The 137035-nt window shown below is 32.1% G+C and overlaps 10 protein-coding genes across 14 annotated transcripts; 4 read left to right on the top strand and 6 right to left on the bottom strand.

Annotated features, from left to right (window-relative positions):
- The first annotated feature begins 4364 nt into the window (after nt 1-4364).
- On the top strand, nt 4365-5666 carry LOC108456170 (uncharacterized). Its single transcript, XM_017754770.2, has one exon. It carries the CDS (start codon nt 4584-4586, stop codon nt 5454-5456), a length of 873 nt encoding a protein of 290 aa, XP_017610259.1. The 5' UTR covers nt 4365-4583; the 3' UTR covers nt 5457-5666.
- A 7479-nt stretch (nt 5667-13145) lies between these two features.
- On the bottom strand, nt 13146-15807 carry LOC108456243 (probable jasmonic acid carboxyl methyltransferase 2). Its single transcript, XM_017754841.2, has 4 exons — nt 15654-15807; nt 15150-15551; nt 13790-14062; nt 13146-13703 (listed from the first exon to the last, which is right to left on the bottom strand). The coding sequence occupies exons 1-4, from the start codon at nt 15726-15728 to the stop codon at nt 13335-13337; spliced, it is 1119 nt and encodes a 372-aa protein (XP_017610330.1). The 5' UTR covers nt 15729-15807; the 3' UTR covers nt 13146-13334.
- A 55313-nt stretch (nt 15808-71120) lies between these two features.
- LOC108457227 (inositol-pentakisphosphate 2-kinase-like) lies at nt 71121-77030 on the top strand. 2 transcript variants are annotated; one of them, XM_017756175.2, is made up of 9 exons: nt 71121-71404; nt 71488-71605; nt 71783-71986; nt 72086-72233; nt 72785-72825; nt 72946-73056; nt 73223-73819; nt 74160-75751; nt 76612-77030. In XM_017756175.2, exons 2-8 carry the CDS (start codon nt 71501-71503, stop codon nt 74373-74375), a joined length of 1422 nt encoding a protein of 473 aa, XP_017611664.1. In that variant the 5' UTR covers nt 71121-71404; nt 71488-71500; the 3' UTR covers nt 74376-75751; nt 76612-77030. The 2 variants fall into 2 exon arrangements, with proteins under 2 accessions (XP_017611664.1, XP_017611663.1); XM_017756174.2 differs by having other exon boundaries at nt 71485-71605.
- Nucleotides 77031-78777: 1747 nt separating this feature from the next.
- Nucleotides 78778-80369, bottom strand: LOC108453978 (bifunctional dihydrofolate reductase-thymidylate synthase-like). Its single transcript, XM_017752250.2, has 3 exons — nt 80125-80369; nt 79523-80031; nt 78778-79442 (listed from the first exon to the last, which is right to left on the bottom strand). Exons 1-3 carry the CDS (start codon nt 80161-80163, stop codon nt 79187-79189), a joined length of 804 nt encoding a protein of 267 aa, XP_017607739.1. The 5' UTR covers nt 80164-80369; the 3' UTR covers nt 78778-79186.
- A 178-nt stretch (nt 80370-80547) lies between these two features.
- On the bottom strand, nt 80548-84978 carry LOC108453977 (phosphatidylinositol/phosphatidylcholine transfer protein SFH8). Its single transcript, XM_017752249.2, has 14 exons — nt 84482-84978; nt 84063-84357; nt 83861-83960; nt 83409-83675; nt 83210-83287; nt 82996-83097; nt 82849-82898; nt 82657-82756; nt 82452-82550; nt 82212-82325; nt 81820-81952; nt 81334-81725; nt 80998-81072; nt 80548-80907 (listed from the first exon to the last, which is right to left on the bottom strand). The coding sequence occupies exons 1-14, from the start codon at nt 84513-84515 to the stop codon at nt 80878-80880; spliced, it is 1869 nt and encodes a 622-aa protein (XP_017607738.1). The 5' UTR covers nt 84516-84978; the 3' UTR covers nt 80548-80877.
- A 1223-nt stretch (nt 84979-86201) lies between these two features.
- Nucleotides 86202-89542, bottom strand: LOC108454700 (bifunctional nuclease 2). Its single transcript, XM_017753241.2, has 11 exons — nt 89164-89542; nt 88601-88906; nt 88281-88451; nt 88142-88191; nt 87983-88039; nt 87836-87901; nt 87659-87733; nt 87116-87234; nt 86905-86996; nt 86588-86652; nt 86202-86463 (listed from the first exon to the last, which is right to left on the bottom strand). Exons 2-10 carry the CDS (start codon nt 88887-88889, stop codon nt 86591-86593), a joined length of 981 nt encoding a protein of 326 aa, XP_017608730.1. The 5' UTR covers nt 88890-88906; nt 89164-89542; the 3' UTR covers nt 86202-86463; nt 86588-86590.
- Nucleotides 89543-92168: 2626 nt separating this feature from the next.
- Nucleotides 92169-96543, bottom strand: LOC108454844 (transcription factor bHLH110-like). 3 transcript variants are annotated; one of them, XM_053028934.1, is made up of 7 exons: nt 96030-96543; nt 94452-95145; nt 93760-93894; nt 93609-93674; nt 93324-93389; nt 92749-92808; nt 92169-92623 (listed from the first exon to the last, which is right to left on the bottom strand). In XM_053028934.1, exons 2-7 carry the CDS (start codon nt 95079-95081, stop codon nt 92468-92470), a joined length of 1113 nt encoding a protein of 370 aa, XP_052884894.1. In that variant the 5' UTR covers nt 95082-95145; nt 96030-96543; the 3' UTR covers nt 92169-92467. The 3 variants fall into 3 exon arrangements, with proteins under 3 accessions (XP_052884894.1, XP_017608933.1, XP_052884893.1); XM_017753444.2 differs by having other exon boundaries at nt 95466-96542; XM_053028933.1 differs by lacking the exon at nt 96030-96543 and having other exon boundaries at nt 94452-95396.
- Nucleotides 96544-103868: 7325 nt separating this feature from the next.
- Nucleotides 103869-107553, bottom strand: LOC108454493 (cyclin-T1-3-like). The gene is made up of 7 exons (XM_017752970.2): nt 107249-107553; nt 106482-106695; nt 106213-106294; nt 105746-105880; nt 105487-105659; nt 105215-105366; nt 103869-104813 (listed from the first exon to the last, which is right to left on the bottom strand). Exons 2-7 carry the CDS (start codon nt 106673-106675, stop codon nt 104113-104115), a joined length of 1437 nt encoding a protein of 478 aa, XP_017608459.1. The 5' UTR covers nt 106676-106695; nt 107249-107553; the 3' UTR covers nt 103869-104112.
- A 5543-nt stretch (nt 107554-113096) lies between these two features.
- LOC108457318 (mitogen-activated protein kinase homolog NTF3) lies at nt 113097-116254 on the top strand. 2 transcript variants are annotated; one of them, XM_017756311.2, is made up of 3 exons: nt 113097-113658; nt 113902-114332; nt 115195-116254. In XM_017756311.2, the coding sequence occupies exons 2-3, from the start codon at nt 113910-113912 to the stop codon at nt 115888-115890; spliced, it is 1119 nt and encodes a 372-aa protein (XP_017611800.1). In that variant the 5' UTR covers nt 113097-113658; nt 113902-113909; the 3' UTR covers nt 115891-116254. The 2 variants fall into 2 exon arrangements, with proteins under 2 accessions (XP_017611800.1, XP_017611799.1); XM_017756310.2 differs by having other exon boundaries at nt 113099-113658; nt 113906-114332.
- Nucleotides 116255-124028: 7774 nt separating this feature from the next.
- LOC108454555 (bZIP transcription factor 44) lies at nt 124029-125727 on the top strand. The gene has a single exon (XM_017753054.2). It carries the CDS (start codon nt 124870-124872, stop codon nt 125362-125364), a length of 495 nt encoding a protein of 164 aa, XP_017608543.1. The 5' UTR covers nt 124029-124869; the 3' UTR covers nt 125365-125727.
- Nucleotides 125728-137035: the final 11308 nt, after the last annotated feature.

Here is a 137035-nt window from a genome sequence, read left to right as displayed (position 1 = left end):
GCTTGATCAACCGAATTTGTATATGTAAACAATCCATTGCTATAGTGACATGGCATGACATTGCCATTTAATGCAGATTTGAGTATCATTTATAGTTTACTAAATGGAGTAGTCTTGTTTGATGTTAAGCATAAATAGAATGACATGTGATGATACATGTATATATACATTTATTAATTAACATCAAAACTGCCTAATTTCTAGCCGGTGTGGGAGGTAAGAAGGGGGCCCCTGGTAAATAGGGATAGCCATGGGATGGGATTTTTCTTTTTGTCTCAATTTTTCTTATTAGAATCAAAAAAAAAAATAAAAAAGATGAAAAGTTAAAAGGGGATATATACCTCTCTTCCTTTCTCTCTTCTAATCATTTCAACTTAAAATGATTGATTTTTATGTATTAGAATAGAAAATGATCATATCTCTTATTTGCTCTTCTCTCGTTTTTCTTTCATAACAAACACACTAATTTTTTTCCATTTTTCAATAGAAAATGTTCATCTCTACACTTTTCCATCAAATTAAACACATTAAATCCTTTTTATTTGTACTGAAGTATTAAATAATTTTTATATTATATTAATTTATATAATATTAAATAAAATATGTACTAAGAACATCATTAAAAAAATATCTAGCGAAAATATATGAAAAATATAGTAAAAATCTTATAAAATTTGAAAAAAATTCAAATATATGCAATTAATAAAAAATTAAAAGAATGAAATTTCGGTAAGTTTTTGAGGCATGGATAAAATTTAATCTCAACTCGAATTTAAAAGATTTAATAAAATTTTGCCTCACCTTAGAATTAAAAAAAAAAAAAGAATTTCAATTTAATTGAAATCAGTCGAGTTTGGCCTAAATTTACTTGAAAACATCGTAATCTCTAAACAAGGCTAAATATAGAGGTTGGTAGGTAGACAATAAAATTGTTTGTATAAATTTACATTTTATCATTAAATTTTAAAAAGCTATGATTTAATCATTAAAAATCAATAGTTGACTGTTGAAAATTATAAATAATAAATTGATAATATTATTAATTATATTTTAAAATTTTAAAGTTGGATGATTGATTTACTAATTTCCTGGGGTGAGAGTGGAGGCATCATGATTTGGGAAAACAAATTGTAAGCGTCTAGAAATGTTGGATGAAAAGGTATGGTAAGAGGTGATAGGTTTGGGTCGGCAATCCAAAGCCAGGGAGGTATTATTATCTATTGATTTCCGGGTCCCATTTTGGAGGTAACCTTTTCTAACAAAGGCAGCTATATGTTAATATTATTTATGAAAATTTTTAACAATCAAACATCACCTTTACCTAATCTTAATCGCTCATTAATCATGGAACCCCCAAAAGTAAAAGGTGCTTCTCCTGAATTAATGAGCCTTTTTGGCTTCTCAACTTTCCATTCCCTACGCTCTATTTTCAAAGCTCCTACACTGATTAGCATCATTCACATTCGTATATAAATATAATGGCATGAAATTCTTTTATCTGTTTCGGCTTTCAACACACTTTCTTTTTACTAACATAATACAGTTGTTGCCCCTTGATGCCTCTTCACCCATTTGGATTTTGAGTTTAGGCATAGACAAAGGAAGGAGCCTTTTGCTCTTGACTTGACATCTTACTTCTATTTTGAATTTACATTAGAATTATTCCGAGTTAAGTGGAAAAACATTATTGCTTTTGTTTTCAGTCAACTAAGATAGTAGTAATCAAATATAAAGTAGGCTTGAGTACCATAGTCATCAAATTCCTATCTTTAATCAACACTGTCTCTTCAATGACAGAATTAAACAAGTTTAACTTGACTAAGGGGACAAAAAAAAAAAAAAAGAGGTTATCCTCAATCAATTATTGACCTCTTTGGCTTTTTCAGTTTACTGTCCTTTGCTTGGCTACTCAGAGTTAAATAGTTGAATTGAAACAAGAAATGGAAAATCACCCTGAATTCTTCTGGAAATATTAGGTTGAATTGAAGTGAACAAAAAAAAAATTAAAAAAATTTTCAATTGCAATATGAACACCTTCCTTGTTCAACAACTACAGTAGACAAAACAAATTAAGAAATGGAATGTGGGAGTGGGAGAGGTTGAAACACTGGCGTGTCTGACGGGATTGCCTGCTCCATATCTCACGGTTGGTATCGTCTGCAACCAACATAAGCTGAGCCTCAAATGGCCTTCCTTTCTTACAAAGCCAAAATCCAACTGTTTTCTTTCTTTCTTTTTTTTTTTTTTTGAATAGTCTTAGCCTTTGTCAGGTGGCTTTCGTACACTGTTAGTTCAGGCCTCACGTGATTTTCATATACCTTTTGCTTTTCTATTTTTTTCTCCTCTCTGGTTTTCTACTTTGGACGATTCAACTCTCTACTTGGGTCACGAATGCTTTCTTTCTTTCTTTTCTTTTGTAGTTGGAGAAAACCGCGCGTGATTTTCAAACCCGAGCCCCCCTTTTTTTAGTTTTTAATGGGAGAGTGACAGATTGAACCAATCAATATTTCATGGATTTCATCACCTTCCCACGGACAAAACCTCGAGTTCCCATTGTCCTGTTTCACAACTCATGAATTTCCCATGCTTTTAAATAGAAAATTTCACGCTTACTTGGAGCTTTTCTTTTTGTCTACTTTCCATTTTCCTTTAAAACATTGCTTTCATTTAATTTGATTGTGTTATAACAGCTAGAGGTCACGGTACTTACATTCAATTCGATTAACTTTGAACATTATATTATAGGTTAACAACCTCTTGTTTGGTGATAAAAACATTACGATGTAAAAATGAAAGTTGGGGTTTAATCTCATTCCCCTTTTCCAATTATCAAAAAAAAAAAACTTATAAATTATGATGATTAAATTAACCCATCAATGCATAGACAAAAAAAAAAAAAAAAAGATTTTGGGCAAAAATAATATTGGTTAATTAATTGTGAAGGGGTGTGACCAATACAATGCCAAAGGATGCTACTTCTTCAGCTTTTTAAATGTACTAAAGAGAATTAAATGAGTCACAGGGTTCCAACTCGAAGAAAAAAAAGGTAAGAATAGCCCATGTGATGACTTAACCTTTGCTTTTACCAAAACAAAAAGGTCACTTCCTCTATGGTCCATTAGTTCATGCGTGATTATATTAATTAATGAACCTAACTCAAATGTTTTTTTTTTAAAGAACCTCTCAATTGTATGATAATTAACCACAGGGATATTTACAAAAAAGAAGGTAATCAAACCCACCACAAATTCAGCATCTGGTCATTGTCAATCAATTTTAAAATGTTCATATTCACTTAAACATGCATCACATCCCCCCAATCTTTTTAATCTTTTCTCATATAGATAACAGCAAAAAGTTTCCCCAATATTATTTGTCTTGTTGGAATGACATGCAGGAAATTTGGACTTTTTCTGGGTTCCTCATGACTTAATTGTTTTTCTGAAGTTGAGATATAAGATAGGCTTCATCTTCTACTTAATCCTATATTTGGCTACATAATTACATCAACTCCTAAGCAACTAATTTGTTAATTGTTGCTTTTGCTATGTTTGGAAATTATTTTGAAATTGGAACTATAATTAAATGCAAATTATTAGGATTATCTATCATCTTTATCAAACAATTTCAGACACTAGAAGCATTCTAAGACTTTTTTTTTCTTGAGCATATAAATCCCTCCAATTCAATGCAAAGGCATATGACTTTCAAACAATTAAAGCTGCATATAAATCCCCTTATTTCCCATCTCTAAGGTACTAGTGAGTCTATTCTTAAAAAAAAAAACAATGCCTTCAAAAGTAAAATGCATGCATTATTTCAACCTTCCTAAACAAAACATCACACATCATTAATAATCAAATATTAGAATATAATAACCTAAAATATAATAAGATGAATGTTCACTTCATCTCTTAATTACGTGATTAAAATTTAATCATCGTACTATAATAATGAAACACATATTATCACTAACCATCTATTTTTCCACAAACACTCGTAATTATATATCTTACCATAACACAGAATCATATAAAAGTAGTAGACTACTTACATTAATGTTTCTTAATTAATTTCAGAAAATTATACAAAGAAATGAAGAGGCGAGGACCCACTTTTACTTTAAATAATGGGAAGAAAGACATGCGACACAGCAATAAACAATAAATTAAAAATAGGTTAATTGGTGCAACACTGGGACCCTTCCAAACCCGTCCGTTTCCCTCTGGGGTACTGCAGACTGCGCACCACCTAACCTAATTCAAGCTTCCTCCCCCCACGCGTGGGTCTGCCATGGTTCGGTCCCGGTTCTATTTTTCAGTCTCTCTGGTTCACTACCTCTTCTATGCTCCTATATTATTATTCAATAATCATTATATTTCCCATCTGTTTTTTTAAATACAAAAGCGGACAATTCTCTTATATATAATGGCCTTGGAATCTATTCAAATCATTCAGTTTCCAAGTACCTCAAAAAACAAAAAACACTACCAGCTTCGAACTTTTTTTCTCTTTTAATAAACTCTGAAAGCAACCTTAAACCTTCTCTTCCCTCAATTCCTTCTTTCTCTTATTAATCAATTATGCCTTCCTTTGAATTTGATAATGTTAAGGCAGAGAAGCAAGATGCTTTGTGGAGATACAAGATGGAGAGGAAGTTGAGGATGGGGCTTAGCTTCATCGGGTTTCTCTTGGTTTTGTTTTTGCTGTCGTGGCCCTTGTACCCAACTTTGATTCCTGACACCGTCGAGGTTGCCGGAGATTTTCTCCGATATTTGGTTTCCACTTTTAATAAGCCACTCTTCACTTTTGTCCTCCTAAACTTCATCATCCTCGCTGTTTTTGTTTTGTCTACCCAAAACCAGACCCAGAAACTAACCACCACTCCCGATATCTACGACGAGTACGTTAGCTCTCGCCGGTGTATGCAAACATCGGCAGTCTCCACCTCAGCTCCCGTCACGGAAGAGACCACGGTCGACAAGCAAATCATTCTGGTGGAAAATGCGGCTGCTCTAAATTCTCGAGCCAAGCCGCAACGTACGACTACTGGCACTGGCCGTGATACTGTTACAGAGACGAAACGTTCCCTCTCACCAGTTAAAGAACAACATCAACCTACTGAGAACCGGACAGTGACACGTACAAAGCCTCTCTGTTCTACAACCGAAATGATGAATCAAAAGGAGTACCGAAGAACTCGATCAATGGTTTCAGAATCCCGAAACCAACGACCCCGGGAGTTTCGGAGGTCGGAGACGGCTATGTTCAGCCGAGAACTGGTGGTTACAGATGCTGAGCCGCCGAGGAAATCAATGGACGAGATGAGCAGCGAAGAGTTTCGGTCGATAGTAGACAGTTTCATCGCTGAGAAAAAGAAAACTCTGATGCAAGAAAACACCGCCCATTACACTAGGAGAAAAGAGAAGTGCATGTCAATTGTGGTTAAGAATTAAAAGATTAGACAGAAATGAGTGAGTTAAAACATAATCTATCTCGATCTTCGTATTAGTAGGCTAATCAGGTCCTATGTTATTAATTAGTATGGGATAGATGTACAGCGATAAAATTTCCCGGGTTTTGTGGGAGTAAATTTTAAGATGATCAAATTTTATGGGTTATTATGCTTCTTCCTTTCTCATCTATGAAATGGATATTCGTTTAAAGCTCTCTGGATCTATGTGTTTCAGATTTACTGATTTCCGTTTGACCCAGAATCATGTGTGCAATTATGGGTATATTCATTTCTGGGTAAAAGGAAAAAAGGGGGAAGTGCATGAAGTTGTAATGAAAGGGTATATAATTTTACGAGGGCCTAAAACAAGAACTAGCAGCCACGGAATTCAGATTTTTTTGGAATATTTGGGTTTTCCTTTTAAGAAGCAAAAGGAACTTTGTTTCTATTCCGTTTTCTCAGTTTTTTGTTTTCCCCACTGACATGAGAATTCATTTCAACTCTTTTTACATTCAGATCCTTTGCTTCTTTCTGAGAGAAACCCTTGTCATCTATGCCAACTTCAGATATGCTTCATGCAAACTTTGGTTATAGCTTGGAATCATTATTCTACATGATCATAGCATAGTTTCTATCTCGGCTTCATGCAAACTTTGGTTATAGCTTGAAATCATTATTCTACATGATCATAGCATAGTTTTAGCATCCCATTTTGAGTCAAATTTATCTGTGTTTTTTTTTTTTTTTTTTGAGTACTCCATTCACCAACTCTTGTCTGACTGTTTCTTTTTTCTCTGTGCTAATCAATACCCAAAAATCCAAAGGGTCCAATGATAAAGGCAAACAGTGTAAAAAGGCTATGAAATACAGTAAAAGCGCACGCACACACACACACACATAAAAGGTGAGCCGGTGGATGTTTTGCTTAATGAATACCCAATCATGAAAATTACACTGTTATTCTGATTATTATAACATTTTTGTTAACAGTGGTGTCTATAAAAAGTACTTTTTATACCTACATAATGGAGCAATTAAATTTATAGAGTGTTGGATGAATTTACTATCAAAAGCTTGAAAATCTTCCACGGGAAAGTCAATAACTTTTACTCTACTTTAGCCACGCCCACTACCATTAAACTAAACAGGCTTTGTCTTAATTTTCATTTTTAACTTTGCTTATCATCATCATTACCTACACTAACTAGTGGGGGCTTTGAGGAACTTTAGACATGTATCATCTTAACAGCGTTGTCTTTAATTTCAGTTTTTCTGCGATTCCAGACAAAGTTCCCACCACCACCTTTTTTCTTCCTTAATTCTCTGTATTGTCCCTTGAAAGTGACATCCCAATTCTTCTTCTAGTAATTCCTTTTTCTTTTAAATGATTACAAAAATCAGTCAAGTACAATAACCGCAAGAAGAATTTTAAGTTAACCTTTCAAAAAAATAAAAAATACAACTTGGTTTTTTATTGCTTGACAAAGGGACCATTTGGGATTAATCCATCAACAAATTCATTTTAATTACAAGGCTGAACATCGGCATCATTGTGTTATCTTAGAACCATTCCATCCATATGCTTCACCGCATTGTTTAAGAGCAAATTCACTATGTTTTATACAAATATGTATTCCCCTTATTTGACTTTCCTATCAAATTTACTGATTTTGACCTTAGCTGACAACTTACATTGTTTGTGATCTTTGCAACTCTATAAGTAACCTCAGAAACAGGAAAACTAACCATGGGTTTTCGTTTGACTGACAACTTTAAACTAACTATGGGTTTTCATTACTTAATAGAGAGAACCAAACATCAGTTCCCATTGAAATGAAAGATCCCAATTTCTTGAAAGAAGGCTGGTTGCTTGTTACACTTAGATTCATGTTTTGATAGCAGTAATATATATATATATATATATTTGTCTTCGTGGATAAATATATTGAAGCAATAGGAGGGATTCTTTTGTATGTAATTAAAGATTTTCATTTCATTTCTATTATAGGGTTGACAGGTGTCGCACGATGAGAAGTCCAATCGTTAATGGATGATCAGGATTGAGGCAGCTGCCACAAAACTCTCCTCGGCTTTTTTGAGTTTGAGTTTTTATCTTTGGATTTTTGTAAAAGCATAAGCAATCTGTGAGAGGGATGGTAAGCCTGGAACCTGCTATTTCAATAATAACATCTTTTTACATATAAATGTTGAGAACAACAATGGTCAAGTAAAGGAATAAAATGATATATTATATTTTGCAAAAAGTAGAAAAACAAATTGTTTCACCCTTCATTGCTTCATTGATTAAATTATAGGTTTAAAAGGGAGTCATGGCTTGCTTAGTAGCTAATATAATTGTGAGGCTATGGTCGGATTATAAGGGCATGCAGAGCAGTGGAGTGAGTCGATAATCATCTAACTTTTAAAAAAAAAAAAAAAAAAGAGAGAGGATTTTATGCATTATTGGGTTGATGAATTAGTCAACATCAACATCGCTATAAAATAATTAATCAGTGTTCTCTTCTAGATATCGGTCTTTGCCAAGTCTTTTATTTGGTTAAAATTTAAAACATAATTGCCTTCATTCCAAACCCTTTTATCATCACCCTGGTGGGGGATATATTTGCTCTCATTTATATTAATTCGGTAACTAAATTTGAAAGTGGGTTGGAATGAAAAAGGCAGGCAGGCAGGGGGTGTGCAAAATGGGGAAAACCAAATAAGTAATTATAATGGTACAAAAATAGCAAAGCCAAAGCCGAACTGGCAGGCAATAGGGAATCGGCATGCAGAAAGTGCAAGTAAAGACCCAATCAGATGTCAACACCCAAATCTGCTTAGATTGGAAAGAAACAACACAAGTGAAAATTGATGGAGGTGTCTAAATTGGGAACCCTGTCGTTTGCCCATGTTTCAAGCCTCGGCCTCTCCAATTTGGGTAATAAGGTCGTAGGACAAGTTGTTGCCTTCATTCTGCCTGGCAGCTTTACCCTCTCTACAATTATTTTTGTTCACTTTTTCAGTCTTTGGAGACTTAGTAAATTCAAAATCGAAAATTTTAACTTAATAACAACATGGCATTCAGTGTGTTTTTTTATTCACAAAATTTAAATCTAAAATTTATGGAAACAACTTTAAACTGTTGAAGACTGGATAATTCCCTATTCTTTTCAATCCTTATGGGTTATGGCTAATATAGATAATATATTCATTGAAATGGTATATTATGATTTTTATTGAGACCAACTGCTGTACGCCTCATACCTCATGATTGAGCCACGCTTTTTTTTTTTTTTTTTTTTAAATGGGATAAGTGTCACAACAGCACCCACATCACATGTGTCTCTAATCTTAAGGTTATTTCACCCCTACTCCCATATTAAGTTTCATCTATCAAGATGAGGGTCATTTAGATGTTAATTTTAGTTTTTATGAGACAGAAATTGGATCGTCTCACATTGGAAAGGCCCTTAAGCATTTAGCATTGGGCCAAATGTAAATGTATCCATCTCATTAGCCTATCAAATAATTAGGTAAAATTAATATCAAAGTATAATAAATGCATTTCTTTTTCGTGCTTTCCCGGTTCCAACTTTCATAACAAATGATAAATGCAAAATTTTCATTTTCATTTTATTTCAAATTAACAATAAAAATACAAATATTTAAAATGTTTTGTAATTTCAACGAATTAATTGATTTAATGCTGATTTTGAACAACATTGTTTTGTCCTTAATTTTGCTCAAATAAAATTTAATTCATTTACTATTTAAACCTAATTATTAAAAGTATTAGTAATTTATATATGGGAATAGTGAAAATGATTCCTCATTTGACAACAAATTAAAGGATAATGTAACATTTAATCTCTAAATTTAACATTTCTTTTTCAATTTGGTCCCTAAACTTTTTTTAGTCCACACTAGTCATTCAATTTGACAAATTTTTTTAATTTGCTCCCTGTGATGACATTGCACTTTGAGTTTATGTGATCTACCGTAATTTGATACGTCAAATTAGGCTCTCCAAAACACTTAATGAGTTTGTTCACAAGCAATTTATGAGTCTTTTCTATATTTTTCGTAGTTTTTTTTTTCTTATTATTAATGATCGTTTTTATACGATTGTACCTATTTTGAAACCTAAATTGACAAAATTATGTCCTTGGGAGACTATTGATTGATTTGAACTTGTATAGGAAGACAACAACGGTCAAACCTTGAAGAAAGTTGCATCTAATGCAGGTGTCGTGACACTAATGTCAAAATGTCACGACACTAAATCCTTTCTCCTTGATCTTGTAAAACTTCAACGAAAAATCAACATGGAAACTTACTATCGTGGGAGTCGTGACACCAAGGGATGGATGTCGCGACACTGAGCCTACGAAGCCATCATACCCTTGAAGTTGTTGAAGTGAAGAAATTGAGGCCAAATTCAGTGGGTGTCATGACATCGAAGTCTGGGTGTCACGATACCGTTGCCTAACGGCTTAAAAGTTGTGGGGGCAATTTCTTGTCCAAATAAGCTTATGTCACTTTTCATTTAAGGGCATAATTGTCAATTTTAGATTAAATGTAAGTGGACTATAAATACCACTTTATAAGCTTTCGAGTGTAGATTTTGGTTGGCTGAACATCTTTCGTTAATTTCATAGTTTTAGGTTAAGTTTCTTTTCTTTTTTGTTTATATTCTTTTTATTTTTAGATTAGATTTTTCTTTTTCTTTTTAGAATAGATTTTATTTTTGTTGTTTCATTTCTTCTTTCTTGTTGAAGGCTATGTAAAAGAGAGATGATCAAACTCTTGGGCTTCATTTGATTTCCCTCAATGAAATGAGCATTTTCTTAAACTCTTCACTTTTATTTTATGCCTACCATATGTTTAATAAAATGCTTATTTGAAATTTAAATTTGATTATGTGCTAAATGGGTTGATGGTTGGTTGATTGTTTATTTGTTAATTTAAGTTAATGTTTATTCTTGAATAATTGATTGTTTGATTATATTGAAATGCTTAATTTGTTAGAATTGACGCCTCTACTGAAAAATCTAGATAAATGAGATCGAGATGAAAGTCTATCATTAGATAGTTCGATATAATTGTGTTGAATAGTGAGACTGAGAGGAGAACCTAATTGATATCTTTTAGTCTAGAATGAGACTTTGGAGGAGATTCTTAGCTAAGAGTAACAAATAATCTAATTGATATAGGTTTATTAGCTTAGTTAGCGATTAACGAATCAATTGAGCATCATTTTATCATTTTCATTGTCCAAAGTAATAGAGAAGAAAATTAGATTAATTTGTTTAATTGATAATTTAAATTTAGTTTATAAACAATTTATTTTGGAATTTGCACTAATAATTTCCAACTCGATTAGATTAATAATTTTTAACTTGTAATTAACTTGATAAATATATTTACCAATTTGGCAACCCTTTGAGTTCGATCATTGAAATACTTTATGTGTTTCATTGTAACACATAAAATTACAACTTAATCTATCACACTTACAAAATATGACTATATTATAAGTGATTTTGTAATGATTAATAGCCTTGGATGCACACGCACACGCACACGCACACGCACGCGGAAGCGTGATCATGATGCAACATCATCAAGGAAATTAACACTCCCAACATTAAGTAAAAGAAATTAAATTTAAATATTTGCTTCTTTTTAGGTCAAAACTTGGCCAAAAAATAAATAGCTCTTACGCAGTAAGAAGGAAAACCTAAAGAAGGTGTCATCTTTTTATTTATTTAATCTCAATTGTTTTGTCATATAAAATTTATAAACAAAGTTCATGAGTTGCATGATTTTATTTTAATCCTACATGAGTTCAAAAGTATTATTGTTTCATCTTTTGTTTATTCAGCTGAAAACCAAACACATAAGAAGTGCTCCAATCTAATTTTAATCTAGATATGATTTTCTTAGTTTTTAATTTAAAATCTCTTTTATTTTAATTTGTATTCTATTGTTGATTCCAATACATTCATTAAACTCTCACAATGTAAAATACATTTCAAAGTATTAAATATACCTACATTTCTTTATACAATTTGCATGCTTTAATAGTGCACATATTTATAAATATAACTATCCTAAACGCTACAATTTCTACGAAAATTTATTTTAATCTTCATAATTAAAGCTAAATTCGTTTGTCAACTCTTGCGAGTTTTATCTTTCAGTCACTTTTAACATTAAAGAAACAGAGAAAATTATTTCTGGAAAAAAAAAAAAACGTATTCTATATTCGATTTAATAAATTTCAAGTCACAAACGTAATTTTTAAAGTTATAAGGTGACTTGATTAAAGGATTACAATTTTTTCATTCCTATCTTTTTAACTATAGTATCGTATAAATTTCCATAATAATAAGATGGAATTTAAAACTTGTTAAATGATGCATAATTGTAAAATTGAAGTGAAGAGGAAATTCAAACTTGGATATGTTATTGATTGAATGTTTGAACTCAAATGAGTTGGAGAGAGGGCCTTGGGTTGGTCAGCTTCCCATCACATTAATTGATTCGGCCTACCCATCACAATAATGCATGACTTATATAGATTTGGCAACCTAGCTAAGTAGCTAGCCACGTTTTAAATGTTGTATTAAAATAAAAATTTGTCCACGGACAAGACCTTGTAATGTACACATTGCAAATGAATGGATCCAACAGGTGAAATGTGCACGAAATAAACACTTTCTAGGAGCTGTAGTTCTGAAAAGCATGTTTAATTATGAACTTATTGCTCTAAACACGCCTATTGAGTTTGAAAGGTGAACTTCATGTCATAAAAAACGAAGGTTACCGAATTAATCGCTCTACACTCCCCCGACATCTTACTTCACGATTGATGTTCAATCTAAATGATTTATGCAAATTTTTTTTATTACTAATCATTTAATTATTAATAAATTTCTATTTTTTTGTTTAATTATAAAAAAATACAATTTAATCGTTGAATTAATCGAAATTGATCATTTAAGTTATTCTTTTATTAACATGACAGCAGGTATCAATGTGTGGATTGTTAAGTCATCATACATCAAATAACTAAAGTATTTATTTATTTATTGGTCAAAAATCACTCAATAATTAGTAGGTTTTTATCATCACCCAACTATCGAAAAGTTATAAGATAATCATTATCATATTGATGACATCGTACATTTTCTCATAGGCTTAATAGTTAATTTGGTGTCTCGAATTATAATTAAAATAACAGTTTGGTACTTTTAGATATTTTTATGGTAAAATAATAAAAATATGAAAATTCAAACTTTATAATTTTGATATTATGAAAAACTTGTTAAAATTACAATTATACAGTAGTTAATAGAAAAAAATTATTTTTTAGTTTTTTTTAAATTTTAGGCAATTTTTAAACCATTTAAATTGTTTTAGATTTTATGTATATTTTAAAATTTAAAGAAATTTCTTACAATTGTAATTTTAAAATGTTTTTACAATTTCATAAAATAAATTATGAAATTTAAGATTTTTATTGATGTTTTAGATTTTCTTGAATTTGTTTTGGATTTACTGTTAAAAAAAGTCTAAAAGTGTCAATTAAATTTTTTGTTATAGTTCAAGGAAGAAATTAATTATTAATTAATTCAATGTATCGATATGCTACGTCATTAATCTATTAGTAAAAGCTTGTAACACATTAGAAAAATTAAATAAACTTAAAATTAATATCACTCAATTTTTTTATAATAAAAATAATGTAGACGTAACTGGCAAAGATTTCGCCCAATGGGAAGCCAGGTTTTGAGAAGGTTTGGACCAATCATATCCAATGATTTTACTTCAAAAAAGAAAAACATCCATAGGCTGAGCTTCCAAGTTGATATGACTAGCACTTTCTAACCAGTGAAATCACGAAATTTATATACTTGGTTCTAGTCTTTGACAAGTGATTCCCAACAATCTCCGCGAACTTGATGAATAAAACATCCATCGTATCTTGTCCCATTCGGAAGTGGGATTCCAACATCGATTCCACCACCGCTCTGATGGTTTTAGCCACTCGCTCTCCCACCATCATTTTCCCTTGTTCAGTATGGGTGTCAGCAACCGCGCCTCCATCCCAGTCCACTTCAAATGCTTCCAACCGATTAATTATGAATGACCCTTCCTTTAGTATCTCCACCTTTAGTTCCTCCGCACACGGAGCATAGTACGGTGCATTGAATGACGCTACTTTTTCCTCTTCAATTAAACCCTGCAACAATATGTGTTAAAAAAAAGTTGAAACCTCAATTCCCACTTTCGCCAATCACTTAATCAATGCTTGAAGTAATGTTGTACCTCTTTGACCAGGCTCATCAATGCTTCGGCTAACAATTCCCACTGATAGCACCCATCTTCGGTTGTGGGATCAATGGATTTCCTGCCCAGGAAAGAAAGGACCATGCGGCCACCTGGGACCAACTCCTGGGAACGTGACTTTATGAACTGTGAAAAATCAGCCTGGAACTGCGATGAATAAGCATTCACCACGCTTTGCGGGCTGCTCTTTGAGATATACACTTTTCCTTTATTTAAATGCTTCACGGCATAGCTCTCCAGCCCCACCGGAACCTGAAGATATTAAATTCAGCATTTATTATTTCTTTAGCCACATCCAAGCACCCCCACCAAACTTTTATATATTCACTAGAGCTATGTTTAATTAACCCTTACATCAAAATATAAAACCTATAAGTACTCACTTAATCAACAATAATACTAAGATTTTCTTCAATGTTGCCAGAAGCTTTTGGTGCAACTCCATCTGATGTAAATCCATGATTTCATTGCTTTGCTATATTACATATTTTGGGTGTTACTAACTAGATTGCAAACAGGGGTGAAGCCCAAATTTCTTTTTTAAAGGGGTTGAATTTGAATTATAAAATTTTGAAAGAGCTAAAGATATAATTTCATTATTGTATTAATGTAAAATTTTACAGTTTTAAGGGATTAAACTATAACTTTTTATTTTTGGAGAATGTATAATATAATTTTAAATCTTAGGAAAGGTCAAAATATAATTTTATCATTAAATTAACTAAAAACTTATAAATATTCAAGGGATTAAAAAGAAATTTTGCATTTTGAGCCTGCTTACGACAGATCCTTTTACCAGTGAAAAAAGTTAAAAAAGAAAGAAGAATCAGTGATATTTCGGGGATATTCATCTCTAGGGGTCATATTGAAAATTGTGGTCACTAGGAAAAGTTGTCCCACAAACTGTACGATGAGGAGCGAAACCCTGCGGATCCCCAAAGTACTTTAAAATTTTAAAAAGTAAAATATACTTTTAACCCTTTTTAAAATATAAAATTTAATTTAATAATTATAAAAATATAAGTTATTAAAATAATAAAATTATATTTTATTATTATAAAAATCATAATTTAATTTCAGTCTTCTAAAATTTTTTTCTAATTTCATCTTGTGTAAAATGATACAAACAATGATCGAATTTGCACGTAGATGTGGATGATAAATCTTATTGCTTATCCAGTAATCTAATTTCTTCATTTTCGGTATAATGTGATAAATCACTCAACAGTGTTAATCTATCCAACATTGAGTTTGATGAGAACAATGCATTGTTGTACAACGTGCATGAGAGTTTTAAATGAAAATTTTACCATCATTTTAGGATTATCATGGCACTAACCTGGGAGAGCCAATGGAGACTGGAAAAAGAGTAGACGAAGTGGAGGCTGTTGCTAGGGAGCAATCTGCCATAGAAAGAACCTGGGACACCCGATATGAAGCACTGGGATCCAATACCCTTCTCTTCTTTCAGCATCTTGTAGAATGCCGGTAACAACATGAATAAGTAATTGAAATCGTTGCTATAAAGGTCGTTAAAGAAAAGCCTAAACTCCGGCACCGGGCGCCTGAGGTGACCGCTCGTCGCTCGTACTATGTCCATTATCTCCGAGATAACCGACAAGGTGTTGGGTCCCATGGAGCAACCCAAGTCTGAGATTCCCATGCTATCTATATCATAGTTGCTTGAGAGTTCTAGTAATGCTTCTTCAATGATGGTTTTCCCGAAAGATATGATTTTCCTCTAACAAAACAAAAGAAGCAAGCACATATATAGAGTTAAGGGAAAAAAGGAATTAATGGGGAAAGCATGTAAATCATGGTGTTTTAATGGCGAAAAAAAAACCTGAACAGTGGAGTTCTTTGCATAACTAGTATCGCCATTCCCTTTGTTCATGTGAAGCACTTGCACTACTTCCATGATCTAATTTCTGTGTCTTAATTTTATTGTATACTGTATATAACATGCAGAAGGAGAAGGCAGAATGAATAGAGCGGAGCACAAAGGGATGCCCTATATATAGACTTACTGAGTAATTAGTGAGGACGAGGAAACTTTAATTTGATTTGTTTCCAAACTTGTGGGTGTAATAAGGTAATTAGTGAGGACGAGGAAACCTTTGATTTGTCTCCAAAGTTATGGTTGTAATTATAAGGTAATTTATTTATATTTTAAATAAAACCAATTGCAATATATTTATATATATAATTTTAATACTGTTAATAACACAAATTCTATTATTAATGTATTACATTTCCACATTTTATTAATATAACATGTTATAAAAATTGATAATATGAGTTGGAAAGCAATTTGAACTAAATGTGTTTGGAAATAACTTACATAAGGATGAATTTAAAACTAATATTTTTAGGCATCAATAAAATTTGATGATATATCATCAAATTTTAAAGATATGAAATTATTATTATACACACATCATGACACATCCATAAAGAAATTATTTTATGAACCCTTCTTACCACATTATTTATGGTCCCTTTTCAATTATTTAATTACATTTAGACAATTTTTTTATGTCATTGACACATGATTTTGATAATCCCGAACCCTGACCCAAAATATAGAACCATAAACCCGAAAAAAATGGGGCTTCAGTTAGTGCAGTGTTTTAGTACAAGTATAAATTCGTTGGCATATTTTAGATTAACACAAAATAAAAAAGTCAAATATAAAAAACGAGGCGAGACGAATTTAAACCGGTCATGCTAGGGACCCCAGGAGATGGAGAGGGTGTAGGGGTGAGGACCACATAAATTTAAACCACTCGTGCTAATAAGGTTAAGAATATGAATTGATTTCGTGTTTTAGTTTTTGAGTAACCCTACGTTTAAATGCGATTGATATTGTGGTCTTGGATCATTTATCTTTGATTTTAATTTTAAGACTTAAAAAAAAAATACATCAAATATATTTTTATTCGATAAATTTCATACCATTAGTGACGATGTTGAGAGCTACAAATAATGACAATTTTATTGTAAAAAGATGTATGAAATGATATTTGCGCTTAAAATAAGTCATGAAATGAAAATGCCTCAGCCATCATGAATTTGTGCATGCTGAGGTTTGAATCATTGACATGGAACATATATTCCATTTACGAGTAAGTATGTGCATGTTGAGGTACTTTTACTTTATAAACCTGAGTCTTGTAAATTTAAAAGTTTCCTATTCTAACTATCTTACTTAATACATTAAAACTTTTTTCAATATGGTTGAGAATCCTCAATACAAAGTTCCCTATACTAACTATCTACCTAATTCATAAAAAAGAAATTTGGTAAGCTCTTCCTACCACATTCATAGGATATGGTCTCTCTCAATAAATTTTTGCCACGTTGACCCTCACCTCTTGTTGTTTCCATCCTCACCAGTTTTTAACTCGTCTCCTTCCTCCACTATCATCAATATGGGTCCAAGGTCAGTATGGATCCAAACTCTTCCCAATTTCTTGATATAAAAATTTTCTTATTTTTCTTCTTGGCTCTAAAAACTAAAGATTCTAATCCACTATTTTTAAAAAAAAAAATTTTATTAAAGGATTTTCAATTCTGGAATTCTTTTACTTTTTTAACGTCTTCAATTTTTACATTAAATTCAATTGTAGATGTGAAATTCAACTATTTAATCTATGGGTCTAAAGTTAAAGACTTTTGAGTGTTGGGATTTCGAACAAAATGACGTATGAAAAAGAGAGAGGAGGATGAATTTCTTCATTTTCAAGGAGGCGAATTCAAGCCACCCCCCTACCCTAACTTTTCTAAAATTTCTTTTAAACCCCTTTAAATTTTGAAAATTTTATTTACTTGGCCTCCAAAGTTTTTCAAAGATTCTTTAATTTGATTTCTTTCATAGAATTTATAAATTTAGTAGCATTTTTAGTTTAATTTAGTCAAATAATATAAAATAGTATATAAATATTATTTGGTAAAAATAAAATTTAATAATTACAATATCTAAATATAAATAGTATCTAAATATTAATTAGATAAAAATAAATTTAAATAATTATAATATCTAATACAAATTGAGCATTTAATTTATTTTATTTTTTCTTAAATTTTGTAATTAATATAATTCCAAATTTAAAAATAACTTGTTGAAAATAAGAACATAGGCCCCCTTTAATCAACAATTTTAACTTCGCCCCATCTCAAATACTTTGCTGGGCTGATCTTAGTTATTACTTTTTGTAAGAGAATTATTTAGATGAGCAAAGAGGAGGGATTTGGTTATTTGGTAAGAAGAGTTTCTCCTATTATTTGTATTAAGTATTTAATTGAGTTAATCTCACGAATTAGCTAAATATCAATTAATTATTTATTATTTAAGTTTTGAAGGTAGTGTCCATGTTAACTCATCTAATTTTTATTTTTTATTTTACTTAAATCACGCTATGAATAAATTCAGTTTACTCAGAAACCACTGTTTTTATCTTCCTTTTGTAAAGAGATTTAAACTTGGATGGGTTGGTGGTTGAGTTCCGTGTGTTAGGTGGTAAGACTTTGAGTGAAGGGGGAATTTAAGTTGTGCCACTGCCGCAAGTTTGAACTTTTTTTTTTGGACGAAAAGAGCACAATTCATTAATCAACTTTGCCACATTCTACAAGTTTGACTAAAGATTAACACCCAATCAGCGGTAGCAGATCCAACACGAGAAATCTTTGGCACCAATATTAGGAGTACGAGGAGTAAGAGATGGGTGAAGTGATGATAAAAGCAAAGCCTGCGTTTAATTATGATTGTGAATAGAAATGGCTTCTATCAAGCACCCATTACTTTCTTTAAAACATATTTATTGAATTAGCAGTTGTTTAACTATTTTGAAAACGCGTATCACCTTGTTATTTCTCCACATTATAAATGCACTGAAATTGATTTTTCCCCACAAGGTTGAAATACAAGTGTGTTTGTCGTGCATGCCACTATTTCCATTATTTGGCCACATTTTTCTTCTCCTTTCTTTTTTCCCCCAATCAAAACGTGGATTTCTTGCCTGGTCGGTTTACATGCCATCCATGCCGGCCCCTACCAACCTATTCCCTACTCCAATCCCAAAATTTGATTTCTCCCCCTTTACAACATGTAAGTTATTTGGATAAGGTAGCCCTAGTTGTTTCATTTCCGAAATAGCCACTAAATGATCCCCACGTCAGCATGTTCCTTGCTCTACACTCAATTAAATATCAAAAATTCCAAACCTGTACGCCAAAATTTCAACTACATCTAAATCCAACCATTTAATTTTATCAAATATCTCCAATTTGAGCTACAAAATTATTTAAATTCAAAATAACTCAAGTTCTAGTGTTTAACTACTTGGCGGATATTCAAAATATAATTTAAAAATATTTTAAACATCAAGTTTAATGCATTTTCAGCTATGGATATCTAAAAAGTAGAGTTAATAATATAAATTGAAGCATCGTTGTTGTTGAAAATTGAAAATTATTGTAAAAAAAATTACTTTAAAGTGTAATTTGTGATTTTAAATGTTTAGTAATGTTGTTAAAATTACAATGAAAAATTAAAATACTTATTTTATATATGATGCTGAAAATTAAAATAATTAAAATTTAAATGATACATAAAATATACATTTTAAATATAAATAATTAATATAAACTATTTTTACAATTAATTATACACCAATTATTTCAAAATTGTAAATAAATAATAAATTATATTTAAATAATTTAATATAATGATATATGAAATACAAATTAATTTAATTTTAAATAAATTTCAAATAATAACATTTTGATAATTTCACTTTAACATTTAGATTTGGGGCGTAAAAACACTGAATAAAGTACTTTTGGTTCCTAAAGTCAAGTATGTGGCATTAGTTTTCAAGTTGAAAATTGCTTTGGATATCATAAAAGCAAGACCATTCAATACTTTTCTTTTTCAAACAATACAAGGTTAGTTTTCATCTCAAGCACCTAGGGATCCCTATATGTCATAAAGAGAGTATGACTTTAGCTTCTTTATGGTATTAAAATAATCAAATAAGTTTAAATTATAATAAATTTAACAATTTTATATAAATTATTTTTTAAAATTGATTTGTTATTTATATTTTTTAATGATAAATTTAATAATATTTTAAATTTAATTTAATAAACTAATACAAAATAATATCTAAATATTAGATGTTTGTCTATTGTTTTTGTTGCGAAAGAAAAAGCACTTTTAAAACCTTAAACACAATAAAGAAGGGGCCTAACTAATGTGAGATGACTTGTGTTCATGCATTTGTATAAAATAAATTTTATATAAAATTTTATTGAAACGTCAAAAATAGTTTATATTGTCAGGAAAATAATAAGCATACTTAATAAGTTTGGATGAGTGAAAACTTTAGCAGCTTAAAGGATTGATTAAGATTTAAGATTGTGATGATTTGATAGTTAAAATATATTTTAATAATTTGTAATATTTAAATTAAATAACTAAAATAATTTATATTAGGAAGATTTTAAAATTAAAGTTTTAGGCACTAATAAAATTTAATCACATTAATTTTTTTAAAAGTATCATCAATTTTTAAAGATAAAAAATATTATTATACACTCATCCGTATTCAACCTATTTTTTACTCTAATTAATTTATTTTAAATATAATTAATCAAAATAAAAATATCAATAAACTATTTGCGACATTTTACTTGAAATATCAATAAGTATTGTAAAGGTTTAATTAGATCAACCAACAATTCTTTCATCTGCTAGTGGAGCACATTTCTTATTGTTTTGGTTTAGAGTTTTTTGAGTTTTAGTTTGGCCTGGGGACACTACACCAAAACAAACTTTTCGCGGCGTTTTTAGCGGCGTTTTAAAAGAAAATGCCGGAAAAATCGAATAGATGGAGTTTTAGCGGCGTTTTTCAAAAAACGCCGCTAAAAGGTTAATCAAAACGACGTCGTTTTACATGAGCTTAACATTTTAGTGGCGTTTTTTAGAAAAACGCCACTAAAATGTTAAGAAAAACGGCGTCATTTTCTATGAGCTTCATTGGCAATAGCGGCGTTTTCATGTTAAGAAAAACGACGTCATTTTCTATGAGCTTCATTGGCAGTAGCGGCGTTTTCAAGAAAACGCCGCTAAAGGAAACCTATAGCGCCGTTTTTGAAAAAACGCCACTAAAATGTTAAGGAAAACGACGTCGTTTTATATGTGCTCCTTTGGCAGTAGCGGCGCTTTATAAAAACGCCGCAATTGCTAAATATAATATCATACATTTTATATTTGTTTGAATTTATTTTTAGTAGGGCTTAAATTATAGGTTTAACATTTTGTTAAAGCCCACTAATACTTGCAAATGATTAACCTAAGTCTATTTTAAGTCCAATCATATTATATTTTTAATTTTTGTAATAATTATGTCATTTTAATTTAATATTTTTATTTATTTAAATTTTTATATAGTTATCTTAATATTATTTTAATGTTTATATTAGACTACTATTATACATTTAGTATAAATTTATTTTTTATAAATTATAAAATTACATAGTATATATATAAAATATTATGAAGTTGAAAACGGATTAGACCAAACTCGGTATTAAATGTTTCATCTAACTTATTTTTAAATGAATTTAAAATTTTCTATTTAAACTGATTTTTACACTTAATATTTTTATAGGTTTAGGGGTTATGGGTTAAGGGTTATGATTTAGGGTTGATGATTTATGTTTTATGATTTAGAGTTTGAGGTTTATAATTTAGAAGGTTAGGGGTTTAGGGTTTAAGGGTTAGTGGTTATTGGTTAGTGGTTAGGATTAAGGGATATATATGCATGGGTTTAAGCTGGTTTATGGGTTAGGTGTTAGGGGTTTATATGGGTTAAGAGGATAGAGGATAGGGGTTTAGTGTTTTAAAGTTTATTATTTGGGGTTTAATGTTTAAGGTCTAAGATCTTAGTATTTAGAGTTTTAGAGTTTAAGGGTTATGTGGATATGGGTTAAAAGTTTAGGGTTTAAGGGTTAATGGTTTATGAATTATGTTTTGTGGTTTAGGGTTAAGGGATATAGGTTGGGGTTAGGGGTTATGGTTTATGATTTATACTTTACGGGTTAATTAGGGTTTAGGGTCTAATATTTAGGGTTTAGGGTTTGTGTTTTATTGTTTAGGGTTTATGGTATATGGTCAGAGTCTTAGCACTGTTCAAGGATTTAGGGGTTATGCTATCAGGGTTTAAGGTTAGGGTTTTAGCTGGTAAGCAATAAGATTTTATTTTTAGTGGTTTAGGGTTCAGGGTTTAGGGTTCAGGGTTTAAGGCTTAGGGTTTAGGGTTTAAGATTTAGGGGTTTAGGGTTTAATTTTGGAATTAAAAATTTAATATTTTAGTTACAAAGGTAAATAAAAAATTTAAAAAAAATGATAATCTCAGCAGGAAAATTTGAAATAAAAAAGCGTAGAAAAATATTTGTTAAAAATGAAAAAAATATTAAAAATGACCTATAGTGGCGTTTGTAATAAAAAACGCCACTAAAAGTTACCTATACCGGCGTTTTAAATAAAAACGCCGCAAATATTTGAGTTTTAATAGGTTAAACGGCGTCGTTTTTATTTTCATACTCTTTATCCCCAAGTAAGCCCCGATACTTAGTATTTTTCCCCAAAACAAAGTTTCCCCTATACCCTCAGTTTCCCCAAATCAAACCCTAAGTTGCTTTCCTCCATATTTCACCGATTCAAGGCCTGAGCTTGGTGTTTCTTCTCAATCAATCTTTTTTTTTTTTTAACTCTCTTTCTCTCTCAAATCCTCGATTCCACTTCAGTCTCCAGATCTCCCCAGGTAATATTCAAACCTTTCTTACGTTTTTTTTTTAATCCTGTTACTTTCATGTCATCACGAAAGATCCCAATCATGATATTGTTGTTCTCCAGTGAACCACAAGATAAGTTCATCCTTATTTGCCAAGCTCGACATATTTTTCAGATGGTTCCTTGCGAGTTCTGATTCACTTACCGAATCGAAAATGTTAACTGGAAGGTTATTGCCGCCAGAGATTTCGCTCATTGAACTTGTTAGTTGTCTAGTACTTGACATATAGGTGAATCAAGCACCATGTAGGATGCAATTTATGATATTTATTGCCGGAATTTGTAGAAATGATGTTAGGGAATTCTAAAGTAGATAATATACCCTGTCCGGAGGTTTAGAATTGGGGATTGTCATTTGTCTGTGGTTCACCTTCGGTCATGTTACCGGATGTTAGTATCTAATGCAAGGATCCCAGCCGATTTCAATGTGTAGTAAAGTAGTAAATTAAAGGAAATTCTATCGTCTTGATTATAATATGAGCATATAGAGCTTTTATAAGTATACAAGTTCATTATTAATTCATTTTCCACCTTTCATTATTATCTTAGTAATGCCTGGTTGTGCCAAACTTCACAAAGAAATGAAAATCAAATGGAGATATATACACACACACATGAAACTAAGTTTATTGCTTGGCTGCTAATTTACTTCAAATTTGGTGTCTTTCTTCCTCTGTAGCTTATGGCTACTGCAAATATTTAGATACGGCTTTCCAAGCAATACATGTTAGAAATATAAGCATAATCCTGTTACTTTCATTTATTTCCAAATACAAATACATAAGTTTATGTTCATTGTTGAACGTATGGCGTTCCATAAAGGTTAGGCTGATTGGATGGTGCTCTCGGTTTCCTTGGTTAAATATTTTGTTTCTTTTAATGGTATTGAGCTTGGTCCTATTTCTCCTCACAATGGTCTTTATTAGGGTGACTTGATTTCATTGTATTTGTTTATTTTGTGCACAAAGGGCTTCTATTTTTTTTTATCATTTTATTTGTTAATTCCCACCTGTTATTAGCAAATATAATTAATATTATACCAATCATTAAATGTTGTTTATTTTTAGAACTCATTTGATTGTTTTGTTGACCAAAAACAGACTTCTGTTCTTCAAATGCAATGAGTAGGGAAGTCTCTCGACATTATTAGAGATCAATCCCAAGCATCTCCAAATAAACCCTCAAGAAAACATTTCCAATTCAATCAAGGTAAACATTGTCTTCCCTTATGTTTTATGTTTCTTTCAACATGTTTTTCCTTTTATGTTTTTAATATTTACAGATGGGATTTACAGGATAAAGCATGTAAATGGATAACAACTAAAGCGAGTGTGACCACATCTCTGTATTTTGTGGAACACTGTCATGCATGTGTTTAATATCTACCATGTTTTATAGTTTTAAAAAGCTCTTCCTTGAATTGCAATTTTTTTTTTACTTAATTCATTTTTAAAATTATTTTTTGAATACAACTATGAGGTTATTATAATATGTATAATTTCAAAACTGACTTACTCCATTGGATCGTAAAAATGTGGAGTAAAAATATGTTTGATAATATGGATCGTAATAATAAGGCAGAAACCCAAATCCGGTTGGCACCATCTCTTTCCTAGGAGTAACCTTCTTCACTTCAACTCTCTTGTTGTATAATAGATGGAAATTAGTTCGCAAAACAAGGTTGGCTGACTCCTCTGCTTCATATGTCACAAACCCAAACCCTCTGCTTCTCTTAGTTTCTTTGTCATGTATTACCACTGCATCAACTATGCTTGAGAAAAAATAAATTATTTATTAATTTAGACATAGTCTGCTCATTGATAAAATTAGCGAAAAATGCCGCTTAGTTAGACCCTCTTTTTCTTTTGTATAAATGCCCCTTAAAGTCCCTATACTTTTTGCAACTGAACAAATTAGTCCCTCTCTGAAGAAAACAGATTAATGGGGACCATGTACTCCATGTTAACAATTTCTACTCATACATATATGACACGCGTCTAACTATGATTAGTTAAACTTGAAAACATTTTAAATAAATTAATATATATAATATGAAAAATCTATAAAAATTTCTAAAATTTAATTATGGTAATACAAAACTTTCATATCTAAAAACCCTAAATTAGCCCAAATTATTTCAATTGAATAAGTATGAATAAGTGGTTGTAATATAATTATAGGTATAATCATAAGTAATGCATTACTTAATGTCTATAAACTATAAACTATACAACAGACATAAACTTTATGAAAGAATTAAAGCTTTTATCCCTATCCCTATTGTTAAGAGAAATTAAATGCATCGATTAAAAAAATTAATCTCTATAAACTATACAACAGATATAAACTTAATGTTAAAATTATAACTAACTCGATAATCCTACCTTAATGTTTATAATTTGCTATTATTAATGTGAGCAAAAATTCAATTGAAATCTATTAAGTTTTGTTGATGTTGAGTTTAAAGCTCAATCGAAATGAGTAAGTTGGTTACTTATTATTTATTAAAATTTATAATCAAAGCGGGAATTCGCTTATTATATATTATTTTCAATTTGTTTTAAATATTTATAATATAAAATGAACATATGACTTATCAATTTTAATTTATTTTAAACAAGAAAATTATTAATTTAACCAAAATCAAGTGGATTTGATTAAATAGGTAAATGTGAACAAATATTGTAGTGTAAAAGCCGGTACATGAGTTTGTAATGGTCTTAATCTTTTAGGTCTTAAAGTTCACCTTATATTAATTTTTAATATAACTAAGTTTGCATCTTTGTAATTTTGATTTTGTTATTAATAAATTTAGTGATAACCAATAAGTGGTTGAGTGTGGACTTAGACATTGGACCAGACCTGATTCTTGTAGCTTTCCCAAGGTCCGAATCGAGTAGTAAAAAGATATAGTGGCTTCATCATGAATGGATTTAGATTTCATACCAAATATCGCGAGAGATTGAGGAGAACTCAAAATTGTGGAGTAGTTGTTAATTCTTTAATTACAAGTTACGCTAGTGCTAGGGACAGTAATCCTGTCGAGGGAAATGTGGAGTATTACGGACTTCTAACCGACATTATTGAGTTGGATTACTATGGAAAATGGAAAGTTGTCTTATTTCGATGTGATTGGGCTGATGCTAATATCGCTTTCATGAATTAAAATGATCAGTTTGGTTTTACAATGGTGAATTTCTCTCGATTAATTCACACTGAAGAACATTTGATAGACGAGCCGTATGTATTTTCTTCTCAAGTTAAACAAGTTTTTTACTCGAAAGATCCAATTGATGAGGGTTGGTACGTTGTACTCCGAAACACCCCTAGAGACTTATTTGACATGGGGAATGGAAGTAGAGATGACATCGTTGAAAGATCAGAAACTTTGCCTTTTCCAGACCAAAACTTAAATGAAAATATCCCTAGTACTAGCACACAATTTCAATGGGTTCGTCAAGATGTGGACGAAGATATTTACGATTTATGATGTAGTAAGATTTTATGATTTTTTATTTATATGTAATGTTATAATTTTAACATTGGTCATGTTGTATAATTTAACTATTTTATATTTACTATTGTTGTTATTTCTTACTAAAATTTTAACTATTTTATGTGTTGTAGGAAAAATGCCTAGAAGAAGATTAAGAGATCTTAGTATTGTACAAAATACTACAAATTCGAAAGAAGTAAGTACTGAACAGCAAACAGTTGTTGGATCTTCGAGCGTGCCGGAGACACTTGACGAGTCTGTGGAATTTCAAAGTAATGTTAAGTTTATTTTACAAATTGTATTAAATTTTATTACTGATTTATTTTAAATTTCAATATAGTAATAATATATTATTTTTCAGCTGAAAATGGTCGACGCTGCAGAGAAGTCGAGGACGACGCTCCTAACAGATTTATATAACTTAAATTCGTCGAGCGTGTCAAAGTAACTAAAAATGACCATGGTCACTGTTGGACAAGAAGCTCGACTTTTAGCGGGCTATTTGGGCATTATAGCACGAAATGCCAATATGTTGCCCACCAACTACGAATCATGGCATAACATGCCCGATAGCAATAAAATCAAGCTCTCTAATATTAAGGTAACAAAACGTTAATGTAATTTATAATACTTTGGTTTAAGTTTCATTTATATTTACTTCCTAAACTTGTGTTTTTAGGAGAGGTTTGCTTTAAAGGTCTCGATGACTATATCAAGAAGGCATTGGGTAAAAATGGAGAGACCATAAAAGCATTTTGAAAAAGAATATTTTAAAAACCCATAAGCCTCGAACAAAATTGCAAAATGTCCCACCGGAATGCCGAGGTACCAATGGGAAGATGCGGTTCGATTTTGGAATTCAAGAAAGGAGAGGTATTATGTACTTGCAAACTCTTATAAATTTTTGGTTTATAGTATTTACTATATACGTAATAATAATTTTATTATGTAGGACCGTGAGCGAGTTGGAACAAGCAAGAGCAAAACAAAAATTTACGCTACCGGCAGGTCGAGAAGTTTTGCTTGTGTAGCTCAAGCCGCGGTACTATGGATTTATTAATTCTATCAAGTATTAATGACTTTTTACAATTATCAGAAAACCATTTTTCGGTGTGAAAAAATATATTTTTTTTTGTATCATTTCCCCAAAAGTTGCTAAACTGGGTGGATACGTAAAAGATATTTTTTCTTTTCCATCACTTTGACATGTATAAAAAAAATATTGTGACATTTCATTTTTTATAGCATTTTCAACCCGGTCATTTTTTATATATCGCAAAGGTCGATTCCATCGTTTAGAATCAAAAAGAAGTGTCACAAGAGGTTTTTCAATCCATAATAAATATTTATCTTCTTTTTTTTTTAATATTTCTAACTTCGAACTTTCAATAATATCAACCACTTGATGTCCATCCAAGGCATCCGTTATGGTTATTTCGTACCCCCTTTTTCTTTTCGTATGATTTTGCTTACTATACCTGTTGTAGTAGCATTATAAACATATTGTTACTTTTGTTCCGTCGGGATAAATCGCCCCTTCCCTGTTTCCGCCTCACGTATATGGGATATTTTAAGAAATGAGCATCGGCCGAACCTAAACCTGTGCTCGAGAGATAGTGTCCATACACCGATAAGGGATATATGGATTATCGAGAAGAGAGGAGCCGTGGTGGTCCCCGGACCGCCGGATCCCACGAGTGAATAGAAAGTTGGATCTACATTGGATCTCACTGAATCGCCCCATCTATCCTCCCGAGGAGAAGTTTGGTTTCAAACCCGGTTCGAACAGAGAAATACGCCATGCTAATGTGCCTTGGATGATCCACATCTCGTGGTCGGCGATGAGCACATTGAACTATCCATGTGGTGAGAGCCCTCACACCCTGAACAACGACGCAATTATCGGGGCGCTCTACCATCGAGCTAATAGCTTGTCGTGCGGGCCTCCATTGGGGCCCGCTATGCCAAAAGCGAGAGAAACCCCATCCTCTCTTTCCTTTTACGCCCCATGTCGCCACATGGGAGGGACCCGAGGCGTAAAGGGATCCTATCAACTTGTTCCGACCTAGGATAATAAGCTCATGGGCTTGGTCTTACTTCACCGTCGAGAAAGCCTTAAATTTAAAATTAAAGTAAAGTAAAGTTAAGGCGAGGTTCAAACGAGGAAAGGCTTACGGTGGATACCTAGGCACCCAGAGACGAGGAAGGGCGTAAGTGTTGACGAAATGCTTGAGGATTTGAAAATAAGCGAGATCCGGAGATTCCCGAATAGGTCAACCTTCGAACTCTGCTGAATCCATGGGCGGACAAGAGACAACTGGCGAATGAAACATCTTAGTAGCGGGAGGAAAAGAAAGCAAAAGCGATTCCGTAGTAGCGGCGGCGAAATGGGAGCGACGATATGAATATACCACACCAATTCGTTATGTATAGATGATGAGATTCCATTGATACAGAGCCAATTCCAATAGACTTATTGGAGGGTCCCATTGGCGTGCATCCATGAGGAATTGAACCTACTGAATTCGCCAATTATGAGTTAGGCGCTTTAACCATTCACCATGGATGCTTAGCGGGGATCCTCGTACATGGTGAATAACCAAATTCCAATTGAAATGAAATCTTTAGGATAAATCAATGCAATTTAGGAGGAATCAATGAAAGGACATCAATTCAAATCCTGGATTTTTGAATTGAGAGAGATATTGAGAGAGATCAAGAATTCTCACTATTTCTTAAATTCATAGACCCAATTCAATTCAGTGGGATCTTTCATTCACATTTTTTTCCACCATATAATACCTTGTTTTGACTGTATCGCACTATGTATCATTTAATAACCGAATAGATCCCCTATCTTTGGTTCAAATCGAACTTGAAATGGAGGAATTTCAAGTATATTTAGAACTAAATAGATCCCGCCGACACGATTTCCTATACCCACTTATTTTTCGGGAGTATATTTATGCACTTGCTCATGAGCATGGTTTAAATAAATTAATGATTTTTTTTGGAGATAAACCAGCTTCATAAATCAAATTTGAATTCGAAGCAATGGATACTTTGTAATCCAGTAATTACTGTCGGTTTGTTGAATTGCAATTAAACTCGGCCCAATCTTTTACTAAAAGGATTGAGCCGATTCTATTGTCTATATTTTTGATAGATATATTTTTATCTAGATATACAAGATCTTAAATACAAAAATAAAAGACTAAACACAACTCAAATTTTCTCCTGGGTCCATAATTAATCCTATGTATGGATCCTTAGGATTGGTGTATTCTTTTCTATCATAAAGATTCCTTATGATAATAAATGACCTACTTAACTCAGTGGTTAGAGTATTGCTTTCATACGGCGGGAGTCATTGGTTCAAATCCAATAGTAGGTAGAACTTATTAGATACCATCGATCCCGGTGTCTAATAAGTTTTTCTAAACACCTTCTTTTATTGATTTTCTATCTTTTTCATCCTATTCTATTTCCGTTTTCAATTTTCAAATTTTTCGTTAGATCAAAATCTGATTTCACTTTTGATTGTATTTGATTCTATTTAATCGGCGAGAATCAAAATGGGATGTATAAACGAAAGTTCATTTCTACGGAAATTCTTTCGATTAACCAACTCGTTCTGAAATCGCGTTGATAGCCTCGACTCGTGTCCTAGCCCGTCGAGAGCTAGATTTGCCTCAATTGTTTGCCTCTTGCCTTGACTTTCCTCAAGTTAGCTTCCGCTATTTCAAGAGCTTCTTGAGTTTCTTGTGGATCAATGTCACTACCCTTCTCCGCATCATTTACTAAAATAGTGATTTCATTGTTGCTAGAACTCCAGGGATGAATCGAAAAGAAATCTTTATCGGCTCTACCTCCTATTTTTATGAAGAAAATGAATCTTTTATCGAAGGATCGAGAAAAAATGGGTCCGGATCTCCTGCGGGAATGATTTGGAAGATCCAAAACCAAAAATAGTGGTATTTGCTAGCGAATCCATTTTTTTGTTCTTTTATTCCAGGTAAAACTTCCTTGACGTATCAACTACCGTAGGGCAGGAGGAGTTCTATTAGACAACCCGTGCTTTTTTTTTTTTTTTTGCACAAATGGAGAGTTTGGATACAATTCGTATCTGGACGATTACTATATTGTAGGAAGCCTCGTCGGTCAAAAGTTGGACGCCTTGACTTTTTGACATTACGCCTGAGAAAAAGATGGAACTCGATGACATCGAAATTGCAGAAATTATGGTATATTTACTTAATAAAATTTGATTCATTATAAATATTTATAATATTTAATTATAATGTTTTAATTAAATCGTTTTATTAGTTTAATTTAAATAATGTTATGTTGTATTCCTTTTTATTGTATATTTCGTTTCTAACTCTTTAACTGATTTATTAGGAGAAACTAAAAGATAAGAAGGCAGAGTATGAAGCGATCGCTTGATGATAGTTCTGTTAATTTTGAGGATATAGATAATGAATTATTAATAAAGTTTTGGGTCGAGAAAGGTATGGTCGGGTTAGATTTCAAGGATCCGTGTTAACTTGACCCAATATTTTGGATCCACCTCGCACCAATACATGCCTTCCGGGAGTCAAAGTCAAGCTGAAGTTCAGAGGCTAAAAGATCAGATAGTTCAGATACAAGCTAGCACAGATGAGCAAATTTCTCAACTTAGAGCGGAGGCAGCAGCGAGGGAGGCAGAGCAGAACAGAAAATACAATGAACTCCAGTTACAGCTTCAGTCTATGATGACTATGTTCCAGCAATTTCAAAATCCGCCATCTTAGACATTTGTTTTCTTGTAACTTTTAACATTATTGTAAGAATATTTTGAATATTCATTTACAATTTATATAATATATTTTTCGTATAATTTTGTATTATTTAAATTTACGGGTTTTGGTTGGATTTAATGGTATATTTGCTGTTTTTGGTTGAATTTCTTGCAGGAGGGTTGGATATAGGTGCAAAAATACATATTGCAAAACTGGGCAAATTAGTGACGTTTTTTTTAAAAGCGCCGCTAAAAGTCCCGTTCTTTAGCGGCGTTTTTTTAAAAGCGCCGCTAAAAGTCTTGGTCTTTAGTGGCGTTTCTTTTAAAAGCGCTGCTAAAAGTCCTGGTCTTTAGTGGCGTTTCTTTTAAAAGCGCTGCTAAAAGTCCTGGTCTTTAGTGGCGTTTTTTTTAGAAGCGCCGCTAAAAGTCCTGGTCTTTAGCGGCGCTTTTTTCAGAAAAACGCCGCTAATTTTACCGGCGTTACGTATAGCGACGTTTTTTGCGGCGCTTAGGAAAGCACCGTTAAAGTTTTTAGCGGCGCTTAAAAACACCGCTAAAGGCAAAAAAATGCCGCTAAAAGTCTGTTTTCCTGTAGTGGGAGATCGGTGGTGATGGAGACAGAATTAGCAAATCCAAGCCTTGAGGATGAGGAGAAGGTGTTGATTCAGTTCCATGGGGATTCAGAAGTATTGGAGGAAGATTATTGATTCTGTTTGGTGGGAAAAACCTTGACGGATAGTGTGGTTCATTTCCCTTCTTTGAGGAGGACTTCGTCTGATCTATAGCACCCGTTGGGAGGAGTTTCAATCACAAACATTAGGGAGAAAAGGTTTTTGTTCTGGTTTTACTATGCAATTGTTATAAAAGGGTAATTGATAGTATGCCTTGGTCATTTAAGAGACATCTTGTAATGCCCTAAACCCGTATCCATCGCCGGAACAAGGTTACGGAGCATTACCGGGCTTATAACCCAATCAATCAAACATCTCATGCACATATTTCATTCAATCTCAAACCATTCACAAACATTCATATGGTCTCTAATATAAGCCTTTGAGGTCCAAAATAATTGTTAAAAATAGTTTAGGGCTAAATCGGTTACACGTGAAATTTTTCAAAAAACAATGAAAATTTTCAAGGATACAGGGGACACATAGCCATGTGGCCAGGACGTATGGCTTACACGGCCAAAAGACACGCCCGTGTCTCAGGCCGTGTGGACATTTAATATGGGGGCACATGGCCGTGTCCCAGACCGTGTCCACACCCGTGTAACTCTCTGACTTGAGACACACGGCCAACGACACTCCCGTACGTATGGCCGTGTGTCACACACGGCTAAGACACACGCCCGTGTCTCTGCCCGTGTGGACAAAAATAGGCTATTTTCCAAGCCTTATTTCCCACCCAAATTAATACCAACCTAAATCTAACCATATGAATATTACCATAATATAGTAGGTATTCAATTTAACCCAGAATTGGACTTAAAATGTGTATCATTATCACATACAACATTGAATTTGTTCAATGCACATTCTTCATCTATCATTCATATTCAACTCATTTAAGCAAACATCATTTTTAACATAGTATAAAATGTCAACAAATATTTACCATTATATACACTTACAAAAACTAGTACTCTAGTGTTCATTAAACAAAAAGGACACTATCATTAAATTTGCATCCTAGGTACATGCCAAAACACGAAAAGAAGAAACGTCACCAACTTTGAGGATGGGATTCTCACTGGATGTCGAGTCCAATTCTACTATATATATCTAACCTGTAACATGTAAAACCATTTAATAAGTTTCATTTATTAGCTAAACACAATCCCAATCTCCATTTATATAAATTTCTAACTTAGTTAAATAAGAATTCTAATCTCTCGATAATTTATTTAACTTTATCGTAATATCAGTTAACAATGTGGCACCCGGTGCCTAGCGGTAATCTGCAAAAGAGGTTGCGCCCAGCACTAGTCGGATTAACCGACGGTAATGAATGTGAGCCCAGCTCTAGTTGGATAAACCAACAATATTTGTACCCAGTGCTAGCCGGGTTAACCTACGATAAGAATTGTGAGCCCAGCTCTAGTTGGATAAACCAACGGTGAATTGCGCCCAGCGCTAGTCGGATTAACCGACGATTGTGTGCCCAGCACTAGTCAAACAAGTTGACAAAGATTGCGCCCAACAATAGTCGATTATATTGACAATTGTACGATTATTTACTTCCATAACTTCCTTATTTATTTTCTTATCATTAATTCCATAATGTGCATACATTTTATATCAAGAATTAATTTAGCAATAATCAATTTAAATAATAATTGGAAGTAAAATTAAGTTCGAGTCCATGAACTTATCTTAACAAAATAGTCGTATTAGTGAGGCCGATAGCTACTTTGTTACCTTCGTTTTTCCTCAGTTCACGTCTAATTGATTCGTTCCTTAACAAAAGTTCATAATTTCATTCAATCAATGTTGTCCATCAATTTAATAATTACTTTTATACTATCACATTATTCTACTGTTATTATAAAAATTGTCCCAACATTTAATCACTTGTTTAATTTGATCCCTAATACCGAACATAGGATTTAGCTACATTCGATCATCTACATTTACTTTTAACTCAAAAGCATTCCAACTAAGTGTAATCCATCCAAATAAATCCATTATTTTTACCAAAAATTTAACTATGTCTATTTGAGTTTACTATATTCAAATCTCTAGAATTTATTACCAATAAAATCATTCACAACATGACCAACTTAGTCTCCAAAATTTACACTCAAATCTTCATATCAAAAACATTTCGTATTCAACAAAACAACCTCAAACCTTCACATTTCTCATCCATGGCAACTCTCAAAATTTCAACATGGTTAAACTAACTCATAACATCATACTTTCAAAAACATAACTTCATGCAAAAATAACCAAAACTTACTTACAATTTTATATAAATATCAAACCCCCATGGCTGAACATATTTCTTGCTTTTCTTATTCAAATTTTCGAAAGCAAGAGGGAATGAAAACTTTTACTCCACTTTTCTACCTTCTTCTTCACCTACTCTGTAACACCCCCTACTCGTATTCATTTTCGGAATAGGGTACGAGGCATTACCGAAGTTTACAAATTAATTTTTTTAACTCAATATAACCCCTTTATAGATATCTAACCTTCCCTGTAATTTTAAACCGAGACCAAACCACATCAACCAATCCAATTCAACATACTTTCAAGATAGATTCATGCATATTTATAAGATAACCTCATCACATACCAAAACCAAGATTTGTTAGCCATACCAGTGGCTAACCTTACATTCATTTCACATTAACATTTACTTTATTAGCCTATACGTGCCATTGATTTCCAAAATAAAGTTTCTTTATATACCGAAATCTTGAGGTTGATAGTGTGATGTGTCTCGGACCGAATCCGACCTCCGAGCTCTTAGCACTACAAAACAGGAGAAAAGGAAACAGGGTAAGCACTTTGTGCTTAGTAAGCTTATGTAACAAGAATTATACTTACCTAATATTTTCAATACAATGCAATAAACATTCATATATCTATTCAATGCATTATTACCCTAACATGCACAAACTCAACATTCAAGTTAGTCTAATAATTTTCATATATCAATAATATATACCATGATTGATGAGCTCATCAATACCATGATCTCCATTCCCTTGTTATTTTTTCATATTTATCCCGTTGAATTTCTCGGAATTTCGATGGATTTTTAGAGGTACACTTTTAGTGTACAATTTCGGGTCCGTCAATTCATATTCATATGCACACATTTCCATTTCAGAGAGCACACTCCCGTGAACCTTATTCTTACAACGGGATTACCAGTATAGGCTAAATCCCCTGCAATGACAATTATTTTAATGAGCTTGGATCTGAATTACCCGTCCAGGCTAAATTCAGACCCTAATTCGGATTACCTATCCGGGCTAAATCCATTTTACACATATTTTTCGGGAGGGTTATCTCAGGATAGGATCACCCGTCCGGGCTAGATCTTTTTTACCGTCAATTTCTTTTTAAAGATCCATCAAATTTTCCTTCCATTCAATCAGAATTTCTTCCCATTTTTATCAAATATATCAATGTTTCATCAATTTTCATACAATGAACATTCAAATCATATTCACATCAATAACATACATTTCAAGTATTTAAGAATATAATTCAAGTTACACGAACTTACCTCGATACTTGTTCGTATACAACAATCTACTAATCCTGAACTTTTTCTTTTCCTTGATCTAGCTTCGTATTTGAATTTTCAGGTTCTAAATAAATAAATTTAATCATCAATTTAATACATTTCATGTTCATATGTAACAATCTCTATAATTCCACTATTATTTATAGTTCATTCAAAGCTGTCTACTTAAGTTGTAGTCACTAAATTATTTATATCTTAAGCTACAGAATTTCAAATTTAAATCCGCTTGATGTTTCTGAAACTAGACTCCAATATCTTTCTACCATAAAATTTTAAGAATTTTTGGTTCAACCGATAAATACAATAAAATCTTCAAACTTACCCCTGTTCTGCTGTCTGACAACTTCGACCTTTCTTTGCTAAAATTTAATTGTCTCTTAGTAAAAAATTTGGATGATGTTTTCGTTTGTTTATATTGAAAACAGACTCATTAATAATTTAAATATGTAAATTTTAACCCCTAATTATTTTTCTCCAATTTTTGATGATTTTCCAAAGTCAAAACAGGAGAACCCGAATTCATTCTGACCTTGTATCACTAAATTTATTATATCTCATGATTTATAATTCCATTGCTTACATTATTTCTTCTATTAAAAAACTAGACTCAATAAGATTTAATTCCATATTTTTTTCATCTTCTAATTCGATTTCCACAATTTATGGTGATTTTTCAAAGTTAGTCTACTGCTGCTGTCTAAAACTGTTTTAGTGCAAGATATTCATTACTATTTTCGCCCTAAGCTTTTAATAAATAATAATTTCGTCCCTACTTAATTAGCCTCTCAATTGAGCTGATTTTTCTCAATTAACACTTAATTCTATCACTTTAAACTACTTTATAACCTTTGGAAATCAGAGTTTTGGCACTAGACTTTAATTTCAAACATTTTCACAATTAGGTCCTAAAAATCAATTTCTATTGAAATTTCCTAATAAAATCATCTTATAAGCAAATTAAAGCTTCAATTTCATGCTATTTCATCATAAAATTACAGCACTCAATCATGGTGACTTTAAATTTCATCCATGAAATAAAAAACTAATGAATTTAATAGTAGGACCTAGTTGTAAAAGTCTTAAAAACACAAAAATTATAAGAAAAAGGCAAGGATTAACTCAATTGGTGCAAAATTTATGAAATACCAGCTTAAATAGACCATTAGGACATTTTTGGCTGATGATAATGAAGAAATATGAAGAGAATTCTAGATATTCCAATTTGGTCCCATTTTATTTTAGTAAATTTTGTTATTTCCCATTTTGCCCTTATTTCACCAATTCTCCTGATTTTTCTCAGCTTATGCCGCCCAAAATATCTCCTTTTGGGCTTATTTGCAATTTGCAAAATATCTCCTCATTTAACAATTGAGCTATTTAATCATTTTAGTAACTTTTACACTCATTTCAATTTAGTCCTTTTTACTTAATTAACTACCCATATGTAAAAATTTTCTAACGAAATTTTAATACCGCATTACTAATATTTCATAAATATTTATAAAAGTATTTTTCACTTAGTTTTACGAGATCGAGGTCTCGATACTTTGTTTTTACCAAATTTCTTTAATAATTTCTTTTCTAACTAACCACTAAATAGGTAAAATTTTTCTATTGATATTTTCATACGACTTTCCTATCATATCAATATTCATGCAAAAATATTAAAATAAATTTCTCTTTATATCGGATTTGTGGTTACGAAACCATTGTTCTAATAACCTTAAATTTAGGCCATTACATGCTCTCTCTTTTATCTTCTATTATTATTATTTATTCATCACTTTATTTCCTTTTCTTTTATTTTTCACTTCTCTTTTATATATGATAGTTATCCTATTATAATTATTAATGATATCACCTATATGTCTATATATATTAGTCCCATACTCATCCACTAACTCTATTTGACTAACATAAGAAATTGACTATTTGTTCAAATAGTCCTAGCAACTATTTCTCTTTTCATATATAATATAGTCCTTAAAAATTAAGATTTATCAAATTAACATTCAATTTACTTTTAAAGGAGTTTCCAAAAATATAATATCAATATATTTAAACTTGACACACAAAGGCGGGGTCTCGGGAGTATGTTTTCCAACGACCCCAACCTTCAGGTCGTTACACATCTTATTATTTTTCATCGGTTAGGGCAAGGTGAAAACTCGTTACAAGTCCCTTTAGTTTATACAGATTTCTGGTTTCAAGTTTACAATCTTTCAATTGGGGTAGTTTTAAAGGGATTGGCACGTTAGTTCAGAAACTTCATTGGACAGTTTGATTAATATAACGCAAATTTGGTAATAAGGGAAATAAAGAGGTATATGCATATCAATGTTCAAATTTATATGTGAATGCCTTTGAAGCAGAAGAAGCAACTGACATTGGATCAGAATTGGGAGGGGTATGCCTACTTCCAGTATGAAAGGTTAACATTATTATTATTATTATTATTATTATTATTATTATTATTATTATTGTGTAGGAAGTTAGGCCATGGAGAGGGTTTCTGTCCTTTGAGGGCACCATGAAGAAGGGAGGCGAGGATGAGTAGAAAGTGGCTTCAGGAGAATTGTTTAGGCATTAACCAAGCAGGTGGGAACTCGTTTGACATTGATGTAGATGAGCGTGGTGAAGGAAAAAGTTTTAGTGATATCCAAATTATTAATCCTTATCTAAATAGTTGGAGTAGGGATTGAGTCATGACTATGTAGGGAAATAATGGATAGATGGAAATGGACTCTAATTCTGTAACACCCCTATCCCGTAACCGTCGCCGGAATAGGACGAGACATTACCAGAAATTAGGAATCGGATCAGAACAGTAAAACTTTGAACCTTTTTTAAATAAAAGATCATTTATTTATATAACTAATAGACACAAACAAAGATCGAATTTAAAACTTATAAAAGTAAACTTCCATAAGATGCCATATTCGCATGGCTTATATACAATAGTCAAAATATCATTCTATTTATAGTCTATCCTATACATGCCATAAGCTAAGTCCAAATCACATGATTACTACAATAGTAGATAGTGTGACGAAGTGCTGATGATCCCCGAGCTAATAGTAAGAGTCAACGATCTACAAAAATAAATAGAGAAACATAACATTCAAAGTAAGCTTTCATAAGCTTAGTAAGTCTTAAGCAATTTAAACAGTTGAACTTAAAAACAAACCAAATGTTCGAAATCACATAACACTTTCTGAGTACAATACTATTTGGCTGATTATGCACAAACACATATCATTTTACTCCGTTTATACTCAAACTTATATAAACATAGTATTTACAAGCATCCGGATTAACTTTAATTCTTTCAAATTTCACTAGTGTATCATTTCTTACCCACACTTACTTTCAACATTCATAGTTAAATAGCATATCAAAAACTATCTTGTAACTTTGCATAATAACTGAATGCACACATATACAATTATACATATGAATTTACAACATCTTTTCATATGCTTCTCATTACACATTCTTAATTCCCGTCAGATCAATCTCACATATAATATATATATATCACATGCCTGAATCACTTAATGTGTAATATGAGTTTAATTTATCATCTTAGCATAGGATCTCGTAGTCATATACTTTATCAAATTCACTAACACTTGGCCTGCGAGGTATAAAACCCAAACATAACACCAGCACGAAGCCTACGGGACTTTAAACTCAGATATAATACCAGCACTAGGCCTGCGGGATTTAGCTCGGATATAATACTAGCATGAAGCCTGTGGGATTTAACCCGGATATATTACCAGCACGAAGCCTGCGGGATTTAACCCGGATATAATTCCAGCATATAGCCTGCGGGTCTTTAAGCCTGGATACACATCAAATATCATGCATCTTTAATCATATATTAACACATCTCATTCAACATATCATATTAGTAGTCATTTGCTACATTCGAATATAAGCTCCATATGAACACCATCATTTACATTTCGGTTCAAAAGTCATACATAAATATCACATATCCATTTCACCATTCAAGCTTAACCCATAGTGACCATTCGACTATAAGTCATATACATAAATTATTTATCGCACAACTTAATTCAAGTAGAACCAAAAGGTCACAATTTACCTAATATATACATATTGCTCACCGATTCGCACACAACTTTTCAAATTAGCAATTATAAGTTGGTTCCGCACATAGCCCATCCTTATTGATAATTTACGATGGTTTTACCCTTACTCACATATATGACATAGGCATTTTTACCTATGCTTCGGAATTCACATTCATGATTCAATTCCAATCGATTTAACATGCATAAGTACATATCGCATACCTGACCAACTTAATGTATTGAACGAAATCGATTGTCGATTTAACACAAGGTCTCATAGTTGAACATAAACATGAAACCATTTCTTATATGTTCGATTCACATCAATCATCAAATTCATTTAATTCATATATACTTAATTAGGTTATTCATACCTGAATAATTTACTTTACGGAACGAATCCACATATCGTATTAGCCCATAGTCTTAAAGCACCACACTTTTAATAGTTTACCTCATCGAAGTTCACATTTAATCACTTTAGTGCCAAGCCATATTTGGCTACCACAAAGGACTAATAATAATAATTTTATACACATCATGGTTTCCTTTAGATATTTAATAATCACAAATCGTGATATCTCTACCAACACATATACGACATAGTTTACTCATTGTAACACTCATTTAGTGCATCAAATTTCCAAATCCAATTCAACTTGAGCATAATAGCCATAATTGGGTTATAGCCTTAAATCATTACATATTCGGCACATTAACTAAATAAAATTTACATTCTCTTTGCCATATTAATTTAACTCTTAGGCATATAAAAAAGAATCAAGCTTAAACACTTAAGAACTTACCTCGAATGTTACAGAATGATTACAACAGCTATTCGATTACTTTCTCTTTTCCCTTATCCGAATTTGTCCCTCTATGCTCTTGAGCTTAAATTCAAAGATTTTAAACTAGTCATTATTTGACTATTCAAGCACCACTTTATAAATATAATATATATATATATATATATATATTCAAATTTCACACTTACTGATCATAGTAAGCTTATAAGAAATCAATAAGCAACTCATTAACGAATTTTTTTGTCAATGTTTACCACATAATCATAATTTCACTGCAAGCTGTCTTCTTGAGCAACAGTCGCTAAATCATTTATAACTGGAGCTAAGAAACTCCAAATCAAGTGCTATTAATTTTCCTTGAAAATAGACTCATATATATTTTATCCATAAAATTTTCAGAATTTTTGGTTTGGCAAATCAATACCAGATTTTTCTTAAAGTTTCCATTGTTTCACTGTTTGACTAATCTGACCACTCTTCACTACGAATCAAAATTCTCATTGTACAGAATTAAAAATATGTTATCGTTTATTTCATTTGTAATTAAACTCATTAAGGAGTCTAAGCATATAAACTTCATCTTATAACCATTTTTTTACAATTTATAATGATTTTATAAATACAGAACAGGGGACCTAGAAGTCATTTTGACCCTGTCCCACATCACTTCAAATATCTTATTATTGGAAATTCTTTTGCTTACATGGTTTCTTTTATAAGAAACTAGACTCATTAAGATTTAATTACATAATTTATTTAGCTTCTATCTCAACTCGCACAATTTATGGTGATTTTCCAAAATCACTTTACTGCTTCTGTCCCAAACAGATTATTACCAATTCACTCTTTCACACATTCTTTGCATACATATTATTCAAACATGTATATCACCAATCAATTTCATCATATATATATCTATAATTTCACTTAAGCATAATATCAATACAACACATTGTGCTCAAATCATCATTCAAGTTCAAATCCGGCTAGCACACATATAAACACTAGTAACTAAATATTAACATTTGCATTTCACCATAATAGCCAATTGCCATTAAGAAATTAAACCACAATTATTCAATTCTACCAAGCTTCAACTTAATTTAACTTATAATAGTTGATAACACATTTAAAGCACATACATTACTAAATTTTATCCAAGTCACAATCGGCCATAGTACACCCAACACATTAGCCGATTTCCTACTTAGCATCTAATGCACATATATGCTTAATTCACCACCTAAGCAACATGAAACTCCATTACAATCACAATTATTCATTCTTTAAAACTAACATTCAACTATTCATTCTTTAAAACTAACATTCAACTATCAATAATTTAGCAAAAACTTAGGTAAAAGGCCGAATGCTATATCCTCAACCAAAACTAGAGTTTTTAACATGGGCTATGTAGGAAACTATGTGATTAACTAGATTTTCGCAAGACTTTGAAGATAGCACATGAAACATACCTTAATTTTGATGCTAACATAGCCGAAAGTTTGGTCTCTCCTATCCCCCCCTTTCGGCAATGAAGAACAAAAGTTATCAACCTTGTTCTTTTCACCCACTTACTTATTTCATTATAATATAAAAATTGTTATTACATATTATAATACATTTATATATATAAATACATATAAAATTTATACTTTTTCAATTACTCAACCACATGGCCGGCCACTATAAAAAAAATGACAATTTGACATGCACATCCTTATGCTTTTAAAACCATAGTAATAAGCCATCACATAAATACCTAGCACATTTCTTAAAATTTTCACACAAGTCCCTTTCAATAAAATTCACCTTAATTGGCAAAAATCAAAGCACCACAAATTCACATATGCATTTTCACACAAATTAAGCACAAAATTTATCATTCAATTATTTTCACGACTCGGTTTAGTGGTCCCGAAACCACTTCCTGACTGGGGTCAAATTAGGGCTGTCACAAATTCAGAGGATAGACCAATTGAACAGATTGATGAGAAAAAGAGAGAACGAATACAGGGTATTCGGGATTATTGGTATCCATATATTAAAATAGAATCATCCTATAGAGAACAGTTGGAAAACATTAAAAACATTATATTTTTTCTAAAAAGAATTATAACTACCATGTTTCAATGTTTGACCAAAATCATAATTATAATAATTAATTATAATAATTCCGATAAACTATATCCTGTTGAAATTTTATATGAATCAAATTCATATATTAATTTTAACTATGTTCTCTATTTGTATGCAACAAACTTGTACGTTTAATTAGTTTAATATTTAACTGTCAAATTAATTTAATTCATGTGACAGCTAATGTAACACCCGTAACACATATCCGTCGTCGGGCTAAAGTTAAGAGGCATAACCGGATATTTCAGAACATTTTACGATCAATTCACAGACATCAAACATATATCATAATTTCATAGCAATTCATACACAAAGAACCTTTCTTAGGTCAATGAGACCTTAAACATGCTTTACAAAGGAATCGAAACTAATTCAAGCACATACAAAATCTCTTAAAACTATACAATTTTTTCCAAGTTACAAAGGTCACACACCCATGTGAACATGCTGTGCACCTCACATGGTATTAGACACGTTCGTGTGTCTAGGCCGTTACAAAACTGGGCATACATACTGACTTGAATCACAAGGCCGGAGACATGCCGTGTGCCTTGACCATGGTCGAAACTGACTTGGGTCACAGGCTAACTGTAATACCCCTACCCGTATTCATTGTCGGAATAGGGTACGAGGCATTACCGGAGTTTACGAATTAAAATTTTTTTTTTTATATTCAATATAGCCCTTTTATAAATATCTAACCTTCCCTGTAATATTAAATCGAGACCAATCCACATCAACCAAATCAATTCAACATATTTTCATGATAGATTCATGCATTTATATAAGATAACGTCATCACATATCTATAACCAGGTTTGTTAACCATACTAATGGCTAACTTTACATTCATTTCACGTTAACATTTACTTTGTTAGCTTATACATGCCATTGATTTCCAAAATAAAGTTTCTTTATATACCGAAATCACGAGGTTGACGATGTGATGTGTCTCCGACCAAATCCGACCTCCGAGCTCTTAACACTACAAAACAGGAAAAAGGAAGCGGGTAAGCACTTTGTGCTTAGTAAGCTCATGTAACAAGAATTATACTTACCTAATATTTTCAATACAATATAATAAACATTCATATATCCATTCAATGCATTATTACCTAACATGCACAAACTCAACATTCAAGTTAGTACAATAATTTCCATGTATCAATAATATATATACCATGATTGATGAGCTCGTTAATACCATGATTTCCATTTCCTTGTTATTTTTCCATATTTATCCCGTTGAATTTATCGGAATTTCGATGGATTTTCAGAGGTATACTTTTAGTGTACAATTCCGGGTCCGTCAATTCATATTCATGTGCGCACATTTCCATTTCAGAGAGCACACTCCCGCGAACCTCAACCTTGCAGCGGGATTACCAGTCCAGGCTAAATCCCCTACAATATAAACTCATAGAGTATTGTCGGGATTATCGTCTAGGCTAAATCCTCGCAACGACAATTACTCTAATGAGCTTGGATCTGAATTACCGGTCGAGCTAAATTCAGACCCTAATTCGGATTACCCGTCCGGCTAAATCCATTTTACACATATTCTTCTGGAGGGCTATATCAGATAGGATCACCCGTCCAAGGCTAGATCCTTTTACAGTCAATTCCTTTTCGAGATCCATCGAATTTTCCTTTCATTCAACCGGATTTCTTCCTATTTTATCAAATATATCAATGTTTCATAAATTTCCATATAATGAACATTCAAATCATATTCATATCAAAACATGCATTTCAAGCATTTAAGAATATAATTCAAGTTACACGAACTTACCTTGATACTGTTTGTAAACAAGAAAATCTACTAATCCTGAACTTTTTCCTTTCCTCGATCTAGCTTCGTATTTGAATCTTCTGGATCTAAATAAATAAATTTAATTATCAATTTAATACATTTCATGTTCATATGCAACATTCTCTATAATTCAACTATTATTTATAGTTCATTCAAAGCTGTCTACTTGAGTCATAGTCACTAAATTATTTATAACTTGATCTACGGAACTCCAAATTAAGATCCGTTAATTTTCCCTGAAACTAGACTCATATATATTTTTACCATAAAATTTTCAGAATTTTTGGTTTATCCAATCAGTACAGTTTATTCTTCAAAGTCACCCCTGTTCTGTTGTCTAACAGTTCTGACCCTTCTTCACTAAAAATAAATTATCTCTTTATACAGAATTAAAATGATATTCTTGTTTGTTTATATTAAAAATAGACTCATTCAGAATTCTATACATATAAATTTAAGTCCCTAATTATTTTTATTTAATTTTTTATAATTTTTCAAAGTCAGAACAGGGGAACCCGAATTCATTCTGACCTTGTCTCACAAAATTCATTATATCTCAAAATTTACAAATCCATTGCTTACAATATTGCTTACAATATTGCTTACAAATCCATATTTTTTTCATATTCTAATTCGATTCCTACAAATTTTGGTGATTTTTCAAAGTTAGTCTACTGCTGCTATCCAAACTATTTTAGTGCAAGCTGTTTATTACCATTTTTCCCCTAAGCTTTTAATAAATGATAATTTCGTCCCTACTCAATTAGCCTCTCAATTGAGCTGATTTTTCTCAATTAACATTTTATTCTCTCACCTTAAACTAGTTTACAACCTTTAGGAATCATAATTTGAGCAATAGACTTTAATTCCAAACATTTTCACAATTAGGTCCTAAAAATCAATTTCCATTGAAATTGCCTAATAAAATCATCTCATAAACAAATTAAAGATTTAATGTCATTCTATTTCATCATAAACTTACAGCACTAAACCATGGTGACTTTCAATTTCATCCATGAAATCAAAAACTAATGAATTTAAAAGTAGGACCTAGTTGTAAAAGTCTTAGAAACACAAAAATTACAAGAAAAAGGCAAGGATTAACTCACTTGGTGTAAAAATTATGAAATACAAGCTTATAGAACCCTCCTAGGGCGTTTTTAGCTGCTGGAATTGAAGAGAAATGAAGAGAAATCTAGATATTTCCTATTTAGTCCTAGTTTTATTTAGTTAATTTTGCAATATTCCAATTTCACCCTTAATTTATCAATTTTTCTGCTGATTTCATAGCCTTGCCGTCCAGCCCAAATAAATTTTAGGTCTAATTGCCTTTTAAATCCTTTCTCATTAGACTCTTAAGCTTTTTAATCACTCTAGCAACTTTTACACCTATTACAATTTAGTCCTTTTCATTTAATTGACTACCCAAACATTAAAATTTCCTAACGAAATTTTAATACCACATTAATAACATTTTATAAATATTTATAAAATTATTTTCGACTCGGTTTTACGAGATAAAGGTCCCGATACCTTATTTTACCCAATTTCTTCAATAATTTCTTTTTCTAACTAATCACTAAATCGATAAAATTTTCCTATCAAAATTTTCATACGATTTTCCTATCATATCAATTTTCGAGCAAAAATATTGAAATAAATTTCTCTTTAAATCGGATCTATGATTACGAAACCATTGTTCCGATAACCTTGAATTTAGGCCATTACACTAACCACACGCCCATGTGTATAGCCCGTGTACCCTTCGAAATGGCTACACACGCATACGTGCCAAGCCTGTGTGCCTCACACGGCCACCAGACATGCCCGTGTGTCCAGACCGTGCTCGAGACTGACTTTAAATTGTAGGACTACTCTAGGGGATACACGGTCGTGTTTCATGACCCAGTGTCACACACGGTTGAGACACACACCCGTGTCACAACCCGTGTGGACAAAATATGCTACTTAAAAAGGCATTTTTCCACCCTATAAACATAAGCTTTTAAGACCACATTTCATAACCCAATATGCAACCAAAACATTTCCAATACAAGCATCACTCATACTTCAATATCATTAATCATTTCCATACATAATTCCAACTCAATCATGCTAATTCCATGTAAGTAATTCATACCATAAACACGTGATTCATATCACATTTATAACCATTTCAACCACAAAACTAACTTACCAAAAAGACCATTTCACTAGGCCATATATATATACCAAATTTACCATTTTTGCATCACACATCATATACCAAAATCAAACCATAAGTTCAACAATAATCAAGCCATATCTCATGGCATGATATACCCATCTGAAAATGTACCATATTAATCCTAGCCTATACATGCCATACTTTGATATATATACATTTTTAAAAGGTACCAAAATTATATTTGATAGTGTGGTGATGATCATCTGTAACACCCCTAACCCGTATCCGTTGCTGGACTAGGGTTAAAGGCATTACCAGACAAATCGAAACATTTTATGAACAATTCATATACATCATCCACAATCATAGTCAAACATTACCATAGAGTCCCTTATATAGGTCATCGAGACCTTAAGCATGCATTAGAAAAGGGTCGAGACTAAACCGAGCTCATATAAAATTTTCAAAACTTAATTTTTTTTCAAAGTTATACAGGTCACACGCCTGTGTGAACAGGCCATGTGTCTCACACGGCTTTAGACACGCCCATGTGTTTAAGCCATGTCAAAACATGACATATATACTGACTTGTCCACACGGCCACAAAACACGCCCGTGTACCAGGCCGTGTGAAAATTAAAGAGGCTACTGACTTGGCCACACGGTTGACCACACGCCTGTGTGTCTAGCTCGTGGTCGAAACTGACTTGGCCACACGGCCTAGCACACGTCTGTGTGTGCAACCGTGTGGTCTGCCCAAGCTTATTTCGAAATGGCCATTGAGCGACACGGCTGAGTAACACGCCCGTGTGGGCAAAAATAGGCCATTTACAAGGCCAATTTGCCACCCATTAAGGGTCCTCCCTACAAACATCAAATAGGCATCTAAAGCATCATATTTTCAACCAATTCCAAACCCAAATCATACATCATTAATACCATATATTCATCAACCTATTTCATTCATAATTCACAAATCAAAACATAACATGCATAAGCCAAAGACATACTAAAACATATGATTTTACCTGATTCATTCTCATACCAAATTCTTACCAAATCCTACAATAAAACATATACCAAACACTTACCAAATTGACCGTTTCTTTTGGCCAACCAAAAACACCTCATAATAGCAGCATTGCATCACATATCATCTACCAAATTCAAACCATAAATTTAACCATAATCTAGCCATATCACATGGCATGATATACACATTACAAAACACATTCACATACTTCTAGCCTATACATGTCATACTTCAATAATTACACTTTCAAAAGCTACCAATGTGATATCCCGAATTACGGCCTAATAGGAATAGTGGTTTCGAGACCACAAATCCAAGATAAAAATAATTATTTTATAATTATTTTTAGGTCTATGATATGATTTCATGATTGTGTGAAACTTTCGTGAAGAAATTCTATGCATAAAATGCTTAATTTGAAATTTGGGACTAAATTGAATAAGTTTCAAAACTTGCATCTAGAAGTTTCTAGTATGAAATTACTTTGAAATATTAATTAGGAGGTCTTAAATATAAATTTGACCAATTTCTAAGTTTATGGACAAAAATTGGACATGGATGGAATTTTTGAAAGTTTAATAAGGAAGGGCATTTTGGTCATTTTGATATTAAATGAAATAAAATGGGAAAATAACACAAAAATGATCATTTTCTCCATAAGTTACTGCCAAATTTTTCTCTCCACCATAGCTAGAGTTTCAACACTTTTAAGCCTTGATTGTAAGTGATTTCTATGCCCGTTTTTAATGTTCTTTACATTTTTGAAATCCTCGTAGCTCGGTTTACCTGTTTCTACCAATATTTTAAGCTAGGGTTTATATTTAAAAATTTACCCATGAATGATATGCATTAATTTTGATGTTTTATGGTAGAATATGAAGCTTGAGATTGTGTTAAACAACTTTTGCTAAGTGATTTTACGTAAAAACGACTAAAATGACATAATCGGTAAAAATACCTAATGTTCATAAGTACATGTTAGAGTGAGAATTGAATGTTGCTGTAGAAGGGAAAAATGATCAGCATATCATAAAACATAATAAAATAGGATGAAGTTTGATTTACGAGATTTGGGGCAAAAGTGTAAATATGTGAAAGCTTAGGGGCAAAATTGTAATTTTACCAAAATATGATTTTGGGTTGATTTGAATAATATGAGTCCTAATTAGGCTATATTTGAAATGATAGAGCAAGGAAAATCTAAATTCGGGCTAAAATCGGCAAAATACCAAATTGTGGACAAAATGGTAAAAATGACCATTTTCGCATACGAGGTATGTTCAAATGTAAATATTGTAATATAACTGTTATTTTAAATCATTTAATGCTATTTATACGATATTATGATTGTTATCATGCAATTCTATGCTTTGTGGTCATTGTTGGACAACATGCAAAAATTTTATGAATTATGTGAAAAATGTGAAAGACTACCGAAGTATCGTCATGGGTATTCCAAGGAGAATGGTAAAGGAGTACGAACGAGAAAAGTCCCGTTGAACCTTAGGAATAGATTCGGATATTTGGGCATCCGAACTCGTTGAGTTGAGTCCGAGTTCACTTATGGATGCTAACGTTTGAACTCGTTGAGTTGAGTCCGAGTTCGTGAGATGTAACTAGGCATCCGAGCTCGTTGAGTTGAGTCCGAGTTCACTTATGGATGCGAACGTCTAAACTCGTTGAGTTGAGTCTGAGTTCGTGAGATGTAACTGGGCATCCGAGCTCGTTGAGTTGAGTCCGAGTTCGCTTATAGGTGCGTTACATGGTAGCTTGGCTACATATGCGGCACTTATGTGCAAACTTTCCATGTATCCGAGTTATATTCCGATGTGTTCAACGGGTAAAATTCTAGTGAAATGAAAGAATACTCAAGATGCAAGTGACATATTAGTAAGTGTTGTGGAATGGGCACTTTGGACAGGTATGTACTTAACCCTCGGGTTGAGACTTGATACGACAACAATAATGTAGTAAGAAGATGAATGATGAATAGAAATGTGATTAATGTTTTGGTGATATTATGCTAATGTTGGTTGGTATAATTGCTTTGTTAAGTTATTTGTTATTTGCATGTGAACTTACTAAGCATTTATGCTTACTCCTTCCCTTCCATTCCTTGTAGTTTTGACAAGCCGGTTTGGAGATCAGGACGGTAGGAGGTACGCTCACACTATCAACAGACCATCTCGGTATGGTGGCTTGCATATTTTGGGAATATGGCATTTATAGCATTATAATCCTTTTGTGTATATAATCTTATGATATAGCTCATGGATGGCATGGAAATGTTTGAGAATGATTAGCTATTGGAGTGGCTACTCGAGATTATATTTGATAACACGTATGCTTTATGTGCTAACTAATCTATGGAAATCCATAAAATGGTGAAATTGGCTATAAAACAGAATCACATAGCATCAGTGATGTGAGTTTAGAAAATCACTAAAAATAGTAGAGATAGAATTAGATGATGAATAAAATATGGAATTGAATCTTAATGAATATATTTTCATTTGGAAGAAACAAAATAGGTAAAAGAGTTGTATTTTATGAGATATTTACGTTTTGGTGAAACAGGGTTAGAGAAATTTCTGGATTCCCTATTCTGACTTTAGAAATTCACCATAATTTGTGTAAAAATAATTAGGACTCAAAATTTATATGTATGGATTCATTATTGATTCTATTTTTATGTGAAATAAACAAAATAGTCATTGGATTTCTGTACAGAAATAAATTTGATTCGTAGTGCACAGGGGTCAGAGTAGCCGAACCCTAAAACAGGGGAGACTTTAACTAATAAATTATTGATTCTATTTTTATGTGAAATAAACAAAATAGTCATTGGATTTCTGTACATAAATAAATTTGATTCGTAGTGCACAGGGGTCAGAGTAGCCGAACCCTAAAATAGGGGAGACTTTAACTAATAAACTGTACTAATTGGCCCAACCAAAAATTCTAGAAAAAAAATTAGTAGATAGATATATGAGTCTAGTTTCAGGAAAATTTTACAGATCTTAATTTCAAGTTTTGGAACTTGAGATATGAATTTTTAAGCGACTGTGATGCAGTTAGCCAACTTGTCTGGAAATTTTAAAAATAAATTGTTTGAGCTGTTTAATTAATGAATTAAGTTCGTTAACACCTCGTGCTCGACTCCGACGATGGTCTCGGGTACGGGGGCGTTACAACCCAAATATAGTTCGATAGTGTGGTGATTATCCTCAATGATTTCCAAGCATCCGGTAGCTTCGATATCTATGAAACAATTGAAGGACACACAAAGTAAGCTTTCAAAAGCTTAGTAAACCATATACAAATAAACTTGACAATATAATCATATAAGCATCATAATATACATATACTCCTTAGCCAAATGCTATAACAAACCGCATAGCTCAAATATCTTTCACATATTCCCCATTCATTTGCACATAATGCATATTTTCTCATACTTTTGTCACATATAATCACTTGATTACAAAGATACATATACTTACCTTTTAACATCAAATATGATATACAATTTCAAACGTACCTAAATTAGATACAAATTTCATATAATCATTTGTTTCTCGGAATGCCCGTTGAACCGTTCAGAATCATAAGAATACGCGGATAGCTCGAAAAGCTCGTACAATGCCAACGTCCCAGACGTGGTATTACATGTAATCAAATATCGATGCCACTGTCCCAGACAGGGTTTTAAACGAAATCAAATACGATGCCAATGTCTCAAACATGGTCTTACACGTAAATCATAAGTCAATGCCAATGTCCCAGACGTGGTCTTACACAAAAACACATCGAATCCTATGTCATACATATGTATCCTAACTATTCCTAAGGTTCGTACGGGACTTTTCAGACGTTGTCACATTATCGAAACTTTCTCGGATATCAAGTATTGAGCTCTCATATAGCCATTCAACACAATACAATGTCATACAAACATAAATAAAAATACAATGTCATATAAACATAAATAAATCAACTCAAACACGTTTATTTGAATATTGACTTACCTCGTACATAATTGAACGAAAACGAGCAACTATTCAACGACTTTCATTTTCCCCCGATCTAATTCCGTTTTCTTTGGTTCTTGATCTAAACACATTCAAATTTAACCCTTTTATTCATCAAGTCATTCAATTTAATCCAAAAACACATATTTAGGTCATTTTACAAATTAGCCCTCACATTTTCACATTTTAACACTTTAATCCGTATTTCAAAAAATCACAAAATATACATAATTTCTTTGCACACATGCTTAGCCGAATATACATAGTGTTCATATAAGCCCCCAAATTTTATTTATTTCACATTTTAGTCCCTCAATTTATAAATTTCATAATTTAGCCTTAACTACTCAAATTCATAAAAAATTCAAAGACAAAAATACTAACCCAACACATACCTTTAATTTTCTATCAACTAACTTCACAAAACTCATAATTTCATCAATGGCTCAACTCAAAATCATCAACAAAACCAGAAATTAAAACATGGACTTGATAGTATACAGACCAACGATAACAAAAACGTAGAAATTATCAAAAACCGATCAAAGAACATACCTTAATCAAAATTAAAAGGAGCCGAACCCTAGCTTAGACTTTTCTTTCTTTTTTATTGATGAATTTGGCTAGGCTAAGCATAAATGGCCTTATTTTCACACCTTTATTTCATTTAATTAACCTTAATAATTATTTTACCATTATACCCTTACATAAAAACATTAATAAACCATTATATTAAGGCCATTAATGTCCACTCATATGTTCAATGGTCAAATAACAATATAAGGACCTCTCAATTATAAAGACATAGAAAATATGCACTTTAACAAATAGAATACAAATTTTGCATTTTACGCGATTAGGTCCTTTTATCAAATTAAGCACACAAGCGATTAAATTTTGATACGAAACTTTTACACATGTCAATTCACATATTATAAGCACGAAAAATAATATTAAAATATTTTTTGACTCAGATTTGTGGTCCCAAAACCACTATTCCGACTAGGGTCTAAACCTGGTTCTTGCATCCTCGACGATCCCCGAGCTTTCAGTAGCTTCGATATCTATAACATAATGCAAACACACACAAAATAAGCTTTCAAAAGCATAGTAAGCCATATACAAATAAACTATTCATTTTAAGCGTATAAGCATCATAAAATACATATACTCCATAGCCAAATACTATCACAAACCACATAGTTCAGAAACATTTCACATATTCCCAATTCCTTTGCACATATAGCATATTTTTCTCATACTTATATCACATATCATCACTTGCACATATACTTACTTCTCATTAACAATTATTGAACACGTCTCCACGTATCTGAATTAGTTATTCATTCATTCAATCATGTATTTCTTAGAATGCCAGTTGAACCATACGAAATTAAATAGGATACGCGGATAGCTCGAAAAGCTCGTACAATGCCAATGTCCTAGACAGTCTTACATGTAATCAAATATCGATGCCACTATCCCAGACATGATCCTACTTGGAATCAAATAAGATGCTAATGTCCTAGACATGGTCTTACACTTAAATCTCAAATCGATGCTAATGTCCCAGACGTGATCTTACATGAAATCACATATCAGAATTCTATGTCATGACATATGTATCCTAACTATTCCTATGGTTCGTACGGGACTTTTCGGACGTCGTCACATTATCAGAACTTTCTCGGATTTTTCATATTCAACTCAAATAGCCATTCATCACTAATCATTAACATATAAGCAATAATAATTCAATTCAAACACATTTATTTGTATATCGACTTACCTCGTACTAGAATGAACGGAAACTAACAGCTATTCAACTACTTTCGTTTTCCCTCGATCTAATTCTGTTTTCTTTGGTTCTTGATCTTAATCAAGTAAAATGAGTGCCGAACCCTAAGCTTAAAGATGCCTCCTTTTTCTTTTCTTATTTTCGGCAAAAACAAGTGAAAATAAAGCTTGAATTTGATTATGTTTTATTATAAACATTATAATAGTCATTTTACCAATTTAGCCTTAAGATAATAAACATTTAAACTTATAATGGATGTCTAACAATGTCCATTTAATATATCAATGGTCTAATAACATAATAAGGACCTCACATTTAATAAGCCAAAGTAATTCGGCATTTTAGCAAATAGAACATATCTTTTGCATTTTCTGCGATTAGGTCCTTTTATCAAATTAAACACACAATCGATAAAATTTTCATACAAAACTTTCACACATATCAAATATCATACTGTAAACACGAAAAATAATATTAAAAATATTTTTCTGACTCGAATTTGTGGTCCTGAAACCACTATTCCTACTAGCGTCTAAACCGGGCTATTACAGCTAAACACAGTACCAATTGTGTTTGAATTTTGTTCGTTTTTAACCATAGGGTGTGACCTTGTAGGTTCTTGTAACATGAAAAGTAATACTAGAACATTTCTAATAATACAAGCAATGAGTGACATCTAGCAATGCATCATTACTACCTAAGTTATAAGAAGTCGTAATTCGACATAACCTTTCTATGATAAACCTTTCATGTATTACATCCTTTTGTCCTTTACATCTAGATTGGACACAAGTAATGGAATAGTCAAACTTGCATAATCCAATATCATGTTTCTTAATATCTCAAGTAGACTGCAATAAACAAATAAGTATGATATCTCATATCAACTTGTTCGAGCATGGTTATGCATTTCTAGTCTCACTCAATTAAGTGGCCTATATTGATCAATCAAATATTTCTCCCATTATGTAGGAGAGACAAATCCTATATTGATCAATCATATCCCACTACATAGATTGTGACATATCTAACATCAAACTTTTCAGTACAACCTATTACGAAGACGTTTGACTATATCAAAATATACGACTCATGATGTTGGGATAATGATGATCTCAAGTTTGAGAATCGCAAACATAGTTATCAGTATGAGTAATGTTGTGACTATTACATAATTGTAACACCCCTAACCCGTATTCGATGCCGGAATAGGGTTACGAGGCATTATCAGATAATACATCTCATTCATATACATTTATACATTCATACTCAAAATCCATTCAAAACATTCATAATGTCCCTTATAAGGCTCCACGAGACCTTAAAACATGCTTAAAAGAGGTTCGGGACTAAACCAATAACATTTGTAAGCTTTGGGAAACATAGAAATTTTCAACTTTTAAAGGGTCACAAGTCGGTATGAACAGGCCGTGTGTCTCACACTTTCGCCAGAGACGCCCATGTCACAGGTCGTGTGAAAACAGGGCATACATACTGACTTGTACCACATGGCTGAGGACATGCTCGTGTGCCACGACCGTGGGAAAATTATGCAGGTTACTAACTTGGGTCACACGGCCTACCACACGCCCATGTGCTAGCCCGTGTGCCTCACACGGCCATTAGACACGCTCGTGTGTCAATACCGTGTCAAAACTGTAGGGTATACTGCCTTAATTCGAAAGGGTACCACAGGGGACAAACGGCCGTGTAACATGACCGTGTGTCGCACACGGCTGAGACACACGCCCGTGTCTCTACTCGTGTGGACAAAAATAAGCCATTTGTGACACCAATTTGCCACCTATTTCTCAAGCACACATAAACCACAACAACTTGCATCGTTTATATACATTCAAAGGCAACCAATACATGCCATTTAGTACACAAAACATGTTATCTTATTCACAATCATTTCAATACTCAGAACCATAACCAAAATCATATTGAAACATTATATCAAAACCAACTATTGCATTTATCTCCACTTTTTTTTCATCTATTTTAATATCACAAAACATTCCATCACAACAACTTATAATCAAGCCACAACATTTCATCTGTAATATCCCGATTTTGGGCCTAGTCAGAACAGTGGTTTCGGGGCCACAAATATGATGAAGAAAATTTTATTTTTATTATATTTTTATAGTCTACGATTTTACGAAATAATTTTGCAAAAACCTCGTTCGAAAATTTTGACGTTCGGGCACTCAATTTTGTTAAAATGACTAAATTGTGAAAGTTGAAAAATGTGTATTCTAGTTTACAAAGGTATTAAGTACTTGTGAGTAATGGGTTTTTAAATTGGGGGTCCTTAAATGGTAAATAACCCATTTTGTAATTAGTAGACAAAGATGGACATGGCATGGTATGTTTTTATTTATTTTTCATTAAGGGTATTTTAGTAAATTGGTAAATAAAACTAAAATAATTAAGAAAAAGATGTCATCTTCTTCATTTTTCTCATGCCATAACCGTATATGGAGATGGAAGACATGGCCAGGGTTTTTAAAACTTCCAATCTTAATTGTAAGTCCATCTTGTCCCCGTTTTTAAAGTTCTTTACATTTTTAAAATCCCGATAACTTGTTCTACTTATTTCTACTTATTTATACTCTAAGAAAATAAAGGTTGGGTGTTATATAAACGACTTTTGCTAAGCGATTTTACGTGAAAACGAGTAAAATGACATAATCGGTAAAAATACCTAATGTTCATAAATACATGTTAGAGTGAGAATTGGATGTTGCTATAGAAGGGAAAAATGATCAGCATGTCATAAAATATAAGAAAATAGGGTGAAGTTTAATTTACGAGATTTGGGGCAAAAGTGTAAATATGTGAAAGTTTAGGGGCAAAATTGTAATTTTTTCAAAATATGATTTTGGGTTGATTTGAATAATATGAGTCCTAATTAGGCTATATTTGAAATGATAGAGTAAGAAAAATCAAAATTCGGGCTAAAATCGGTAAAATACCAAGTTGTGGACAAAATGATAAAAATGACCATTTTCGCATACGAGGTAAGTTCATATGATTTTAATAATGCAATGTGTATTTTAATGTTAATGTTATAATATTATATGAATTGTAAGTATACATATATGTGAATAATTTGATATTATGTAAATGATGTAACATTACTATATGTTGTTGATGTCTTTATAATGGTATGATGATTATTATTTACGAATTGTTGCATGCTATGATTATTGTTGAATTATTATAAAAATCATGTGAAATACTTGAAATGTAACACCCCTAACCCGTATCCGCTGCTAGAACAGGGTTTCAGAGCATTACTACCATATGCAAATCACTTAAAAAAATTTAAATACTTACCGATTCAATGCATCATATAAATAAATATATTACCATTCAATCAACAGTTTGGCACTTGTATAAGCATCAAACAGCAACATTGTTAGTATACTTGCTCATATCTCATATAAATTCAACATTGATATATCTATTTTCTCGACATATCGCACTTGAGTTTAATAATAGTCTCATTTTACATAATTTCCTTGTATCAGCATATCAAAGATAATCATATATGTATATGTCATGAAACATATCATGCTCTTACCGTTTCTTCATAAGCATATATCATTCATTTCATTATATCAATATTTCATGCTCCATCATTTCCATATATTTTATGTATATTTATTCCGGTAATAGCTTATATCTTAACATAAATTATATTCCATGTACTTATACTTATTTCGTTTATCTATCTTCATAATTATTTCATACAACTATTTTGTACATATATTTCCATATGACCAGTTCTTGTAAACATTTCACACAATCATTTCATATAATCATTCGTCATCTGATACATATTACCTGAATATCAATTGTTCAACAGATGTCATAGCGTCTCCCATCCACGGTCTTATTTATCTTTGACATGATGCCATAGTGTCTTTCAACTATGGTCTTACTCATTTTCTGTCATGTTGCCATAGTATCTTTCAACTATGGTCTTTTTCATTTCATATCACGTTGCCATGGTATCTTTCAACCATGGTCTTACACATTTCATATCAGGTTGCCATGGTATCTTTCAACCATGGTCTTACACATTTCATATCAGGTTGCCATGGTATCTTTCAACCATGGTCTTGCACATTTCATATCAGGTTGCCATGGTATCTTTCAACCATGGTCTTATTCTTTCATGTCACGTTGCCATGGTATCTTTCAACCATGGTCTTACACATTTCATATCATGTTGCCATGGTATCTTTCAACCATGGTCTTACACATTTCATATCACGTTGCCATGGTATCTTTCAACCATGGTCTTATTCTTTCATGTCACGTTGTCATGGTATCTTTCAACCATGGTCTTACACATTTCATTTCAAAGAGCACACTCCCGCGAACCTCATCCTTATAGCGGGATTACCAGTCCAGGCTAAATCCCCTGCAATGACAATTACTCTAATGAGCTTGGATCTGAATTACCAGTCCAGGCTAAATTCAGACCCTAATTTGGATTACCCGTCCAGGCTAAATCTATTTTACGCGTATTCTTCGGGAGGGCTATATCAGAATAGGATCACCCGTCTGGGCTAGATCCTTTTTACCGTCAATTCCTTTTCAGAGATCCATCGAAATTTCCTTTCATTCAACAGGGATTTCTTCCCCTTTTTATCAAATATATCAATGTTTCATTAATTTTCATACAATGAACATTCAAATCATATTCACATCAATAACATACAATCTCAAGCATTTAAGAAAATAATTCAAGTTACACGAACTTACCTCATTGCTTGTTTGTGTTTATAATTTCATTAATTCGATATCTTTTCTTTTCCATGATCAAGTCTCATATTTGAGTCGTCTGGATCTTTATAAATAAATTTGATCATCATTTTCATTCATTTCATATTCTAAAACATTTAATTAATGCTCTAGGCAAAATTACCATTTTGCCCCTAAACTTTTAATTAATGACGATTTCATTCTTAGGATCAGGAAAATAAAATTCTTGCAATTTAATTCTTATTTCCAGCTATTATTCTCATATGTATTGATAACAATCCATGAATTCTATAAAATATCAGAATTTTCCACAATTTTAACACTTTTCAATTTAATCCCTAAAACATGTTTTCCCCCGATCTTGAACTAAATTAATAATTTCATTCAATTTTGTAATTTAAATAATAAAATAATCCATTTCATGCGATTTGGTCATTTCTAACATTTTTACAAAATTACCCATAAAGTTTTACTATTATTCAATTTAGTCCCTGAGCCTAAAATATACAAATTAGCCATGCTAGATGAATATTCATACTTATTTTTCCTCCTCCTCTCCATTCCACATCCTTAATGTAGATAACACACTTGTAAATAACATTATCCATAATTTTTATTATTTAATTTTATGAATATTCAAGTTGCCTCTGGAGCTATAGAACTCCAAATTAAGATCCGATAATTTTTCCTGAAACTAGACTCGTATATCTTCTTACCATAAAATTTTTAGAATTTTTGGTTTAGTCAATTAGTACAGTTTATTCTTTAAATTTACCCCTGTTCTGCTGTCTGACAGTTCTGGCCCTTCTTCACTAAAAATTAATTATCTCCTCGTACAGAATTTGAATGATGTTATCATTTGTTTCTATTGAAAATAGACTCATTCAGGATTCTAAACATATAAATGTAAGCCCATAATTATTTTTATCCAATTTTTTATGATTTTACAAAGTCAAAATAGGGGAACCTGAAATCATTTTGATCCTATCTCACAAAATTCATCATATCTCATGATTTACAATTCCATTGCTTACATAATTTCTTCTATAAGAAACTAGACTTAATAAAATTTAATTTCATGTTTTATTCATCCTATAATTAGTTTTTTAAAATTTTTCATGATTTTTCAAAGTTAGACTCTGTCATTGTCTAAAACTATTTTAGTACAAGATATTAATTACCATGTTATAACACCCTTATTTTCTTTTTCTACACCATTTCTCATCACTTTCTCTTATTTTCTCTTCACTAACATATCAAGAACATAGGACCTTATGTAAGAAAACTCTACTATAACATTATTTCCATGCTTTGTCAATAATAACAAACTTAAAAACATATTGAAATCTTGATATACTTACCTTATTCTATTGATACTAATCTTTAACTTGATTTTCTCTCTCCTCCAGCTCCTATTTCTTGAATCCAACTTGATATTCTAACTCCCCATGGTCTCCTTAACATTTTTCTCTCTTAGTAGCTATGGAAATTCTTTTGATTTCTAGGTGAAAATGGTGAATTTTTGGTGGAAGGACCAAATTGTAAAGAAAATAAAATTTCTTTCTTTTCCTTCTCTTCTAATGTTGGTTGCATGCATGGAAAGATGATGAAAATTTTTCATCTTTCCTTCCTTTTATACTAAATAATTAATAATAAAATAATAATAAAATAATAATAAAATAATAAAATATCTCATTAAAATAATATATATCTAATTAAATAATCATAAGATATCATCAACATCATCATTACTTTCTAGATTTCTCTCTCTTCCAATTGACTATTTTGCCCTTTATTATCTTTTAAAATTTCATCATTGAGTCATCATTTAATTTGGTAAAATTGTAATTTAGTCCCTCATAGTTCTTCACCTATTCAATTTGGTCCTAATTCATCCATTTTCCTTAGTTTCTAGATCATTCCACTCTTAAAATATTTACACTATTGGTCCTTCAAATTTTTCATATTTACACTTTAACCCCTCAAATTTTAAGTATTTACTCTTGTGCAACAAAACTTTTCTCACTTTTACAATTTAGTCCTTTCTTGAATTAATATATCATAATATACTTCTCAATATTGACATAACTTAAAATTTCCCTTTTTGTCACTTTATTTCCTTATTTTACTATATCAAGGATAATATCTTACTGTAAAAATTTTCAGGGTATTACATGAAAAATATGAGTTGCCACCGGAGTATCGATATTGACATCATGAGAAAGATGGCAAAGGCGTATGATCGAGGAAAAAGCCCGTTTGAAACTTAGGAATAGGTTAGGATACAAGTGACATGTCACTAGGAAATTGAGATCCGAACTCGTTGAGTTGTGGTCCGAGTTCGTGAGAATTATGAGGCATCCGAACTCGTTGAGTTGCGTTTCGAGTTCACCTATGGATGCAAGCATCTGAACTCGTTGAGTTGTGTTCCAAGTTCATTATGGATGCGAACACTCGAGCTCGTTGAGTTGCGTTCCGAGTTCATTATGGGTGAGATTATGGTAGCTTTGCTACATAAACCGCAGGCTATTGAGTTTGTCTAGTTGCGGGCTTCTGTGTATAAGATTATATTCTGAGTGTTCAACGGGTAATTTGACGGAGTATTCGATAATGGTTCCAATGAGACAAGCCATTGGTGAGCATGTTCTTAAGTTAAATTACAAGTTGTACAGGTATGTACACTAAACTTATGTGTGATTCCTTGATATATGATGTATATAATATTGGTGAATACTATGAAAATGACGTGATGATGAATAAGTCTTGATAATTGATGACATTGAGATTATGGATCTATGCCTATGAAGCATAATTATGTGTTCTTTCCATGATGGATGAAATGATATTGTATGGATTTAGTGAATAATAGTTGTGATTGAGTAAATTTAGCCTTGGCAGTTTTGGGTTACTGCAGTGATGCAAATATGGAAATTCACCATAAATTGTGGAAATTGAGTTAGGGGCTTAATAAAATATGAGATTAAAGCCCAATGAGTCTAGTTTCACATAGAGGAAACAGTACATGCAATTAAATTTTATGTTATGAGATATTTAAATTGTTGTAGGACAGAGTCTGAATGACTTTGAGATCCCCTGTTCCTATTTGAGAAATTCACTAAAAATTGTGAAAAAATAATTAGAAGTTATAATTTACATGTATAGATTCATTATTGAGCCTATTTTTAAGATAAATAAACGTCATAGACCTTTTAATTCTGTACAGAGATAAAATTGATTCGTAGTGAACAGAGGTCAGAATAGCCGAACACTGAAACAGGGGAAACTTTAATGAATAAACTATACTAATTGGCTAAGTAAAAAATTCTGAAAATTTTATGGAAGAAAGGTATATGAGTATAGTTTCAAGGAAAATTAACATAACTTAATTTGGAGTTTCGTAGATCCAGATATAAATGATTTAGTAACTATAACTCGATAAAACAACTTAACCTGAACATGTGTAATTATACAATTATAGTGTTTTATCTTGAAAAGCATGTTTGTAATTGCTTATTAATTTTATATGGACTTACTAAGCGTAAAGCTTATCCCTTCTCTCCATTTCTTTAGTATTGGTAGGTCGGCTCGGGGTTGGAGATCGTCAGAGGCAGAATCACACTATCAAGCTATCACTTTTGGAAAATTAATTCAAATATTAGAAATATCAAGTGAGTGGCATGTATAGGAAGCTAGTTTTATGACATGTATTATTATTATGATTTGGCCTAACCTATTGATCTACATTGAGTTATCGTATATGGCCATGGGATGTGGCCCATATTCACTATGGTTTGTAAGCTTAATTAATCATGTCATGTTCTATGTTTCTGGTGTGATGAGGTAGTTAGCTTTGTTTGTTGTGCATGATTGGTGATACATTAGGTAAGTTGAATGGATACCTATAGATCATGAATTAAATGTAAATAAGTAATAATGCATTGAACATGAATGTTTAATAAACAAATTGGTAACCACAGTAAGATGGTATTAAACGAGAATAAGATTTGGCATATCTAGTTCTAGTTAATGTAAGAATGTACATTACATACATGATGGTAGGCAAGTGATACGTTGGTATTAAAATAGATGATATTGAATGTTATTGAACTCATGTATGTGCTAATATCTTGTGTTGATGTTGATAGTCATAGATATTGGTTAAAGTGAAATATGTTTAAAATGAAATATGTTTAAAATGAAAGACTTGTTGTTGCGTGAAATTTTCCAGGTTTTCGTAAGTTCTCGATTTAGTCCCGAAACCGTTCCAAAGTATGTTTTGGGCTTAGTAAACCCAAATAAGGAATGTTATGCATGTGTCTGAATAGTTTTGAATTAAATGAAATTTTAGGGCCGGTTTTCGTTTGTGTGCATATTTAAGTCTGGTAATGCCTCGTATCCGGTCCCAGCGTCAGACACGGGTAGGGGTGTTACATCATCTTTCAAGCATTAACAACTAACCAAATGGACAATCATTTAGCTATGTCACAACTATGGAAAACATACTAAAATAAGCCAACATATAAGGCATTATATACATCATATATATCATTTATCAAACATCTAATTCAAGCCAATTTAAATGGCCATATTCCAATATTTACAAGCCAAATCTCATGTCTATAATCACAACTCAAAACATACCAAAATGACACTAGCCTATACATGCCATATACCATATATACAAAGCTTCAAAAGTACCAACAAGTAGTCGATAGTCTGATGATAATTCCCGATGATCCCCGAGTCCGAGCTAGCTTTGATGATCTATAAAACATGGAAAGAACACACAAAGTAAGCTTTAAAAGCTTAGTAAGCCGTGTACAAATAAATCTATTACATGAATCACAACATTTCCATAAATAGGCCAAATACAAATAACACATATAGATACACAAACCTTTCTCAATGAATACATATTCAAATTCACCTGTAATTTCATTAACCATTTCTCTTTCCAATTCTCATATGAATCTAGTACATACCTGAGTTGTTTAACTCATTAACACATTCTTTCTCAAATTGTATTTGCCTGTTGAACCATTCGGAATCGTTAAGGATACTCGGAATCACATAAGCTCATACAATGCCATATCCCAGATATGGTCTTACATGTTATCATACATCGATGCCACTGTCCCAGACAGGGTCTTACATGAAATCGATTAACAATGCCAATGTCCCAGACATGGTCTTACATGTAATATCAATACAATGCCAATGTCCAGACATGGTCTTACATGTAATCATATCTCAATAACCCAATGTCATGACATTCATATCCTATTCTATTCCTAAAGTTCGTACGGGACTTTCGGATGTCGTAACTCTGTCGATTCTTGCTTGTAATTTTTCATTCAACATTTATAACCTTTAAATGATAAAAATACACATATAACTCAATTTAAAGGCATTCATTTGTATATGAATTTACCTCGTAGTCGGAATAGAGGGACTAGATAAACTATTCATCAACTTTCGATTTTCCCCAATATAAATCTGATTTCTTTCATTCTTGATCTATGTGTATTAAAAATTAATCCATTTAATCACCAATTCATTCAATTTCATCCAAAAATACCTATTTGAGCATTTTTACACTTTATCCTCTAAAGTTTCAAATTTTCTCAATTTAGTTCTTATTTCATAAAAACACAAAATTCATGAAATTCAATTTAACCCATGCTTGACCGAATTTCATAGGGACCACCAGCAGCCCAAAAATTTCATTTATTTCACAATTTAACCCCTCAATTTACACTTTTCTCAATTTAATCCCTAATATGCATTTTTACTCAAAATAACTTTACAAAACATGTATATCAAGCATCAAGGTTTTATAATTCATCATTAAACATAATAAAACATATGAATTCATCAATATAAACTTATAAAAGTCATCAACCAATTCAAAAATTAGGGCATGGGCTATCTAGTACTCAAAGCAACGATCACAAAAACATAGAAATTATCAAAAACCGAGCAAAGAACATACCTTAATCAAGCTACCAAGTTGTCGAACCCTAAAATGCTTCCAAACTCTCTTTTATTTCTTTCTATTCGGTTAAGGAAGACAAAGATGGGCAAAATTTGGCTTTAGTTTTATTTAATTAACCTTTATTTACATAATTACTATAATACCCTTAACTAAAACATTAATCAAACTTATAATGGATGACCATTTATGTCAATATCCACTATCAATGGTCTAATTACAACATAAGCACCTTCCATTTAATAAGCCATAGCAAATAGACACTTTTATCATATAGAATGCAACTTTTGCAGTTTACGTGATTTAGTCCTTTTTCTCAAATTGAGCTATTAAACTATAAAATTAGCTCATGAAATTTTCACAGATATATATATTCACATGCTATAAACAGCAAAAATAATATTAAAATAATTTTTACAACCTCAGATTTGTGGTCCTGAAACCACTGTTCTGATTTAGCTAAAATTGGGTCATATAATAATAATCCAATAAACATACTCATAGCAGGTCAGTCCAATATGTTGTTCTCTAGCACATACCCATGTATTAATTTTGACACCCCTATGTCAATGACAACACTTTTTCATCAAATCAACGACACGTTAATCTCAATGTATTATTGTTGTCCAAGCCCACAATAATACTTGACTAAGGACCTTTTAAAAATAATAATATTTTTTATTGGGACTTTATTACAATTCAATTTATTTATATACACCGAAAAAGAAACTAAAATAATAATGACAATGCCTTATATTAATAAATAATGTAAAACAAGTATGTTATTACAATTATTTTATGATTGGTATTGAAAGGGATAAAAGAAACATGATGTGAAGAAGATGAATGAGTCAGAGGAAAAGGCTATTGAGGACTCTGACGGTTTAGATCTACAATTGATTGCGTGATTTCGTGATATGTTTTAAAAATTTATAATTAATCGTTCTTGGAACTAACTATTATCGCGATGTAGGCAAGTGTACCTATCGAACAGTAGTATAATTTTAGCAAGACTGGATTGTCGAACCCAAAGGAACTAAAAGTACTAGTAATGACTGTCTTTTTATTATCTAGCCTAAGAATAAAGAGGTTTTTATTTTAACTAACTAATTATCTAAACTAAGAACTCACAAAGAAAAAAATTTGGGAATTGCTTTTGGGGAAAATTGATTGACTTAAGATAATACCTAAGGAAAAATCCACCTAGACTTTACTTATTATTTTGGCTCCGAATCGGATGATTTATTCATTCAACTTGTTCCGTAGAGATCCCTAAGTTATGTTATTATCCCTATTCAAGACTAATAACGTCTAATCCCTAGATTGAATAACCGAGACCTTTCTCTAATTAACACTCTAAGGTTGTATTAACTCGATCTATGGATCCCCTTATTAGGTTTCACCCTAATCCAGCAAAATCTTGTTACCCTATGTCTAGGCGCGCAATCAACTCCGCTTAATTATGACAAATGTACTCTTAGACAGGGTCTATTCCTCCTCTGAATAAGAGCTTGTCTTGAATCAGTATCCTGGGATATCAAAACAAGAATTAAGAACACATAATTAAGAATAAGTCAAATATTTATCATACGATTCAGAAAATAATAACAAGATTCGTTTTAGGTTTCATTCCCCTTAGGTATTTAGGGGTTTTAGTTCATAACTAAATAAGAAAACATCTCAGAATAATAAAGAATACAAAACATAAAGAAAACCCAAAAAATCCTGAAGGGGAATTGAGGAAAGATCTTCAGTCTTGATGATGAATCCGGCTTCTGAGATGAATCAATCGGCTTCCTTGGACTAATTCTTTACTCCCTATTCTGTGTGTCCCTTTTTCTCCTCTTCTAGGGTGTATTTATAGGCTTTGGAATGCCTTCGAGCCCTCAAAATTAGCCTTTTCCGAATTGGACTCAACTGGGGCTCGGCAGGGACACACCCGTGTGCGATTACTTCAGGCCGTGCTCGAGCCTGTTAGAATGGCACGGGCGTGTGGGATGCCCATGTGAGGAAGTCTAGGCCGTGTTGAGTTCGTACTTTGGCCCATTTTCTCCGTTTTTGGCCCGTTTCTCGTTCCTTTCGCTCTCCTATGCCCTCCTAAGTATAAAACATGAAATTAAAGCATTAGGAGCATCAAATTCATCAATTCTCATGGAAAATCATCCATAAAATACTTGAAACATGGGGTAAAAATATGTATAAATTACGATTTATCAACAATATTCCATCGTGATGTCTTCAACATTGCTGATCTGTTGGAAGTAAGATGATGGTATAACTATACTTTAATTTCTGGTTATGTTTTTTGAAGTTGTTAAGTTGATAGATGTTTTTGTTTTCTTGATTTCTTTAATTTTTGGTTTTTGTTTTGTTCATTAATTAGGAGCAGTCACCGTCGGTTGAGTCACTATTTTAGTGACAGGTATAACCCATGCACTTTGTGCTTTTGTTGAAATGGTAGTCATTAGTTTTTCGTAAAAAAATTAGTAAATGTTAGAATTTTTTATTTTATTTTAGTGTGACACCTCTTATATGATCTGAGTAAGAAATGTTACATACAAAAATCAAAGTAAATTTTCAATTTACTTTCATCATTATAACTCTTTTTTTTTTTAAGGTTAAATACGACATTTTAAAAGTTCCCAAAATTAGCCAAACATTTAAACATCAAATTGCTCTCTAACATCATTCAAAATGTCATATACTTAACCATCATCATTCGAGTAGCAAGTTATTACCAAAAGTACAAAATGTTTATGCTTAGTCACTAAGCAACTACTCAAAATACATTATACTTAACTTTAGTTCTCATGTACAGGACATATTAAAATCATAATTTAAACATTAAAGGTAATCAAAATCTTCAAGCCCCAAGGTGATATGATTTGATTCAAAACAATCAAAATCCAGATTTAATCTTCTCGAGCTTAACCTTCAATCTACACATAGAAAACAACAACGTGTTAAGTAATTGAATTGCTTAACAAGTACTCGTATGAACTCATTCCTTACCTTTCCATTTAATATATGATTATAATTTAAATAAATCAAATTAATGTTAAAATAAAATTTAATTATAACACATTAATATTATAGTTCATAAAAAACTTACCAATTTTCATTTTAATTTAGACTTTAGTAAACTTTGATGAACTATAGCTGGATATGCGAAATAATAAATCAAATGCATAAGAGATTATATAAATAATGAATGTATATATAAAATTGCATCTTTGGTGCAATAGCTCATATATATCAAAAGCAGCATAACATATTTTTAAATTCAGATGAGTACAAACAAAATTCCTAACCGCATATTACATATTTCCAACCGAGTTAAACTTTATTTATCAAGATCATAATTAATTATAATCTCGGATCATATTAACGTTTCACAATTATCTAATTAATTTAAACAATTTGACTTTCAAAATACGGTTATCAACTTGAGTACTAATTACTAATATATTTATATCTCAAACTAAAATGTGAAAAACAAAATCAGTTAAATATATTTCATCCATAAAATTCCTTATTATTTTAATGTAGCAAAATTTAAAAGTTACTTCATTAGTGTTGTCATGTAGTTGTGATCTTTCATCACTTAAAAATATTTCTCTTAATATAAAATTTATATACAAATTTTCAAAGTTTGGTTTGTTTCATCAAAACTATGTTCTAACAAGCTTTCCAAACATTGTTGGATCTATTCCTTAGAATATCGTCTTCAAACAACTTTAATTAATTTAAATATTTTCATAAATTTTTTAACTAAACCCAAACATAAAAGTTCTTTTTTTTTTCAATTTTTTATCACTTCTTTTCCTTTCTGTACATCATTTTTTTCCCCAATTTCCTCCTCTTTCTCCTCTCTTCACTTCCTCTCACTAACTCAACTTTCTCTAACTTCCAACCATGGATTCTTGAAATCTGCTAAATTTCACTTACAATTTCATGAAAAATTAAAGGTTTAGGGTAGATTTTTGGTTGATTGGATGAAAGAAGATGAAAAAGAGCAGTTTCCTTTCTTTTTTATTTCTTTCTTGTCATGAGTTAAAGAAGAAGTTTAGAACATTCTACATTTTCTAAAAAATTAATTTAATACAAATTAAAATATCTACTCATCCAAATTAAGGCGTAGTTTGGATAAGCGGTGTGTTTACCTCCGGTAAGGTTAAAAACAGCGGTGACGGTGAGATTAGTTATTGTAGCGGTAAGATTAGATACTGTAGCAGTGAGATTAGAAACAATGGTGGAGTGTGTGTTTGGATTCAAACGCAGCTGTAGCGGTGAGGTGAGAATAAAAAATAACTATTAAGGACATCAGGTTAGAATTGATATATAATAGAAGTTTTTAAATTATTTTATTTTTCTAAAATTATTAAAATATGTGAATTTATAAATTCATTTAATAAAATATTAAAATTTATCTTCCAATATTTTATTATAAATATTTTAATAAATTATATAATTAATTTAAATTATTTATTAAATAAAATGATAAAATAGTAAAATAATAAATATTTAATAAAATATCAATTTAAAATAATAAATAAAAGTATAGGTATTTTTGTCTTTTAAAATTACCTATTGCCCTCAATGGGTTGACTGGAATTTTTAGCACCAGTCAAAATTTCCATATCCAGTGCAACACGTTTGTGCACTGCAATTTGTTCGAAACAGCATCCCAACGCACTATAGTGCAGTGAAATTAATTTTTCAACACAAAATTTTTAACTCACTCTGCGCGATACGAATTCAAAGGAATCCTAAATCTCTTTTTCCCACTTATTCTATTGATCCAAAATCAACCAAAAGTAAACTAGCTTTTCATTTTTATTTTATTTTACTCTTGAAAATGGTCCATTTTACATTTTATAATTTTTATATTCAGCCTATTACCACTTTTTGATATAATTACATTTTTAACCTTTGTAATTTTACTTCTTTACAATTTAGTTTATATCTCGGTTTAATACATTAAAATATATTATTTCTAACAGGTTTTTCAATATCCAACAACCTCCTCTAAATTTTATCGATTAAATGTAATTCACTACTAGGAAAAATTTTACTAAATGTTTTTTTCAAAATAGTACTATTTATGACATCGAAGTTTTAAGGCGCTACAATTAAAGTTAAAGAATAGGTTGAATATGAATGAGGATATAATAGTAATTTCAGTTCTTTAAAAATAGGTGATATGATGAAATTTGATCTATGCCTAAAATCTTAGTTTTAGAACTATTCTAATATAAGTTGCATGTTGTTTTGTCTTTACAATGAATGCAAAATTTCAAAATTAGAAAAAGAAACACAATTAGTGTAAAAACATATATGTAATTTATTATTATTATTATTATTATTATTATTATTATTATTATTGCAATATATATTAGAAAAATGAATGGGGAAATTTTATAGCACGCTCGGAATACACACCAAAATTTGTAATAAAACTTCTTTAGTGAAAAATTCGTATTTTGTACTATTTCTTATGATTTTGAATCGAAAAAGAAGTCTGTTGATGAAGCACCACATACACATATAACAAACCTAAACAAATGTATTTCTCTTTCTTCCTTCAAAACATAAATCAGTCTCAAAACCCAGTGTCTTAATTCCCTTTCCTCTCCTTTACTCATCCAAATTGTTTATGTAAAAAATAATTCAAACTTTCTTCTCAAATCAAAATTCCTCTATTTTTTTGACCCAAAGTTAGATAATTATCTATTTTGGGAGGACACCAATACTCTGGAATATTCTTCCTCTTCCAGTTTAAATAATATAGTCCCTTTTCTCCACTTTTTTTTTATTATTATTATTTTAAAAAAAAAATACACCTGTTAGCTGCTTAGCTTGGCCGAGGGAACTATTCATCTTTTTGGGCTACTCTCCTCTTAATATCCAACTATTTGGAATCAATTTTTAGGTTCTGCTGTGCACTTGGAATTTCGAATCTTACTACTCTCACCCTATCACCAATATCATTATTCTTACGTACCCAACCACAAATTTTAATTTAATTATTTCAAGGAATCGACCTTTTTCTAAAGTATCGTTCGTTGGATAGTTGATATAGCCCCAACAATCATAGTTATTATCTTCAGATCTAGGTTTTATTTTCTGACTCCAGAAAAAATCTTAAAGGTTCATAGAATGAGAACACATTAGTTGGTGGAAAGAGTATGTACATGAAGGATGTGTAGATAATTGATCTATAAAGTCACGTGTGATGGTTGGTGATTCATTCCACATCACACGTGACTTCACTAGTTAATTATCTATACATCCTTTAGGTATGTACTCTCTTTACCAATTATTCAAGCCTAATTATCAATGACAATTTTCTAAAACTTTAACAGTTTTACAAATTGATACATGAACTAATTAAATCAAGTTCTCATAATCCCAAATTCATAAAAATTTCAAGAAATGAGCCACATTTCATCAGTTGACCTTCATGGGACGCTCTTTGTACATTTATCATGAGCTTTGATCTATAACTCGTGACACTTTAATGTGGTTCCTTAATATTTGAACCAAGGTAGTTAGTACCGTACCGACAGGTATATAGTTTTTCTACTGGTACTACTGATATCGATCTTTTTCGTTGTACAGTTTTGGGTTTATTACTATTTTTTAAAAACAATAGACATATGAATATTTAATGCATTTACAAATATCAAATAACGAGCTTAAATAAATCTCAAATAAAAAATACTCATCAAAAATGAAATCTTGGTTGAGGTGATAAATAAAAGATTTTAAAAACATTAGTAGCATAAATTCAAATCTCACCGTATGTATATTTTAAGATGAAAATATTAATTAATTATATAAAATAATTTTAATAAGCTTTACAAATAAAATATCATTAAATAACTCAAAATAAAAATAAAAAATTCATAAAGATGCAAATAATAATTTATAATTAAAGAAAATTCAAAATGAATATTAAAAAAATTAAAATTGCAATATAAAATGAAATATTTTGCTACATATTGGTATACTATATTTCAGGCGATAGAGATGAAATGAATTGTTACGCAAGGATACAATCGATACTAACCGGAATTTACGCCATAACTAAACGTAAAGTTTGTTGTTTTACTACCATGATCTGAACAGTTCCAAGGAAGTAAATTACCATTTCTTTTTTACAAAATGACACGTATTCCACGCTAGCTCATTTACGCATACGTAACGACGTTGCGTTTCCCAATACTTTACCTCAATACACCTACAAATTTAATTTTTGTCTTTTTAGTCAACGAAAATCTGAGAGAAAGTCTAGCTCTTTTCCATTACAAGTAAAACTAAAAAGCCACCTGTGGGTTTATCTCTCTCCCCTTCGTTTCTTTTTTCCTTTTATAAAAAAATCAAAGACGAAGAAGATTTCTCCAACGCCCTCTTTTTTCACTTCTCAATCCATTTTCACATTTCCGATAGTTTCGGCTGCGATTTTCTCAATTATTTAGAGATTTTAACTTAATTTACAATCTACATTGTTCTTCGATATCCCGATCTGGTATTCAGAGCTTTTCAATTCTTTTTTTTCTTTGAATTTTTTTCCCTATTGGCTTTAGCTTCTGTTTTGGTGAATGATAGCAGCCGCCGTAGATAAATGGAGAAAGTGATTTTAGAGGAAAAGGATGCAGTTGATTGGATCTATAGAGGAGAAGGAGCTGCTAATCTTATTCTCGCTTACACTGGATCGTCTCCCGCATTTGTAAGTACTTCAACTGATTCTTTTTTTCTCGGAGCTTTAAATTTAGTCCATTGAAATTTCGAATTTGAAGGGGGTGGAGTATAAAATTGAATTTGTGAATATTCATGCTTGCTTGCTTCTTCTTCTTCTTCTTCTTTTTTTTTTTTGGATTTTTGTTGATAAAATAATTATTATAAGATTGGGAAAGTGCTGCGAATACAAAAGTCGCAACGGAACGGAAAAAGTGGCGTGAAAGAAGGCAGAGCTTTAACAACGCATGAACGGCTTCTTTGGCGAGAAAATAAGGAGCTAACGGCGTCGTCAAACAGAGAGATTCTAGAACAGCTTTACGTCAAACATGTCATGAGCCCATTGTTAGGCCCAAAACATGTCGATGTTGGGGTATTTATTTATGTTCTATTTATTATAATTCTGATTTAGTTAATTTGGTTCGATGATCTTTGTAATCGCTTTTGGATTTTGGTCTTTTGACTTTGGCAGATTCGTGTTCTTGTTACTAAGGAATTCCTTAAGTCCGTTGAGAAGAATGTGACTTGTCACCGGCCTGCTTGGCGGGTTCACTCATCCCAGGTTGATGTAAATCGTGATTCTGTGCTAATCTTATCTGATCATTCGATCTTTCCCGATGGTAATTTGACCTTCTGCTGGTCTCCTGTTGTACTTATCAATGTGAAGGGATGAAATCTTCTTTGTCACTCTTATAGACTGAGGAAGGCATGACTATGTAATCCTATCCAGCTGAGCTTAATTGAATAGTTTTATAGCTTCCTTCCATCTTATCATTGTGAGGGCAAAGTACTACTAGAGGACTTTTACTAGAATGCAGATGACAAAATGTTTTCCTGCTATAGGTTTGGAAGTAAGGGAAGGATTAGGAAGTGGCTCTCAGTGTGTAATCTGTTTGGAAATTTATAGATCTTATGTTACTTTATGCAGACTGGAAGTAGGTAAAGGACTGGGAAGTAGCTCTCACTGAGTAATTGATGTGGGAAATATTCAACAATTTGGGAAGACTAAAGGACATGCTTGCAGTCTTCATCATTTTTGTTTTCCTAGAACTTAGCTCATATGCCAGAGTACTAGTTAAATCTAAGTAAAGATGAACCTAGATTAAAATTAGTTTAAATATAGCAAAGGTTCCGTTTGTTTTTTATATGGTTGTACTTTCTTTTATTTCAGGTAATCTTAAACGTGAACCATGTATAACTGTTGAGATAAAGGTAGATTTCTTCGTATGCCCTTTTTCCTCAATTTCTTTGTGTAATCAACTGTCTTTTTGGCATGTTCTTCATTTTCATTTGCTTCACCAAGTTTTAACTTCAATTGTTTCGATGAAGTAGCCCAAATGTGGATTTCTCCCAATTTCAAGATTCATAACTGAAGAAAATGCTGTTAAGAGAAATGTAGTTCGGTTTAGAATGCACCAAGCACTGAAGTTGCATAATCAAGAGGTAACTTTATATATCTTCAATATTAGTAGGGGTTTTTTCTGGGTGCTAAGTTGTTGCTGTGTCAACATGCAAGAGAAGGGTGTCTCTTTGTAGCACTTTCTGACCCATATATTGGCCAATATGGCCATTTTGTTGAAATATCTGTGACATTTCAAAAATATTTCAGATATCAGAATATAGTGAATATAATCCGCTGGATTTATTCTCTGGATCCAGAGAAGGGATACAAAAAGCTATTGAAGCTCTGTATGCCACTCCTCAGAACAATTTCCGTGTATTTCTGAATGGTTCTATTGTATTTGGGGGTTTGGGTGGTGGCACGAACAGCACTACTGTTCAGGTTGGTGAGGCCTTTGAAGATATACTTAAGAATTTCATTCAGGCAGATAATGGCCAGCGCACAACTAGTTTTCTACAGCTTGTTGCTGAGACAATTTATACTTCTGGTGCTTTAGAACAACTTCTTGAAGTTCAGAAGCTTGATACTTATGACATTGAGGGGGCGATTCATGCTTATTACAACATAATTTCTCAACCTTGCATGGTTTGTAGAGAATTGTCTAAAGATAAATTATCATGCCGCTATACCTCTTTGCACTCCATTCCATTGGATCAAAGCTTGAAGATTGTAAAGGACTATTTGATAGCTGCAACTGCGAAGGACTGTAGTCTGATGATTAGTTTTAGACCAAAGGAAGATGGTAGACTCCCTTCTCACAATACTGTATATCTAGGATCAACTAACCAAGCTTTTGAGTACAAGGTAGATTCCAATGCCATTTTCATTTGACTCATACTCTACATCATTATCGCTATAGTATTGTATTAGTATCGTCATAGCATATGAAATTGATCCATCAAAAAATGTTTTTGATGCATGGGTTGATTTTGAAGTCAAATTTTTGTGATTCTTTTGCATATATAATTTCCATTAGGGCCATGATAATTTGCTCTGTCCTTATAAATAAACCTATAAAAATCATTATATAGCTCTTTGTTTAACAAGAAATTCTTTTGGGCTGAAATCAAAGTCATCTATGGCAGCTTTTCTTACTTCGTTCTCATTTTACATGAATATCTTATCTAAATTGACAAATTTCTAGGTGTATTTCATTGATCTGGATCTGAAACCCCTGAAGAAAATGGAGGCTTATTACGAGTTAGATAAGAAAATTGTTAGCTGCTATTCTCAGATGGTGAAAACTGAGCATGAAACAGATAAAGCTGTTACAATAAACTCCAATGGAAGTGTACGAGATCAAAGATACGCATTAGAAGACGGTTTGTTTACTGAAGGTTGTACTGGTAAGTGCAAGTAGTTCTTATTATATGTTCCCTGAACTGTTGTTGTAAAAGTAAAGGTTGCAAGGAGCCAAGATGATTAACTTGTCATTAGGCTCGAGTTCTTCCTTTCACCACTTTTTGGGGCTTTTGGATTTCCCTTGGAGAAAATAATCTCTTGTATGTATCTTTTGCTTAAAGATTTATTTGAGTTGATATCCTTTTTGTTTTCCTTCTGGTAAGTCCTCTACTTTCACAGCAGTTGTGTATTTACGGATTTATAATCAAACTTACCCATGTCTAATGTACTACTTGGTGGGAAAGGATTTAAACCTTTTCCAAATTGTTGTACAATCCATGCAACATGGACCGCCATAAAATCAGATAACCATGTGCATCCTCTTTCCAGAGTATAGTTAGTTGATAATCTACCAAAAATGTTACTGCTATTCCTATACTAAGTCGAATAAATAAATTAATGCTCTCATGTTTTGTAAAGCTATGATATTTCTCAGCCCCTTGAAGTAAAATTCCAAGTTGTCAATAATCATCTGTTGTCATCGAACTTCACACCTTTTTCCTTTGCTTAGAACGAGGTAATGCATCTTATATCTTTCAGTGTTTATATTGGCATGTCTCATCAGGTTTTATAGGGAGAGCTTTTTAACATTCCTTGGTGAAAAAATATATCAAAATGACGGAACATAAGGTAAGGGTTTGGGCTAACAGGGAAAGTGATGTGCCAACTACTCGCTGCCTTTACATCTCGACTCTACATGCCAAATTATAAATCATACAGCTGGATATTGAAGTTACTGCTTTTCTTTTTTTTTTTGTGGCTAACTTGATTGTAATTTATGGTGATGAGAAAGAGTATTCATTGCATTAAAGTTGATGAGAGCAGAATTTTTGTTTCAAAGACTAACTAATGAATTTTGTTCTCTGATTTGTTTCTAAACCTGACCAATTTGTGTAATTTTTCCCAATTTAATATGATAAGGCTCATAGAGAAACAACTAAAATTCTCAAAAGACCTTAATTTGAGCTTTCCATCAGCTTCAATGTTACCCAAACCATTAAAAAAATTGTAATGGTTTGTATAATTGGAAAATGTAATGCAATAAGTATTAAAAAAATTACAAGATTTATAATAACTTATATAATTAAGAAATGTGTGTAACTATACAAAACATTAGAAATGTTATAATTTGTGTAATTACACAGAACATTATGGAAGTTTTATGTAATTGAGTAATATTTTGTATAACTCGAGGGGATGGGAGCATTGAAGGGAGGAGGACGTCTGGGTCGTAGGCAGACAAGCTTGGTCTCACATCACATGTCCACAATGGGGGAGATAGAGACGCGTGGGTAACCGTAGAAACACGGCTAAATTTGCAGTGAAAAACTCAAGGTGAGTCATAGGCCTGACAGTGTTCTGCAATTGCAAGAAAATGTTGTTCCATCTGGTTATTCTGACATCTCTCGGATAAACCATCCCACTGTCTGTACTCTGTACAAATGATTATTTGCTCAGTCGACTGGGAACTTTTCATAGCATGAAATCGTCAATGTCATACTGGTTATATGATACAGTTTTAGCAATTGAAAGAATATACATTTGTGAGCGAGGGAAACCATTCAAAACTTGTTCAGCATCATAGTGAAAACTCCCAAGTATTAAGGTTTCTGTTTTTTCCCTTCATGTGTGTAAAAATTCCACATTTATTGAGCAAGGTGCCATTGGTAACCAATCAAACATCTTCTGACTGGCATTTACTTCTCACCAACTAATACTGTCAGTCCATTTACTTCCCAACCAAACTTCTTATATCTAAAGCCATAAGTAAAAAAACAAACATATTTAGAAGACAAAAAATTTAAATGTAATGAAATGAAAGTTGAGAGAGATGTAGTAATAATTTTATATATAAGACTGCTTGGATCCGTTGAAAAAAAAAAAAGCTTCTTCACATTCCTAAGCCTTATACAACTTTGTTTATTGTGTCCGCTTTATTCAAAAACACCATGTCGAAGGTTTCATTCCATTCCCTTGATACCTATTTAGCTTCCTATATTTGCGCTTTTTATATATGTAATTTGATGTTTGCTCTGTGGAAGCATTTAATTTTGAACTCATCAATTCCTGCTCTGCCATTCTCTCCCTGCAGCCTGCACTGACATCCTACAGTACTTCTATTTGTCAAAGGATATTATTGTTCTGAGCAGGGACAAAGTACCATAGAATCTGACTCTTTGTTTTGGCTGTTGCAGAAAACAATCCTGTCAGTGGAGCTGCTGTGTCCAAAGTGCAGGCAGAAGGTAATGCATGTAATTTCAGAGCTAGTGGGGATAACGTCCATCACCCTCGATCCATCGAAAAATACGGTAATGGTTACCGGCGAAGCTGATCCGTTTAAGATCATTAAGAAAGTTAGGAAGTTCCGTAAACACGCATCGATCGTAAGTATAGGGGCCGCAAAAGAGGAGAAGAAGAAGGATGAGAATAAGGATGAGAAGAAGGATAGCCGGAAAGATGTAGTGATATACTCTCCAAAGACATGCCAGAGATGTGAAGTTTGGTACGTTGTGCATGATGATCTTTACCATTATTGTTCCATTCTGTAAAATTAAGATCCCCCCATACTCCCAATGTAAGCTTTTGTTGCATATCTAAAATTCTAGTTTCAAAATGATAAGTGCCAGAGGAACTTCATATCTTTCAAGTAGCTCTGGATAAGCATATTTAGCCTTTTTCGGTCCCTTGTATATCCTAAACCTTATGATGTTTCATGGCCAACTTTTAGTATGTCTAAAAAGGAGAAAGGATTGTATGAAACAGTGACGTCACGTCATCTGTATCCCTTTCCAATAGTTTTATAACACATTAGTATTCTTATCCTGAATTTTAGGATTTTATCTTGAATTAATGATGTGGCATAAAACTATTGAAAAGGGATACAGATGAGGTGACGTCACTATTTCATATAATCCTTTCCCATCTAAAAGGTTTATATTTCTTTTATCAATCATTTTATTTTCTGCACGATACACATTTCCCAAACATAGAGTTTCATCCCATTAGTTGAAATAATCCCATTAATGGTTAGAAATGACTATGTTTATTATTTCTTTTAACTCTAGCTTCACATAAAAAATATTTATGAATTAAATTATAAACACGTGTATATTTACTATATAATAGTTTAGATTTAATTGTTAAAAAAAAAGAAAAGAAAAGAAACTCTTTCAAATTTTATTAACATAGTTTAAATTTTTAGCAAATTAAATTCAATTGTCCATGAAATAGGAACTCATTATTTGCAATTTGTTCGTGAAAGCATTTTACATCTAAATTAATAACTAAACTAACAGATGCACTTGTTTAATATAGTAATATTTTGAAGCTCAATTAAAATGGTACAATAATTAAATGAGGTTTGCTGTAATTAATTTTATTTCAAACTTGATGCATCTTGTATGAGCTCACATATATTTTTAACTTATATAAATTTAAAAAAACAATAAAACCATAGTAGTAATATCACAACAAATATTGACTTTTTAATTAGGATTAGAACAGACGTGATAGTTGGATTATTTGTATAATCACAAAATGTATCCTCATAGCCAATAATAGAATGGTCAATTTTCATACAAATTGAAATGTGTTTAATAAATATTAATCTATGAAAATTGTCTATTTTAATTGGATGATATCAACACATTTGATCCATTTCCTTTTAATAGAGAAAAGATTTTGCAACATTTTAGGTGGCTATTATTATTAATGTTGCTTCCTTGCTTCTACCTACCATTCCCGACTATTTTCATTATTTATTTCGCATGAGAATGATTACTTTAATTACCCTTTCCCAAGTTGAGAGTTTTATCATTACCAGGCTTCAATAACAGATCATTGGGCTGCCTTGCTTTTAGCTTTTTCATCGTTATGGGCTTTTATTGAGATAATGGATTACCTCTTCGGCCTTGAAAGGTGGCAGAGCCCCTCCCTAAACCCCCCCCCCCCCAAAAAAAAAAAAAAAAGAAGGGTTTTCCATTCAAAGGCAATATTGCTTTTGAAGGCCTAAATTGTGATTGCTCAAACCGCAAGAAGAAAAAACATAAAAAAAAAAAACAAATCTGCACAACCCCAAAACCGTCCCTTCACTCCTCAGCCAGGCAATATACTAAAATAAACTAGATTCATATAATTGAATGTGTTTGATGCAAGTAAAGCACAACAGTTCCTGCAATTCTCTTTTGAGTGAGGTGCGATTATCTTAAAGCCATTTTGCTGCTCAAACATTTGTACAATATTTATGTAAAATGTAATTGTATATGCAACAAGACAACCATTGACATTGCTTATATAATTGAATGCTAAAAACAGGGCAGTGAATCTTTCTATTTCTCTTTACAATCATCCTAAAAACCCAATGGCTCAAAGATGCACAGTCTTTTCTTTTGCTCATTGATCACCAAAATCTGCATTCCCTATGGATAGGATAATCTTTGTACAAAAAAAAAGAATGAAATCGATAAAGAAGAACCAACCTAAGGTACAGCAACAACATAAGTAAATACCTTAGTTATATAAGAAGATGAAAAGATCTGCAAAGATAGACTTACATTGTACAAAATCACAACGTGGACTGGGGATGATGCTCATATTTACATTTAAACATCAGCAACAACAATAAAATGTAAGGCAAAGAGCAGTAGAGTCATAGAGAACCAAGGTTTAAGACTACCTAGGCAAATGAATTCTGTATCTAACCAGTCAAGGGTCTTGCTTGTCACTTGAGATAGTTTCATGAACAAGTCTCAGTATTATTTACTAATTGACTCATTCATCTCGTCTCTCAACAATCATCCTGGGCAAGAAACTCAAGTCTTTTACCTCATAATTATCAGTTGTCCTAGATCTAACACGAACATAAGTTGCAAATGAAAACCGGACATTATTTTCTTCCAATGGCTTCGAAGAGTACCACAGCTGGAAACAAGACGAGTCAATTGAAGGAATGAAGGTATCGCATTCAATGCTTGTCCCAATTTCAGTAATGTGAATGGCTTCGCAACCTGAAGCATTGAGTGTTTCCCTGCATTGTAAAACATCAAAACATTATCTTTCCCCAACAAATATGCAATGAAATTCAACAACTTTTACTAAAAAATCTACCTGAATATCTGGCCACCGCCAATGACAAACACCTTCTCTATTGCAAAACAATAAGGAACCTCGGCTAATAGTTCCAAAGCTGATGGAATGCTCCCACATATTACAACATTTTCTCCAGTTGTAATATCAGAACTCTGGGAACGAGTAAGGACAACATTCAGGCGACCGGGTAAAGGTCTAAACTCAAGTGGAATACTCTCCCAGGTTTTTCTACCCATTACTACAGCATTCTTCTTCTCAGGATCTGATGTTGTCACTGTAAGTTCCTTGAAGAATTTGAGATCAGAAGGCAATCTCCATGGCAACTTGCCATCTTTCCCTATCCCCATTTCACGAGTTGCAGCCACTACGACTCGGTAATTCCTCGGGGAAGCACTGTTAGATAGGCTTCTTAGATTTTCACCCGACATTACAGAAAACCTATGCTTTGTAATCTCGTTAAAACCTCTTAAAAATTGAGACCCAGAGATAAGATTGGGAAACCCGTTTTTGTAACGACTCAGAAGAACCTAAAAATAAAAACGCAGATCGCGAGAACAATAAGTCAGATAATACGACGCAAGCGAAAGTGTAGAAAGGAAACCCCATTTAACTATACAAACCTTGGAGAAAAGTTTGTTACTCTGCAGACGCGTCAACATTGAGAAGAAAACGAGATCCAATACCCACAATCTTTGAACATCGGAACAAACCACCAAAAGAGTCCGACCAAAACAGTTGCTCTGCTTCTGTTTGAAACACCGACGGTCAGGGAGGGAGTCCAGCAAATATTATTGACCCTTTTTTCATTTATTGATAATTTATTCACCAACGATTTACTTTCTTTTTGGCTTTCTTTAGAAAAAAGGAAAACTATTACACAAATATAATATTATTTACACAAAAAGGTAATTATTTATTACAATTTTTTAACACCTTAATCAATTTTACTAACAGTGATTAACATTTTAATATAATATATTTTAATATAAATAAAATAAATGCATTATTTATGTAGCATAAATTATTAATATGTTAATAAATAATTCTTTAAACCTGATATGTATATATAGCATAAACACAATGAACAAAAAGATATAACACAAATATTTGTATTACAAAACAAAACAACATTTTATACTACATTAAAGTGTGCACTAACCCAACAAAAAAATATCCATTCACCACTGCAAAACCAGCCGGTCCGAATGACACTGTTACACGCTTCTGTTAGGTGTTTTTATTTACACCGCTTTTCCCTTCGACTCTGATAATCTGATATATCACCCCAACAAAGCTTTCTATCCATCTTCAATATGCATGAATACTTGTTATTGAACATTTGATCGATTCTTTTCCGTACACACATCTCATTCTCATTTGCACCAGCAAAACAGCTTCCTTCTCTGCATCATGCATGCAAACGTACAAATCATTTATCTAACTAATGAAAATTTAATCATATGCACGGTTGAATTTAATTATCTTTGACTTACCCCAGGTTTGACTACTACTTCACTTTGTATGCGTTCAAGGAGTTCGTCCTGCCGAATTATAGCTTCATGGAGAGCCTGCTCATGTAAACAACAGTCGTCAAGAAACAAGAAAACACGCATCATTACGGAATCCTTATATCAAATAACAAACGGTGCTGTACCACTGTAGCCTTCTCTTACATCAGGCTCCGGTCATTTAATAAAGGAGTAGAACAGTTTGGGACAAAGATCAAGACAGGCTTGAAATGCTTCTTAAGGCTACTCACAAGTAACAACCTAAGAACGCGGCATGGAAGAGATAATCTATACTCGGAGCTGGAAGCATAGAATGGTTACCTTCTTTGTAGCAATTAGTTCTGCTTCTAGCATTTCCACACGATACATAGCAGCTTTCAACAACTCCTCTTTCTCATGAGGCATCTCAAATCGTTTTGATTGCAGCATCTCAATCTTCTCTTCTAGAGCACCCAGCCTTCTTACAACAGATGACAGGACGTCTGCCTCAGTAAACCTTGGAGCAGGAGAAGGTGGACGAGTTTCCTCCTTGTACGTTGGTTCAATATGCTGCTCAGGAATGCTACATGTTAAATCAGTTGAACTCTTCTTTTTCATCAGATTCAATGCCATTGTTCGGATAAATGTTAAAAAAGTCAAGAAGGGAACAACTATAGCAATGATACGACCATAGATTCCTTTTGGAGTTTGCCTTTCCAGCAGCAGAGGAGTCCCTGCAATTAAAGATAGTAGGCTTCATTGAATTAAAAAAGAAAAAAGAAAAGATGAATAAATAAAACACCTTTTAACGTAGCTCATTTTGCTAACCTTCAGAAGTATATAGAGTCTGACGCGACACTTGTTTCTCACATTCCAAATCTACAACCTTGTCAATCATGGGAACATACTCACCATACTCAGACAAACCACCACCACAGATCACCTTGCCAGCCATTCTAGCCTATACAAATATCATGGTATATTGTTACAACTTCAAGATTGAAGAATTTATAGTCTGACACTGAAAGTGCAGTTCCACTTCTTAGGGTGTTACCATGTTATTTTATACAGTGAGCAAAGCATCCACCTATATACTCACTCTTGAATAGAAGAAAGACTATTCTGGTATTAGGTGGTGTTTTAAACTGTGAATCTAGCATGTAACGAACGAAATCCTTTTATGCCACTTAAATCTGTCATAGCAATTTGCAAGTATCTACCTCTTCACTAACGGGAGCCAATATTGGATGTAAATAGCTTCTAGTTTTCTTAGGGGAAGCAAGTTCTTCCACTTCAGATCCTGACTCAGCAGCAGATGTGTCACTACTCTTTATCTGATTCAGGGTGAACATTTAATGCAGAAATAAAAATTAGAGAATATTTGATTAAATTCTAACAAAGTAAAATACAAAGCTGAGAAGGTATAATATGCACTGCAAAAGAAAAATAGTGAACCGTACCAAAGGATAACATGGCTTATCATAGGCAATTACCCTTCCCTCACTGTTTGAAACTGTCACAATCTGTCTGGGAAATAGTGCTTCCCCACTGGCAATCATCTAAATTAAGATAGCATTCATATTGCTTAAAACATGTATGGGATAACAATGAAAATGAAGGAGATTGGAAAATAACCCAAATTTATTCACATAGTGCATATTACACCTTTAATATGTTGGGGTCTTTCCAGGGACCTTTGTCTGATCTCATACAACCTCCCTGGTCAGAACAAATGCAGCTACCTCCAAGACATTGCGGCAACTCACTAACCAAGTTCAATATATAAAAACCCTTTACTTTCCAGCACAACTAAATGTGAATTAACCCACATATCAGCAACCAAAAACATTTTATTACCTTGCTTCAATAATTTCAAGCAACTTATTCTGGTAGTTGCTACCCAGAACCTGAGAGAAATTTAAAAAATGAGGTAACTTCCAGTAACAGAGAGTCCATACTTCAACTCTAATAAAAAACCAAATTATACAAAGATTTTGAACTTACATTGATCTTACTAGCTGTTTTAGAATCAAGAAAAGATTTGACAGCTTTCAGGCCCATTTTAAAACCCGGACCAGCGTTAATGATGAACATACGGTAAAGAGTCTGTAGAGGGGCAATCATAATAAACATTCCTGACAAATTTCTATCAATGCTGAAAACACAAGCTATATTTACAAAATATCTGAGCAGATCAGCAATAGGACGAACATGCTACCTCAGGGTAGTTATCACCATCAATCTTCTGCAGCCGCCTCACAAGATCTTGTGCAGTCTTGGTAAAGTTTTTATATCCCTGAGAACAAAAATGACTGGAAGTGATCAACATGCAAATACTGTGATAGACTCTTGTTAGGCCATCATAAGATGATGGCAGGATCCGGACCCTAAAATATAAGAAGCAACATAAAACATACCATGCCTTGAACATCCAAAATAGTTGTACTTGAATCTATGTGTCTCTTCGCAGCAATGGAGCAAGCCGGAAACTTAATAGCAAAACACTTCTCAAATTCCTGCACATGGTATCTTACATATCGTTCCAAAGTTGTGACTCGCATGAGCTTGTCAGGTTCAACTTTTCCTAGCAATTCAATGTAAACCGGTCTTCCTTCCTTATCCACCCCATGATAACCTTGAGGGTAGTACTTCAACACTTCATCCAACTCACTGAACTCAAAACCCTGGTTAAATCATAATAACATTTTTTTTTTTAAAAAAAAAGGTCAGTATTTCTCTACATAAAACCAGGCAACAAGTGAATAAACAACTTGGAAAAAAAGTTATACATGTCCTTGAAACTAAGGACAGAAGCAAATATCTAATGCAGTAAGGAAGTAAGAGCATTCCTGCAATAAGATGGGATCACCTCCAAAATAGTATCAGTACCAAAGTCTTTCCTCCATTGGATCATATTATCCCACATGTGCGTTGTTTTTTCGATGTCGAACTTCCTTGCTTTCAAGAATCTGCAAGAAAACCACCGAGCACAGTACAAATAAACCAATTTTGCATCGGTAAAAATCGTTGAAGCAATCCTACATAAAAAGCATAGTGGATTTCAAACGTACCTCAGTAGCATATGATAATCGTCATGCCTAGCAGGAAGCAACTGCTCGGCTATTAATGCCTGACGGAAAGCATCAACAGTCTGCAACTCCTCGATATCACGAAAGTCCTTAATCGAAACAGAGAGACCACTTTTCCTCCTACTACTCTTCTTCTTAAGAGAACGTTTAAACTTACTCGATGCCTTTATCGCTTTCTTCTTTAAATTCCCGATTCTTGTCCTCCTGTCATCTTCAGAGACTTCGAAATCCGATTTCCTGTCTTTCCTTTCATCATTACAAACAATACCTTCAAAACCTACAACAATTTCATCGATATTCAGAAATATTATTAGTTCAAACGATGCAGCAAGTAACGATCAAAGAAAAAAAAAACTAAAAAGCATGAAGCATAGACTTGGCAGCAGAAAAGTTCCACTCACAAGGCCTTGCGAAACGATCGAGCGGGCCGGACATGTTTGAAGGATCAGTCTCGTGGAAAAGTGCCACACACGATCCAGAACGTGGATACGATTATTTAGAAAGGGAACCGAAATCAATGGGAGTAGCGAAGGAACTGAAGATTTTACCAGTGGGATCTAAAAAGGAAACGGCAGTTCGAAGAAATCGATCTTCAGGAATGACGTGGCTGCTCAGGTTTAGACGGACAAAACAAACAAAAGAGGGATAAATTAATACATAAATACATCGCAAAAAACTAAAAGGTGAAAATATTATTTATATATTAATCATCGGCGGAGCAAACGTCAAACAGGAAAGGGGCCCAGATGGGGGGCGGGGTTCCCACTTTCTCTCCGTTTGAAAAGTAAACTCGTAGTGTTGACTGCTGCAGTGAGTAGATATTGTTCGCGGGAATTTGCTGACGGATAACGAGTTTCTGTCGGTGCCTTTAAATGTTTTATTCTCTCTCATGTTTTAAGTGTAGGGCAGGATATATTTACAGTTAAAACAATCATATCAATGTCGTATAAAACTTTTAGTTGCTTTTTCTCAGGGCGAAGCTAAAAATATTTTTAGTGGAGTAAAATTTAAATAGTAATTTTATTATAGTAAACTTTTACTATTCTCAATAAATTATATTTTATAATTTTTAAAATTAAATTAAAATTTATTTTTAGAAAGATTAAAATAAAATTTATTTTTATTAATTTAAAATTTTAAAAATTTTAAAGAGTTTAAACGAAAAAATTTATTCTAGGCCCTCTAGCTAGACCTACTTAGCCTGAAGACCCACCTAAAAAATAGAAAAATTTGAGTAAAAACATAAATAAAAAATAGGTTTAGATAAAAAATAAAATTCGTTTAAAAGATGGACCAGACTTTAAATAAAACTTTTTGTCTAAGTTTAACCTAGACTGAAAAAAAAAGCTATTTTCTTACTTTTTTTTTGCATTTTACCTTTTTTTTTTCATTATTATATTGTTATTGCATAACTCTTATTTTATTATTAATTTTGTTATTATTTTATATATATTTGCTTATTAAGTTACACCTATCTTTGTGTTATTTAAGTATACATATTTTTAATTTATTTTCAATTTGTTAGAAATATTTATTTTATTATTTTTATTTATTATATTTAAAAATAATATAAAAATTTAATATAACTGAATCCAAATTTTAACATTTTTATCCGACTAAACTTGAGTAAATTTTAAGTCTATTTTTAGACCAAACCCTAACCTAATAAATAGGCTTAAAATTTTATCTAAACCATACCCAATCCGACTCATAAACATCTCTACCCCAAACTAAGATTGTATTTTTATTAATATATTTTAATTTTAATATTTTATAAAGTTTTAACAGTAAAATATATTATTTATATTGTGTATTTTATAAATTTACTTTTAATTGATCGCATATATATATAGTATTCTTAATTTGTATACAACTCGAATATTGAAAGATAAAAAAATCAGTACTTCTAAAAAAATTAATTTAATTATCAATTTAAAACTACTAATAATATTATAAAATTAAATTAAATTATAAAGAAAATAAATTCAAATATTCAAGACAGTAAAAAATCGAAAACAATATATATATTTCTTGTTAGTTCATTAATATTAAACAACTCGGCTTTATTATATCACTAATTTAAAATTGAATTTAATGGTAGCAGGTGAAACAAGAAACATATTTTGTTAAGCGTCATCATAAACCAAAGTGCTTTAACATATAATAATAATAATAATAATAATAATAATAATTGTTACCAATATTCTAACTATATCTGTACAAAAATTATTTATATACATATATATCCACGGGACTTTCCTATTCCATATAAATTGATATGAATTAATAAAAAAGGATGAGAAACAATTGCTTGCCGCCGGATCAATAGATGTCAGCTTCAACAATAACTGCTATTTACACTTGAAAACTCCAGCATAAACAACTGCAACAAATTATTACAAGTTTTGTTAAAATAAATAAATAAACAGATAGGCAGATATGATACAGGAGACACTACCACACAATTCACTAAAGCCCCTTAAAGATTCACATATTATAAACATCACCTGTCACGTGAATTTCCTCAAGTTCCTTGCTGCCCGGAACTTATCAAGTTTGTCTCTCAAATCAGCTGTCAGAGAGCATCAGAATCATAATAAACATATTAATGATAATTAACAGAAAAAAAAAAAAAAGCTGACAAATGAGGAGGAAGGTCCAAGCGATGCTACAATTCTAATTAAGCTCAGCTTGACCTAACATAATTACACTCCAGTCTTCTTTTTAATCATAATTAGATAGATATTCTATTGGACAAAAGACAAATGGCTTAAGCCTATGTTAAACAGCAATGCAATGTCTGAGAAAGACAGAGGGAGACTACCAGCATCCTTGTAGCGTTCCTGAGAAATAGCCTCATTTAAGTCGCCGACAATTTTGAACTCCTCTGAATCGAGACAAGGCTGACCACTTGGCCTGGAAAATTAATTAAGGTAAGCCGCATTGAGAAACAAGAATCTCATGCAATTTTTAATGAATCTAATTCTATCAGTAAAGAAAGCAAATGCAATCTCCAAAGGGATTCCAAGACTAACTGGTCCAGCTCGGCATGTGGTAAAACATCTGAAGCTGTGGACTGTACGGACAGCTTCCCTGATTCAATCACTCGCATTCCATCACTATATGCCAAGTACTTATTCACTTGTATAGGAACCTGCATAGCAGGTCAGGTATGGTTCAAAGGTCATCGTTCCAAAAGGCTTTCACATTCTTATGGAGAGTGTAATCAGTCCAGAAAGTAAACAAAAAAAAGGGCACATAATACTTTATGTAAACAATATTTCACATAACAATATCTAGTTTAGGTGGACAAGAAAACCAAAAGAAAGGAAGGGGAAAAGCAGCCCGAGGTCAATGAGAAAGCATATGAATGCTTCTATAATCTGTACAGTGGATACAGCATTCCCGCAATCAGATCGATAACAATACAAAAACCAATTTTCCAAGGTTATACACTACTGTAGAGGGAAAAATCTAACAAGTCCTAGCATACACTTCAAGTATTGTTAATCATGAAACTGGCATAAACATTCGATCCAGTCCAAAAATCATACAAGAGACTAACATATAAAGTTTACCTTGCATCTCACAGCAATGTTGATAGCATCAGAAGGCCGAAGGTCAAAACTAACAGACTCTGTTTCATCACCCACCTGTGACAACACCAAAAATGAGTCAGTGAAGACTACCCCCGAGTTAAAAGTTTCAGTAAGCAAGAGAGCAATCATATGTTCCACGCTTAAGTACATACATACCTTTGTTAGGTACAACTGAGCAAAATAGGCCTCATGCACCCTTTTTGTAACTCTGACAAGCTTTACCTGCAGAAGAATGAGGCATTTATCATAATAAAAATAAAATTGGTTGAAATAAGGGAATTCGGACAGGAAAAGAAGTCATACCGAGTAGCCCATCTTTTCAATCATGTCCTTAACAACTTGATACATTGTAGGTCTAGGCTGGAGATAATAGCCAAAACATATGTTAGCATTCATATTCAAAACAAAACCGAGTGAGAAATCCAAATAAAACTCAACGCGGAAGTGAAAATGATATCATACAATTTGGACATTGCTCATTGCTGCCATGAGCAACACACTGGGCATCTCCACTGCATTCAAAACCACAATCCATATCAATTATGATTGGGAAGGTAATGAATGGATCCAAAAAAGACTAAGATCATGTAAGATAACATACAAACAATGATTGGGAGAAGAAGACCAGTCCCATCTTCCATCTTCAGAACAATCGCAGGATGCGGTGCATAATCTGGCAGATTTCCAGCTTGCGGATTGTTTTGAATACATCTTAAATGCCTACCATCCCTCATTTTAATCATAAATCCATCAGGTCCGCTCTTGACATGATCTACATGAAACAGTTATGAAATATATCAGCCAATCATTACCACGACATAGCATCAATTCTATAAAAGGCACAAGTTAATTTCGAAATTAAAAGGCAGCAGCTATCAACCAACCAACCAACAATCACAGGCTTAATGAGAATGCACATACCAGCTTCAACCACAGTGGAATTAACATAATCTTCATCCTTCTCATTGAAACTCTCAGCCATGCTTCCACTCCCATCTGAAGATGAACTGAAACTACAGTGCACAATGGTCTTGCAATATCGTATTTTCAGTTTATGAGACTTCCTTTCATCAATCACTCTTGTACGTCCCCATATATCACTTCTAAGCAACCTCGCCCAAGGAGAAGGCCTGTTCATCATCAGCGTGTCAACCCCAACCTGTTTGCTGTGAACGGAAGGGCAAATCACCGGTCCTTGCAACGAAACCATCTTTCTCCGATCACTACCTACACCCACAATTTTAAAAAAAAAACTAAATGTCAGATGTCTTGTATTCATAACTTGAAGTGTACTGATTAAAAAGCATTCAAATGAATTCTACGGTTCATTTTAGTTTTCTGAGTTAGAGCTCTAAATTTAAAAACTAAAACAATAAAGAAATCTTCTATATTTAAAAAGGATGGATGATCCTACGATTCAAAAACTAGTCATGATAGAATTAAAGCATAAATTAAAGTGAAATTCGATAGATAAAATTTTACACCTGGAAAGGTTTCCAAAACAGGCAACTATATTAACTATACAAAGATCAAAGAATCAAAAGCCGATCAACGATCAGAACAAAGAGTATTGCGAAGCAGGAGAATCTTCGGAAGTTGAAGGACGGTCCTGATTGATTAGAATGTGGAATATGAATAAGCTTTTCGAAGATCTAAATTCTTCGAAAAAGAAATAAATAGAATGAAAATCGGAGAATGAAAGATGGAAAGAGAAAAGAGTTTATAGAGTAAGCAAATGAGAGATGGACAAAAATATAAATGAGATTTTCTTTTTCTTTCTTCTTTTGGATATTATTAAAACACCGCCCCCTCCCTACGGCATTGAATCTAAGCCCTTTATCAACATCCGAAACTCTTTTCGCTTATCTCAAAAGAAAAAGGAAAAAAATTCACCAAAAAAAAAAAAAAAACTCTTTTCACAAATTACGCTTGTATCCCTTCTGTTCTGTGTGATTCGATAATTTGGATTTTTATTTTTATTTTAGTTTTCCTTTTCAATATAAAAATTATTTGCTTTGATAGTAAATATAAAATAAAATTATTAGCAATTTTACAGTGTTTGTTGATGATAATTATACACAATTTTAAAAATTAAGAAAAATATTAATTTGAAAATTACTGTTTAATTTTGAATAAAATATGTCTAATTCTATAAATATAAAATACGAGAATATATTAAGCTTACTTTGATTTATATTTTCTATATTATGTATAAAAATATAAAAGATAATCTTTAATCCAATATCAAATCAGATAATTTTTAAAGATGATAATATAAAATAATATTTTAAAACTTATCCTAGAAAATTAAAATTTAAAATAACTATCCACTTCCCTACGAACTTTCACTAAATAAACAAAAAAAAATCAACAATTTAGAACATTCACATTGTATATTTACATTTTTTTTTTCTTTTACAAATAAGAAGAAGGCATGGATTCTTCTTTTGTCGTTAATCTAGTATTCTTGAATTATATAGATTTTTTCTAATTATTAAAATTTCATTTGGTATTTATGTTAAACATTTTTGGTGGTATTGTGGTTGATGGAAGGGTAGAAATGAGATTTGGGATAGAACGACAAAAACGGCTGAACCGAGGCCCGAGCCTCATAGCGACGTTTTTAAGTTGTAACAGATCAACGATGCCGGCGGCCGAAAATTTCAAGATTCTACGTGATCGCCACCTGTATACTAATTCTCTCGAACGATGTGGATAAGGCTATCTAACAAATTCCTGATCTCTTCCTCAAAATATCTAATTCCTTTTGAAGGGAAGTGGATAAGACGGGAGGGTAAAATCGACATCATCTGCCATTTTTCATTAAAAACCGATAATACAAGAGGGAGAGGGAGAATGAATTTTTGAGATTCGAACTGACTTGGTTGACGCATGTATATTTTAATTCATTTTTATTAGAAAAATAAAATAAAATTAATGTAATCTTATTCAAATTTCAAATATAACAACAGTAGTTATAATAAATAATAATCTAGGATATATAAAAAATTTATTTATAAAACTTTTTTATTTATCTTTAATTTTATAATATTTTTCAGGAAGAAAAACAGGTTTAAACATAGATAAAGTTACATTCCCCTAAAGGTAATGCCAATCAAATACTACACAAGTATTAAATTTAGCAATAGTTAAGTAATGAATTTGATGAAATCTGAAACATAGAGCTGTTCTGTCTGTGGTCGGAAAAACATGGGAAGCATGGAGATTGAAATTATATGTATGATGGGTTATTCTATATAAATCCTAATTACTTGATGGAGGATTTTGTTTTAAAATAAAACATTTAGGTGTGTTTGTCTTAAATTGCACCAACGAATATTATATAAATGGAAGCTGTTGCGGTGGAGGGTTCAACATGTATTTTCTTCCAACTTCATCTCCTTTTGCACATCGCACCCATCTGTTTATTTTTAATAAAAAAAATTGTGTAGATAAAGCAAAGACACACGTGTATGAGATTGATCATTGACATTGTTGAATATGCGCGAAAGAAAATGTTACCAGCTGGTTGATTTTGTTCCGTCTACAAAGTTTGCTTTTGTTTCTTTTTTTCCAAAGCTAAAATTGGGATTGGGTTCAGATTTTGATTTTAATACTTAATTTTAGGCCCATTTCGGGCAAACTACAATACACTCTACCCCAGCCCAATTAATAAACACCTATTCTTTGGTTTTGGTGGATGAGAAAATAATTTTTATTTAATTGAAATTTTTTATTTTTTAAAAATAATTAGCAGCCCTTTTTTTAGATTTTTAAATATTATTGGACACTGGGTAGCTTTTAGAATAACTAGAGAGAAGTTAACATATGGTTATTGATAAAACTGTATGAGACATAATAAGTGTTTTTTTTTTAAATCGCTTTCTCAAATAAAATAAAATACATATATAATCTTATTAATATTAACATATAAGTTTTATTTTTAAAAATAGTTATTTTATTTTCTTCAATTAAGTTAATATGATTTTAATCCGTAATACCATCTCAATCTTTTTCTCTTATAAAGAATAGGGTAGAAATTATCAATTGAAAACTTAAACACAAATCCTTTTATCATTCCATTACATTGGTTTTCATACCTATAACGTAAAGTGTAAGAAAATTTATACCATATAGTTTACCTAATAAGTGGCGTACGAAAGAAACATTGGAAAATTTACCTTTTTTTTTTATATCCAATGTTTAAATTACTTATCCTCCTTTTATATTATATATTTACGTACATTCAAATTTATATTCTTGTTATATTCGTAATAATATTGATTAAATTAAGATAAAATCAGCAAAATATTTCCTTTTCAATATTTACTTTCTTTCTTATAAAATAAAACCTTGTTTTTAAATTATTATTTTTAAAGTATTTTAAATGAATTTTAAGTCTTATAGATATTAAAGGAATGTGTGTTAGGCAAACAAACTAATTAAGTATTGAAATTAATTATTGATAAAAACACAATGTGGAGGAAGCTCTTCTAAAGGGTACAAACTATAAATTAAATTTAAAAAAGTACAAGAATTAATGTTGTTAATGGATCAAGCTTGGTCCGTCTTGTAAGATAGTAATTTAAACAAGATGACCAAATTTGTTCCATTGAAACCAATGCTAGCAGCACTTATTATTCCTCCTAACATACGGGATTAAAACCTAATCAGTATTTTTTTTATCATAATATATATATATACTATGTATATATATATATATATATATCCCAAGATTTAATATCTCTTCTCGCTTCCAAACCAGCTAGCGGCAGTTGTTTTCTAACTTCATCCGGTGAAGTTGGGGGGCGGCGGCCAAATGCCGCCCCCACCGCTGTCACTAGTCATGTAAGACATGCACGACAATGGAACTAGACATAGACCTCGGCTTCTGAGATCCGGCCTTGCTTCATCTTCTTCACTTTCGTCCTCCATCGTTGAACCCTAAACATCAGCACAAAATTTTCAAAAGTTACAGTAATTGAAATGATTTGAATACCCATTGTCCCTTAAAATGACGTGACAAAGTTATTGTTTCCGTTGGCCTCCGTAGATATGTTTTTCCTTACCCCTTGTCTGGATTTGGATGTTTTATTGCGAGATAACTTCATATACGGAACGCTCAGTGTCTGTCGAAAACAAATACGGTAATTATTCGGTATATACACACATATTCATACGTAAACTGATCATGTTTACATGGAAAATCCAAACACCAAGATTGATTCTAACGGGATATGACTAAGTCTTTGATTTCTTAAACTCATTCCAAAGAAAGCCAATGTTGAGCTCTCTCTTTCTCTCCAGCTAGCTAGGCTGAGAACTTCTTGGGAAATCAACAATGGCTAATATTGAGTTTTAAATTGAACTCTATATACCCATAGAATAAAACCCTATAAAGAACCCTAGCTAGCAGCTAGTTTTGCCTGATTAATTTAGGGTTAACTTCTAGAGAAGGTAACAAGTTGGGGGTTGCAGTAGCCCCCATAAGTGGCAGTTTCCAATGGGTCTCATATTGAGGTGGAAATAATATTTTAAAGATATGTCAGAGAATAGGAATAGTAAAATGAATATATAACGTAAGAAATCGCAAAAATCAAGGAGAATGTTTGAGAAGTGATATTGATATATATATATATAGTACCTCGACTTGATTTTGAAGGAATTTGATGTATCCAATAGCCTCCATTAGTACGGACGCTGTATCTGTCTGCGGTATCCTCCCCACCACCACCACCGCATGCAATAAAAAAAAAAAGTAACCTCGTCATTTTCCATCAATTACCCACTAATTAATTAAATCTAAGACTGATTATTACTAATAAATTAATTAATCTCTCTCATTAATCTTCTGTTTTCCTTTTTCTTTTCTCTATCGGCATAGCAGCTACTGGTGGTTGTTTATTATTGTGTTTCTTTCCTCTTTTACCTTGCCAAAAGGAGCTACCAGTTGTTGTAGAGCTGCAATTCTGTCTCCCAGTTTCTCTTTCCTAACCTGTTTGATGCAAACCCAAACATGATACAAGGTTGTAAAACGTGGAAATTAAGAATCAGGTCTAGTTTAATGTTCCTTAGGGCACCTTAAAGGGAGGGCATGAAGCGCGTGACTCCAAACGAGATTTCTTGGCTGTAGTTGTTGTCGGTGCTGCTGGCTTTGTTTCTGGTAAAATGCTGGGTCTCTTTGCCTCTGTTATTTCAGTGGGGAAGGGTGATGTCTTTCATGGAGTGCAAAGAGTAAAGATCAGTTGAATGATCATAAAAAAGAAGTTTTAAAAAAGAAAAAATAATAAAGCCATAAAGTTCTGGTAAAGATATATGCATACTACAACGATTAAAGCTGAAGGTGCCCATATATGTTTTCTTTTAGTGGGCATAGTTTTGAACAAGATAATATTCTTACTTATGAAAAAAGGTTTTCAACTTTCTAATCTTTTCTTACCTTAGCATCATTTAAGAAAGTGCTCCACTAATTATTCATATTCTTCTCATTATTGTGTTATTTAATGGAGTATTAGATAGTATTATAGAGATTCCAACTATACTTTTACATAGGATTATAAGATGCTTAGCACTAGTTGATCTTATATTTGATTTTTGAGTTCAATGCATGAAAGGGTGGGGAGGTAACATAACATGCAGTGTCATACATATATACATATATATAAATCAGAGCCATGACAGTGCAGTGTTAGAAAACAATAATGTTTTGTACTTGAGGTATGGTTTGTGGTAGAAATGAATGCTGCTACAAGAAAGAAAAGAGAGCACTTACTTTACTAGGGGTATAAGCTACTGGCCTCTGACTTGACTGTTGCAGATTATGGTGGTGATGAAGACCAAAAGAAGGGCTGATCTCTTTGTATATACCAAGATTATCATGATCTTCCGAAGGGTAGCTAAATCTACTGCTTCTGCTAAACCTTGCTGGATTTAAGAGATCCAAGGCCTCCATATTCATGTCGAAGGAGCTTGGGATATTGGGGGAAGAAGAAGCTTGGTTCAAACTCGAAATATTTATACTAGGATAAATCTGGCTGAAACTCCCTCTACTAGGTAGAAAGCTATTCCTAGGGATGGAACAATTCTGGGTAGTTGAGTAAAATTCCGGTCCTGTAGAAAACATTGGGAAACCAGAAGATATTGTCTTGAGCAATAGTTTCTGGCTGAGGTCACTCAAATCCCTTTGCTCATTATTTTTCAAGTAGTTTGGAGGAGGCAGGTGGTGAGAATCTATGACGCTGGAGGTACTGTCGCTTAGGATATCAGTAAATCTAGTGATAGATTCTGAAAGCTCGTCCTTTATTTTAGGAAGGTGTAGGCCATGGCAAGAATGGGTAGTGAAGCTCCCTTCGTTGTTAGTCCAGTCTTGGATCATGGAACTGTTTTGAGGTGATACTAACATGTCATTTTTCAGCCTGGAATGTAAGATATCCCCATTACAACTCGGATTGAACTCACTGGAGTTCCTGCCCAAAAATAAAAAAAATGGAAGGGAAGCAATTAGTGAGGGAGAGAGCAGTATCTGATGCACTGTACTTGGTGAACCGACAAGTTTTAGGAATCCAAAAACAATGCAATAAAAAGAAAATATTCTCCTGAAAAAACAAACAAATGATAAATAAGTAAAATTTAAAACAACATAATTGTGATTGATGCACATCAAATCAGAAAAAAGAAAAAAGGGCGATAGATTCCGGAGTTAAAGTAAATTCATAATGGCCTGTGAAGTATGAAGAGACAAACATATATGTAGAAAGCTTAACCAGAGAGAGAAGGTTTAACTTACAAAACAGTAGTTGGGGTCCAAGAATGGGTGCTTGAAACTCCATAACAAGGTGAGATAGGTAAAGAAGAAGAAGAAGAAGACCCAAGAAGCTGGTCTTGAAGGTGGTGTTGGTGATGGGCATTTTCAGGCTCCATGATGATAATTAAAAGAGAGCCAAAAGAAGAAAAGGGGCTTGAAAATCCCAAGGTTGAGTAATTAAAATTTTAGTTACTACACAGATAGTTTCCAGGAATCTCTCACGCTAATCAAAGAAAACAGTTTAAGGTGACACCCACATATACACACACCACCTCCTTTGCTTTTATCTAAGCAACTTTTCTCAGTTTTTTTTTTTTTTTTCCTCTTTACTATTTCAAGTTTCCATCTTTAAAAGAAATAAAGAAAGAGAGAGAAAGAGAGGAGCTTCAACAATCCCCCACCCTCTCTCTTGACTTTAATTATTTATTCTTCTTTTCATCCAAACTTTTTTTGCAGCTATCCCTCAATACAAGATTTTGCTTAAAAGAAACTCACTCCCCCTCACTTTTATTTATATACATATAAATAAAGCTTTATTGCACTCACTGCAATTACAGGCAGATGATTAATACTTCCTCAAAGCCATGATTAAGATCCCTGCCTTCAATCCCAAGACTTTCAGCAAAGGTCTGAGGAGAGAAATGATAACACCATGCTCTCTTAGCTGCCTCTCATCTCCACATGTTCAAAGCCCCTTTATATATATATCTATTGCTTCTATTGTTATCTTCTATTTATAAATTCAGCATTAATACAGTGTCCCAAAATATTATAATTTTCGACAAACATTTCCACTGGAATATATCATATATCCTTTTAAATTCTTTCATCGATGACATGCTTGGGACACCTTAACTTAATTTTTTTTTTTTTTTTGTGTGTCTCTTTGTATTGTGATTGGTCATCTCAAAAAGTACTTAACTTGCCCCCTAAAATATTACTACTTCGTACAGTCACATTTAAAAAGAAAAAAAAATCTTTATATATAAGTTTTGTCTGAACTTAATAATATATTTTATTATATCGTTAGAATATAAACTATATACATGATATGTCGGCTGTAATATTTTTTTAAAATTCTTTTGTTTAGAATCTTAGACATGAAATTATGTTTTTGAAGTTTGGCCTACCCGATGCTGGTGGGATTGCACCTTTTTTCACTGCCATTAATGGGTTTTTGTGTGGTTGAATGAGGTCTTGTTCAGATAGAGATGTCGTCCTTTGTGACACAGAGATGATCAGATCAGACTATATTTATAGCTATGATTTTAGTGAAGACTAACAAGACTCACTGGGAATTTCCCAAGTGTGAGGGGCCTCCCCCTCCCCCTTTCCACAATTGAGATATTGATGTAGTAAACTATTATATATCTGTGTAAAAAAAAAAAAGATAGAGAAAATTTTAATATATAATCATCTCATTCATAAATAATATTATTGATACATCAAATATAGAAATGGTAATAGAATGGAACAGAAACAGATCCATATTAGATTCATTATCGCTCCGCATTTTCTGTCCACTTCTATAATTCTGAAAATTTCAACCACCTGTATATTTAAATATAATTGTTTAAAATTAAATATATATTTCACTCCAATTTAATTTTTAATTTTTTAAAATTAAATATATATTTAAATATAATTCTTTAAAAAATTTAAACACAGATTTTCTTTTTAATATTTTAAAGATATTCTATTCTATCTCACAACTACTTTTTGAAAAACATATTTTAATCCATTTGAAACAAAATTAATTGGAAATGAAATAGGTATTAAAAGATAAAGAAGGTGGTAAAATTCTATTATGATAATTTATGTAAAGATTGAAAAAGGAATATCGGCAATCCCCTTCCGTTCCTTTATAATGGCACTGTCCTCTTAAAAGCTGCCGTTTTCATTCATTTCTTCTCTTCCCCCCACTATACTATTCCTTTTTTTCTTTGTGCCTGTATTCTTTGTTATATTTGAATTAAACTACCGGTATTTAAAATTCAATTTTGTTGGCTAGTTTACCAAAAAAAATTGAAATCATAAAATCTAAGCCATGCCCAAAAATTCTTTTATATGTAAATTTAATTTTGTCTACTTTTATATTTAAAATATTAATTTGATTCAATTTTATATTTACATATTGCATAATATAAAAATAAATTGATATTTTTATATTTTTAAAATGTACAAATGAATCATAATCAAAGTTGCATGTGAATATTTATGTGTTAAATAAAAATTTATATTTTAATATTTATGATGATAAACCGGAAGGAGGGAAAAGAATAGGAAAATATGAAGAGGAATGTGATAGGTGTGTCATCTTCATGAAGCAATAATATGTTGCAAAATAAAACTTATTGATTTACCATATATAAATGATGTAAATTGAAATTAAAAATCATCATAAAATAAAATAAAATTAATTAATTTATTTATCATCTGACATGTTTCTTTGGAATGAATTAATTGATGGAGTTTGAACTCAACAAATAATTGATATAATGCTAAATGATTTGTGTTGTTGGATAAGCCAATAATCTGTGTCAAGATTATTGTGAGGTGTGGTTCAAAAATTTAGAGCTCAATCCCCTTTCTTTTACCTTCTCCCTCCCACAATATACAAACATACAATTACTTATAATAATCATTAATTCAAATTCAATAATCAAATTTATTATCATTATCTCCCTACAATTATATATAAAGATTTTAATTGAATTTATGTCACTAATTAATTGAAAATAAATTTCATTGACTATTTTTAACAAACAACACATATTCTTATACTGGGATTTATGTCTTTTAATAATTTATACAAATTCTTTAAAATAATAGACTTGGGACACACAATGCGCCCCAAATATAAGAGGCATGGCTAGCCCAAGCTCAAATACTTAAGCTCTACATAAGTCATCTCAAGAGATCTTTATTCAAAATAGGTAACTTAATTCTAGAGTCTTTGGCAACATTACTGTGGGAATGAACTTAACCTTTCGGCGTAACCATTCCCCTACTTCCAAGGCCGATGATCTACTTGCCACCATGACCCATACATGGCAATCATACCTGCCCCCATGGGAGTAAGGGACTCACCCCTCGGTGTGGGGGGTCATTGAGGGGCAGCAGACCACTACCCCTAAAGAGCTTAATTACGATCTTTTATAAAACTGCTACTAATAGATATTAAATTGTCTGAAACAAGACACTTTTTTTATCACCCTCCTTCGTGCCCCTTAGTGGCTTAGGCAAGGTCTTGTGGTGATCGAGTCTCCCATACAACTAAAGCATCAAAGTGTCGATGATATCCGATGCTCCCGCACCACCAAAGACTTATATTGTCAATGATATTCAAATTCCCGCACAGTCAAAACTGTTATCATACTTAATTACTTTTTAAATCTAAGTTAAAAGGATTTATATAATTATGAACATGTTTAATGACAAAATTAATATGAATTTCTTTTTTATATTTATTAATTTTTAATATAGTAAGAAAACAAAATCATTCTGTTAGTGCTTTTGTTTACTTTCTATATATATATATACACGATTTTAGTTAATAAATATTTTTAAAATGATAATATAAAAATATCAATGATTACATTTAATATATTAATTAAATTTATTAAAAAATACTTAAAAGGACTCATTACTTAATAAAGCTCATATGTATAAAGAATTAAATAAGATTAAATTGACATTCCCTTAGAGAGAGCGATATTTGAAGAGTCCCCACAATATTTCACATCACTCCAAAAGTTGATGGGAGTGAGAGAGAAAGACTCTGAGTCCCTCTCTGTGAGACTCAGACACACACTATGGGCATCATGCATTGCCCAATGCCTTTGCCATTGCTGATGCCTTACTTTTTTTTTTCTTTCCTCGCCTTGCTGAGTTGCAGGGGCGTAGCTAGGGAGGCTGGCATAGGCCCCGGCCCCCCCTAAAATGGAAAATTTCATTTTAAACCGTTGAAATTTTTAAAAAATTTTAAATTAGTAAAGGTAAAATTATACTTTGGCCCTCCTAAAATTATAAAAATTCAATTTAATCCTTTACAAATTATAAAAATATAAACTATAAAAAATTAAAATTTCATCCGGCCCCCCTAAAAAAATTTTCCAACTTTGCCCCTGATGATTTGTTGTTTATAAATCTTTGTTTCTCTGTCTATACTTTTTGTTCAAATCCCTCTCTCCCCTCCTTTATTTTTTAATCCTTTTTCCCCATCATCTTCTCCTTCAAAGCTTTTCATCTTTATTGAAAGAGAGAAAAAAGAAGAAGAAAAAAAAGATGGTATTTTTCTTTCCCTTTCCTTTGCTTGTGAGTTGTAAACTTTTCCATATTTCCCAATTTCATTATCTTCCAAGTTTCATTTCACAAAAGCTGCTTCTGCATCAGATTTCACTTCCAATATCCTATGCATCTATTTCAAAATATAATTTCTTAATTACCCTCAATAAATTATGAACTACTTTGAGTTATGTATACATATTTTAGCTTATGGCTAGTTTTATATATATATATATATATATATATATATAAAAGTCTTTCAATAATTTTAATTTTAATCATTGAAAGAATAAATGTATCTTTTCCTCTTGTAAAAATATATTAGCCCCTCAATATTTTCAAATTAAATTTTCGCTTTAGCCACCGCGGTGTTTTGGTTGTTGGGTGTTGGCTGCGGTCTCTTTAACGTTTTCTTTTTCATAGTTGTATTTTGTTTTTAATTTCAATCCACATTATCTCGATTTTGTTCACAATTTTGCGGTTATCCATATTTTTTATAATTATTGTTTTATCTAGTCTATCTTTTTTGAAAGTGGATATGATTTTATTTTTAATTTTTAATTGGGCATTATCATAATGATAGATTTGAGATGATGATGATGAGAATAGGTCATTTGAGACTTGACCATTTGTGCGTCACTAACGAAATGAGTCTCTTGGAGCTTTTGACAGTTTTTTTTTTTTAAATTGATTAGTGTTTGTCATCAGATTGATTTGATGATGGCAAGGTTAGGATGCAAATTTCAACTATTTGATTAAGTTGATGCATCTTTAGTTTGTTTCTAAATTATTCTAGCGTTATGGTTACTGTCAATTTGCCCTTCCCTTTGTTTTTAAGATTATTATGTAAAAATGACATTTATGCATTAGTTTATAATGATTAATTTCTTGTTTGTACGTCATGTTTTTATATTATTATTGTTCACTATCCTTTCTTAAAAAAAAATGATTGAGAGAATAAAAAGAGGAAATATTATATATAGAAATCTTTCCCATAAACGGAGAACAAAACGCAACTCCAAAAGAACAAACAAAGATGAAAGAAAAGCGATAAACTATTCAACTACCCCTCCTCTAAACCCTTTTAACAAAGTGATTCAAAAGGGTTCCAACTTACAATAATTAAGTGAAGAGATTCATGGGGATTTTTATTTTCTTTCTTTTTGTGTGTAAGTGATGATTCGTGCATGTTAGAGTTACCTTCACGATACTAAATGATAGAAGCATGAATGGAGTGGTGTCGGTAGCTAATGGTTAGCAATTTGGATACAAATTTTTGAAATTGAAAAACAATAATACTATTTATGTGATTTAACATAAAAGATCAGATATGGTATATGACTTCAGCTACCCCTCTCCCACTTTTCAATCTCTTCAAACCTGGTTTAGACTAAGCAAAAAATAGTGGTCAATATTTAAAAAAGCAGATGGCTTTGATACCCACATATTGGTGATCTTTTGTGGGTGCATTATTTGTAATTAAATTTATGATTCAAATACTTTTTTATTATAATTTCTTTACATATAAAACAACTTAATTGGGCCCTTTTGGCTATGATTAATCGCTTTTTAGGGGTCCATTAGGGAGGGAAAAAAGCAAGAGCCCTATGTTGGCTTTTATGGGCGTAGGCAGTCAACCGGCCGAGGGTCAAACATCCACTTCCTACAAATATATATATATAATGTAAAATTATCCAAACTTTTAGATAACATTGGCTAAATTGATGGAAATATTAATTCTAATGCCATGATTGTGAATATAAACATTTTTAAATGCTACAACATGCCATTTTTTTTCTTCTTTTTTAATCCGTGGAGCAATTTGGAAATTATTAGATTATTCAGTCTCCAAAGTCTATATTTAAAAAGAAAAAAAAATTAAAAAGGTCAAATTAGAAAATACTGCCAAGATTATCAATTTATTGTCTTAATTTTATGTAATACTATTATCTTGTCCCAACTTATGTGAACTAATTCCAATGAAGATTGTATCCAATAAATGTTTGGTGTTTCTTGACATATAGCTAACATCATTCTAAATGATTCTTTATTAGTATAGAAGTATTTGTTTTACTTGATATATAATCTACCATCATACCAAATGATTTTTATTTTGTTATGATGATGGATGGATGATAGTTTGATTATCTGAATTATTTTTAATGATTTATGTTTATGATGATGATGTTGATGTATGATAATTTGATAACTCAATAATTGTATGATATAAATCAAATCCAGAATGTATATCTGTAATATAAAATTTAATTTCCAAAAATAAAAACTAAAATACCTTGCATATTATATGGTAGTACATTAATAATTCTGAACAATTATTACATGTTTTATGCAACCTTATTTTTTCCTTCCCTTTTCCCATTTCAATTGTTTAATATCATTTGTTGCTTATGCTTTTTCGCTGTGTATATTTATACATATTGCAACTTGTATTTTTTAGTCAAAAAATAATAATCAGAAAGCCCTTAAAAGGGGGTTTAAAGTTTTTGTAAGATTTAAAGGTATGTCATAAGAAGAAGACAAAGCCATTGTCATAGCAGAATATATGCTTTCTATCACACCCCCCCACCCACTTAGCCCCATATATATGTTTATATGTATATATATTTCCTTATTCTGTGTTGATCCCTTTATTTCCCTATGGTTATTTAGAATGATTTTTTTTATGTAGCTTTGGTATCTTCTAACAATAATGGTGGAGATTATCCACTTCTTTGTTAAAATATTGATGCCAGTCAGCCCAATGATTCAAACACTTTAGCTTTGTGCATATTTTCAGTTTCCATCTAAGAACAGACCACTTTAATCAAAGTTTTATCCTTTGATCTTTCCAATATTAAATCTTGATGGATCATGTTCTCTATTTTTTTCTTTAAGGGAAAAAGGCGGTATGCCTAAAATAATCTAGAAAAAGAAAATAAAAAAGAAAAGAGCTTTGTTTCAAGGATCACAAATACATGGAACATATAAGACAGTTTTGACCAGATTCTTTTTCTTTCAACAGATTTTTCTTTTCAGGGTAAAATTAAAAGGCCAGATAATGGGAGAAGTAGATGAACTGGTTGAAAGAAAGAAAGCAAAAAAATAACCCACATGGCTGATTTGGTGGGTTAAGAGCTTTATGTGCTTGCTTTTCACGGCAATGGAGGGTTCCACTACCTTCATCTTCATCCCCACACTTGGAAAGTTAAGTGCTTAAATGTTTCTCTGCTTCTTCCTTCTGACCAGATCAAATTTGAACCAAGTTTTCAAGCTTATACAATTATAAAAATCATCTATATGTTATGCAACATATAGTTATACTGATCCGATTCATCATTTTTCTTAAAGCATTCGCGTGTAAAATTACTAAAATATGAAATCTAATTATACTCATGTCGAATACATTCGACATATTCGAAACTCAAGTCTAGTTGAGCAGACAAAAGATAAATGACGCAAGAAAAAGACCAGTAACAAAAGAAAAAGACCATGAGAGAGAGAAAGTTGTAGAAAAACAATCTTTTCTGGTCAATATATGTGAAAAAGCAAGGTTTATCCTTCTTTACAAATGACTTGTATTAAACGTAAATCAGTTCTTTCTTCTTCTTCTTTTTCATTTTTGTTCGTCTTTTAACGAAACGATCATCTTGAAATAAAAAGCAATCCAATCAACCTAAATCATTACATTTTCTGAGGGTATATGTATATTTACATGTGTATGCATGTACGTCCACAAAAATAATGGGATCTTTTCAGATGAAGTTGAAATTATGCCAAAAAGCGAAAGGCATAAATTTAGTTCTTTCTTGCTCCTTGGTACCGTCACGTACGTAATCAATGAAGGGTAGTTGAGATTATTAGCCAAAGAATGACTTCATGTTTTGGTACACTGATTTTGGTGTTCAAGGGGAAAAAAAAAGAAGCAACAGGAAAGAAGCAATACATACATCAGGGCTTTACCTAGGTCAGCCTTTTTGCACTATTAATTTCTTCGTATATTTCATCAATTAGTTGCTAAAAGTGAATAACAATGAATCTGTTCTAATAAATGGTAGGTCAACTATATATTTACAATTCAACAGAAAAGAATGGATGTGATTCTTGCATCAATGATCTAAAATACAAATACAATTTCTCTTGAAAAAAAAAATGTTACAATTATTCTACAATTGTATACAGTCTACAACAAGGCAATAATTATAGTTGTTCTAAGAGAGAAATAGAATTCAGTCTTTCTTGAAATGCCATAAATGAAACCATGGAAGGGTCGCTTTGATGCAAAGTAGAAAGAAGATATGTGGATAGAGGGTATCAACGAACTACTTCTCCCAACTTCAAAACCTCAGTGCACCCTCCCTCGCTTCCGGGAAGCGGCAGATTCCAGTTCTATTCCCATCTCCAGTTCTCTCTCTATCCAGGCTTCACTGTCTACCTCGTCATCTCTAACTTTCGTTCGCTTCAAATTTGCAGCCCTATCACATCTCCTCCTCTTAAAGATCTCTCGAATCCGGTCGGCGTCGCTCTTACTAAAAGTATTACAAACTGATACAATCTTAATACTTGGGTTTAGATGATGAGATTCCTCTGTTCTTAGCTCATCACAATCACCTTCAGCATTGTCGACAACAGTACTTGCACCACTATCACTGGTTTGACTTGGTAAACTTTCTTTTGCACTTGCTTGCTTGTTGTCACAGGCAACGGATGAAACAATCTTAAAACTTTGGTTCTGGTCAGATTCCTCTGTTCTTGGCTGACCCGTACCACTGCCATCCTCAACAACACCACTTGCGCCATCATCACTTTTTTGATGTGGGAAAACTTCTTTCACACAATCTTGGCTGGCACAGTTGTCCATTGATTTGCTAACTTTACTACTCTCAGCTCCAGCACCAGACTGAGTACCAGCTGATGCACTCGAAGTGCATGATTGCGTCATTGTGTTCCCAGCTAAAGAAGCAGATTGACTAGCCCTCTCATGTCTTGACGATAAAGCTCGTCTTTTGTCTTGCTCAAACAACCTGACCATCTGCTGAGTGACCTCTGAAAATTTTGGGGATAGAGCTTATTTTTAGCCGCAATAATTATGCACACATCAAGGCAATGAAAGATAACCGTCCCATATATATATATTTCGGTAAAAAGAAAAAGAGGGTTATGAACAACCATGCATTTAATGTTCGAGAAACGTTCCAATAAGCTTCCATAATTTATATTTATTATATAAGAGGAAAAAAACAGGGTAAGGTTAATGAGGGTGATTTAAAAAAGAAAGTTCTGCCATGAACAATGTGTACCACTTTTAAATATTGTAGAGAGTATATAAGAACCACAGCCAGGCTTTTAATTATCAACTATAGTTCCTGTTCATTAAAAATATAATGACCATGAGTAAGAATTAAAGCTGATACATGTAAAGATAGAAATATATCTGTAGTACAAACCTTGTAACTGTTTAGGTGAAATATCGAATTCCAACCACCATACTTTTCCCTTCTCCATTGGAAGCTTAACTTTTTGAAATTTAGCAGCAAGACACATGGAACCAGCTGCAATGTAATGGGGTTTGTATTGCAAGCACATGGTTGTACGAAGCCTGCTAATTCAATTCATGTTAGGTTAATATCATAAAGACACAAGGAAATGACCCAAAATAATTCAACATAGTATAAAGATAAGTAGTTTGCTTAAAATGAACTCGTTGGCAAGTTCTCACCAATCATTCACGAAATTCCATGCCACTTTTAAGAGGTTCGGAAAAATTTCCAATCTCTTCACAGCTGCAACAAGGGGCTTGTAAGGGAGTTCGACATCAAGATCGAAAGCAATCGTTGCCAACAAAAGCCTCTCCCCAGTCAAGATCAATTCCTTCTGCTTATCATAAACTTCCTGCATGCCAAATGTGGTAAAAACATTAGGCAAGCAAGATATTGAGAAGGCACATAGTTCAGCTGAGGTGAGGGAATCGACATTACTCTTTGTCTGATTCTTCCTGGAGCAGAAGGATCCCGTTTATAGATAATTTCATAGCCCACAACAATAACATCCCGCAGCAAGCGTGGTGTTTCCTCTATTTTGCATGCAAGAAATGTGCTTACAGTTGCAATGGTCTGCAGAATTCACCAATATGTTCAGAAAAGAGAAAACCAAGCCAGCTAGGTTTGAACAATTTAATATACACTTTCTCTTTGAACGAAAACTACTAAATATCCAAAAATAAGAAATAGCATGTGATGATATTATGTGTATAATCCTTCATTTCTCATATGAATTAAGTGATTTCTGCTTCCAAAGAATGCAGCTAACTGGTCTCGTGAAAAAGTACAAAATCATTGCATATTTTCCCTATTAGCACTCATGTCCATTAATACATGGTTCCATATTTAGAATGAGAAAGCTGCAAGTACGCATTAAAGCAGTGGAATACATTTAAAGCATCTACCTGCCAATCATTCTTTGCATGGGATTGGCGCATGTAAAATCGGTGACACAGCATCATTGCACATGCTATTGCTACTTGAGGCCTGCAAGTAAATTTTTCATCACCACTTAAAAAAATGTTACACTTAACGAAAGCTATTGCTTCAAAAGCAATATGCAAAACAACTTGAGAACTACAAAACTAAGGACCTACTTGGTGATATATTGAAAAGCAATTAGCATCTCATCAAGTTAGTAAAGAACTTCAAAATAGGCAGCCCCTGCACTTACACTTTAAGTTTCATTCCAAGCTCTTGAAGAAAAGAACAATACGACTTCCGCAACTGCTCCTCTCTTCCAAGGTCGATTCCGTCCTTCCTAGATGGAGAATGGTTCTCAATTTCTTCTTGGCTGAAGTACCACTTGCGCATAGATGAATGCGACTGCTCTGGTAAACACATGCTAGCTGCACATGTTGAATCCATGTGCAGCAGTTTTGCCGTAACTACAATAAAAGTTAAACAAGCAGGTCAATACAAACAATGATCTTATCATAAATTTTACCTCTCTGTTAAACCAAGAGAACCCAAGTAAAATTAAAACAGCATACCATGATAGCAAATAATACATCAATAGAGTTACCATAATTAAAAAACAAAAATTTTCTCTGATACTTAAAAGGGTTCTTTTGACTAAAAGAGAAGGTTTTAGTTCTAAAGAGAAATCAAACAATCCCTTCAAGGAAATTAAAGTCTCAACCTGAATTATCCTAGCATTTAATGAATTGTAGCTCAATTTTTTTTTTTTGGGGGGGGGGGGGGGAAGAATAATGAACAAATCTAATTCAAATTCTCGGCCGGAGAAGGAACTTTCTAAATTGGGTTAAAACAACAACAATTTAAACGTTTGTTACCTAATTCAAGACAAACATAATTAAAAATTGACGCAAAACACAAAAAAATATATATATATATCAATAAGCAACAAAAGCAATCTGGGAGAAACGAAAAATAGAAAAAGAAACAGAGAAAGGGGGCAAACCCCAAAAGAGAAATCACCTGAGGAAGATTGAAAAGAAAATAAATAAAGAATTTTGGTACGGTTTCTGTTAACAGTAAAACCCTAATTTTCCGTTGCCTTTGAAACTTGAAACTCTGCTGTTTCTTGGGTTTCCAGGCAAAATAATTTGAGCAGAGTTGACTCTGGTTTTTAAGTCTTTTTCCTTTAATTTCTTTAATACTAAAAGCGTAGCTTGGCAGCTAAGCATGCGCGTGAAGTGTGTTCTGCAAGCGCGTGCATTTCGAACCTAAGTTGGAATCTAATCTAAGATACTGATTCTAAATTCTACTCGCCTAAGTCTATGGCGTGCATCCCATCAAACATCAAATTCTTCAATATATCTTATTAATAAAATTAATTTTTTTAATAAATTATTAAGTTAACAATTAATAACCAGGGAGTCGGTGGTTGGGTGATCCATATTTTTTAGTTGATTTTTCTCTACTCTTAAAATATTATGACAAGAAGAAACTAATTACGAAAAGTAAAAAAAAAAAAAAAAAAAGAGCTACCATTCAGGATGAAGGAGTAGATCATAGGAGAATTGGAGTGTGTATCCAGTCCGGTAGAAAGATTATTTAGTTACCCAAATTAATCGAAAAAATATTATAATTAATAAATATGAAGAAGGGAAAAATTAAAATTCTCCAAACTCACTTGATTTGACTCGTAATAAAAAGTGGCCCAAATTGAATAACAAAAGAAAAGAATATGATCTAAAACTCTTATTCATCATTCTATTGAGATTGAAGATCAATGAATTTTGATGATTTTTTTTAGATTTTGTTAAAAATAATTGCATTAAAATAAATTCGTGAATTAAATTACTTATTTTCAAGGAGAGCTTTGAGGTTACAAACTGATTTTTTTTTTTTTCCAATTTGGATTGAACTATGAATTGATGACGTTTTTTTATAAAGTCAAATAAGTGAATCCTCCAAAAAAATATCGAATCAAGACTTATTTGATAGCATTCTTCCAAAGCGTGTAATGGCACCATTCCCTGCTGTCTTTGTCTAAGAAATATTTAACCAAATACACGTCAGGATCCAAGGGAGGGGGAGAGGAAACCTGAAAAATAAGAGATGAGATTCATCAATGCTCACAAATGGAGAACGGTTCCATTTTTAACATTCCATCAAGAACCAATTTTAACAAGGAAACCTCACCTCCTCTTTGAGAATATTTAAAGTTAAGCATCATAAGTAAGATCACTCGAAAAATAAGAAAGTTTAAATAAAAATATAAGTTTGAAAAATAAACTTAAAAAAAAAAGCTTGTTTAGAAAATGGGTTGAGCTTTGGATAAGACTTTTTTTGCTCGGGCCTGTCCGACCAGAATATGTAAAAAAAACTACTTTTTTTTACTGTTTTATTATTATTTTCTTGTTGATTTTTTTACTATTTTGCTTTCATTTCACTATTATATTGCTACCATTTTGTCATTATTGTATAACTTTTATTTTATTATTAATTTTGTTACTATTTTTAGATTCATTTGCTTATTAACTTGCATCTATTTTACTGTTATTTAAGTATATTTTTAAAAAATTATTTTCAATTTATTTTTATATTTTTAGTATCTTTTTGTATTATATTTAAAAATTAGTATTAAAAATTAATATGATCGTATTTGGGACCGAATTTTATCATTTTATCATTTTATCATTTTAAGCCTATTTTTTGGGTAAAGCCCAAATCTAGTAAATGGGCCTAAAATTTTGACTGAATCCAACTCAACCTATTCAAATACTGTGAAAGAGTTCGAGATAACAAAGCATTAAAATAAGAGTGAAAATAAATTCCTTTCATTTATTTTGTTCAAGCGGCCTCCAAGCTTGTTTAGTAAGAGGTGTTGCTTTAAAATTCATGCCTTCATTATAAAATAAAGAGAGATGGAGAGAATGAAGAATAAAGAAAATATAAAAATAATAGAGAATGTAATTTATTGATCAAAATGAGTGATTACAATATTTCATCGAATCTTTATTTATATGTATAAGAAGTATAGAAAAGTAGATATCTAATTCTAATAACTATTAAATTTAAAGTACACCAAAACTTTATATTGATCATAATGGACATCCACTTAATAAGATATTTATAACACTCCCCTTTAGATGTCCATTGGTAGATAATGTGCCTCATTAAAACCTTATTAGGAAAAACTATGTGGGATAAAAACTTAATGAAGGAAAAAGAGTACACAATCTATAATACGCATAATATGTTGCCTCATTAAAAACTTTATCAAGAAAACCCAATGGGACAAAACCTCGATTAAGGAAAAAAAAGTACAATGTGTATTTACCCTTATTAAACTTCTGGTTCAAATTACTTTTCCCCTAACTCATTACAAGTTATTATTTCTCTCCCCCTAATGTCGGGAAAACTATCAAATCAAAATTGTAATTACAAATCATATCATAATTAAATCTCGAATACATTCAAAACATTCAATAATATAAAGAAACTTGTAATTAATATGTATTTCCAACTTTCTGTAAAGATTCATTCATATCTGTGCGTTGTGGTGGAGCAATTGAAAATACGCACATACAAAAATTCAAAAATGATAAATATTTAACTCTTGATTAAAAACCAATTGTAATGGGGAGTTTTATAACTTATTGGCTTGATGCATACAACAAGTAAATCAACATAATCTCATGTTGAAATAGGAAGTTTAGTTCTCATAAGTAATGGTTTAGACATTAATCAAAGGTGTTCAATCAATAATTTCTCTAAACCATTATGCGTAAACTTTTACAAAAGTTTTTCAAACTCAATCAATAAAAGATTAAGATAAAAACTCATCAGTATTAGCAAGATGAATTGTCTTAATTGCATGATCTGAAATTAATTATTTAAACAATCAATCTTGCAAACAATAAATTCAAATTAATAACACATGTGGTTATTTTGTAGATGCATCTACCAAAATCATATAATATCAAAACCATTCACATGGTGGATGAATGGGTCAATTTTCATTGAGAACAAGCAACACATAAGAATTCTTTTAAATTAAATAATCTTCTAGTTCTTTAACGAATGTCCATATGAATTCTTAATTAATTTTCGCATCATATATGATTTAGGATGGTCTAACTGGTCATGCCAAGTAGTAAATACATTTGTGTCAGTAAACTTCTAGTGTACTTTAACATGTGTTTCAATTATACTAAATTGTAACAAATTAATAATTTTACTATCAGTCATTTTACTTTGTATCCACATATAAGTGTTATTGTGACATTTACTACTGAAAATGTCTAAATCAATGTGAATATTATAATGTTACTAAGTCAACAAGATAAATATAATTTCCAAATAATTATATACAATATTCGTTTCAGGGAATATGCCAAAATCTTCAAATATCTTAAAAAAAGTTTTTGCAACTTCAGGTGCATCTAACCATAACGAGCTTTAGATAGAATTATCATATTTTATTGCTCATAAATAGATCTTTCACAGTTAAATATTTTACTTCCAACCCTTCAATAGAGATGGTGACAAAAAAAGATCACAAAGATAATCATAATCAATTCAATTTAGTAACAAGAGTAATCAAAACTCAATCCTCCCTTTTTCATCCTTTCAAAATAGATATTTATAGCAATAGTGATTAATATGAAATACAATATTTTTCTTATTCAAAATCTCAATATAAGATTCATTATAAATATCTTTTGAAACCAATGGATTAACCATCACAAGATATTGACTAATTTTGTACTATCAAATGTTAAAATAATATTTGTTTATTTTAGTACTAACTAAGATAAATATTTTCTATCTATAATAATAGACATTCTCATATCCTTCCTCAAAGAATATTAATGAAACAAAATATTTGAGCATATGCCACATGTAGCTAATAATATTTCATATCACATTGATAACATAAGTTATCTTTATTCTTTGAAGAGTTATCTTGAAAACTCCCATTGTTCACTTATTTATTACTATATTCCTACTTTTAGTGGTCAATAATTATATCTTTTATTTTCTTTTTGTTTACATTCACTTCGAGGAATGTAATAAATCTAGTAGGATAAACTTCTAAACGCCTCCATTAATTATTTATTTCATAATCACTATCGCAAAACATGCGTGGACTTCAAATCAAAATCTATTTAATAATATTGTCATAATTAGTCTTCAATTATAATAAACATAATATAATAAATAAAATATAGCAAAATATACCTGAAGATCTTTAACATCACCATCATCACCTTAACTATTATCACAAGCATCCATTTTGAGATTGAATTTTTCAACATCTTAAAAATGAAATTGTGTCAAACTCTAAGTTTTCCTTCATTGTCTAGAGCCCTAAACTAAATTTGCAAATTGGAGAAACTTACAATCTTATTCCACACACGCATTCTTATTGGCATTCGATTCGTTTTAAGAAAAAACTTGAATTAGAAATGGGGAAAAAAATGAGAATCCAGTTCCAAATTATATGCTATGTTCATCGGGAGGTTTTCTATAAATAGGGACACTTCTACAAGTTTGTTGGAGTTTTTCTTTTATGCAGGTATTATACATTGTTATAAATGATACGTGTAAATGAAAATACATTTAACTTTCTGGTTCACATAGCTTGAGTTGGTGCGTAAATTTTAAGATTTCAAATAATTTTGATTCCCATGTTGTTCTACTTAGTGCTATATACCGTGTGTCAGCAACCAACAAGGTGCTCAGAGCATCCAAATCGAAAGCACCAGCTTAAAAGCAGAAGAGACGCAAACCCACCCCAGCATGCCCAAACAGAACTTCCATCTATCTACTATCTCATTGCTAATAGTTTCAACAATGAAGCCAACAGGTTAAACGAAAATCTGATGCAAGATATATTATATTAAAACCCAATTAACGTATTCCATTAGAGAATGTAACCTAAAACAGCAGCAAGAAATACCTATTTGCATGGGTTGACACTCTCATCTCATCTGCTTTAAAAGGCTTTGGGAGAACTCAGCACATATTCAGAATCACTGATTTGTATCTGCAGATGCAGGATGCGCATCAACTATCCACAACTTTTACCTTGCCAAAACAAATATCTCCGATCTCTCTCTCTTTGCGATTTTCGAGGAAATTGTAAAATTAAAATGGAATTTGGCGATTTTCTTTTTAACTCTTTCTTATCCGTTTGTTGTTGTTTGAAAGATAGAGGATAAAACATTAAACAACAACTATGTAATCACCTAAAAGGCGGAGATTGATGAAATATTTTGAAGGTGGCGTGTCTGATTTGTGATTACTTCAATAATACATTTTAAACAGTGTTATTAATTGTTATTTAATGAAACAAAAACCATAATCATTTTGAAACAATGATTTTTTTTTCTTCTTTCAGATTTGACAAATCAAGAATTAAAAAAAAATAAACTCCAAATTTATGCTAAATATTCTGTTGTATTCCTAAGTATTTGGATTTGACCTAAGACTTAACTTTCAGTCCGATTCATCAATAACTATTGAAAATGCTTATTATTAGTCAAATTAAGTTTATATTATTTGAATTTTTTTAGAAAAACCTTTTCTCGTGTTTAATTTTATATAAATGTAAAATACATATTTTTTTAAAATATATAAAAAAAATTGCATACTCGTAGACTTTAACTTTCGAAGGACTCATCCGTTATTTCCGCGCCATGGTCGTCCCGAATAGGCGAATATTCTTGGTTTATCCACAGAAAGCGTCTAGTCAAAATATTTAGAAAAATAATTAAACGTCGTTTGACGTCCGCTTCAACCGGGGATTAGAAACGACGCCGTAACTTATGTATACCCTAATAAGAAGGTCGCCCGCTTTGCTACTGATACGGGGATCCCTAACACTACGTGAAACAGAAAAATAAATATCCAAAAATCCAGACCGTAGTAAATAAATATATAAACCCCAAAAGATAAAAGATATTAATTAAATAAGTGTATATTATAAAATAAAATAAAATAAAAACCTAATAATTTGTTTTGTTTCGTCGTTGTTGTTATGATCGGATGGCGATGACATAACGAATCTTTCTCTTCTGACTCTTATGAGTAGATCCCATCCAACCTCATCGTTGACACAAAATAATTACATTCCAAAGTTTTTCCTTTTTCTTTCTGAATGTTCGGCACCGTGAAAGTTTCTGTTTCGAGCTTGGCTTGATACTTTACGGCGTCGGGATCGTTCAAAATCCAACCTTGACGTTGTTTAAATTAGGGTTTCATCGAAGCGAATGGAGGTTTAGTTTTCCCTTTTTGTTTCTGAGAAATTTGAAGTGAATCAGGACGTGGCTTAGCCAGCAGTATCAGATGTGAAGTTCCTGTATCGCGGGAAATTTTGAAGCTCAGTTCTTTTGGAATAAATTAGAATCAATAAGAAATTTTACCAAAAACAGGTAAAACTTTAAGATCTCTCTCTGTTTATTTCTTTCCCTTTTTTCTTTTGTAATTCCTTTAATTGTACGATAAAGTGAACCGGCTCCCACTAATTAAGTAGTAATTATTTTTTTAAAAAAAAGTCAAACCAAAATAGGAACTTGTTTTCTGCTTATTCAGAACTGTTTTGTTTATTCTCGATTTAAGTTAGTTATTCAGTTAATTTTCTTCTCTTTTTTGGGGGGTTAAAAATTTTGGTTAAGGCAGGAAAATGGCAACTCCAATTGAGCCCCCTAACGGTATTCATTACCAAGGAAAACATTACTATTCGATGTGGCAAACGACGTTCGAAATCGATACCAAATATGTGCCGATCAAACCTATTGGAAGAGGGGCGTATGGGATCGTTTGCTCTTCTGTGAATCGCGAAACCAATGAAAAAGTTGCCATTAAAAAGATAAACAACGCCTTTGAGAACCGTGTTGATGCTCTCAGAACTTTGCGTGAATTGAAGCTTCTCAGGCATCTTAGACATGAGAATGTGATTGCTTTGAAAGATGTCATGATGCCGACTCATAGGAGAAGCTTCAAGGATGTTTATCTGGTTTACGAACTTATGGATACCGATTTGCATCAAATCATTAAGTCTTCTCAAGTGCTTACCAATGATCACTGTCAGTATTTCCTCTTCCAGGTATCTTACCAATGATCATTATTAGATTTCTTCAATATGCATAACTGCTCTTTCTACGTGGCATTACTTGAATTAAAGTTCTCCAATTTCAAATGCGTGTTGTGGATGCATTGACAGATCGTTTGTTGTTATCTACTTTGAGTTGAAATATAAAAATGAAGCTTAGACAAAGAAGCAAGAAATTAAATGGTCGAATTTGAATCTGAATATTAGCATCCTGGATCTATGTTGTATATGTTTGTGGTTCTACTAGCATATCTTTTGATGATTTATGTTTTACTAGCATGTAACTATTTGTTAAGATATTTTATGTGCTTTCCTTTTCGGCAATTTTCTGTTCACTGAATAGGGGCAGTTTCTGGTTGTTATATTAATTCTTAGCACCATATTGAATTATTGATGGAGAAAAATGTTTGCTTCAGCTAATTGATCTCCTATGCTTTAACATGACAAGATAACAGTGAGGACCAGAATTTATGAGTGTTAGTTCATGGTAGGTCTAGGGGGAAACATGTTCTAGGCATATTAATGCACTGGATTTTTGGAGTATAGTTACTTCATCACTAATGGATCCAGTCCGGTTATACCTCAACAAGCTTTTATGCGAATTAATATCGACCTATTATTCTTCATAAATTATTTCCTTAGGAATCCAATTCCTAGTAGCTTGCATCTGTGGTCTGTCTGACTGCCACTTTACAAAGTCATTTGGATGTAAAGAGATATCCCGCAAATATAGACATCAACTCTATATAATAATTCAGTTGAGATACATACGTGGGGTTGTGGTTCTGTAGTTCTGCTTTAAAGCTTCTACTGTGACCAGGAAATGATCAAATATTCATTGTTCTTCTTTTTGCAGTTGCTCCGAGGCCTGAAATATCTTCACTCAGCAAATATTCTTCACAGAGATCTGAAGCCTGGAAACCTTCTTATCAATGCAAATTGTGACCTTAAAATTTGTGACTTTGGACTGGCACGCACTAGCAATGCCAAGGGTCAATTCATGACAGAGTATGTTGTCACTCGCTGGTACAGGGCCCCTGAGCTTCTCCTCTGCTGTGACAACTATGGAACGTCTATTGATGTTTGGTCTGTTGGATGCATCTTTGCGGAGCTTCTTGGCCGGAAACCCATCTTCCCTGGTACAGAATGTCTCAATCAACTTAAGCTGATCATCAACATCCTTGGCAGCCAGAAGGAGGAGGATCTTGAATTTATAGATAACCCTAAGGCAAGGAAATACATCAAATCACTTCCATATTCCCTTGGAAGCCCCTTTTCCCATCTTTATCCGAATGCCCATCCTTTGGCAATTGATTTGTTGCAAAAGATGCTTGTTTTTGACCCTTCAAAGAGGATTAGTGTAACTGAAGCACTCCAACACCCTTACATGGCACCATTGTATGATCCGAACCGCAACCCTTCAGCCCAGGTGCCACTCGATCTTGAAATAGATGAGGATTTAGGGGAAGAGATGATCAGAGAGATGATGTGGAAGGAAATGCTTCATTACCATCCCGAAGATGCTACAGCCAATGGCGGGGTGTGCCTCTAATCATTTTCCACTTCATGGTTCAGGAATCAAGCCAAACGATGTTGTCTTACCACTGAAGAGACTGGTGTTGTGTTTTTTTCTTGGTGATATTAGATGCTATATTTATGTCTTCGCAAGTCCTGTTATGTTTCTAATAATGTTGGAGAGACATACGAGATATGTTGTATCTAGAGCTTAAGCTTTGTTTAGTGCTGGAGCTCTGTACTGTAGAAGCTCTGTTTCCTTTACAAACCTGTATATAAGGCTACTGTTGTATGTGTCTTTAAGTCTTTAACTCTGAGAGCTTGTGTTTGTACATGTAAATTACTAAGCTTAGACATCGAGAACTACTATTATGAGCAGTGTAATATTTATGGAAGGAAAACCTGTTTGCTTGTTGGCAGTTGAATTTTCACCTGCTGGTGTTTCTCAAATGCTCACTTATGCTTCTGGCTCGGAGAAGCTCCGTTAAAGGGGGGCTTTGGAGTATCTATTTATAAATTCAATGAGATAAAAAAAAAAAAACCCTAATATCTATTATATAATGACATATAATTTTATGCACTATCAATGTACCAAATGATGACATATCATCAAAAATTTATTTTACTTTATTTTTAATAATATAACATCATTTAATTCACTTGTAATACATAAAATTATACTCTATCAATGCATCAAATATTATCTTACTTATTTCGATCCATGTATTTAACACATTTATTAACCTTTAGGGAGAAAAATGGTAACAAAAGGTTGAGCATTGAGCATTAGATTTGATTGTAATATTTTTCCATTTAACCCCAATGTTTTTCATATCTAGGTTTAGAATCCAAGCCCAAATTCAATTTTTTTAACCACATCGGGGCCTGATTATTTTGGGCTAAATTCAATTTTTGTGAGCTTAGTATTGTTTTTTATTTCCATTGGTCCAAAATCCAAGCCCAAATGCCCTATCTAACGAGAAAGGCTACACCATTTTTAGATAACGAAGTCCACATAAACATAATCACATGAACTAGGGGGAATCTATATAACACGCGTCCAATCACCTTTTGTTTATTTATTTTTCTAGTATAATTATAATGGTAAAATTTTAATTAAATTTTTTATTATAATAACATTTGAGATTTAATTTTTATATTTTAATTCCACATAGTTCTCAAATTTTACAATGAAATTAGTTATTCAAAATAATTAATATGCTTAGGTATTTTGATTAAATTTTATGTTAGATTTTTTAAAAATATTATTCTAATAAAAAATATTTTAACAGGATGAATTGAAATAAATGTTATTAAAAAAATTCATATTGGCCACCAAAAATATCAAGAGTGTTAAATATTTGGACTTACTAATCACACAACTTTTTTTTCTCATTATATTATAATGGTAAAATTATAGTTTCAATCTCTACTATGCTCACAATTGAGATATAATCATTCTATTTTAATTTGATATAACCTAGTCATCTACTTTTATAATAGAATTTTTAGTCTAAATAATTAGAATCTTTAAGCATATCGATTAAAATGATTGTGTGAATTTCTCTTAAAACACCTATCTAACAACACAACATATATATTTTTTCATAAAGTTGAAATAAATATTTTTAAGAAAAAATCAAACTCATCATTTTGACCAAAATAATTAAGGGTATTAACTATTGCAACTATCTAATGATGAGCGAATTATATTAAATTAAAGAATAGATATTGAATTCTAAATTTAAACGTAGTAGAGAGGCCATAGCCATTATTTGATTTAAAACAATCTATGTTTAACACAATAAATTTTATTTAATTAAATAAAAAAGTTTGAATTTTTATAAAAAGAATTGTTGTTAATTTAATTTAATTGTAACAAATGATTATATGTTTATCGAAAATGAAACGGGATAAGAAATTACTAAAATAATAAAAATTATAGATGTATTCGCATGACAAATGATAAAAAAAATGTTTGAATGAAATTTATTAATCTTTATTATTGATATTAATTACTTTCGGTACTTATCACTATTATTTATAAAAGTTTAAGAAAAAATATAAAAGGATTTCCCGGTGAAGCTGGGGAAAATATACTAAGATATAATGAAACAGGAAATAAAGAATGGTGGTCAAACAGATTTTGAACAGGGGCGGCGCCAACGGGCCGGGAAACTAAAATGGTAAAAATATTATTTTGGGTCCCCTTAAATTTTATAAAAATATATAATAATAAATAATAAAATTATATTTTATCTTTTTAAAATAATAAATTTTAATTTAATCATTCAAAAATTATAAAAATATAATTGAATACAACTCATAAAAGCATATAACTCAAAATCTCACCCAAAAAGAATATTTGGTTTTGCCGCATATTTGAAAAAAAAAAAAAGCCCTTAGGAGGAGTCGGAGGGGTCCACATTTGATTTGCTGGTCTCTTTCCCACACCCCGCTTCCTGTCCTGGTTTGGCTTTTCAAGTGGATGCTTCAGCTTTCTATTGTTTTAGTTTATCTTTCGCTGCTTTTTAACGGCATTGCAGCAGGGGCAAACCTTCCAACTTACAAGTTGGCTCCTTTCTTTAACCCAATGGCTGCCCTTTTATTTTCTTATGGGTTGGTGGGGGGCACATCTTATGAAGTTTGTCATAAAAAAATAAAGTGCAGTGAAATAGGTGTTGGAAAGAGAATAGATCACGTGTAATAATCCCACTCTTCTTTGGAAATTAATGCAAAAACTTGGCAGATTATGCTAAAAGCTTGGAAACCCAAAAAACATCTAGGGGATTGACTCTAACATAAATTCATTGACTTTTGAGTTATTTTACACGAAGGGGAAGGAAAAGAAAAAGAAATTATCCCTCAGCTATATATTTCTTTTTTGCTTGAAAGAATTAGTTCCCGTGTTCTTTTGTTTGCCACTTGGAAGAGCTGAATTAAGTAAAATATCAAACCATTAAAAAAGCATCTAATTGATTGATACGATGATATTCGTTTGGCAATTTGTTTACATATTGTTTAGCAGTGGTGCTACCAGAAGCAACTCAAATGACAGATGCTTTTTTCCATTGAAGGAAAAAGGATAGTAGCCTCTGGTGAACCATATGAACCCAATATCTTCTTGGGGGAAAGATAGCAAGTTATTGGTCAAAATGAATGAGAGGCAGATATGATAAGATTGAGCTGTGCAAAGGTTAAAGTTGATGGATTCTGTGTCAGCTTCTCCAACCCTTTTTTTTCTTTTAAGTAATGTTCACATGCCCTAGTTGTTTTTATGATTAAAGAAAATAGCAGTTAAACTACATTGATACGTCTTTTTGGGTTTTCAAATGCCAGCTTGACTGTAGCAAGTAATGTATGAATTCAGTTCCTTTATTTATTTTTCTCAAATGTGAATTTTCAACTGTTATATATATATACATATTGATTAAAGCATAATATCAATCAAGCAGGCTTTGAATGTGATTCTCCTTACAGAAAAATATGTATTTTTTAATGACATTTTAAATTACAAGTAAACAAAAGGGAGTTGATTTTTGGGTTCTCCCACTATGACCAGGTTCTTCGAATATGCTTTTCATGTAGATAATCATGATTATTTCTCTAAGGAAGCATGCTTTTAGAAGCACGGAATTGTTTAAACTCCAAGTTTACTTCTCCCGTTTTGGGGCAAGTGCAAAATTAGAACTATTCTCAAATAATTGTCTCCATGTTGGTTTGTGACATTAACATATATATATAATACGCTGTAATATCATTTTGAGGCTTGCCTTCACGGTGAAGGCAGATTTATTCAAGATTCCAGAGTTGGATAAAAAGATAAAATATATGTATCAGACATGAAGTTGGTACGAAACTGGACCAAGAATAGGTGACATGACAGCTTCACCTCACTGTTTAACTATTTCTACCATGCACGATATAGCGTGAGCGGTCATCTGCTTTTTCTTTTTGAGGGAGTTTTGTAATTTGGAGCCGTAAAGATGATCAAATTTGATGGTGGCTGGTCTAGATTTTTAGGTTTGAAGAGATGACTGCTTTCTTTTCCTTTTTCGTATAAAGTAGCATGTGGATTTATACTTAGCCTGGTTTTTTAGCTATACACTAGTCCAACAAAGCGACCCAGCAGAGATGACTTGTCCAAAGCTGAGAGACCACCTCCTTGTTGGTTAAGCAGCCAAGGTTGAAGAACAACTTTCTAAATCCTGTTTCAGGGATTTGGGTATAGTTTGTTAAATAGGAATTATCCACTGCCGGATAATTTCTCTTATCTATAAACGCTAAATATATCGTATATGTGTTTTAGGTATCTGCAATTGTGTATTGTCAGGTAATAGGCGCAAAGGAAGCTCTGAAACCAAACCATGCAAGTTGTTGATGTTGAAAGCTATAAGCCGAGGAAAAAAGAAAGGAGAAAATAAAAATAAAAATAAAAATAAAAGTGGAACATGAGAAAATCATGTGCATGAAAATCGAAATTGATCGAGTATGTTTGGGGACCCTTTCGGAAAAGCTGAAATAGATTGGCCTCTTGGTCTTGACCCTACAAAAACCGACCATATATTATTATATCCTTATAATTGAAATTCCCTCTGCTGCTCTCTCGTCTCTGCCTGATAACGTTTGCCAATTGATGAAGAAGATTGTTAAAATAAAGAAAATTGAAAGTAGTAATGTCTGATTGACCATGGAAGTAATTAAATTTATTTGTCTCTTTTACTCGTACAAAATCAACGTTTACCTTACAAATTGTAAGAGGAATCACAAGTTTATGTCTCAATTGCTAAACATTCAGAATCTAAAGTTTTCTTGGAGGAAGAAATTAGAAAAAGTACTCAATGTCCTTCTTTTTACAACACTTCCTGAATCTTGAATCTGTTGCAGGTTTTTTTATTATCTGTATTTTAACTGAATCCACATAAGTTAAGTTTTAGTTTTCCATGGACCGATCTAATAATATACAATCTCTATACACCATTAATCAATCAGATATCATCAAAATAATTTCACTTCACAATCTTTTATTACCTGATTTATTAACCAAATATCAAATATCAAATATAAATCTATTTTTTTATTAAAATCTTTTTCTTAAAATACTTTTTACGATATCGAATCTTAATTGATAAGGAACGATGCCCCATATCCTTAACGACTATACTAATGAATGATGGAGGGAAAGGTCAAATTTGGCTATTATTTATTATATAATAACTAGAGAATTTACCAGCTTAATTAACTAAATAAGTGGTAACCTATAGTCCTAAATTCGTTTATATTGGCCCCATACTTAATGATCACATATGAGTTCCTACATCTAATTTTCACGTAACCATGATTCATAGGTGATGCTGTAATCCAACAATAATTTTGTAAATAGAAAAGAATGTAACCATATTCTTTTCGCTTTTTCAACCTTTCAGAAATATATCATCGTTTTTGGATTCGGTCGATTGATATATATATATATATATTTGAAACTATATTTTTACCTAAATTATTAGTTCAGCCCGACTCACTAACCATCATCCCATCCATGATAAAGTACATAAAATTTTATTATATTTACTGTTATTTTGTGCCCCACCCTCCTGTTACTATACGTACTCCATCACTGTCTTCCAAGGGGCCTCACCCAAGATCAGTGGTTTAACTGTTTTTGGTCGCCTTTAGCATGGTGATTCCATCAGCTGTTTCAGCTATCAACATGTTTCATGGTTTTGTCTGCAAACCAATATTAGTATTAAAAGATCATGTGGATCTTAACAGATTATCCCAAAAATGAAATCCAACTGTGATTAATTTATTAATTTTTGGTAATTACTCCCCCCTCATTGTATACTGCAGACCGAAACATAAAGGGGTGTATCTGTTACATACAGGAACATGGTGTTGGGTTTGGTTTGGTTGGATTAGTGTGTATTGCATTATCATGGCTATAAACCAAAACAGGGTAAGCATCAAAGAACTTTCGTGTTCCCCTTTTAGTCTTTCATTGTGTGTAAGCATTTGGTAAAAATAAAATCAATTTTGGTGTTCTTTTTCGGGGGGTAAGTAAAGAAAAACATGGGATTGGAAGTGGTCATTATCAGTCTGACATGGGCTCAACTATAGTAACAGAAAGGGAAAACCTGATGACATCAATTAGGCAAATTTTAGAGTTTTAGCTGATGGAATATTCTCAAGTATATGTGCTTCACCCATGGTGGGTTTTTTTTTGGGTCCAACTGCTTCATCAATTAAAATGTATTTATAACATTATTGATAGTTCATAGTTTTTTTTTTTCTTTTGGGGGTTCATCTTCATTCTTTTTCTGTCTAGATAAAAGTCAGAAACCTTGATTTCATGTTTAAACATGTATAAAAGTAGAAGTTTATGGCTGCACCATTGCGCTTCCGACACAAGTAATCATGGAAATACAACGGTTCTTGTCTCCCTGATCTGAGTTTCTGTTGGCCAGGCCAGCAGTTATATTATCCGGACCACGGGAATTAAGTGTTTGATATTTATATGTCTTTAATATGAGTATATTTTTTTTAAAATTTTTATAATTAAAATAATATTATTTAATACAAATTCTTAGAATAAATATAAATAAGTAGCATTAATTCTCTACAAATGGTTCACCACATTCCTTTTGCATATTTTTTCTGTGGATCTCTTGTATCCATGTGAGGGTTGGGCAGATGGAAGAGTAGGTTTTAGGCAGATTAAACCAAACCCATAGCCCATAGCTATCACTTCAACATGACTAATCTTTAATGAAATTCACCTTTCTGATAGTAATAAAAAAGAAAAAAAAAACTAATCTTGTCACATTTGCAAAGAATAGAACCAGGAATTGCACAATAACACTATAACAGGGTCTAAGAAACAATTAACAAGTTTTTTAACTATTACCACTATTGGAATGGGGTGATATATAGTAGTTGCTTTTGCTTGTGATATTTCCTGTTAGAAAACATATCAGAAAAAAACTGTTTTTAGTATCATTGCCCTACCCACTACTGGCATGCAATTAAGGCTGGGGCCATATGCTTTAATTTGGGTTTGTGGTCCAATCTGTTGTTAGTTAATACCATACCATATAAGGCCTAAAATGGAAGTTCATTTTTAATTAAGCTTTCTGGGATGTTATTATTTGTTTCTATATGTTTTCACTTCAAAGTAAAACCTGTAGCCAAATAAAGTCAAAACTTTGATGGTTACCTTGTGTTACCGCCTAGGCTTTAACACCATTATTGGGAGCTCATTTTATGCGCATGGAGCTGCTTTTAGTTTTGAATGCCAAAAGGTTGGTCAGATTGTATTCCAATAGGTTGTGATGATTGTTTTTTTTTCAAGCACTAAATCCAGAATTTACGAATCAGGTGCCATGTTTTTTTTATAAATAAAAAACAAAATTTAAAAATTATTAGAGTTAAAATTAATCAAATTAGAATATATAAATTAAATATAAATGTCAATAATAAAATTTATAAAAAAAACTTGATACTAGCGATAAAAGATAAGCGAAGAAAAGAACTCTCATTGTATGCTTTCTAATTTCCTTAGTTATAGCGTCAATTGTCATATTTGTTGTTTTTTGTGCAAATCGAAGTATAACATATCAATTCTTTACCACTCAATTATAGATTTCTAACTCTAGCTAAAAGTTTTCCTCTCTCTCATTTTTAGGTATTAAATTCGTCGCCATTTTACTATCATTCTCAATAACCAAATGACGCACCCCTTACTTCCATGGCAATTGGAGTCCATCTACAATTTCATGAAGTTCAGCTTCTAATACCGAGTTAATTCCCAAATTTTGACTACATCTAAGCATCTAATCTTCCTTATTATAATTCCTCACTAAACTCCCAGCAATGGCGATTCCACATCTTACGCCAACTTTACTATCCGTATTAAGCTTTAACCACCTCGACTGTGGAAACTCCCACCTTAAGGCTGACGAATCACACGAATCATAACATAAATCGCATAGCCAACCTTACTCATGACAACTCATCGTAACCATTGCATTCATATTTAGATTTTACTTATTAAAAATAATCTTATTTTAAACAATGACTCAAATTATTTTAAAATATTTTAATTACTACTAGAACAACTTAAGAACGAGATTATATTACAATTACAAGAGAAAGAAAAGAGAGGCAAAAAGGAGAATAAAAAAAAATTAGCATGTGTTGGGTGATGCAGCCTAAGTCGGAGGGTGGGGTAAATTTCGTCCCATCTTCCTCCAACAACTCCCAAACAAGAAGGTTCTCCAATGCTCTTTTTTTTAATTATTTTTTAATTTCCTCATTTTCAATAATTTCCTTCTATAAATTACCGTATCAATATTCTCAACAGCCTCTTCCACTTCCGCTCTCTTCTCTTTCTTTTCTCTTTGAGCTGAGGTTCTGCTGCTTCTTTTAGTTCTTGTTTTCCCCAGTTTTCCTCAGCTTCCTCTGTTCTAATCACATCCCTTTTGAGGGTGTTTGCTTTTATATCGGGGATTTTTGGTTGTTGAACTCCAGTCTAGATTCTAGAGTCTATACCAAAAATCCATTAAGTCAAAACTCTATCTTCCAGCAAGAAGAGAAAGAAATATCTTGGTTTTTTTTTGCTGATAAAGAAATATCTTGGTTTTTTTTTGCTGATATTATTCTTCCAAGAAGTTTTTTTTTTTTTTTTTTTGCTGTAAATCTTGATGCTGCGTAAATTGTTGTGGTTGATGCTTGAGACTCATGTCTCCAGTTGTCAGTGAAATCCTCCGATCCGGTTTTATGATAAATTCCTCCCTCAGACGCAGGACCCATCTCGTTCAATCTTTCTCAGTTGTCTTCCTCTACTGGTTCTATGTTTTTTCATAAATAACCATTTTGTAATTGCTTATTTTTTTTACTATATATATAATTATCTGTAGCCTAGTATAGGTGTCCAGTCGCCTTTGAGGTTAGATTATCCTGAAATATTAGTAATCTATATTTGAAGTTTTAGCAGTGAGTTTGGTGTAAAAATATTAACATGGCTTCGTCCAGTGGAAACTCCAATTCCTCAAGCTCCTCGCAGCTTCAGAACTCTGGGTCTGAAGAGGACCTGCACCAGCAGAATATGATGGACCAAAGAAAAAGAAAGAGAAAGGAATCTAACAGGGAATCGGCAAGAAGATCCAGGATGAGGAAACAGCAGCACTTGGATGAATTAGTGGCCCAAGTGGCTCAGCTCAGCAAAGAAAACAACCAAATCCTGAACAGCATCAACTTCACCACCCACCACTATCTCAACATTCAGGCTGAGAACTCGGTTCTGAGGGCTCAGATGATGGAACTGAGTCAAAGACTCGACTATCTGAATCAAATCCTCAGTTATCTCAACACCATGAGCGCCAGTGAGTTGGTGTACGAAACTGATCAGTGCTTTGAAACAAGTACTTGTGACCACGGTTTCACCAAGCCTTTCAATCTACCTTACCTTAACCAACCCATCATGGCCTCTCCAGACATGTTCCAGTACTACTGATCCATAATAATCCTCACCACCATCATCCCTCATTTTACTTATAAAACGAGGGTATTAATATAATATTATTGTTATGGTTAATTAATTTAATGAAATATTAGTGTTATTGGCAGCTATAGGTCTAGGAAGATGATGTAAGGGATGATGATTGTGAGAGAATTGGCAAGTAGCAAGTGAAAGCTGCTTGGCATGGGATGCAATTTTTTATTATCAATTTTCTTCTTGTAAATGGGGATTTGAGATATAAAATAGGGTTTGATGTTTGACGAGTTTTCTGGATGTATGTAGTATGGTCTCCTACGTTTTTATATAAAAATTTCCTTCACCTGTTAGGACTCTTTTCCTTCCTTCCAAATGTTATAATTTATGTTGTCTTCTTCTCTTGTATGCAAGTGATAATATTTCTCTTTTCTTGTCCCTCTCATTTATTTTTCCACTATACAAAAATATTGCTTGAAGGGCCGACTGAACCGGTTAATCTGCTTCCACCATCAATTTTTTTATACAACTTAAATCACATGCGTGTTTCAATTGATGCCATATTAATTATGAACTAAAATGAAAGGGAGCAAAACAACAAAAACGAGGGCTTTTATTATGTATAATAATCATGCATCTAACCTAACTTAGTCTTTCATAAATAAATAAAAAAAATCCAAGGTTTTAATTAATATAAACAAAAAAAAAAAAACTTAGTTTTCACGTATAATATGTTGATAGCTTGAATTTCTATCTACCATTCATTTCTTCAGATGAATATTTTTATATGCAAATGTTGTATCTCACCTACGTCAACAATTTTTCTATAATAATCTAATCAACAACGTTATATATAAGGCGATCGAGTTTATTGGCATTAAAAAAAAGGTATAAGGGAAGGAAAACAAGAACTGAAGTGAATATACATACATGGGTTTGGGTTAAACTAATTAAGTAGCCAAAGGGAATTAATTATACTTGCGTTTATTGATTGAATGTCTACCTATAAATAGGATATATTGTTGCTTTTTATTTTTATGTTGCTAGTGGACATTATACCAACTAAATTGGAGCCACCAAAAGACAGCCAAGAAAGTGGGTGAATTTAGGTTAGATTTATGTAAGAATAAGGAAAGAAAAAGGGAATACATAATTCCTTTTAAGTTGATCCAAACTAAAAATTTCTCATTTAAGTTCAATTAGCTTCTCTTTGGCGCCTTTCTTGTGTCTGATTGCATGCTAGAATTAACAGCAAGAGCATTAATAAAATGGGTTCCATTTGAAGAGATGGAGTCGTTTTCATTTGTTTAAATGCAAAAGTACTTCTTCCGTTTGTAAAAATGAATTGAGATAATTTAATCAGTGAATAACTAAAAATAATTATTTATAATAATTAATATTTTTCTGTTCAATGTTTATATATTTTGTCAAAATTTAAAAAACTTTTGTTTCAAAAAAATAATATATATATATATATAAAGAGCAGAAAAGGTAAACTTTGAAAGATTAATATATTATTATACCACTTGATAAGAAAATATTAATAACGTGAACAATTGTCTTTAAATATTTACTTTCAAAATTATACGAATTGAATTACTCTGATTTATTGAAAAAGTGGAATTTTTTACACATTTATTAATACTTGGGTTGATTTTTACAGGTCAGTTTAGAGCAAAGACATAAGCAATGGTGACTTTGATATGTTTTACTTTTTGTGGTGGGAAAACACACATTCCAAATTAGAAGAGGAAGACAGGCCAGCAAAGCATGATTACTTCCAGAATTATCTAATTACATTCATCTTTCTAGAATTGATTTTTCTTTTTAAATTTATTTTCGAGGATGTGACCTCAGATTTATAAGCCCAATTATCATCATTCCTTTTCCAAAAGGCATAGTCCGTCATGATTTTAACCTGCTAGCTTTTGCTGTTGCTGGTTTATTTAATTCCTCAGCAGTTACTTTTTCCTGTTTGCTTTGATTATAGACATTCAATCAACAATAAATGGGCAGTCAGTTGATATATTTTAAGCCCTTTCTATTTTGTTTTCCTTTTCCTTTTGCTTTTGATGGTAGGGCAAGTAATTTGAAAGGAACAGCCAAAAGATGATGTAGGACTAAAATGACATTCCCACCTACATATCTTAAACAAATCCAAATAATTGAGTGCAGTGCAGCAACATAGTGTTAATTTCATCCAAAGTTTAGCTAGGTCTCAGTTTCATCATATCAAATGATCCGGTTGCAAGTTGTATGGCATAATGGCAGGCTTCATGGAATCATTTCAAAACACAAACACAGGTTTAAGGGGTGGAATTCGAACCCCAGTACTACTAGTTGAATTTCACCTCTTAATGAGCTAACTGATCTAAACCCGGAGTTCAATAGTCATGGGGATTGCAATTAAAGAAAAGGAAATATTTTAGATTCACTAGGAAAAGCATTTCAGGAACTCTGGTTTGGTTAGAAGCTGTTTGGGACAGGAACTTGATCTTTTCCCTGTTGCTGCTTCAGAGAAGGATTCAAGTTATGATGACTTGTATCTATGCAATGGAACTTAAGAGAAAAGGTAAAAAGTAAGCCACAAAATCTTCCATGCTCATCTCACTTGGGATTCAAACAGAAAAAGATGTCAATTTAGCTATAATCTGTTGATATCTAGAGCTTCCTTTTGATAGCAATATTTTGCCAACATTGAACTTCCTAGGTTGTTAATGGCAATCCCACTGATTGCCAAACCAAAAGAACAAAAGAATATACCCTACCATTGATTCCTAAATAAAATCGAATTTTTCGCTTTTATCATGTAAAGATCCGAGTAAAAAACAAGCATAAACATCATTTTATTTACCATGTAAGTTGCAGGTCTATAATTTCTTTTGATTGGGGGGCCATATAAAAAAAAGAGGGATTTGACTTCCGAAAGCCAAGTTGGCAATGAAAAATAATACAAAAATGAAAAACAACCATGATGTGTTTCTCCAGGATATATGCAGAGAGCTATGATTACATGTAGGAACCATTAGATTGAAAGCAAATAGACAAAATAACAGGTTCCAACATTAAGATTAAACATATAAAAAAAACATTACCATGAATTATAGTAATATTTATCAGAAAGGATCACAATTATTGGAAGGGGGTAATCAGGATAGCACTAATGTTATCCAAAACTTAAAACAGTGTTCACATAATCATCATTAACTAAAGAAAGGGAGGGGAATGAAGGCCCACTTGGAGGGGTAAGGGGACGGAAAGTAGGGACAAGGTGCTTGGATGGATATCCAATACCAGATAAAACTTAAAATATTCCTTTATATTACAAAAGCCGACCTAAGGCAATATTCAACCTAAAACATTCATATCTGCTTGGAAAGTTTCCCATGGAAAAGAAACAGCACATGATGGAAATATAGAAAAGTTTGAGCTCTCAGTTTTCCTTTAATTATACGGAATATGGATATATGCAGCATCAGAATTTCATAAACAAGTAGAATGTCAGCGTACATACCAGCAAGTGTACATCCAAAATAGTAAAGAGATAAGCAAATGGCATAGGTCTCCCAAAAGTGCATTCTGAACTTACCCCGATAGAGCCCAAGTGGCAAACCTGCAAGGAAATCCCCAGTAACACGCCCATCAACACATGGAATCTAAAAAAGTGAGGTCATTCTTTCCTTAGCAAGGCATGCTAAAGCCCTCCACCACCATCTGGGCTTCTCAATCATGGAAGATAGTGAAAACTGTACTGAACATCCTTTGATGCTTGAGGCACAGAATTACATCTACGATACCTTGGTAATGAAGGTAAAGCCTGTAAGAAACTACCTTGATCCCACTAAGCAATGGAGTTGATGCAGCAGAAAGGTGCAACGCACATCTGCGATATTGGACGGTTCATATATCAGCGAAATAAGAAGGATTTTAGATTTGAGACATTCACCAGAACCAACAGAATCATGGCATCTACCTTGTTGAAGACCAATGAAAATAATGTAAGAAATTTTGTTGCCACACGTTGAATAAAATGGAAAATTGTTCAGGAAACAATCAAAGTAAACTATCTTATCCCACCCATTCAAACATTCTAAACATAATAGGCATGGAACAACATAAAAAGTTTAACATTTCCAACAAATTTCAGGGAATTCAAGCACATGTTAGGCACTAAGGAATACACCACATTGAAATTTTCCTATTAGTAAATATTAAACAAGACATCCTCTGTAACAACAAATTTCTAATATCAATATGATCGTTTGCATTTCAGTTTCAATATTGTTGGAATTTCTAATATCAAAGGAAACTGAAAGCAATGAAGTAAAGTGGCTTGGAATGGTAGTGGCTAGCTTGCATGCTGCCAAGTTTGGACATTGTTACGAGCATTGCAGTTCTCTCTCTTTCTACTGCGAAAGTAGGGGGAAGTAAGGGGGGGCTGGTATTTTCTAGTTTTATTTAACTCCCGTGAATGGCCTTTGCGGCTCAGTATCCGATGTCGGAAAATTGCTAAAAAAAGGAGAACGTCAGTCGCGTGGGCCTCGGCCATGAATAAATAAATTCAGTCTACACTGACTTGATGTCAGTAAATAATGGATTCAAGATGGCCAAGTTGGCCCAATTATTCTGCCTTGTATTTGATGTAGATGTAGGTTAAATATTTTGAAATAAAATTTTAAAAAATGAATTTTACATTAAATAATATTTTTATCTTTTATTTTGACATAATAATTTATTTGGTTCTCTAACTTTACAAAAAGACATTTTAGTTATTCATCTAATTTTTCGCTTTTTTAATTTTAAACTTGTATTTTTGTCAAATCACCTCAAAATAAATAAAAAGTTAACGTTATTTAACTTTCTTGATATTGCATATACGTGGATTGCTACGTGAATAACACGTTGGTATTTAATTAATTTTTAAATTTTAAAAATTCAAAAAATTATAAAACTATTTTTAAATATTAAAACATTAAAAATTCTAAAATATATTTATAATACTTTTTATATTTTAAAATTTTTAATTAAATACTCACTTGTTATAAATGTGACAGTTCATGTGTATACACTAAATTTTTATCTATTTTTGGGTGATTTGATAAAAATACAAATTAAAAATTAAAAGAAACAAAAATTAAACAAAGTGCTAAACTAATTTTTTTGTAAAGTTTGAAGGGTTAAAAAATTAGTATGCCTTTTATTTTATAATTTTAAGATAATATGATTAATATTTTTTCGTTTGATCTAATGTCACTTATTGTCTCGGTCAATTACTCAATAGCAAATATTAAAAAATGATTTTTATTGAATTAATTTCTTTTTAGAGCGAAAAAAAAAGATGAATAATGTTTAGTGACGTCAAATGCTTGAATCCTTATTTTTAACTTGAAAATTATAACCTTCGAATATTTTAGTATTTCTTTTAATAATTTTATTATAAATTTTGATTATATTTGGTTTTTTTTTTACATATTGTTTGAAACTATTTATAGTCCCTCCCTACCCCGTAAATAGGAGGATAATGCGCTTCAGTACACTCGAATCCACATCCTCCTGCATTGACGACAATATTGATACTAGTTGAGCTAAGATTCAATCAACATTTCAATATATTTTTCATTTGAAGAAGAGTTCGACTTTTGCTCTTTCGAAATTCAATACATATTTTAATTTTTTTTATCTGAATGACCTAATGGAAATCTTTAAATAAATGAGAGTTTTCAATTTATCAAATAGATATTCAAATGACAATTTATATGGTTTATTATTGAGGGAAAATCGAAGTAAGAGGAATTGATGACGCCAAGAAGTATGTTGAGAGTTGCACTAAGTGAAATTATAAGTTTAAGGAGTTTTAGTTTTATGAAGAAAGAGTAGTAGAAGAAAATTTGTCGCATTCTCAAAGTTAAAGATGTGTATTTATAGGCGCGGGGATCATATTATAATCTTAGGTCTTTGACATGTTTATGGTGCAAATCTCATTATGATTGATCATTTAAGGAGCACAATAATCTTCTAGATAATAGCGATAGACTAAACAAAATCGCACATATAAGCTATATAAGAAAGGATCCAACACTTGTTATTGGCTAAATAAAAAAAAAAGTTTCACTTGTTATGCATACATATATTTATGGAAATTGGCATTGACAAAGTGTTGCTCTTGCGAGGACATGGTTGGAGAAATTGTACATGGTATGATAAAAATGGTGAAATATGAATGAGCGATGTATTGCTAACATTTATTGTAACACCCTTTAACGCCAACTCGTCGCCGGAACAGGGTTATGAGGCATTACCAGAATTAAACACTAATAACGAACAACACCGAGTCATAAATCTATATTTCAATTTTAATTTTCTCAAATTCTACCTTTAAGACCCTAATGTGGACCTACGAGGCCCAAAAAATACTTAGGAAGTGTTTTGGGATTAAATCGAGAACTTTGAAAACTTTTCCTTGAGAATAGGGGAACACGCCCGTGTGGCCTGGGACATGCCCGTATGGCCTACCCGTGGGTCTCCCATGGCCATAGGGCCAGCCCGTGGGAAGATCTGACTTACTCACATGGCCGTGAGACTAACCTGTGGGCAAGTCTGACTTTGCCACACGGCCTGAGCGCACGCCCATGTGACTAGGCCGTGTGAAAACCTAATTTTTCACCATTTTTAAGCTATTTTCACATACTAAACATACCTAATTCATGCCCAAAACATTTACTTATAAATCTTGATCGAATAACATTCATCAAACCTTTTAAACTTAGCAAATTTTCATTCATTCATTTCATTACCTCTTAAGGATTATGCACCACATTTATTGTAACACCCCTAACCCGTATCCGCTGCTAGAACAGGGTTTCGGAGCATTACTACCATATGCAGATCACTTAAAAAAATTTAAAGACTTACTGATTCAATGCATCATATAAATAAATATATTACCATTCAATCAACAGTTTGGCACTTGTATAAGCATCAAACAGCAACATTGTTAGTATACTTGCACATATCTCATATAAATTCAATATTGATATATCTATTTTCTCGACATATCGCACTTGAGTTTAATAATAGTCTTAACTTACATAATTTCCTTGTATCAGCATATCAAAGATAATCATATATATACATGTCATGAAACATATCATGCTCTTACCGTTTCTTCATAAGCATATATCATTTATTTCATTATATCAATATTTCATGCTCCATCATTTCTATATATTTTATGTATATTTATTCCGTAATAGCTTATATATTAACATAAATTATATTCCATGTACTTATACTTATTTCGTTTATCTATCTTCATAATTATTTCATACAACTATTTTGTACATATATTTTCATATGACCAGTTCTTGTAAACATTTCACACAATCATTTCATATAATCATTCATCATCTGATACATATTACCTGAATATCAATTGTTCAACATGTAATGAACTGAAAGTTACGGCATCAGAAATTGAGTCTTGAGTACTGTTTCCGTGAAATTTATTCATGAATATTTATTAGAAATATTTATGAATTATAGTTGAATGGTTATTTAATGTTTGATTAAGTTAAGTAGCTTGAATTTAGAATAATGACTAAATTGCATACGGTATAAAAGTTTAATTATAGATTAAAGATTAGTAAAAGGGACTAATCTAGCAATTAGACCCTAAGTGCCATGTGTGTGAATGTATGATATAACATGTGTAATAGTTGGTATATATGTGTAATAGCTATAAGATATTTTATGTTATAGCTATTACACATGTTAATTTTATATTTATTATAGGTTAATAATAATATAATATAGTATAATGAATAAAGAATAATGAGTAAAGAAACATAGAAAGAGTTACAGAGAGCAAACGTGAGAAAGAAAGAAAAAAGGGAAATTTGAGGATTAAGGCCCTAAAGCTTGATTGGTAAGTTGTTTTAGCTCATTTTCTTATGATTTTTATGTTTATGGATGCCTAATTCAAAGTTCTACATGTATGAGGTTAAAATGAAGAAAAATAGAAAATTTTTAGATATTGATTTAGTTGAATAAATTGAGGTTTTATGGGTTAAATTGATAGGAATTGAAGTTAGAAGTGAAAATTGAGTGATTTATTAAAAGAATTCTAAGTTAGGTTTAAATAGGGATTAAGTTGAATAGAGCTCAAAATTTATGTTTTATAATGAATTTTATGAGTTAGAAATTGTTAATGAGTTGATTAAAAGAGAATATGAAGCTTAAGTTAAAGAAAAAAGATTAGTAACGGAAAAGGACGAAATTGGAATTTTGTAAAAGTTTGATAGAAAGTGAAAATGTGTTTTATGAATTAGTATATTGATGATTTTAATTGTATGATTGTTAGTAGCAAACGTAGCACGGATACGTCATCAAAGAAGGGAAAAGAGAAAGTGAACGAAGATATCGATTAAATTCGATAAATAGTGGTTTGTATTTCTATAAACCGAGTTTAATCGTTATTGTTATATTTGATATTTATATTGTATGAAAATGTGAATGAGGTAAGTATTTTTACCATATTGAAATGAATGTGATTTTGAATACCCTATTAACAGTGTCGGGCTAGTCGGATATAGTTGACATGTCATAGGAATTGGAAGTATTGGGATATTCCGACATTGAGTCGATGAGACACTATGTGTCGACTCATCGTTAAAGTTCGGATTTGTTCCGATGAAGTACTTTGTGTACTATAATGTTAAAGTTCGGATTTATTCCGATGAAGCCCTATGTGCTTATCCCGAGTGTGGGTTGGATCCGTGTATCCGTCGTTGTCCGAGTTATGTTAATAAGGGTAAATAAAGTAAAGGTTATTAAAGTCTTGATTGATATTGAATAATAGCAATAATGTGTTTGAATTACCATGTTTTAAAGTTGATTAAGCTATTGTTTATAGAAATACCACTGAGAGTATTCTCAGCAGACGGTTTGTTTCCGTATGCAGCTAGGTCTGAAAGTATAAGGACTCAAAGATACAAGCCGATCCCCAAACTCAAATTGGTGAAGTTTCTATCTTTTTAGAAAATGGCATTGTACCTAGGATGTCTTTTGGTTATTTTGAAAGTATCTAAGTTGTTAAATGATATTTTCAGTATGTTTTGTAAATGTTACCAAAACCTTTAAGTATGGTATGTTTTGATATGTTAGTGAAGAGTAATAAGAGGAATTGTTGGTAAATGTTGTAGAGAGAAGAAATGAAGATGTTATAAACTTAGTTATCAACATTTTATACTAAAACAGATTTGGACAGTAACAGTAGTCCAACTTTGAAAATATACCAAAAATAGTATAAAGTGAATTAGATGATGAATAAAATATGTAATTGAAGCTTAATGAATCTATTTTTATATGGAAGAAACAAAATTGGTAAAAGAGTTGTATTTTATGAGATATTTACGTTTTGGTGAAACAGGGTTAGAACAATTTCTGGATTCCCTGTTCTGACTTTAGAAATTCACCATAAATTGTGTATTAAGAATTAGGACTCAAACTTTATTTGTATGGATTCCTTATTGAGTCTATTTTTAATTGAAACAAATGGAATAGTCATTGGATTTCTTTACAGGAAGAAATTTGATTCGTAGTGCACAAGGGTCAGAGTAGCCGAACCCTGAAACAGGGGAGTCTTTTTCTAATAAACTGTACTAATTGGCCCGACCAAAAATTCTAGAAAAAAATTAGTAAGTAGATATATGAGTCTAGTTTCAGGAAAAATTTACGGAATTGGATTTCGAGTTTCGTAACTCGAGATATGATTTTTTTAGCGACTGTGACGCAGATGGATAGTTTACTACGAAAACTGTTTAAGTGCTAAGATAAGTTTTGTAATGTCTCCTGCTTGACTCCGGCAACGGTCTCGGGTAGGGGGACGTTACACAACAGGTGTCATAGCGTCTCCCATCCACGGTCTTATTTATCTTTGACATGATGCCATAGTGTCTTTCAACTATGGTCTTACTCATTTTCTGTCATGTTGCCATGGTATCTTTCAACCATGGTCTTGTTCATTTCATATCACGTTGCCATGGTATCTTTCAACCATGGTCTTTCACATTTCATATCAGGTTTCCATGGTATCTTTCAACCATGGTTTTACACATTTCATATCAGGTTGCCATGGTATCTTTCAACCATGGTCTTATTCTTTCATGTCACGTTGCCATGGTATCTTTCAACCATGGTCATACACATTTCTAATCATGTTGCCATGGTATCTTTCAACCATGGTCTTACACATTTCATTTCAGAGAGCACACTTCCGCGAACCTCATCCTTACAGCGGGATTACCAGTCCAGGCTAAATCCCCTGTAATATAAACTCATAGAGTATTGTCGGGATTACCAGTCCAGGCTAAATCCCCTATAATATAAACTCATAGAGTATTATCAGGATTACCAGTCCAGGCTAAATCCCCTGCAACGACAATTACTCTAATGAGCTTGGATCTGAATTACCAGTCTAGGCTAAATTCAGACCCTAATTTGGATTACCCGTTAGGGCTAAATCCATTTTACGCGTATTCTTCGGGAGGGCTATATCAGAATAGGATCACCCGTCCGGGCTAGATCCTTTTTACCGTCAATTCCTTTTCAGAGATCCATCGAAATTTCCTTTCATTCAACCGGGATTTCTTCCCCTTTTTATCAAATATATCAATGTTTAATTAATTTTCATACAATGAACATTCAAATCATATTCACATCAATAACATATAATCTCAAGCATTTAAGAATATAATTCAAGTTACACGAACTTACCTCGTTGCTTGTTTGTGTTTATAATTTCATAAATTCGATATCTTTTCTTTTCCACGATCAAGTCTCATATTTGAGTCGTCCAGATCTTTATAAATAAATTTGATCATCATTTTCATTCATTTCATATTCTAATACATTTAATTAATGCTCTAGGCAAAATTACCATTTTACCCCTAAACTTTTAATTAATGACGATTTCATCCTTAGGATCAGGAAAATAAAATTCTTGCAATTTAATCCTTATTTCTAGCTATTATTCTCATATTATTGATAACAGTCCATGAATTCTATAAAATATCAGAATTTTCTATAATTTCAACACTTTTCAATTTAATCCCTAAAACATGTTTTCCCCCGATCTTGAACTAAATTAATAATTTCATTCAATTTTGTAATTTAAATAATAAAATAATATATATCATGCAATTTGGTCATTTCTGACATTTTTACAAAATTGCCCATAAAGTTTTACTTTTATTCAATTTAGTCCCTGAGCTTAAAATATACAAATTAGCCATGCTAGATGAATATTCATACATATTTTTCCTCCTCCTCCTCTCCATTCCAGATCCTTAATGTAGATAACACACTTGTAAGTAACATTATCCATAATTTTTATTATTTACTTTTATGAATATTCAAGCTGTTTATCTGCGTCATAGTCATTAAATTATTTATATCTGGAGCTATAGAACTCCAAATTAATATCCGATAATTTTCCCTGAAACTATACTCATATATCTTCTTACCATAAAATTTTCAGAACTTTTGGTTTAGCCAATAAGTACAGTTTATTCTTTAAAGTTACCCTTGTTTTGTTTGTTCTACGATTCCGCCATTCTTCACTAAAAATTAATTATCTCCTCGTACAGAATTCTAAATGTAACACCCCTTACCCGTATCCGTCGCCGGAACAGGG

The sequence above is a fragment of the Gossypium arboreum genome, chromosome 5 (assembly GCF_025698485.1).
Source record: "Gossypium arboreum isolate Shixiya-1 chromosome 5, ASM2569848v2, whole genome shotgun sequence".
Taxonomy (NCBI): Eukaryota; Viridiplantae; Streptophyta; class Magnoliopsida; order Malvales; family Malvaceae; genus Gossypium; species Gossypium arboreum.
The sequence above is the reverse complement of the archived record's forward strand: the minus strand, read 5'-3'. Positions and strand labels throughout refer to the sequence as shown.

Excerpts from the sequence above, each read along its gene's own strand:
- LOC108454844 (XM_053028933.1), bottom strand. The coding sequence starts at position 95,339 with ATGTGCATCAATCACAATTATGTTGTTTTAAATTTTACTTATTTATCA. Across the intron at positions 92,809-93,323 it reads TCCTTCAAAATCAAGTCGAG|ACACTGAGCGTTCCGTATAT; the intron begins GTACTATATATA and ends TGTTTTCGACAG. Across the intron at positions 92,624-92,748 it reads CATCCAAATCCAGACAAGGG|GGTTCAACGATGGAGGACGA; the intron begins GTAAGGAAAAAC and ends GCTGATGTTTAG.
- LOC108454700 (XM_017753241.2), bottom strand. The coding sequence starts at position 88,889 with ATGGTTTCGTTGCAAGGACCGGTGATTTGCCCTTCCGTTCACAGCAAA. Across the intron at positions 87,902-87,982 it reads TTGAAAAGATGGGCTACTCG|GTAAAGCTTGTCAGAGTTAC; the intron begins GTATGACTTCTT and ends ATTCTTCTGCAG. Across the intron at positions 86,997-87,115 it reads CCACATGCCGAGCTGGACCA|GCCAAGTGGTCAGCCTTGTC; the intron begins GTTAGTCTTGGA and ends TTAATTTTCCAG.
- LOC108456170 (XM_017754770.2), top strand. The coding sequence starts at position 4,584 with ATGCCTTCCTTTGAATTTGATAATGTTAAGGCAGAGAAGCAAGATGCT.
- LOC108453977 (XM_017752249.2), bottom strand. The coding sequence starts at position 84,515 with ATGTCCGGCCCGCTCGATCGTTTCGCAAGGCCTT. Across the intron at positions 84,358-84,481 it reads CGATCGTTTCGCAAGGCCTT|GTTTTGAAGGTATTGTTTGT; the intron begins GTGAGTGGAACT and ends AAATTGTTGTAG. Across the intron at positions 82,326-82,451 it reads ATAAGCCATGTTATCCTTTG|ATAAAGAGTAGTGACACATC; the intron begins GTACGGTTCACT and ends ACCCTGAATCAG.
- LOC108454555 (XM_017753054.2), top strand. The coding sequence starts at position 124,870 with ATGGCTTCGTCCAGTGGAAACTCCAATTCCTCAAGCTCCTCGCAGCTT.
- LOC108454493 (XM_017752970.2), bottom strand. The coding sequence starts at position 106,675 with ATGGATTCAACATGTGCAGCTAGCATGTGTTTACCAGAGCAGTCGCAT. Across the intron at positions 106,295-106,481 it reads CTTGGAATGAAACTTAAAGT|GCCTCAAGTAGCAATAGCAT; the intron begins GTAAGTGCAGGG and ends ATTTACTTGCAG. Across the intron at positions 104,814-105,214 it reads TTCACCTAAACAGTTACAAG|AGGTCACTCAGCAGATGGTC; the intron begins GTTTGTACTACA and ends CAAAATTTTCAG.
- LOC108457227 (XM_017756175.2), top strand. The coding sequence starts at position 71,501 with ATGGAGAAAGTGATTTTAGAGGAAAAGGATGCAGTTGATTGGATCTAT. Across the intron at positions 71,987-72,085 it reads CAAAACATGTCGATGTTGGG|ATTCGTGTTCTTGTTACTAA; the intron begins GTATTTATTTAT and ends TGACTTTGGCAG. Across the intron at positions 73,820-74,159 it reads ACCAAGCTTTTGAGTACAAG|GTGTATTTCATTGATCTGGA; the intron begins GTAGATTCCAAT and ends ACAAATTTCTAG.
- LOC108457318 (XM_017756311.2), top strand. The coding sequence starts at position 113,910 with ATGGCAACTCCAATTGAGCCCCCTAACGGTATTCATTACCAAGGAAAA. Across the intron at positions 114,333-115,194 it reads GTCAGTATTTCCTCTTCCAG|TTGCTCCGAGGCCTGAAATA; the intron begins GTATCTTACCAA and ends TTCTTTTTGCAG.
- LOC108456243 (XM_017754841.2), bottom strand. The coding sequence starts at position 15,728 with ATGGAAGTAGTGCAAGTGCTTCACATGAACAAAGGGAATGGCGATACT. Across the intron at positions 15,552-15,653 it reads CAAAGAACTCCACTGTTCAG|AGGAAAATCATATCTTTCGG; the intron begins GTTTTTTTTTCG and ends TTGTTTTGTTAG. Across the intron at positions 14,063-15,149 it reads GTCTCCATTGGCTCTCCCAG|GTTCCGGTGGGGCTGGAGAG; the intron begins GTTAGTGCCATG and ends TAATATCTTCAG.
- LOC108453978 (XM_017752250.2), bottom strand. The coding sequence starts at position 80,163 with ATGTTGACGCGTCTGCAGAGTAACAAACTTTTCTCCAAG. Across the intron at positions 80,032-80,124 it reads GTAACAAACTTTTCTCCAAG|GTTCTTCTGAGTCGTTACAA; the intron begins GTTTGTATAGTT and ends TTTTATTTTTAG. Across the intron at positions 79,443-79,522 it reads GGCGGTGGCCAGATATTCAG|GGAAACACTCAATGCTTCAG; the intron begins GTAGATTTTTTA and ends TTTACAATGCAG.